Here is a 103,596-nt window from a genome sequence, read left to right as displayed (position 1 = left end):
AACTGCTCAGAGAGGACATGAACAGTATCTCTTTCTCTGTCCCCAAAAAGTGATATTTAGTTTAACCCCTAGCTGGATAGGAAGAATGAAATAAATATGTGATATGATAGATATGTGTGGGGCACCTGGCTTGTAAACAAGTGTGCTATATAAGAGAGGGCTGCTGCCCTAATAAAATGGAGCTGTTTGAACTCATACTGAGTTGCTGCTTCCCACGCGGGCGGGCGGGGGTTTGTCTTTTCCCTTTGCCGACTGTCGGGGTGACCCTGTGTCCAAGTGTTTTCCTACACTCCTCCATCCCAGCAAGACCCAGTATAGTATCTAAGATCATCGTTATGCCAACTTTGAATTGCATGGAAGGTCTTGAAAAGGTGTCTCCCCAGAACTCTTCAATGTAGCCACAAGAATTAGTACCAGTTAAACTAAGTCCACCTTCTCTTGTTTTTACAACAGCCAGTCATTTAACAGGTTGGACTGGTTTCCCTGGGACTACTTAGTGTACTATTATACCGGGGATATTCATAATAACAATACCTTGGCTTTTACCTATCACCGCTATTTAAAACAGAAGCTTGTAGGCAAATGCACAGTTCTGGAATTTCCATGAAGGTGGAGATATACATCTGGTATGTACCAAAACTTCAAAAGCTGTCTGGCCTAAACTGGATACAGAAAAAACACTTCATAGGCAGAATATCCCAATGTCTAAATTTGTCATTATCTGGAAAATAACAAGGTTCGGGAAAAACGGTATTTAGATAGAAAGCTTCCTTCAAGTTGAGCATCCGCTTCTACCTATGAAGCAAGTTTGAAGAATTTTCTCCAATGATCAGGTGAGAATTTTCAGTGAGATGCACTGCAGTTGATCTTCTAATGAGTTCTGTGCAGTATTTGGGATTAGAAGACCTACCTATTAAATGTAAATAAGTTTTAAATGAGCACTAAAGGAAGCCCTATCTCAAAGAGCTAGTCAAAGAGTCAGACATGGAAGCAAGCATCTAGTTTTATGCTGTCATTTCAGTTTGTGGGCAGCAGTCAAAGTGCTGGCAATATAGCACCTAGTCTGGTGCCACCTGCTTGTGGCCCATCTGTGAACAGCTCTCTTGCAAATAGACACAAACCCTGTCAGCAGACATAAAACTACATCTAAATATGATAATTCCTACCGTTACTACTATAAAAATGAGACAAAATGCATTTTCCCCATTAAATAGATAAGCCATTCTTCTGCACTTGATATACTTCCATTTCTTTGCCTAGACTTTGAGATTTTATTGAAAGCAGAATTTACTGATATATCCATCTGATATTAGCTTAGCAACAGCTTTTTTTTCCTATTACTGTACCACAAGAGAAAAAAATATGCTGGATTCACTCTATGAGTAATGCTTTTTTTATATAAAGGCAATTAAGAATTAATGCTGGAAGCATTCTTGACTTTTTGTCATCTCTGGGTCATTACCAGTAGAACTCTTCTGCACGCAGTCAGTAGGTTATTTTTAACGGAATAAGTTCTCAGTAGAAAATTCTGTTTTGAGTTAACTAATTACACAAATTCACTGCCACTCGCAAAAGCAGAAAAGATTTTGACGCTTGGGAAAATCCTTTTATAATATCGTAAAGTGAATTCTTTTTCAAAATGAGCAGTTTCAAAAGCACCTCATTGTTTTCCATTGAGGTGTCAGCCACAAAACAGGAGCTATACACAATAATCAGAACTTTGGCTTTTTCTTTCATGATATCGGGAGGGAGTTGTTGACTGAAATTTACTAGCAACAAAACAGTACAAGGACTTCGTTTCTCTACCAGCTCAGTTTGAGAGTATTTTCATTCATTCCTCAGATGTCTGAGTTCCAGCGGCAGAAAATGGTGTGTTGTGCAAACTGCCTACACATCACCAGGGAGTAATGAACGTATGGTGAAGCAGTAACAACTAGCAAACAGCTGCATGGGTCCTTGTGGTGGAGCTCCCAAGTGACTTCCAAGGCAAACCAGAGGGACAAAGTGGAACTGAAGTGTGAGGTGACAGACTTCTGAGAAGGTTCAGGAAAAGTTGTGCAGAAGTCAAGAGAAAAGGAAAGGGAAATTTTAAGTATGGAGTTCTACAGAATGGCAAGCAAGCCCAGGCAGAACACCTGGAGCAAGGGAATGCTGCCTACTTTGGCAAGGAGGATAAGCAGCATACTATTTCTCTGCTGTAATCATTATAACATTTTCAATATCAGTCTTATCTTGTGGAACCTTAAAAAAAAAAGTGGATCTTCCCTGGCAATGTCTCTCTTTCTAGCACTCCATACAACAAACCTTCCTCCTCTCCCAAGCAGTTTGCATTGAATAGCTCTCAAAAAATTTAATCACTGCAAGAAGATACTACAAAAAAGCAGCATGTCTGAGTTGTCAGAGTCAGTTTCCCCTTGCAGGCATGAGAAGAACAGCACTGGAGTTCACAGATCAAATGCTGAGGACGTTACAAGTTCATTTATCCACCTTGGTAAAGAAGAACAAATTCAAAGTATGTTCAGGATTATAGTGACAGGTGTCCAAAATTCCAAACAACTGCACCTCTGTCTATCCTATGAACAAAATGAAAGAAGAGGAAAGAGAAGACAGGACATCTTTTGCTCCAAGCTATTTCTGAAGATCAGAAGAATTCAGCCCAATCATGTTTGCAGTTGAGCCATCATTATACTTGCCTCCTTTTCTTCACCTCACTAGGCCACTTGTGCATTTCATGCTTATAGTTTAGAAACTAACAAGCAGTGCTGCCATGATCTTACAGCCTTTTGCAGCTCTGTTGCAATGCAAACATTTCAGTCAGCAACCTTCCTCCATGGGCAGAAATCAAGTTAGCTGCCAGCACAAAGACCCTCAAACCATACCAATTTCTACTGCTGTGGACTGATTTCAGGATACCATTCTTGGTCCCAGGCTCCAAAACAGAAACATTTCTATTGCTACCCGGGAAGCACTAAGGCTGGTTGGCTGGTCTTAAACATGGAGATCCAAACCATTTGCACCTGTTACTCTCACCAGCATTTTGTGGATGCTATTTCTTGGCATCACCTGCCTCTGAATCTGTTCCCTTAGCAGTTCTCTTTTTCATATTATCCAGCCCTGCTGAGTGTGAAGCCACAGCAGCTACTGTGAGGTAACCGGTATTACATTAAAATTGAAAGCAGTTACCCTAGCCAAAGAGAGAAAAGACTTGTAATTGAGAAGGAAATCTCACACACCAGGAGTATGGGTAGGAGAGAATTCTAGGCAGAGTCCCAGAACAGTCAGATCCCAAAGGGGGTTTTAGACTTCCTCTTCAGACTGTAGGTCCTAGAAGAAAACAGTTTTTTTTCTTGTCTATCTGGAAAGTTGAACTAAGAAGGTGTTAGAAACAGAGAAGGATAAGAACTTGAACACTGGCTGTACTTGCAAAAAATTGAAGGCAGCATCAGGAGATGTTCCCACATACAACTGGAACACAGGAGCTTTGGTATTAGCAAGACACATGCATTGCAACCTGCAGTGAAGGCTTCAAGAGACCACAACTTGCTTAACCTGTTTCACAGCCAGAAGACTCCCAGTTTGTAACTCAACGTAAATCACTGTTGCTGTAGTTGTGTTAACAGCTGTACGCTGTGGTCTGTGCACCCATACTCCCCAGCCTGTACAAGCAGGATGAAAGACAGCCCTTTTCTCCAGTGTAGATGTATGACTGCACTTTTTCACCTATCAAAATGTTATAGAAGTAGGTGCGTGGTCATATCTGGAAGCCACTTTAGAAAAGGTGCTGAAACAGTAACAACACAAACCTTTATCAAGTAATTACACCTTTGCACAAAAGTAACAGTGGTTCTGGGTTTGTACTCTGGTTATCCTCCTGCTTAGGATGAGCTTCTAAAGAGTACAGGTGAAGCTGTTATGAGCTAGACTAAAATTTCTAGTTTGATTTTCTAGACAATAAATATTTCTGATTGTCCATCACACCAGCCTGGGGAAATGCTGGCAAATCCAAGCTATAATTAAAAAACAATGAGAAAAGGGAGGGAAGGAAGGAATCTTAAAGTGAGTTACACCATTATTTAAATACTCTTCTCTGAATTCATCAAGGGATATCTCATTTCATAATTAGCACCTCAAAAGCTATTAGTTATTAAATTAAAATACAGTGTTAATTAGAAATCTGATTCCCTTGCAAGCTTACCCTAAGCAGGTCCTCCCTGGGTGGCAAAATGGAAGTATTACCACAGTACTGAAGCCTGAAGAAGAGGCTCAGAAAGCCGTCAGAATAAGCCTAGGAGTGGATACAGGTAGAAGTCCACCTCAAAGTCCTATTTTTTCCCTGTTCTGCAGTCATATGAGGGAGATAATCAAGCAGCATCCTTGGGTGAAGTTTGGATGGAGGGAAGATAGCTTTTGTGCGTACATTGGAATCTAATTGCAAAGATGGCAAAGGTGCTTGTTTTGGTAGCATTTGCCAAGGAAAATAAGGTCCCAGATCAATAACAAACTAAAACCAAGCAGAGAGAGATGGTCACATTCCTGGATTTGGGGAAATACTTCACATAAGATCGTTGTTCTGATTTCACAAGCATAAGTGGACTTGGCTTTTTATTTTTAAACCCTATAATCTCAATTGTGATCCCCCCCTTCCTGGTCCCATACATTTCCCACCTGGTAAAGAACTTCTACGCATTACAAAACATGTACAAAGCTGCTCGATTTTAGCTATGTTATGTGAAATTCTGTTCTGGTCTTATAAGTAAGTTGTCCATTTCCCAAATGAGAGCTGTGCAGAACTGTCACACTTTGCTCCTTTATCTCCTCAAGGTGGCCCTATGCTTCTGCCTTGACCCTTCTTAGCGGGATAGTAACTGCTCAGAGAGGACATGAACAGTATCTCTTTCTCTGTCCCCAAAAAGTGATATTTAGTTTAACCCCTAGCTGGATAGGAAGAATGAAATAAAGAAGTTAGTTTTGCAGTACAGCCCAGAGGCTGTGTAGGTTTCTGGTATTTGTAACACGATGGAAAGCACAGCAAAGCAGCAAGGTCCTAGACTGTAGCAAGTGAGGACTTGCTCAAATACAACAGCCATGAGCACAGAAATAAAGGAAAAAAGCTGCTTACTTTCAGAAGGCCTCAGCTGTGCAGGGACCCCCAGCAGGATACCCTCACTTCCACTGCCAACACTTAAATGAGGTCTGGGAAGGGGTGGATCCTGGCTCCAGCCCTTCTGGTCACTCAGGGGCATTGTAAGCACCTGAGCTCTCCTGGGTTGGCCCTGCCTTCCCACCAGGTGCTCCATCACTGGTTCAGGCTGTGACTTAGCATTTCCACTACAGGTATTCATAGGCGTCAGTTACATCAGGAGGAAACTTTCTCACAACACCATCAAATGGTAAGCTACTCTATTATCGCTGACCTTCACTTTTGAAGAAAAGGTCTCATGCCTTAAATCCTGAGACCCCTTGGGGGGTTAGACTGGCAGTTGCTACTTTTGATTTTAGAGCGTATGTGATTTTCCAGAGAAGGTGAATTAAGCAACCAAGTGCACAACTGTACCATAAGCTGAGATTGCAAATACATACTGGCAACACATGTTTTTTTTTGCCACAGGCTTCTGTTTCAGGATCTGATCCTTTTAAACATTGATGCTCTTGGCAATAAAGCTAAGATGGCTGTAAAACAAAAGATAATGTTGATGGGTGAGAAAGGACAAGAAAGTCTGTCATTGATTCTTGTTCTGAATTCCACAGCCACCCAGAAATGGGGCTGAAAATATTTCCTAGGGCTGATGTTTACATCCAGGTTCAACTAGCAGCACCACAAAGAAGTGTTCGCTACAATTACCATCATGTATTGCCGAGTATTTTCCAGCTGTGCTGAACAACATGTTAAAGATGTACAGGCGCTGTGGACTTTATGCTAAGCACCAAACTGAAGCTGAACAAGATGAAGCTTGAAACCCCCTGCCAACTCAGTTGCTGGTAAATGAGAACAGGTTTCCTCTCGTGAGTGAAAGAGTACAATCCTATTATTTGGTTTTTTTTGCAAAGGTACTATTTGAAGGTATGATATTCTGTTTTGTTTTAAATCCTGAGTGGGAGCGAGTACTCCTTTATCACAGGCTTCACAAGGTACTCTCCCTCAGAAAGGCCATGTACCCTCTTGATGAGGAGGTTAGTCTCTTCTTGTTTGGGGGGCAGCCAGAGAGGCAAATCTGGGCATACAGGTGTGGGTGCTGCTTCTGAATCCAAGCTGAATCAATCTCCAAGAAGCCCAAGAGATTTAAGCACTTGACTCCCATCAGAATGAGGAGGAAGTCATGTGCCTAATCCTATTAGTGCCTGTGAAATTCCCAGATCAAATATTAGCTCCAGAGGTTGCTTCGTTGAGAGATCCCTTAGAGAGTAAGAAAAAAAATATATTGCTTCAGTGCAATTTGTTCTCCCTAACTATGTTATCTCCTGGAAGTTAACAAGAATAATTTATGTTCCATTATGTGCTGTACTTAATTTAGATAGGCCAACTGCCTTCTTGTACAGTTGCCAGCAGGAGAGTGCACAGCCTCAGGAAATTACCAGTTTGCAGGCTTCCCTTCTTGCTGGGCTTGGGGTGGTGGTGGTGGTGGTGGTGGTGGTGGTGTGATTGTTCCAGTCAGACATGGACCTACCCTGTCTGAGCAAATTTCTTATATCAAATGACAGAGTTACACTCTCCAGTGTATGTATGCTATCTTGTCTACACCTCCCAGCTTCAGGGTGTCCAAAAGCCCTTTCATGTAAACATCTCTTAGAGGTTTGAGAAAGACTTTTCTATCCTTTAGTGAGCCATTCATATTAAATTCATCAGATTAGAAATATGGGATTTGCTAGGCAAAGCCGTTTACTGTGGCCAGTGTGTCTGGCTCTGAACCTAACAGCTGGCAGAGACAACAAGCAATGCTTCGCCACCTTCCGTACTGCATAACAAACAGGTCATGCCATTATGATTCCAATGAATGTACTGAAAACCTTCAGTGTCTTTAAAAAGATAAAGAGGAAAGGGAAAATGAAAGGGAAAAAATATACACCTTAATAATATCAGACATTTGGAATAATGCTTTGTAAACAATGGGAGTTACATGATTACATGCCTGATATAGCACAAGAACAAAGCAGCAAAACAGGGAATAGGACCTAACAAAAAGAGAGTTTAGTCTACCTCTTTAGCATCGATTGCATTTTCCCCATGCCTCATTTTTCTGCAGTTGCTTAAACTAATGCCTTACAGCCTTACTCTCGTGTGCATAAAATGGCTTGGTGTTGTTTGTTCAAACATTACACTTGAAGAGGCTGTGTGGAGAGCAGAGTCACCACGATGGAAAGATTTGCTCCTGGGAAGCTCCTGGAGAGCCAGCTGAGCCCTGCAGCACACATGGCCCAGAGGACCCTAGTTCTGCAATCTGCAAACTGGGCAGCTGCCAGGCTTGCAGCCCTTGGTCTGCAGTCCTTTCCTATGCAGTGAGCTAACTACAGTCCTGCCAGATGAGTGAGGCTGTTTTCTGGCTGCTGATCCCTACAGGATGATTACACACACTTCAGTCACCGCTGTGGTCCAACCAGGATGGGAGGCATATGAGAAATAGCATTTTCCAAAAATATTTGTAGAGTTTGTACTTTATTGCAGCCAAAGTCAAGGAGGAGATTTACACATATTTTTAAATCCTGCCTAGTTTCTCTCTCCTACTGATTTTCCTTATAAAAATGGAGCAGACCCTAACACATGGGTGCTCGTAACTTCATTGGACAAGTAAATAAAAGATGTCACGAAACGAGTAGGCCACAACTGAAACCTGCTTATGCAAATGTTGCTCTCTATCAGCAAGATGAAAGCCAAAGGCTGTTCACATCACAAGCAACAGTGAGGAAAAGCAAAGCAACCTGTCTTCAGAGTGAACTGTGCTCTTTGCTGTGTTCTTTGCTGTCAGTCTCCTGGAAGCCTGCTCATTATATCCTATTCATTACAGGCTTGCATCTATGCAAGACATTTAACGCAGATGGTGACAGTGAAAAGCAGACGTGTGCCTTTGATGGTCTGCTTTCTAGCAAATACCTTGGGAAACCATGTGCTTTGCCTTCCCAGCGTTGAACAGAAGTGCCTGCTGCTCCAGCCTCACGTCCACTCATGGAGGTGTGTGTATGCAAAAAGCAGGCTGGGGCAAAGCGTACCTGGACTAGATCCAATGCAGGATACTGAAAGAATGTAGCAGTAGTCCAAAAATTTGTATTCTTTGTGGCCATTTGATCTGTCTTTCAAGGTGTCAGTCAGACAGCCTGGGGCGGGAGACCACTCTCCATGCAGGCACCCAGCAAGATGCGCCCCGTAACTTCCCAGAAGGATTAATTTACAGAAATTTGTTCTTTATGGAAAAGACAGCTCCATGGCCCCTCTGGCCAGCTGCTCCCAGAGCTCACAGTCTATTCTCCATGTGTCCAATCCTCCTGAAGCAGCCATGACATGAACTTGGGGGGTGCAGGAGGAGATGTGGATGACCCTTGTGGATACTCTGACACCTGGAACTAGAGCTGTATGCAACATGCACATACCATCAGTCACCAGCTGTGAACTGCTTCAGGACACTACTGATTTCCTCTCTGTTTAAAGATGTTGGAATTAAAAGACATTTAAAATTAGTTTATTTCATAATAGGAATTCAGCTGCCCTTGTTGCCAATTAACAACTGAGATATCAATTTTTCTCGCAAACAGTAATGAGAATGGAAAATGCAGACGTACTGCACGTATTCGGTTTGCCACAATTGCCTTGCAAGAAGGTGCAACCACGTACAATATTATGTATCAGAACCATACCATTAACATGTGAACTACAACTTGGAATAATCCGTTGAAGCTCCTCAGCTTAGCGCAGTACCCCACAGCTTCATGTACCTGAGTGGCATTACACTGCTGGCTGAAAGAATTCCAACACAGCTAGCTTGGCCTGTTTGTTAGATCTCTTTTCCATGCTGCTTTCCTTGTCTGGTCAACTGCTGCCCTCCAGAAGAGATGCCAGGTCCTGCACTGTGGCTGGGGAGCTCGTGCTCCCAGCACACCGTGGCTAAGAGCACGCTGCCACCAGCCACTCTGCTAAGAGTTAAGTGTTCTTTGGGTGTCAGAGAACACCTGAGCCATGAATCTGGATGAACAGCACCAATAACCTCCTTGCCCATCACCTTTCAGGTGTGAGGGACTCATCACCAGTGAACAAGCTTCCAGCCTATCCCAAACAGCAGTAGGACAGCAGTAGTTCCAGTCCCAACAGATTCACCCTACAGCCCACCACAACCCTGCCCCCAGCATATAACTTTATCTCAATAGGAGCATGATGTTGGCATTAGAGGATATGTATACAAACATTAAAGGTTTATGGGTGTGAGTCCATTAAGTGGCAAAACCCAGAGGAGCATCTCATTAACCCATACCAAAGTAATTAAGCTTGTATCTACCTACAGATGTCTGCTATACTTGCATAAAGCTTTGATTCACAGACCATCAGCCTCTTGGGAACAGATTTGAGTTTCTGAAAGATGTAAAAAGTACTTTTACCTTTGAACCCATCCCTCTCCCCCCCACAAAAAGAACTTTGCTCAACTTATCTGCCGTCAGGAGCCTGGCATATCTGAAACATAAACTTGCTCCCAGTGCAGCAGCTGTTCACATTTGGTATGGAGGATACTGCACTGATTTTATGGAATTCCAGGCTATTTTCCCAAATACGTTAATATGGTATTGGAAGAAAAATATTGGAGTAGGTGAGAATCATGTTAACCTAGAAGAGCCAAGCCCAAAAAGGGCCACCACCAAACAGCGTCAGGATATATAAGAAGCTCCCACAGCGTAAAGGTCACTGTAGTGTAACTGGGCTGCTTAATACAGAAAGAAACCACCTAACATCCCCTGCACCTTCATCCATGTAGCAAATAATTTCTTCTATTTCTGCAGGTAGCCTACAGAGAGCTGCCCAACAAGCAATGTGATGTTGGCCTACCCTTGTCTACACACCCCATTACTCCTTGTTTCTGCTTCTGCAGTCCATGCAATTGTGTCTCTGACGCTGGCTGAAAAGAAGCAAGCAGCTAAAAAGGATTTCCAGAAGAGCAGGTCAAGAGGCAATGAGGTAAGAATCGTGTCTCTTCTGTAGTGCAAGATAAGACAGAACATAGGGAGGAACCAAGCTCTGGCTTCAGCTGAAGCTTTGATTTTCATGGCTTGGCTTTTACATGTATTAAAGATCATGCCATCTTAGTCAAATGAATTCTTTATTACACTGCACTGATAGAAATCTCAACCCAGATTTTTCATTTTTAAGCTGAAAAAAAAATAGTCTTAAAAGAGCATTCAAGATTCCACATCAAAATAATTGGCTTTTAAAAATGAATTATGGATCTGAGGAGATTCAGTGTTGGTAAGGAACTGTGAACAGCTGTTTTTGTGTAAGCTAGTGAAGCAACAAAAACAACTTTCTGCTTTCTTACTTACAGAATCAGAACCCATCCTCTGCCTCAAAAGTCTGCCTTTACAGTGAAACACGGTGCAACTGAGCTGACATCCTAAGGCAGCTCAGCATAACCTGGTATTTTCAAAGAGCGAGGGATCAGGGAAGGGGAAACTTACAATGGAAGCCAAGAACTCAGAGCTGGAAGTTCAGCAAAAAGATGACAAGAGGAATGGGATATCACCTGATGATTTGTTACAGGCACAAATATCATAAGGAAGAGCTAATGCCTTTGGTGACAATATTAACACCTTGCAGGTACAGAAGCAGGCCAGGAATATATCTGAGGTACAAACTGCGGAGATCTGCTTCTGCTGGGCAGCCCCCTGAGAGAAATAACGAGAGGGAAGCAAAGTGCTAAGTCATCCTCCACTGGGTCTTCAATTGCCTTCAGGCAGAAGCACAGGATGTGATGTACAGTTTAGGAATGGGGATGTCTTTATCTTCCAGTGAAAAATAGAACGTTGAAAGATGGCAGATTTGAAAAATCGGTTTAATCTACAGCATCTGTCTGTACGGCCAGCTTAACCGGTTGGACTCACTCCTTAGATCATACAGCTTTGTGCTTACTTGGGAAGACACATCCCATCCCTTCCCATCCTGGTAAAGTGAAGGAACTGTGCGGAACTCCAATCTACCACTTATGTGAATGCTGCAGTAATGCACAGTCCCTCCACAGTTCTTAATGGCAGGCTTAGTGCAGTGATGGAAGTTGCGTTAAGCTTGTTACTTACTCCTAGGGTCCCAGCCCTCTCCAAAATGATCCATCCAGATCATTGCTGCAGACATGTGGCCCTTGCATGGATCAATTGGCAGGACAGAGATTAAAAAAAAAAAAAAAAAGCATAAAATGGAAATAAAGCCTTGATAATAAAAATAGCCCTTAGTGCATACTTAGTTATGAAAATCAGTGTGGCAAATAGGGAAAGAATGCAGATCTTCAGTTTATATATCAGCTACTCATTCAGTAACATTGAAGAAAACCATATGTTGGGCAGTCGGCCTTTTTCACTTGAATACAATTTAAAAAAAAATCAATGCCAGCATATTATGTAGAAAATCACATACAAACAGTTGAGTAACTGAAAGCATGAATGAGAATCTAATATACAGTACTTTCACACAGCCAAAGCTATTTTATTTTACAAGGTGAATCTTTCGCATTAATCCTTTTTTTTTTCTGAAAGCTCAGTAAAAACAGTAAAATGAACCCCTTAAACAAGATTTAAGAGACAACTTACAAAATAAAATTTGCATAGCACTGTAAATCTGTGTATTTGTTTGGGCACAGTTCTTTTTCGAAACTACAGCAGGTGACAGGGTGAGGGTTGTTTGTTTGCTTTTCAACCAGATTCTGACGCTTCTGAACACCAAAAAAAAATCAAGTGTAGGAAATAACTGTAAAAATGTACAAAAACATATATACATGCACAGTAAATGTGTACCCTGTATACAGTTTTATTACTCGTTAGATTTGGTTGATCATCCGGTACTTACACTTCCCTCCTAATTATGAGTTTGTAACAATCAATCAAGGTTAAGGAGGGTTGGCTTTCTCAAAGAGATTTTCATTAAAGCTCGAGTACTTGCTGGTGATCTTTATAAGTGAGTAACATGCCAATTTACACAGCTTGCTGGCTTTCAGGCAAGCAGCATTCAATTGTCACAGCGTACATTTCTGACAAAGCTGAAGCAAAATAATGCAAATGGGTACAGCTTGTCTCTGTGCACAGATGCAAATGCACATAATAAAGGAGGTCTATGTGATGCCTTGGGAAAAATTTGCATTCCTGATTAGCTTGTGCTGCCCACTCTGCCGCCCTTCTCAAATTAGATGGTGGTGTAACTGGATATGGTTTCCTTGAAAATATACCTTGGCTAAAAACAAAAAAATAACCCAGAACCTCATATAAGACCAAAAATTGGTAGTAGCAGTCCCCATACTAAAGAATACTTTCAATTTAGATTTGAAAACTACCATTATGTTCCAGTTTCTGTTAAAGTTTCTATTTTTAAAATACATTTCCTCTTAAAAAGATAGAATGCTTCTCTTGCTAATGGGGTTTGTAAAGCTTTGAAGAAATAGACAATCAACTACACTCAAGTGCTCTCAACAGCGAAAATGAACAAATTAACCTTCTTCTGAGTTTCAAAAACTGCAGAGTAGCTCCTAACCATGGGTGTAACGTTTCAAGAAATCCAGGCATTTTTCTGAAAGCCTAGAGAGGTCAAGGATAAGAGGAAACATGACACGTTTGGCTTGTGGATGCCAACCCAATGTCTTCCCAACTCCGAAGCGTGAAGTATTTCCATGACATTTTCTGGTGGCTAGCAATTTGAGGCAGAACTTGTAAAACTAGTTTCCAGAGTTTTCCCTCAAAATCTTAGCAGTTAAAAAAATCCACAAGTATCTTGGTGCAGAGATTGCTGAGACCATCAGATAAACTATTCTTCAAAATAAATGGGGGAAAGCGTGGCAAAACAAAAGTTGCCATCTGTAATGAGGAGATAGTCCCTTGAAGACCAGTTCTGACTTCAGTGGCATGGGAATAAGTGAGGGTTACAGTGTAAGTTGTCACAGAGAGGTTTCACTTTTGTGTTAGGGATCAGAATTTGCTACCCACATACATGCTCATCTCTGCTTTACAAAGCTCTTGGCAATCTTTCCGTTTCTTGGGGGCAAGAATTTGGCTGTAGCTGTGCATGCTCCTCTGTTCAGCCGTGCATACTGCAGCTCAGCACTACTGATAGCTGCTTCAAATCCCTGCATCACAGTCATTCAGCACTGGCAGCTCCAGAGCAGCCCATTATGGATCAAAATGTTCAGAAATAGGGAAATGAGCAGCTGTGATAAACTGTGTTAAAGTTCAAATCCAGCATTACCATGAAGAGGATGGACTTCTCTTCACAGACTTAAGCCAGGATTGTGCGGCTGGGACTGCTGTGCACAACAAACTTCATACCAAGTGACATAAGTGCGTGGGCATCCAGGAGACAATATGAGCTGCTGTTGTGCATCCAATGTTCAAAAAGGAACCTGGAAATGGATTTTTCACTTGCATCTGCATTTATCTGCAGCATCTGAATGAAACATAGTTGGGCGAAGTCTGTCCAGTCTTGGCCTTACACTCACCTACACACACTTCTCCAAGATGCCAAAATACATTATTATTGTCCATCTTCAATCTGAAACACTCCACACGGTGTGGACTCGGCATTACAAAAAGCTTCCATGCTCACATTTCTGTAATCAAAATGCACACAAAGCTAATACAGATTTTGGGGGTAGTCCTGGGCAGAAATATTACCTTTAGCAATTATCAGATGTACATTGACCCCCACTTGCTTGTTGCTCCAACTATTAGCGAAGAACTTGTGCCAACTTCCCTTTTACTGGTTTCATCAGTGCCAGAAGAGATCTGTAGAGGTAACCAGTGCCTATGTGTGGCAGGCCTGGGAAGGACTTACGCTCCCTAACAACGTTTTGCTCAGAACCAGCAAAGTTGCATTTTCAGTAGACTTAAACACAACCTTCAGACCTACTGGGCACATCAACCAGTGGCAAAATGCAGGAAGACAACACCCCAGCTATGTGGGGTGATTACAGTAGAATTGTTCAAGCTGGAAAACTCCAAGTGCCAGCCAGGTTGTAACTGAACCATCTGTGGAAAATATAGACAAGCAAATATACAGACATCAGTAGATGATGATAGGTGGTAGGTATCACATAGAAGTGAGCAGACACATTCACTTTTTTCTGTGAATACTAGGCAATTAGGACAAAAGTAGTGTCATATTCATTGGTCAGCAATTAAGTATAGAGCCCTTCAAGATATGTTAAAGCAGAACAAAGGAACGTTGCCCATGCTCTTCGTGCCAGAGACAAACATTTTGCTCAGTAACACTAAGTCAATTGCAAGAGCACATTCAGCCTACAATGAGCAACAGAGAACTGTAATCCCTATTGAGCCAAGACCTCTGGGTACCAGTTATCCAGACGTATGGCAACCGGTCCTTCTTCAGCGTCATCTTTTTGTGCCTTCCTAACGGAGAGATGTCACCACACCAGCAGTCTCAGAGCTCTCCCACTAGCTTCTTAGACGTAAGTCAACATGATGCCGTCTTGGAACTGCAAATCACACTTTGAGAGCAATATTGTTGTTCTTCATGACAATGCCCAGTGCTGCCATGGCCCATTTCAGTCATCTTCAGAGCCAATGCTGAACTCCATGACAGTCAGTTTGCAAGTCCATACTGAAAGAGATGGTACTTAATCTAAACAAGCAATAAATGAATGTTTTGAAAGGTGGAGAAAGAAAATGCTCCTATAGCTTTATGTTTATTAAACTTATACAGCGTGTTGAAAAGCAAAAGACAAAAAACATGATATATTTTTGTTTATTATTGCTCTTAAAGGGCTTGGTAGTCAAATATACAAGCTATGTTCTATTAAACCAGAAGAAAATTGTGTAAGATATAAAATCTACGCTCACTTTTCCAATCCAAGCCACTTGCTAATCGTCATCAGTGACATTAACTTTAGCTATTTCAAGTCATTTTAATTTATACATACTGTGCATGTGTGCGTGCATGTGTATATAAAAACCCCTATTTGAAGAGGCAAAATTCAAAATGAAGAGGTTTGTGTTGGTTTTGCACTGTTTTGTGCACTGTTGTATATTTCGGTTTTCCAAATGGTTACTGATATGTCTGCTTAGAAGAGCAAATTAAGTAAATGATGATGCATGTATTATATTTTCAAAAAGAAAGCATGACCAATAAGTTATAAGAAAATAAGAAATGTGGGTTATTCTCCCCTTGATGTACATGCATTAGTCCCATGATTCCTAGTAGGAAGTTGCATGCACTGAGAGAAGAGTATCCCATAAAGAGAAAGGCTATTAATTCCCTTCTCCTTTAAGCACTTCCCCTCTTCTTAGCACTAAGAAGGGATTTATTTTGTGAAAATCTTGTCATGCCCCATTAATATACTGCTCAAAATGTAAGTATAAAACATAGTGATCAGCCTGCTTTGCAAGCCTCACTTTGCCAGTACAGTTTACTTATGCTCAATATCATCTTCAGGAAGCAAGTGTACACCATTTGTAACACCTTTCTAAGAAACAAGAATTATACCCATTATATCCATTAATGAATTACTTATGGGGAAAAAAATGGGGGGGGAAGGGGGGGAAGAAAAGAAAGAAAAGCCCACTGGTTTTAGTCCTCTGGTTAAAAAAGTGAAAAATTTATCTTTATCAGCATTTGAAAAGTTATCTTTATCAGCATTTGAAATCCTAACCATCTTTAAGTACAAAAGCATTCATTAAGGAAAACAGAGTCGTGGCTAGGATCTGTTCTCAATTCCTAAGCGTATTCCAAATTTCACTAACAACAGTTTTTTTTATCCTCTATGTTAGGGAAGACTTTTGGGGGGTAGAAAGATAATGTACTAATGCTGAAGCTATAGGTACAATGATTCAGTGAGGATAAGTCTAAGCAGAGACAGACAACATAGGTCATCCTTGAAATCCTTTTGTTGGAAAAATCACTAGTAAAATCAAGTGCATGACAACAGCGATTGATGACCCCCAGTAAAATATTCTTCCAAGTTACAAAATTCCTCTTTAGTCTTTTTGAAAACAGAAAAACATGTAGGAGAAGAGGTTACATTCTAACAAAACAAATATGACAAGAAGGTAGATAATTACTCTTTTATCTTTGTTACTAGGGCAAAGATGAAAAATAACTATCAGTGCTCTGATAAGGTCTGTTGTTTACTGAACTGAGATAAATATTCTAGTGGCAGCTGGGTTAAACTGACAGACCTCAAGGGTCAGCTTCTGCCCTCAGCTGTAGATCTGCAACCCATTTCACCAACTTCGATTGTAGCTAAATGCAGATTTTGGCCATCAGACTTAAAAGTATGGGTAACTGCCATCTATTTGTAAATCATTTTGTAGTTGTGCATACAGCAGCAATCTGCAAAAATCTTAGAATGTGCATTTAGAGGGAAGAAAAAAAAGACAGGTACAGCCATGATTCCGATCTCTATTTTCAGTGAAAAAATCTAAAGGTCAACAAGCAAAACTAAAGGTATTTAAAATCCCTGAAGAGACCCCACACTCATTCTAATGCTTAAAAGCAACAAGTCACCTTATAACATTCTTCACATCAGTTAGTATCTATAGCACAACCAAGTAGAAAGTGCAGCACACTCTACTGTTACGCAGAGTAAGATCCTGCTTTCATCTGTATCAACGTCAAGACTCCCATTAGAAGTTCAAGAGATGCCTGTATTTGGAATCTGATTGCTACAGACCTCTCCTTTCAGAATTCTTGTAAAATACAACATTATGAAAACTATTGTGCTCATTTCTGCTATTATCTCCCATTTTACTGAGAGACACTGATTGAACTGGACTTTGGTGATGACAGACACGAACAGAAATAGAAGGAGAATACATCAGGACAATTGAACAAATTTCCTTCTTTGCACAACTCCAAATCCCATGGTCAAAATTAACTCAGAGAACAAACCGAACTCAAGTGAATTCAAAATTACATATGTGTACGTTGTGAAACGGGGCAAATAACACTCAAGACTGAAGTCATATTTTGTGATTAAACAGCCTTGAGCAGGTGGCAGGAGATATGGTGAGAAATCTGTACTGGTTAAATGCTAGTGGGTCTGTTCTATGGTATGTACCCATCAGTAACACAATGCTTCGAAACTCCGCTATCCATTCTCTAACATTACAGAAGTTTTAAGAAGTTGCCTGAAAATAAAAAGTATCCGTGTAACATACAAATAGGATTTAATCTGTAGCCATGACAACACAATCTTTCCAAAACGACTAACCCAGTGAACATGTCAATTAACTTAAGAATGGTGGTTTTTTCCTCGATCATTAATAAAAAAAAGTTGAAAATCAACAAATGCTGTTGGCTTTAGCAAGAGGAAACGTTCAGTGGCTCCTCTTGTAAAAGTGAATGTAGTGCTCTTGACGGAAACCAGTGTATTCAGTCATCTGAAGATGCACACGGCCCATACCCAATGACGTCTTTTCTCCCCCTACCCCCAAATCCCCAACAAAGCAAGAAAATTTACTTTCTTCCTCCCCCCACCCTGATTTTCTCCCATAGTTTGACTACAGTAATCCTTAAACAGGCAGAGAGTTGATGCATTTTCTTCAGCTGATTCCTCCAAATTCTTCATTCTTGGCTCAAGTTTTATTCATTAATATTAGTCATCAGTTATTAAGAAAAAGATAGTTTCTAAATGTTTGTTGTTTTTGTTTTAAACTGAAGTTAATCGGATACCATAGTCTGGTTATATGTGCTGAACTGCAGCTGTCAGTTATTCCTTTTTCTTGAATTCTTGGTTGCCATAGCTGGAGCCTTTTTCTATTTCAGTTACTCCTATCAGTCTACGAACTCCAAAGGAAGCTTTAAAACATAACAGAGAAATGGGATGTACATTAAAGCCGGTTCAAGGATTCAGGAGATTACATTAAACACAGAAGCAGAACAAACATACAAATACGAGTTATTCCAAGCCTGAAGTCAGTAGCTACTACAGACTGCTGCTCTTCAACTCTGCGCTGTATGAAGTTGCATGCAGACCACCTGTTTTTGTTTGGGTTTTCTTTTTTTTTCTCTCCAAGATTGCAGACAAGACATGCAGTCTGAGTATTTTCTCCTTCAGACATGAACTACAAGACTTACTTGCTATTGATTGCTATAGGTATTGCTTAAGATATGAAGGCAAGTCTGCCTGGATTAATGCTTTTCAAATAATAAAAATACTATGCAAGGTAAAAGACTACATAATGAGCTCTTCTGCAAGTCCCATTCACATTCATTAATGCACAGAACTTATTTGAGCCAATGGATCCTATTACATATCACTGGGCTTAGCATCTTGCTTAGCATCTGCTCTGCTTTTATTACCTGCTCCAACAAATCCCAGGAATGCAAGGATGAGGAGAGGAGATCCACTTGCAAAAACTCCAAAGCCAAATGTGAAGAGAGGGGAGAGAAGAACTGTGGCCCAGAAAAGAAAGTTTAGGAGAGTCCATGGTCTCCTAGGTGGTTTAAACTGCTGGCCAGGAAATGTGCCTTCTTGATTATACATCTCTTGCAAAGCATCCTGGAAGAAAGAGAAGATGGAGGAAAACATGTTCATAATGTTTGCACTAAGCAATCCAAGACTAGTCAACTCCAGGACAGCATCGAGGACATCCTCTGTGGCAAATACTTGTCAAGAGTACATGGCATTCATCCATCTGCTGTTGTGGCATTTTTGCTGTTTGGGCATTTCAGTTGACTGCCAGAGCTACTACCATAGGAGCCCTTTGAAGGCCATGTTGGTCGTGGTCAGAAACTGAAACAGTTATCAGCCTTTCCACCACCAAATACCTTCATCTGCTCTTCCAATTTCTTAGGAATCAGAGCAGTGTAAGGCCACAGTTCCGACAGTACTTGCCTCTTTGCTGGATGCTTTTTCTTCCTGTTTTTACTTCCAGAAAGGTCAGAGTGTTTTGAGTAAGTCACAGCAAAAAAACACTATATATACAGCTAAAAAGAGGAAGACAAATCACAAACTGACCAGAGACAGCACTGTACTAACCGTAACTGCAAGGCTTATTCTTCTCTTGGTTTATAAGAATGCTCTGGAAGACATCCAAGCCACTACCAAGGATGGTTCAAGTTAGGCTATTTCTTATTTTTTCCCCTACTTAAGCTGTTTTTCTTTTAGCTTCCCTTATGAAGAGCTGAGATGCTCAAGTTGTTCTTTGCCCATAACACAGCCTTTTGAGGCCATATCCATTGTACAGGAAGAGCATTTTAAGGATTCCAGTTACAACATACTGCTACAGTCATAAGATCAATATATGAAATACCCGCGTATATAAATAATACCTCCCCTGACAACATCTCTCAAGTTTAATGGAGGAACAGCAAACATCAGCAAGGAACACCAAGCCCTCAATCTGCAAGCAAAGCAGAGCATTCTGTCCAAAGAACAGAGCCAAGCAGAATGGATGCTCTGTGCTGCATCTGCTTAGCCCTGCCACTGACTCTTTAACAAAGACACGAAGAAAGGCCCTGTAAAATACCTCATGAAGTTTGCTCCTCAAACCAGGCACTTTCAGAAGGAATTCTCACACCTAAGAGTATTCCAGACCATTACAATTTGCTGCCTTCCTACAGACCTACAGGCTAAGCGTAAGCTTGGAAATGCTGCAGCACAGGCAAACACAGCGGAAGAAAGCCAAAGATAGTTAATATTTCTGTGCTCTCCATTCCCCCCCACCCCCCATAGAGAAGTAACACGACAATCAAAGTACACATTTCAAGTTCAACAATCCACCAGTTAGGGCTGGGCAAAGTAAATTGCAGTTCTTTCCTCTCTCCCGTTCAATCTGTGGTCATGAAATTAACTATCTAGTGGAAAAAGATAAGAAATGAGAAAAAGCTTTGAGCCCTCTGAAGGCACTCTAGCCGTATGCAATGTTAGTCCCTGGCAGCAGATCCCAGGGACTATGTGTACCATGCCACATACCGCTTCAGAGGCATTACAAGAAGGAAAGTGAGAGTGGAAGAAATATAAAAGCAAAGGTCCAATGTTGCTAACAGCCTGGACTGGCTGCCCCTGGCATAGAGTTATCACTCTTCTTGAGTGCGTAAAAGCATCCACAGGGAACACGGAGCTTTTAGAAATGTACGACAGAGGCTCAAGAGCTGAAGAACATAAAAAGATGGTTGTCTGCTATTAGTCTTCTGCAACTCAGCATAATGGGGTCTCTGAATCCCACTGTGCTTCCCAACAATTTGAGACCTACTCACTGGCGGCAGAGGGGTGGCTGAGGGGCTCCCTTAACAGCACACCTGCACTGCTCCATTCAATAATCCGAGCAATAGCTACCAAATTATATATATTTCCATCTCTTCTCTCCCTCTAGTGGAATGATGCACATTTCTCAATTCTTCGCTATACTACCCCTGAAAATTCCAAAAGAAAGAAAAGAAAGAAAAGCTACTTACCTTTTCTTGGTAAAGCTTGTGAAGCCAGTTAGCAGCCTCCTTTTCATCTTGAGGGATATCTTCCAGAGGAAACCTCCTAGTTTAGTAGAGAGATGAAGGAAGGAACAAAAAAGAACTAAGAGAAAATCCAAGTGTTTGACTTTAGACTTCTATTAGGGAAGATCTCCCATTCAATAAAAGACACAGGACAGATGTAGTAATATCACTGATGGCATAGTTCTTAAGTTGAGAAGAATTGGGACCTAGATAGCTGCTGATTCACCACCTAAAAACTCGGATTCTTAAGAGAAAACAATCCATATGAGCTCCCATCAATTTCAGAGCACATGAGTAAAGCAAGCATTTCCCATTAAAACGCTGTTACTTTCTCACTGGAGCCATCAGCTGCTGATTCCCAGTGAGCTCAGGCTGAGGCACCCAGAGCTGAAAAAAAAAAAAAAAAAAGACAAGCAAGAGCAACAGAACTCAGGAAACCTGTAACATTCTGTTAGTGATGAGGAAAAGAAAAAAGGAAGGTATGGAAGGGTGATGGTTACAAATTCACTTTGTACCCACTCTATGGAAAACACCTCCTACAGACACTGCCTTTTTGTTCTCTGCCTCTCTGGCCATACAAATAAAAACATACACTTCTGGATGCATATGAAAGCTACGCCCAGCTCTGGGTACTGACTTGACCTCTCTGAGAACAGCTGCCTTTTACAATCCTCTTGCTAGCAGTGAAGAGCCAACACATTTTCCTGCATTCTTTTTTTTTTTTTTTTTTTTTTTTTGAGATATGCTGTTAACACATTCACACATGTATTGTCTCCTTTCTCAGTGGCACACATCTTGATGTCCTTGATCAGTTCAGAAGGCAGTTGCTTGATTTGTAGAGGTGAGGGACACACATCTCCTACCCCAAGCTCGAGCATATTTCAGCAATGCTCCAACAGTATCAGGCCCCTCTTGCAGCAGGGCAGTAAGAACAGAAGTGTTATTTCTGGGAGAGCTCCAGACTCAGTGATAGCACATAAAATTTATTTGCTGTTGTTCAACCAGGGAATGTGTTTCCACAGCTCAAAGTAAAGCCTTTGAGCCTGCAGCAGCAGAGGGAAGATACTCTAACACATTTCTAATAATTTCCACATCCCATAAACAAATTGAAAACTAGGGTTTACAGATTTCTTTTTAATAGCTCTAACAGGAGGAGATGCTCAATTAATATAAGTAATGCTCAATAAAAGCTCAGTAAAAAGACGTTCGCTGAAAGCTCTCTGCTACAATTGTTACTGTGTTGATACCGCCACTAGAGGGTACTCACAGCAATAACATTTACCAGTTTAGCTCTGGAGCCGATCAGGAGAAAGATTGGATCATCTGCGGAGCTAAGCTTCTTACCTTTGCACAGGTATCTGCATACGCATATATGAAGAACAAGAGCTTACATGCTTATTTTATCTATCTAAGCCATGTCTGCTGGCACATCAAGGACAGCTAGAAGATTTTAAAAATGGTTTCCTCCTCAATGCAGAATAAAAGCTTCGAGCATAGGGGAGAATGTTGATTCACTCCACAATCATACTATAAATCAAAATTACTGAATAACATAATTTCTAACTTCTTTAACAGAGTACCATTACTGATTTCACCTGGTAACCTTCCCTGAGATAGCATTTCTTCCACAAAACCCTTGCTGTGCTACCTCAACACAATGGATGATCAGTGTGATTCCTACAGAATCTTTCATCCTTGGAAGCTCTGGCTTGACACACCTGCTTTCACTAAGACATTGCGTAGAGCTAGTGCCATGCATTTGGCATGCACAAACCCAAGTCCAGGGGTGAAAGGAGTGAGAGAAGTAGCAAGACTACTTGCTACCTCAAGTAGTTGAAGGGAGCTGTCAGAAGGATTGTGGAAAGAACTATCAGATGGTTTGTCAAGTCCAAACATAAGAGGGAAAGGAAGAAAATCAAAAGAAAGTGTAGGTAGCTTCTATGATCACAAGGAAGCTGTGGAAGAAGAAGGCAACAAGGAGAAAGCAAGAAAGATAAAGCACATGTGTACTTGCATGCATGAAGTACATTCTGTGGAGCTGGGTGTTAGCAGTCACTCTTTCAGGCAAAAAAAGTAACGAAGAGTGTGAGGAATGTACCACCTCATTCATATGATGTTTGAAATTCAGCATTATTTAACTTCTAATCTGCTAACCAAAGCATGTGACAGAAGGAGAGTTACTGGCACAATAAGGAGCTTTACATCACTTACTACAAGAGACTAATAATTTTGGACAGGCTATTCATACTATGTGTATGCTCACAAGAGATGGAAAGAGGACAGAAGAGTTAGCTGGCTTTCTATTCCCAGCAGAGTAAAGAAGGCGGCATGTATGTGCCCTCGCTGCACAAAGCTTGAGGAAATCCCTGCTGGACCAACAGTGCTGTCATATCCAGCCTTAAAAAGCCCATCCAATGTGCTGTGACTTGCTGGGCAAAATCAGGGCATGATTGTCAAACGTGAAAGCAAACTGAAGCAGGGGAGAAACAGGGAGGTTTCCATGGCCTGCAGAGAAAAGAGAACTACAGCAAAGGACATTTCCCTCTAAAATCTGCATACACTTCAACGTGCCAAAGCATGCACCTTAAGGCTCACCTCCATCATGAGATGCTCACCTTACACACATATCTGCTTCATACTTCTTTCCATAAAGAATTCCTAATAAAGACGGGTTCTTGTTTCCTCTGAAATTTAGTGTTACATCATACACTGCTGAAACTGTTGAAAAGAAGAAAAAAATGGCTGTTATATCACTGATTCTAGCAACCACGTTGCCAGCACGCTTGCATTAAACAGCACCAGGGCCTTGTGCAAGCCTTGCATTAATGATGTCAGGTAGCGGAGTCCTTCACCATTTTGTGCTTACATGCTGCGTTTATCCATATCAGCCACCTGGCGTTCCCAACTATGTTGGACATGTGTTACCAAAACACAAGGTGACTGGGTGAACTAGGCAACAACGGCATACATAAGAAGACTATTATATTTTTTTAAGTGGTAACAGTGTTACATAGCACAAATAACAGTTGTCACGGTGAATGTTTATTACTGCCAACTCACTAATTGTAATTAACGTAATGAATGGAGTATACTACACTGTGCTATGCGTTACAGTTAACGTGAAGAAAGAACAGCTTGCCAGTACCTGTTCCCCTGAGACACTGGACAGCAGTGGTGAAACCTTTGGTTCTGGGCAACAGGTGGTACTTCAGTTTGGGAAGCCCCTTGGATTCAGCTACCTCCATACTGATACGATGCTTGGTCTCTGTAAAACGAGTTCCTTCACAATACAGGAGAAACTAGTAGAGCAAGACAAAAGGCAAGAACAAGGATATCTTGTGATCACAGCAACCAAGCAGAATACCAACATTTTTTTGTAACGTAAGCGTATATCTGGGCACGTGTACACACTTCAATTGCCTGATTTGATCATCATGTATAAAAGGAATAAGCACCACGTCACATCTCACTTAGAGTAGATTTTATTTATGTTTAACTACATTGCTAACAAATTTAAGATGACAAAAATTGAAATGGTTTTACCTGAAATGTGTTTTTTAAAGGAAAAGCAAACCAGATATCAGTACATAACCACTTCAGGAAAAAGCGTATTAATCACTACCTTGCTCATGTAAAATTTGTACTGTGCAAGCAGAATTACTCATCTGAGGACAGATCTGTTTGTTTGTCTGAAAGCTTTTCCAATTATTTTTTTTATTATTTGTACCAGTTGTGTTCATAAAAAGTGATGTATTTTCCTAAAACCTTTACCTTGTTCCTCTTGTAAAGCATCAATCTGACTGTGAAATCCTCCCTCCTGACTTCATGCAGCACAAAACTATCTATCTGTCCTTTTCCAGCCTCTGTGTTACCACTGCTTTACTTGAGAGCGAGACCAGAAGCAAAGCAAAGCCAAGAGCCAACATACAAAGCCCATCTCAGCACCCTGGGGTGAAGATCTGTTTAGCCCCAGTCATTTTGAAAGGTGGACATCATTCCCATCACACTTTCATTTTACCTTGGAAACACTGCAGCACTGAAATGCACAAATCTCTGCACCACAGGTAGGCAACAGGCAAAGGGGGAGGGTAAAGGGTGCTACTACTCTTTCTCACAGCAGTACCATACAATGCTGTAACATCACAATTCAAAAGACTTGTTGAATGAGTCACTATATACCTGCAGTTTGTTAGAGCTGCAGCTGCTCGACTTTTCCTCTGTAGTGTATACAAATAATGTCCATCATAAAAGGTAAGTTAAATGAGTGTTAAAAGCCATGCACACAGTAGTTGGAAGCGTCTGAGTGTGTGACAGCATGGAGCTGGTCCTGCAACCTTTATTCGGCCCTTGAGAGAATACCCACTATGAAAACAAGACCAACCACAGGAGGGTGCTGAGGACAGCTGAAGGTATAGAGGCTAAAGCTGCATGCTCAGCCTCTGGTCTTGAATTCAAGTTCTCTTTTCTCTATATAAAAATCTCATCTTCTTGTAACTCAATGGAGAAGCAACCCTTCTGAACCAAGTACGTGAGCAAGGCACAGACTGCACTGTGAATAAGACCTAATGAAGGAAGGTTGCACAGACAGTGCTAATTACAACACTTGGAATGCAAAAAAATTAGGGAATTGATTTGTTCAAGTCAATTTTAATCATGATTTAAATTACCAAGCAGGAAGTCTTGATTTAAGTAATCAATGCTATCTATGTTTTGCATTTATATTTTTTAAGTTGTTTTCTCCAGAGACCAGTCCTTGGATCTCAATACAGGATCATTACAATATATGGATTTGCAACTGTAATACAGTCTTGACATATTTTATTGGTATGTTCTTTTCTTCTTTTAAACACTAATCAGAATGATATATTAAATTTTGTTCATGCTCACATATTCAAGTTATTCAATACTTGAAAATACGTTGGCCAGAATCCTCTTTTTCTAAATCTTGCATTTTTGTAATGATAGAAAATCCTGAATGATGCACTCACTATGAACAAGGTAAGCCTACTATTTCACCATTCATTTTAACAAGCTGTGTTGAATAACATCAAAATTCATTTAAACTGTGCATAAAACCTCTTAAAATGTTTTATGAGCAAACAACCATACATGTAATGTACTGCTAGAAAATCAAAACAGTAAATTTATCTGAACATTTGCATTCAAAGCTAAAAGAAGTTTAATAGGTTGACTATTCCATAGCATTGCTGTGGTAAAGTCTAACAACGTTGCACGTAATGAAACATACACATTTACCCTTGGCTTCAAATAATGTCAAAATAAAAAGGAAGTACATAACTGCAATAGCAATTGTAAGTTTACCATATGTTCTCATAGAGACTTTAAGGAAGCATATAATTTTACAGATCAAAGAACATAGGGGCGCATGAACTTCCTATTAAAATCCATGGTGTGTGCATCCCTCCACCCAGATGCACCCCCTTATCCAGAAGAGACTTTTTTTTGTTTGTGCTTTTTCAGCCTACCACAGAAAATGTAACTTAATAGTATATAGATTTAGTTGTCGAACACTGGCCGTTAATTAAAAGAATAAGTATAAATTTCGTCTGAACTTATTTTAAGCGCTACACAAGTTTGATTTTATAAATTATCTTTAAGCCTGTAAATCATCTATGCAAGCTTCTGAAGTGCTTTCCAAATGACTATCATTAAGAGCAGGCAAACAGAGCAACGCTTTACAAGCACGTCCTGAAAGATGTCCTGAGGCAGAGTACGTTTTCCATGACAGCATGCAGAGAAAGTAGAGAGCAAACCTTCTCCTGATACATAAGGCTACTGCACCGCCAGAGCACCACTTCACTGTTTCACTTCCAGCAGTCAGTACTAGAGGAGGAAATAGACACTTACCCACATGTATTCAGGATAGTCAGCCAAACGTTTTAATCCCGCAATAACTGTATCTCTGTCTTCTTCCCATTTCCTTTTGCAGAAAACAATCTCAAGGAAGTACCATGTCCAGCCAATTAGGGGCACATACAGTAGCTCTTTCTTGGCGAGAACTTTGGAACTCTTGGAGAAAAACAAAAACAACAAGCCAAAAATGTCATTGGCTGATGTGTATGAAACAAAAGCATTAAGGTTAAGGTGATAAAAAGCTGATGGAGTTCTATCTGAGAATCTGCATGGGTTTAAGATAGACCTCTAGTCCTCCAGATGAAGGGAAAGCTCGTGGCACGTACCCCCAGCACTCCAAAGCGCTCCGTCATTGTCCAGCCACACAAGAAGTCGATTTCAAAGTTGTGATTCAAGATGATGATGACGTGCTCTTTCCCAAAGGTATTCACCGTAGCCTCATCAGAGAACAAGGTGCACTCTGTGCCCGACCACCATTCTAGCAGCATGACTAACTCTGACAAACATGAAGAAAGAGATGAGTTAGGGGTGATGCTTACTTACAGAAAACATACAGTGTTTCAACACCAGCCCCATTCAGTGTCTGGTCTCTTCTGACTCCTGACAAGACTTGTCATCTTCTCAGTTCAACTCAGATGAGATTAAATGAGAACTTGTAAATGTACAGACCAAACTACAACACTATACTCAAGCAGTACTTAGGGAACTAGATATATGCATTATGGATACTTCAACAAGTTTTTAACAGCAGCAAGTTTGGGCATTGTAGTACTAATGTGAAATTTCATGATCTCCAGAAAAAATATCAGAAACTTTATACCTGAAAACAGACAGCTGAGCCATTGATTGCTCCACTAAATGAGTACACTTTCTCCCAGGTGGAACAAAAATTATGCATAGATGCAGCCTAATGCTTTTACTCAATATGAAACAAGCTTTATGGAGGTAAGCAGACCAATGAAGGGCTTTTAAAGGGATATGGTGCATAGATCTTCTGCAAGGGGTTTTAATATTAGAACACAGGATTCTTAACATTCTATATTACGGTCATTTACAGAGTCAGAAGCAACAGAGATTCAAGCTAATTTATCAAAATATTTGCACAAAGCCAGGAATGGTAAATTGCTTCTTTTGTGTACAGCAAAAGAGTGAATGAGCCCTTTCCCCTCTGTCTTCTCCAACTTTTCAATATTCCAGTGTACCTCTTCCTCCACTCTGCACATTTCCATCATTATCCACTCTTCTTATTTTCAGCTTCCATCCTTTTCATTTTAGAAAGACCTTCCATTTAAATTCAGCACACATTTAGTGTAGTTGCTATGGTTTGCCTGTTTATCTCTTTTCAGTACAACGAGGCAGATGGAAAGCATTGCTGGTATCATGGGACAACTATAAAAAGTATGAGAATAGTTCATTTTCCCAGCAGGAAGATTTGCTTTCATGCAAACTGTAGTCATTGGTATTTTCTCATTTCAGTAAGTTATAGATGCAATCAAAATTTGTTTGTGCAAATATGGCCGTTAAAATTTCCAGCTCTTCGGATGCTACTCTTTCAAACACGCAGGGTCAAAAGTAGGAGGAGTCCTTTCAGTTCTCTAAAACAGATTCTTCCACACCACATTTCAACCTTCCGCCAGGAAGCCTTGGTTTTGCAAAATGGAGCAGTGCCTTCCTGCATAAGGGTTTCTGATCAGTGGGGTCACAATTCACAGCATTCTGTCTTTGCTGCCAAATAAGAGTGAATTCAGTTCTGCATCACATCAGGGAGAAGGCAAACGTAGTACTTGGGTGAACAGTAAGGAAAAATGATCCTGATCTGCTGAAGACACATGTCTTCTTTAGCTTATCTGCCAGGCTACTCTCCTGCATGATTTTCAAGACCCACTCATTTGGAGGTCTAGCATAAGTATGCGATTATATAGTCTCAGTCAGTATACTGACTGAGATAGTGAAACCCTGGCTGATTGGAATTATGGCAGAGAAAAGAAAATTTTATACCAGCTAGAGATTTTCATCATTTCTTTACAGTTTTATCTTCTTTGGGAAAGATGTTATCGCTTTCCTTTCTTGTTCTGATTATACTGGTTCTGTGCAAGGGGAGAGGACAGCAAGAATCATAGAATCATAGAATGGCTTGGGTTGGAAGGGACCTTTAAGATCATCTTGTTCCAACCCCCCTGCTGTAGACAAGGACACCTCCCTCTAGACCAGGTTGCTCAAAGCCCCATCCAGCCTGGCCTTGAATGCTTCTGGGGGGGACATCCACAACCTTGCTGGGCAACCTGTTCCCATATTTCACGACCCTCACAGTGAAGAATCTCTTCCTGATATCTAGCCTAAGTTTACCCTCTTCCAGTTTAAAGCCATTTCCCCTCGTCCTGTTGCTACATGCAACCCAAATGTCCTCAGCTTAGAGCCACATTCTTTCATGTTGGTGTTTGGGAGAATGGAGTAGTGGTACCAAACACAGTGTAATACTCCAAGCAACTTTTGCTTTTGAACAACTCTAGTAACTGCTATATTCACTGCATTTTCCTACCAAAAATAAAATGGGTATTTCTTTCTCAACATCAGGTAAAAAATCTGCAGAGGCAGGTGTGGATGATTTTCTGCAAAGCATTCCTTGTACTATGGATTCCAAAACAGTGGAGGAAGCTTTACTTAGATTTGCCAGATTTCATACTGAAAGAGGAGGGTTGATGAGCCAGAGAATTCATATGAGGAAACAGATTGTCCTTTCCAAGTGTACTGATAAATGAAGCAATTATAACAAGGAGTGGGTTCATTTCCTTTTTCTTTTGGTGTGTGGGTTACAGCTATTTTGTGTGTACCGATCCTGTCACTGCTACAGCAAGCCTGTATCTCTAAACCTGAAGAACGTACAACTTGCAGTGTTTGAGATACTCCATGTAGCTGCCGCTGAGAACTAATATTTTACTGCAACAAAAACCCTTCTTGCGGTGTGGAATCCAAAGCACCAAAGCAAGTGGTACTATGACCTCACAAACCATTCAGAAAAAAAAAAATAAACAAGAGGCAGCTTAAAGTACTAAAATTTGAGTCTGGTTTTGGAACTGGACTAAACTAAACACACTGCTATCCAAGAGCATAAGTCATCAGAAAAGAGCTGACACGGGAAAACTTGGAGTATAGTCTACCCTTCATGAATTAAATATGCAGCAAAGTGTTTACTTTCAGCCCAGAGTCTGATTGAAACCTCCAGCACCAAGATACTCCAGGAGGGTGCTGGCAGGAAGGGCAGGGAGGAGGGGATGCCTCCTCACTAACAAAGGGGTGATCTGAACCGTACCCTAAATGAATGCATTTCTAAGCCATCTCTGATTGCAAACAGCGGCTCTCTGAACACTGGCAATCCACCCCAGCATACAATTACACACAGATGTGGGAAAGCAGTGTTTTAGCACAGCTGACTTTTGCTGCTCCCCTTCTCTGCACCACATCCAGGTGAAAGCTGGGGTAGGAGATGACAGAGAGGTGCTGAAAAAAAAGGCAGGCCCGGGTTTACAGGAGCTTGTGGTGCAAAGAATTTTTGCAGGAGGGGATATGATCTGCAGGGCTGCACTCTAGCAGGGTCCATGGGGTATGACTTAGCTCTACTCCTGGAGTAGCATTGAGTGAGGATAAAGTGCTTTGTGTGTGGCACAGAGAGAGAGCTCAGTTATCAAGGTGAGGAGAAGACAAAGAAGGTTGAGCCCACTGGTCTGACTTGTCCTTAAATATCTGACTTACAGCCCCTCCAGGTTATTTAAGTTCTCTAGTTCTTACCACAAGAAAGCTTTCATGTCTCACCCATCTCCCTCTTCTATCTTTACTTTTTCTTTACCCGAAAATGTTTGCCATGGACGTTAGATGACAGAGTTTATCTCCTTTCCCTTTTGAAGCCATGCTTTATGTATTTAAGAAGAGCTATAGTAATACAGCCTCATTTTCAGTTTCAAGAAAGTAAGCAAAATGTAGCATCTAGAATAGAATAGCAAGCTGTAGGTTCGCTGCCAAAAGGTTTCCTCATAATAGAACACATTTTGTTATGAAGGACAACATTTGAACTGCTACATTTCCACAGCTTAATTATTATATATCACAACCACAGTGCATATTCTGCTAGCTCTTCCACTACAGGCCATCAGCAGTGTGCAATCCCATGTAACATTTACATTCATTTTCACAGCTTAATTTCTCACTCATTTCATTTATAACAGGCTATACATGAGGGGTTATCCTAGATGCAATACATTTATCTGTCTTCCCCAAATAATTTTTAACAATAGTGTGGCGTACTTTCAGTGAACACAAAATAAAGATAACAGCATTGAAAATGTGCTGTCTTGCAGAAACCAAGGATGTGAACCTATGAGCCTCCCAGGCAACAGCAGCTCATATCCTCTGAAAAGCCAGGTATTTGTGCAGCAATACTTTTCATGACAAGATCAAGTTCCAACTTATTAAAAAGTAGATTAGGAAATTCTTACAAGAAAAACAAAATAATCCCATACAACACCTCCATCTCACCCCCCAGCTAATTTTGAAGTTTCTATTGATAATTTCTTCCATTACGATATCTTCGTCCTGACAGTTTGCCTGCCACTCCTTAATTTCCTTTCTCCTGTGCCTCTGAGCCAGTAGTCTGAGTAGGTGGGACAAAAAGCACAGAACAAGGACAAGAATCTTAAAACACCACCAAACTTGATACTTTGGAGAATTTTTGTTGGTAGTACCTGACACTGATGACTTAAGAAACGTGGGTGCCTGTCAGTGGACTGCTCAAAGTTAATTTAAGTGCTTGTTCAGGTGATTCATTTACCCAAAGTGGGAGCTGGATGCTGAGCACTAAGGTAAGTGGTCACACATATCGGGAGGAGACGGAGAACGGAAATAAATTAGATGATTCACTACTGAAATAGGAGGCAACATTTGAACTAAGGAGCCTTCAGAATGTTCATTTCAGAAATCTAATTTCCTGTTAAGCTGTATGATGGCAAATGAAACCCATCTGAGGGGGAGAAGTTTAGGAAAGTCTTGAAAGAGGAAAGCAAAGCAGCTGAACTCACTGTATAAAGCTCTCCCAGAGGCAGAAGACAACTGTTCACAAAAAGAGACACAGATGTCATAGACAGATACTGTGGGGTGTGAGAGAATTCTCAAGTTGTCACACAGTCCAGATATAAAGGCATCTTTTCTAGATACTTTAAGACAGACATCTGTCTTCGCAGACTGCACGGCCAACTCGAGCTCCTAAACAAGTGGTCATCATGGTGCCTATGCTAAACATCTGAAGCAGTCTCTGTGAATTCCACTTTCTCACACTTCTTAGCAGAAAATCCAAAGCAGGGTGAAGATGTTACTGATCAGTAGTTTCCTTCCCAGCAAGGTAGGGTATGAGGCGGCAAGGAGCTTTACTTTCCACTTCTTTTATAGAACAGAGGGACGGAATGTCTCAGTGACTTGCCCTCTGTTTACCCAATATTTCAGAAAATTTGGTGGCTCTGAACTACTCTGAAAGAGTCTACTTCCAGCATAGCAGCTCTCTTCCGTGTGTGTACATATGTGTAGATACTTTTTTCTTCAATTAACAAAAAGAAACAAAAACCACTCCCCTCTCCACCCCCAGACCTCATGTCTCCTCCAAGCATACTCACGGCTCCAAAGTGAATAGGCAAGGCGACAGTTTACTCGGCGATAAAACTGCTTGTTTATGGGCCAGAGGACTAGTGTGCATAGTTGAATGAAGTTAATGATCAGTCCACTCACAACAAAGACGAACCCAATGAGGAGGTGAACAATGAACTGGGTCTTCAGAAAGGCAATGAAGCCCATGATAACCACTCAGAAGCGTGTGCAAGGGCCGTCACTCAGAATAACTGTCCTGAAAGAGAAAGAAAAGCATCTAATTGAGTTTGGATTCACAAGCCCTGAGAAAGGGCAAAATAGGAGTGCTGAAACAGTTTGTGCAACTTCAGAAACTGTAATCCAGCCATAAAAACACTTTGCTCTCCCAGTCTGCCTCATTCAGGTTTTCACACAATAAATCATCGATGGTACAAATCACTTCCAAAAATAGAAAAGAATATTTAGTTGCAATTTACAGCCCACCAGGAAGATCTGATGATGAACCTCACACTTCTCTCTTCAGACAGAGATCATATAATCAGATGACACTGGGAGGAACAAGGACCCATGCACTCACAGCAAACCAGTCTAGCCCTCACCAGCAAACAAGCTGGGCTGCAATTGCTGTGCCTTCTGGGGTTGCTGTCCCTGAACTGCAACAGGAGCCTCGTCCTCCCTGCACCCAATAGCAGGCTGAGCCTCTGAGACTGTGTAAATGAACTGATGCCTTCCTGGCCTGCCCTCAAAGCTCAGTGCACAGTTCTTCTGAACAAGCATGGATTGAGGGCAGCCAGGGGTTACGCAGGCTTTGCTATATGTTTACTACGACTACAACAGCACAGCAGTCCATCTGCAGAGCAAGTTCTTCACCCTGCAGCAGATTTCATGATAGAAAGAGCACAGCTGGTCATTAAGAGCATCAGCCTGGCAAACTAAGGCATGAAAATAGAAATTAGGTATTTCCACATTCACAGACCATGCTGAAGCAAATTTAATAACTTCTCACTTCGTCAAGCCATAGTTCCATGATCAAATAAATCAGTAGGGGAGAGAAAAAGTAAAATAATAGAAAATCCTTAGCAGTACAAACTTGATCTGGGAAAGGTCTTGGCACAGAACATGACCACTTCTGAATTAGCCAGAGCACTTAACCTGGGCATGGGCCATGTTTATCCCTGGTGCAGAAAGCTGGGTGAGGTGTGAACCAGCATAAAGTCACAGAAGCTTAGACAAGTCTAATCCAATCCAAATTATGCCAGTATGAATGTAACTCAACGAAATGTTTTAAACAAGAAACCTGATTGAGTTTATTCCAAAATTGTGTTATCTCATGCTGGCCTCTCTGATTGGTTGTGTACTAGAAGACCTCCAATGAAACCAGCCAGGTTATCAAACCACAGACTCAACGCCTCACCCAAAAAATAAAAGCACAGTCCTAAATTTCTGCCAAAGTTTGCTGAAAGTATTTATGTTCTCTCTCTGCAAGTGTTGCAAATGACCAGAGCCACCAGTAGATGGTAACAACTACATCTGACAAGATGAGCATCCAAAGGTGATGCTGAACTTCCCAATGCCTGAAAACAAAGCATCTTCCAGCTGCGAGGAACCAAATGCCGCCTGCTTACATTATGGTGCTATTTATAAAACTCATAGCATTTTTACTTGGGAAAGCTTATTCTCTTACTGTCTCTTCTACACCTTAGTTACTGCCTTTCAAGCCACAGAGCGTCTAGGCTTTTCACAATTAAAATCTATTTGCATCATTAGTAATCTAGCCACTTCAGAAGCACATTACGGAGGGGAAAAAAAAATCTGTTTTGATGCAGCAACTATTGTGCCTACCACAGAAAGCAGAGCAAGTTGAATAAGCTGATATTGAAGCTTCTGATGAATAATCTAAATTTTCCCAGTGTTTTCCCACAAGAATGAAAGAAACATTTCTTCCAATAATAAATTATTTCAAGAACAGCTGTTGGGAAGCCAAAACTCATGCTTAAAAAGCAGCAAGTGAAGCCCTCCTTCCTCTCCCCTCCTTCACTGAAGATCTGCAGGGTGTAGTTATCTTGTCCAGCCCAAACCCCACACCACTGCTGACACACACCATACCATCCAGGAGCACCACTGTGGTACCCAGGGTTTGATGCCCTAAAACAGTAGTGGGTTCATTCATCTTTTCAGCTGACATGTGCTTCTCATAGAACCATCTGGGTTGGAAAAGACCTTTAGGATCACCAGGTCCAACCAGCAACCTGACCTACTGAGTTCCTCACTAAGCCAAGTCCCTTAGTCCATGTCCACATGTCTCTTAAATACCTCCAAGGATGGGGACTCCTCCTGCTCCAGTGGTTGATGACCTCTGTGTGAAGAGATTCTTCCTAACATCCATACTAAACCTCCTCTGACTCCCAGTGACCATTTCTCAGATCATGACTTGCCTTCTGTACAGACACATGCAGGCAGCTTTGCTGATGACTGTGTCCATCACTGTTATCAGACTAGTGCTTACTACCTCCCAAGTCACAGTTTAGCCCCTTGCAGACAAGGATTATTAATAAAGCACATACAAAAGCATGAAGAAAAATGAAATTTCAAGTATTATCCTCAAATAAAATGATTTGGGTGCATTTCCATAGTCTCTCTCCCTTGAGCAGAGTCTGGAGCAATGTCCTTTAAAGACATTGCCATATTAGACACCAAAGGATATGCCACGTTACCCAATGGAAAGCTGGAGACAACATGGTATGTTGCCTCTCCAGCTTTGTTGTGTGTGGAAACAGCATCTACCACTCTCACTCCAGTACCCTACCCTGCACTCTGGCATCATCTCTATGTGGACTGTGGGAAGGATAAAGAGAACTGCAGCCAAAGAAAAGCTGGTGTCCCTTTTGCCGGTCCCTCACTTAATTGCTCTTGATTTTTTAAGGTATCTATTAAGATCATCTTGACACAGGAATTGTTTATTTTCCTGCCTTCTTGCCCACGTAGAACAGCCATACAATTCAGGACAGATCAACAGGCAAAGAATGGTCAGCAGCTGCTTTACTGAACCATAGAGACAGGCTGGGAAGAAGATGGAGAAATTTTGATGGAACGAGAAAAAGCAGCACTTCTGTGTCTCACTGACATATATGAAGTCCAGCTAAGGGAAGTGCTTAGGAAGTGAACATCTGCTTCAGCTTAAGACAACAAGCCTCAGCATGGTTCATTTCTTTCAAACACATAAGTGTATTCATTGACATGTTAGTAAAATCTCTATTTTTCTCCCCTCCTTTCCTAAAGCAGCTTGTATCTCCACAACACTGACCCATAACTACAAAATCTCTATTTCTTACTGTACAGCTGCACTGAGAACCATGGGTAACTCTTTCGCAGCCTCAGAAAGGTTCTACTTCTCACACTCATGCCACAGGGCAGCACTAATGTAAAACTCATCTCAAAATAAGTGGCATACTTCCACTGGCTTTAAGCGCCTTATCTCACAGGGTCATTTGACTACCAGAGACCACTCCCCATAATATTAATTTTCTCCAATGAGAAAGTTCTTCAATACTTTACACCCTTCTGAGTTCCCACTTGGATTTACAGCATTCTCAGCTAAAGGGCAAGAGCTGAGCCTTGAGGCTCCACATTCACATGGATTTCCTGATATCTAAGAGATACTACGTGCCTCTCAGTAGAAGTAGTTACACCATCTTTCTCCATTACTCAGCTTTCTGCACTCATCACAGCCGTAATGATTAACCTGCTTTGAGACATCTACGTCTCTGTTAAACGTGGCTCAAACCTGCTACCAAGTTCAAAAACCATTAAAAAGTAGAATGGCAGAGAGCAATATTGCGTCTCTTCCATTTCATTAAGAAATCAGCTTAAAAATAAAAGAGGCAGTAAGTACAAGCACTGAGGACATTACAGTCATTTTGTGAAATATATATTTATTTGTGAACTCAAAACTAAAAATGAAGCCATTAATCATTCTATGCTTGCAGTATTTCCAGTTCTAACTCCGGGTTTTAATTCATTTGCTGTTGCCACATACACACAATCCTCTGACGTTCATAAGGTATGCGTGAGTAAGAGCATGGAATTAGAAATTGGTCCTCTGGTTCTAATATTCCAACCCAGTGAGAATTAACGCGATTAACAGCAACCGAAGCTGCTGCAGCCAGTCCTGACATTGTTAGCCTCTTGTCTTCAGGTTTTCCGAGCATGCTCTATTTCCATTTTCCAGTTGCTTCTGCTCTACTGTACCATCTTTATCTCCACTTATGAAACTAATTACTGACATCTTTTGCTCTGAACATGTTGTCCCCACCCTGATTTCTAGTATTTTATCTACCCCATATTTGTGCAAGTTGAGAAATTAAGTGAAACCTTTATGAGACTGAAGTCTGCCATTTGCTCTTGTATTTTAAAATACTGTACTTTTCAAATGAAGCTTTGTGAGCCTCATTGCTGTCTGTACGGACTTGGCAAACCTATGAAAAAAGGCCAATAATGCTGCAAGTCAAAAGCAGCACAAAAAAGCACATCAGTGGTCATGTGTCATCAAGAGTTTCCCCACTGTTTTTCAGAGCTCTACAAACTCTACAACTCTACAAACACACAAGGAAAAATCAGAACTGTTTTATATTCAAAGTGAGAACTATTTGTTCCATGAGCTGCTCTGTGAGTGTGAGTGGGACAGGTATGAACAGCAGCACCAGGAGCTGATGGAAACTTCTCTCAGTACACTTTCAGCCTTCCAGTCTTCCTCTAATGAACTGATGCACTTTGCTTTTAAAACCAGCTACGAAAATGAGCACTGTAAGCATCTTTGCCCTCATCTCCCTTTATAATATTAGAAAGCCCAAGAGCACTAACCATCTATCCAGCAGTCCAGGCAGAGATGTGAGGGAAAGCAGTGCTCCCCCCGGACTCTTTATTTCAGAAGTACAGTTTTAGAAGAACCACTGGCAACAAGAACTGTGTAAGTAGCTAGAAAACATAGCTTAGATCAACAGCAGTGAGTCAGTGAAATGCTTATGAAAGGAAATAAGGTGTAAAAAAGAGTTCTGGTATCCATTTGAACAGTCTGTACTAAGGATTCTCCAGATATGCTGTAAAATAATAGTCAGCTACTCAATCGCATCCCACGCAGCATTATAGACTGTCTACTACAGACCGAGCCTTTTAAACCTAAGCATGACAGGAAAATTATCTTAGTTTCTAATACAATAGAGATCTAATTTCTCTGCACATTCCTCAGCCAAATGCAAAACTGATTCAGAGTTCATTAAAAAAAAAAATCCTGCATGTCACGAATCTCCAAAATTAACGAGTATGGAAGAGGACATGAAGCCAAATTCAAATCACAAAGTTGAACATTTGCTTCCTAGTTGTTAGAATTAAGAATGCTATCTCAGATAAGGAAAAAAAAATGTGCTGAGTTACCATCACTAGAATTTATCCCTTGAATTATTTTCAATCTTGACAGCACCACAGCCCGTTTCCAGAAAAGGTGAAGAGTGAAAGATCGTCACCGTGATCTGATGATAAATATGTTCGCTATATTGTTCTGGTTCTCCAGCCCGCTAAATCATAGAAACTTCCATTATTGTCAATTTGTTTGCCTCAGTATCTTTAGAGATTTTTGATGAGTCTATTTCCCCCAGATAGGAAGCCTTTGCCTTGACTCACCATCCTAATGAGATGATGGTACTTCAAGGTTAAAAATAATAATAATAATAAGCTGTGCACATCGCTCTGTCATTCATCATCACTTAATAGGCGCACAGACTGAACAAATTACCTGGAGAAATTACACGCAGCAGAAGAACACGAAGTAAAGTACAGCAGCAAATGCGACGGTCAGTCAGAACAATGACAGTCAAAGCAATAGAGCTTTTTGTAAACATAAGGAACAGAAAGCAAGGCACGTGAAGAGCACACACCCTCAACAGAAGCACCAGCCCCTGCTCCTGCCTCCTCCATTCTCTGCGGCTCTTAAATGTTGCTACTGCTGGACTGAGTTTACTGATAACACTTTAGGAGAGAGTAGGGTACAAACTAAAACGTAGCAGTGCTTACTTCCATGTGCCAGTGAGTGCCATTTGGGAGTGAGCACGGAAGGTTGTCTTTCCATCCCACAAACCCCACACCAGGAGGTGGCCGCACTGCAGGGCAGCCTGTCTGTGCACTGGATACCACCTGTGGAGCAGCCTGACACCCAAACTGCCCTGCAAGGAATGTCCAGAGGGCCCATCCCCTACTGGGATGCCAGCCCCGGCACTCCTGCCTGCTTTCGAAAGTGAGGCAGCTTCCTATCGAGTTGCTCAAGAAAAACAAATAAATAATAACAATAAAAAAAAGCCCACCCAGGATTACCAGTTGTTTAACTTGTATTTGGGCGATAGAAGACCACAGAATATGTGAGCAAAGCAAAGAAAAACATTCAAATGACTTGATGGAACCAGAAGGGGATAAAACTGCTCTTGATAATACTTATCACTGCAGTGGAGGAGCAGACTGCCCTGCCGTTCCTGCCCCAAATGGAGTGGAACCGACATGATTAAACCTCCTCCCTAGCTGCAGAAAGTGCCGTCACTGCCTCTGCTAGAGGTGCAATTGTATTTTTCTAACTTGTTGCTACAACACTGCAGCTGAAAACACAAGCAGGATTAAAATGGCTATTTTCCAAATTTAATTTCAACCACTTCCTTTTATTGTACTCTTCACATACAAAAAAAAAAAAAAAAAGAGCACAAGCATGCACAAATTCAATTTCTACCAACATGTGTACTCTGTTAGCTCAGTCCCTATTTAAACAAATGGATCAGATAACTGAAATGAATCCTGGCTTGCTTAGAAATGCACCAACTGCAGGACAGCCGCCACAAGGAAGCACTACTTGAGGAACCCCTCCTTGAAGGCATCTCCACCTACAAAGAAATTGGGTATTTTCATAAGCAGTTTCTCCTCATGACTTGAAAACGGGAGCAACGGTGGTTCAAGTTCAGTGGATGAAACAAGCCCACGCTACTTCACTACTTGGGCTGAATATCACTGAGCTGCGGTGACATCATTATTTCCATCACACGGCTTCGCTGCAATCATGAGAGACGACAGGATTCTTGATTCCCACCAATTCAAAGGCTGGCTGTGCATGTATGTACCTTGCTTTTATTTCAGGAAGACCAACAGCCTTAAGGGTTAACCAGCTTAGGACGGTTTCATCTACAACGTGTCATTCGCAACAGCTTGTAGGTGTTTATCCGTTAGTGCACTCCTGTGTACATGCAACACCATTTGCCATCTTTCAGTCTGCAGTCTGGCACTTCAGCTTCTGTATAAACAGTACTGAAAGTTTTGTTCGTAGAATTATAGAACCATTAAGACTGGAGGAGAAAACTAAGCTCATCCAGTGCCACCCACTGAGCTACCACCACCATGCCCACTAATCTTGTCCCTCAGTGCTATAGTGTTGTTGTCATCAATCATTTTTCCCTAAAACTATACTGTTACAAAAGCTTTAAATGCATACTAAATTTAAATTAGATAATAATTTGAAAACTTAGAATCGTAGAATCATAGAATGGCTTGGGTTGAAAAGGACCTCAAAGATCATCGAGTCTCAACCCCCCTGCCAAGTGCAGGGTCGCCAACCACTAGACCAGGCTGCCCAGAGCCACGTCCAGTCTGGCCTTGAATGCCTCCAGGGACGGGGCATCCACAACCTCCCTGGGCAACCTGTTCCAGCGCGTCACCACCCTCTGAGTGAAAAACTTCCTTCTAACATCTAACCTAAATCTTTGCAACTTTGCCTCATTTCTCACAGATACACATGGCTTTTGTGAGTATATTCTTATTTAAGGATACCTGCAAGAACCCCTGTAGGACTCAGCCTTAAACCATACCCCAAACTCGAATGTCATTAATTACAGAGATTTACCAGACTGCAAGCATTTGAGCTCAAGTTTTTCTTGAGCTTGCTATCGAGAGAAAAACAAAACACACCCCCAAAAAACCCCAAACCATAGCTGTGTCCTATAACCAGTCTGATTTCGACAACCGTACAGACATTCCTCCTGGTTTTATCTTTACTGGAAGGGGAAAAGTCAACAGTTAGGGACAAAAAATAAAAGCTGCTCAATTCCGGTTGCCTGAACCAAAAAGGAATTGTATTTGAGTAAGCCTTACTGCAGCAGCGCAAAGCTAAACTGCACGTACATGTGCAGGTTTTAAAGCGTCATCTTCCCCATTAAAGGGTGCCAGCGGTCCCACACCTCTCCTCCATGCTGACAATTATTAGTGTGGGCTAGATGGAGTCAGCCTCACAAATAGTGCCTCTCTGGAAGAAATGAGCAGGCAGGTTCTGCTAGAGAGAAAGAGACATAAAAATCAGCCCAAGGCAAGGGGGGCTCGTGTTCTCAGCAGCCTTTGGCATGGCAGGGCACAGCAGGAAGGGATGTTTCCGGCTCTTACACAGGGAGAGGAAGAAAAGCAATGCTGCAATTTGAAAGAAAAAAAAAAGGAAAAAAAAAAGAAAAAAAAAACAGGTCAAAACACCAGCACACAGCAAGACTATTGATGCTGAAATACGTGAGCTAGAGCACTGTCTGTATTCCGTGCATTGTAAGACATAAATAGGAAATATAAGCAGTGTTCCATACTCCTCACGGTCCTGGACAGGCAGTCACCCATGACTCCATCAGCAATGGCTGCCAAACACCTTCTGCCAGACTCTTAGCAACTTGTAGGCTTCCCCCTGTTTGTGGGAAACTATTCCTCCCCTTTGCCACTTCAGCCAAAGCCCAGCAATTCCTGTTCCCAGTAAGGGAGATGCGAGGTGCTAACTCCTGCTTGCTCCCTGCTTTCCTCTTCCTTCTCTCATGCTGTACTCTCCTTTTTGTCCCAGCAGCTTCCTGGGTCTATGAAAGAGTCTCGCTGTGTGCCACGGCGCATTTATGCCATTCAACCACTGTGCCCAGTGCTACAGGCACTGCCTGCCCATCTGGTATTCAGCTGGTACATCAACCCCAACCGCTGAACAATGCTGTCAAGTTTCCAGCTTGCACTGGCTCTGAGAGTAAAAGCAGGCAGGGAGAAGCTCTTGGACAACTTCGCACACTCCAGCAGGTCTCACAGTTCCGCTTCAGGTCCCTGACAGACGGCCAAATATTTTCCATCCTGCTAAATGCTCTCTGCAAGTTCATTCCCAATGCAACAGCAAGGTGTTCTGCCCAGCTTCAAGTGCAGCACATGACGTGTAATGCTGGGGTGTTAAAGTTAACACTGTAGATGGTTAAAATTGCAGCACCGTGATGCAATACCTGCTAAGCAGTACAGGGCTGTGATTTCTCCCTTTATCTTGGTGCTGAACGCTCCCCTTCTCTTCCCAGTCAGGTTCACTCCTCAGTGAGATCCCAGAAAGGGTTTCCGTGGCATCTTCTGCAAACACTTAACATCTCTTTACTCCCTACACATGAGGCAGTAGACACTTGTGAAAGCCAACAGCTAGACGGAGCTTACCGCATAGCTCAGCAGCAGCTCACACATTTAAGCACTGCTCTCAGAATAAACAAAATTGCCACTAGTATCACAAAACATTCCAGCAGTTTTGAATGCTTGCCATGAAAAACAAGCCAGCAAGCCTCTAAGACCACTGTATCTGCACGCTTCTGACTTGCTCCCAGATACACCATAGGAAATCTTCTCCTTAATGCCGACGTACAGCTGGAGGACGCTGTAGATGTAGAGCATATCCCCACAGGCACCTTTGATTGCCCGCTTGCTTGCATTGCTCACGTTTCCTGCTGCTGCTGGGTGAACCTGCCCGAGCTGTGGCTTCCCAGTTTGTGCGTAGCACCACAGTGACGGGGCTTCAAGGTTTCAGGGTGTCAGCTGGCCAAAGTGGGAGACAGATAGAGTGGGACAACAGCTTACAGCTATCCATAAAGACCTGCTCTAACAGCCCCTTAGCACCTCCTCCTCAGGCACTGGTGTGGCCTCACCTCAAGCACTGGGTGCAGTTTGGAGTGCCATGGTACAAAAAGGCCATAAAGCTATTAGAGAGCATCCAAAGGAGGGCTGCAGACAGGGGGAAGGGTCTGAGGGCAAGGCATATAAGGAGTAGGGTTTTAAAAATCACTTGGGTACGACATACATTTAACATGCAGAGGTTGTTTCAACAACTTCCAGGAGAGCAATTGTAGGCCTCATAGAATTTCATCTCAGCCCTGGAGTTATGCTTGTATTTGGAAGGAAATGGTCCATATGTAATTAGCATGGTAATCAGGGACAGAAAGGGAACTCCGGAGAGCACAGACTCAACAATTAACAAGTAATGTTGCAAGGCAAGGCTGGCCATAACAAATGTTCTTATTAAGTCAGCACGTGATTTATTCTGTCACAGTGCAGTTTACATGCCTATGTGAATGCTACAGAGTATCTGTGATAAAACTCACATTTTGACAGAAGCAGAAATCCTTCTTTTTTTCAGGCAGTGTGGCCAGAATATCAAATCTCTTCCCTCTCCGCGAAAGTAATTGATTCCACTTGAATTTTTCCTACACAGTCAAGGTGCAGATTATCAAACACAGCGATAGGGAAGTTAGAATTCATCTTACATATACTCTTTCCCAATAGGGCTGACAAAAAGTAGCACTTCTTTCCAACTCTTAAGTGGCTTGCAACTGATCCTTGCTTAATATTTAACTTCACAAATGTTCAAGAAAATATATATGTAATGGATTTTTGTTCTCTGCGCTCACTGTTATTGTGCCATAAATACCTTAAGTACTGGGGAGCACCATTGTGCTGACCAGCAGCAATGGTGCCGAAGCACAGCACTTGTACCCTCATCAACTCCAGCCTCCACGCTGCAGACTCTTGCTCTGCTTCGTGTGAGGGTGAGCAAAAGCAGCACCACATACACACGCACATATTGCGAGACAGAAATAAAACTCGAGCTTTTAGCCTGATTTCTAAAACAATTAAGCACACTCTAGTTGCTGAAAATGATGAAAGAGGACTGAGACCAAAACTTACTATGTATACATATTACAAACGTTTGATTAACCACAGAAATAACTCAGGCTGCAAGTTGCCTCTGTAAGCTCTTCTCAATACAGCTGAAAACCAGTATTTCTATTGTTTTTAAGGGCTCAGGACTTTTGCCCCATGTAACTGGAGGTCAAGTCAAGATTTAAGCACCAGGAAATCACATTCTGCTTTTAGCAGCTCTATTATTTTCAGCCTTTCCTATGGAAAAAAAATGCTGATACTAACATTTTCCCCTCAAATGCAAATACTTTCAATTCCTTTTGTGAAGAAAGACTTTTCGCCTTAATTACTTCTGGTTTTGATAGAGCTAGCAGGTGTAGAGAGACTATTTTCTCCATTTCGACTCGTTGATTCAAAGTTGAAAACCCAACTGGGAGTTGAAAACACAAAGAGCCTCTCACAATCTGAATAAAAAACAGTTGGGAGAAAACGAGGTCTCTGTTTTAAACGGGGAGAGATTTTCCACGGTACTTAAGTCCTGTTTTTTGTTGTTTCAGTAGAGTTCTGCTCTTCAGGTGAACACGTTCTAGCTGTGGCTACTCTTTCTCTTAGTAGAAAGAATATGGTCCAGAGTGCATTTTCAGCATAATTCAATATCGTTCCAAAACCTCTCATTCTTTCTGAAGTTACAAAGCCAGATAGTTTGTCTTTACAGGGTAACTGCATTCTTATGAATACAAAAATAGTACAATAGTTATGATTGGTATAATAAAGTCAGGATTTGGCCAGATTGATGTCTACATGCCAATAATATCCCTTTTTAAGCATTAAATGAATGCTATGGGGAAAATGCTGACAAATATTTAAAGAAATACACTCTTAAATATGTTTGTCCCTGCCTTGACTCCTGCCGTACTTTCTGACTCATGTTAATCTCAACTTCTACTTTGTATCAAGTCTCTCCTCAGGTCCCAAAATCTGAAGTTGAAGCAAGTTAAAGATGGTTTGTCTGTTTTTCAACAAGAGGGTAAAAAAAAAAAACAAAAAAACAAAAAAAACAAAACAAAACTATTTCCTTGAGAATCTTTAGTTTTTCTCCATTTCAGAGCAGGAATTTTCAATCCTACAGAAGATTTGCTTAGAGCACCCTGTCCCAAAGCACCTGCTGTGATTCGTACAACTCATAAGCTGCTAAAAAGTTCAGAGCACCTACAGCCTTTTTGAAGGGAGAAAGTCACTGCCAGCATGTGGCCAAACGTTACCCTTGAGTCTTCTGCCACAAGTGCAGCTCAGGTTGTTAAGAAGAGTGGGAAGAGAGCAGCCTTGAAATGCAGACAGGCGTAGAGCTGAGAGCAAGGAAGACTAAAGAGGAATACAGGCACAGAGCATGACAGAAGAGCAGAACCTCCATCAGTCAGACCATGTTCCCCTCTGTGATTTGCACATTTGAATTTGCAATATGAACACGTTTTCTGTCCATCACTTTTCACCTCCAAGCCAATATATTTAGCACGTTATTTCCTTCCCCTCATGCATGCAACTACAGGAGTTATTAATATGTCAGAAGAAATCCTCATCACTCAATTTTTTTCTCCTTATTTGCTGAATCTGTGGAGTAAAATGACAATCTGGCATTCTGACATCGGTCTGATTGCCACTACCATGTCACAGAGGCATCATTAATGTCACCACCACAACACTTTGATTTAATCAGGCGGGAGTTACTTAATAATTGGCAGGAAAAAAAATTCTATATTTGTCTAGTCATTTCCTAACTCTGGGCACAGGAAGGAAGACACATTCACTCACGTGCTCAATTCACATTGTGGCAGCTCTCTTCAGCTCTGTCCATGCATCAGCTTCCTTTGGCTACACTTACTCCCTGTGAGCTAGCAAAGCAATCACCGATCAATCCAAAAACTTCTCAGACACATCAACAGGATAGTAAACCTAAAATATGTCTATCTTTTCTTATCTTCTCACCACGCAAACTTCTATTTTCAGGAGTGCAGCTTCTAATACTGGTCTCCTGAGAAAAACAAAGGTTTCATTTTTAATTCTCCCCTCGTCATAGCAATACACGTACTAAGTAGAAAAAGTCTATTTAGTGAAGTGCATTTGATGCTATTCCTGAACACAAGGTACAAAATAGTACCTTAATGCTTTGTGAGTTTTATTTTTAAAGTAAGTTCCCAAGAACTCAAGTTCCCATCAAGTTTCTGTCACTACAAGTCATTTTCTTAGCCATGTTTTCAGCTAAATTTTTTTTGAACATGGGTTATTATATTTTAAGAACAACATTTTTTTTCCTGACATTTCTTTTCATATTGTCATTTCTGTTTAGTTCTCTCTGTAAAGATTCTTCCTCTCCTCTGTGTTAATAAATTCTTGATATGTATGCTGATGGCATTTTTGTCTTCTTTCTTCCTCCCATATATACAGCTAATTAGCCTCCTCAATCTTGCCCTGTATGACAGCTCCTGTGAGCACCTGATGATCTTTGCTACACAACTCAAAAGTTATTTTCACCTTCTAGCTTTATACATAAATTGGAGTGTACGGAGATGAACAGAATACATGCATGACAGTGACATGGGGGAAATTATCTTAGAACAGCTACAGATTAATGTGTATTTCAGACCACGGGGTGAGTGGGAGGAGAAAGACTCCAAATGCTGACAGCATCTTTCCCCTAATGGATTCCTAAAGCAGGATGAGAGCAGGTCTCAATACAGACAAGGCCAAACTGTGGACAGCTCCCAAGACTTGGTTCTTTCCAGACAAAAAGGCTGCCAGCAACAAAAACCCATGGGTTGCTTCCAGGTATTCTTCAGTTTTAAGAATGCCAGACTTCAGATGCTGGTTTTACATTTTGAACTGATCACTCCTGAGAAGCAGCCTCCAGAACACCTACCTATTGCTCGCTTTTGGATGTTAATAAGAAAGCATATCAGTTCCTGAAATTTTGGATATGGTTACTGGTCTTAGTATGGAGTCATCTTGGAATTTAATGATACAATGAACAACCACTGACATAACTTCTCTTGTCCTATCACCCTCTGGCTGATTGCACACCTGGGCAGTTCCAGAACAGAGGCAGACAGCAATAAACTGTCCCACCATAGCCACACTGGGCGCATAAAGCTATCCCTAACACACATACTGCTATATCAGTGGTCCAAGCTTTGACAGGGCACATCTTCCCCCAGAGATATCTCACTGGTGTTTAACTTAAAGAGCCCAAACACAAATGTGGGGGATCAAAAACTTCCCACCACTGACATCCCTTCACCTTACTAGGAATTCATCTGAAAGATGCAAACAGACAAATGTAATCCTTGCCAAGATTTCCCTCTCATTTTTCAGACATAACTGATGACACTGATTCATACTACTACTAACAGCTTTAACAGTAAGCAAACAGTGGTTCAGCTCTATACATCATAGAGCATAGAGTTTACCCTGAGTTGGAATGGTCCCACAATGACTCCCACAGAGTCCAACTCCAGACTCCACACAGGACCACCCAAAATCCAAACCCTTTGTCTGAGAGCGGAGTCCAGACGCTCCTTGAACTCCAGCACTCGGGGCCCTGCCCACTGCCCTGGGCAGCCTGTTCCATGCCCACCACCCTCTGGTGCAGACCCTTTCCCTAACCCCCAGTTGCCCCTCCCCTGACACAGCTCCATGCCGTTCCCTCGGGCCCTGTTGCTGTCACAGAGAGCAGAGCTCAGCGCTGCCCCTCCACTCCCTGTGAGGAGCTGCAGCCGCCATGAGGCCTCCCCTCAGCTCCTCTGCTCTGGGCTGGACTCACCGAGGGGCCTCAGCGGCTCTTCACACACCTTGCCCTCAGACCCTTCCCCACCTTCATAGCTCTCCTTTGGATGCTCTCTAACAGTTTTATGTTCCTTTTATATTTCATCTGATTTATTTTACCTCCTTTAGGTGTTAGAATTGCTATGTTTAAAATATTATTAAAAATTAAGTAAATGAATTCTGGTAAAGTTATGAGCCTTCCATTACATTCCAGTAGGAAAAAAAAGGATGTTAAGACCTCGTATTTGACCATGGGAAACCATTCTGAGATCCCTCCCCTCCCTGAAATGTCATCAAGCGCATTCTACAGGAAGGCAGGCAATGCACTTTGAGCAATAATAAAGTCCGAGCTGCCTGAGTTTTCACCACTTCCCAGGTGGTTTTCGCAGCCTGCAGTGAGCTTCATGTTGCCATGGCTACTCTTAGAAGCATTTCACCTTCCTTTAAAACTAATCATTTCACAGTTTCAGTACACACATACCCAATCAGCCGCAGATTCATTTTTAACTCTACCAGCTCTGCAAATCTAAGATTTGATTTAAAGCAAGTTCATCCATTTTCTTTAAGACAGATGTAAGTTAAGTATTACTTAAAGCATTTCTTTCGTTACTCTTAATCTCTTCAGTAGCATTAAGAAGGTGGGTCTCCCTCGTATCTTCCAAACTTCAGCGTTAAGTCGCATGTCACAGTCTGATATGATTTGTTTGTGAAGGGCACCCAAATCTACTCCTGAGGACTAAGTGCCTGGGGATCTGTACTGCTGCATATCCCTAGTGAAATGGAAACAGTGCCAGCCTCTCCATAATAGAGGTCTGTTGCAGAGCAGCCAATGCAGTGGGCATGATCGGCAAAGTCCCTGAGGTCAACTTGGTTTGTGTTCAAGAGTAAAAACAGGCTGTGCAGTGTTGTCAACTGCTTTTCCAGTCTTTCCTCCAGCCTTTAGTATCTCATTTTTTTTACTTAGCTCCAACAAATATGTCAGGATCATCATTTTGTTCATGCATAATGATTGCTTTGGTTGCAGAGAAGAGCTACAGTAACCAGCCATTAATCATTAGAAAGCAGCCTGCCAAAGAAAGGAATTTAACAAGTAGTTCCAAAAGCGTGGTTCCTTAAAAATTTGTATGATAATGTTGACTGATGATTTACAATTTCATATCTGTGTACATACATGGATATCAAAGAACACACAAATTTATGCCATAACATTCCCCTAAGGCAAGACTCTTAACAGCACCTTCCTCCTCTCTCTGGTCACTTCTGTGAATTTCATAGGAATCCATATTCTGGAGACATCTTGCTCTGCCTCCACATTCCAGCCAAGCATGGCTGGAGAGCTCTCAGTGGCTTCAAAAGAGATGGACAGAGATAAACGTATTAAAACTTACACTGTTTGGCTGTTCTATTTCCATAGCAAAGCAGGCTGAAAATCTGCCAAGTTCAACCCCTTCAAGTCATCAAATTTAAATGTACAGCAATGCTATGTTAGCCTGGATGAACTCTTTTGTGCACATGGGAGGAATCACAAAATTACTTGGTTAATGTTTTTAAATATTCAAGATTTCCATGTTTGCAGATCCATGAACAGCAGCCAGAAATAACTCCCTGAAATCTACATTAAGTATATTTGTCATAGAATCATAGAATCACCTAGGTTGCAAAAGACCTTCCAGAAGATCGAGTCCAAGTGTCAACCTGAACTACCGAGTCTCACCACTGAACCACATCCCGCTCAAAGCTTAAGCTTCCCCGTAAACTCATGATTTATTTGAACAGTCTGCATTCTTAAAATAGAGCGCCTTGGTGCTATGTGTGTGTTAGGAAGACACTGGCCGTTTAATCTCCAGGCACTCATCTCATAGACAATTACCGAGTCAATGGAGGACACCTATCTTCTCAGTACTTTATAGTTTAAGCTGCCTAAATAAAGCAGCAGAACATACAGTGGTTTTATACAAATGCAGTGATATTTAAAGCACAGCAAACCATAGATTATGGGCACATTATCACATTATAACAAAAGTTATAGAAATACGCCATGTTGCACTTTGCGTGCCACAATAGTCTACAGACGCACCCAGAAAAATAAGCTTTGATACCACGCTTAGATGCATTCTTCCTCTGCCTCCTTTAATGATGGAAGGCATGTCCTGTGAGGAGAGGCTGAAGGCACTTGGGTTGTTCAGTTTGGAGAAGAAGAGGCCAAGAGATGACCTCATTCCTCTCTGCAACTTCCTGAGGAAGGGGAGAGGAAGGTGCTGAGCTACTGCTCCCTGGACCCTTCTAACTGAACAATTCTATTCTCTCTCATCACTGTATGCTATAGGTATGACAGAGAACTTGCCAGACAAATCTTAGTTCTTCTCTCCTCCCCACCATTCTGTTTTGAGAAAAATGCCAAGTTCTCAGCAATGTCACTAGATTCACAAGATCTGTAAGGTGCAAGTGCTTAGAGCCCAAGCTCTCTATTCCATTTCCACATGCAGAGCAAGGGCAGAGAGGTCTGGGGGATACCAGGTGTTTCATCCCACCCCACTCTCCCTCCATTGGTGATCACCAATCTGCAGGTAGGGCAATGCAGGCCTAAGTGCTGAAGACCTTGATGTTGACAGAACCAATAGTCTTTGCAGTTTCAAGTCTTTATAAGAGCTGGTGAAGTAGACTAGTATTTACATATGTGAAAAATATGCTTTGTATAGATGAGACTTCTTTTATTATAATCTCCATTCTGAAAGTTCACCACACTGAAAACAGCACTCTCCCCTTTTCAACCAGGCAGGAAAGACAGGAGATCAGAAGAGGAGCAGGGCTTTCTCATGAGCTGTGCTGCTCCCCTAACAGCTCGCCAACTGGTGCACAAACAGTAACAGCAAATCTGTCTATTCTATTTTGGCTATTTAATTCCCCCAGAAGTCAGTTTTTCTTTAAAACAGTATTTTAATAGGTAGTCCACTGAGATATTCTTTTCAGAAAAACACAAATCAAATACCAACTTGACAGAAGCAGGACTTTAAGTTCATATTTGATTAGTGTAACATTTACATTGCAGTAATTCCCCGTGTTCACCATCCCGAGGTCCAACTCCACCAGACTCTGCACTGACACAGGAACTGCCTTTCCCCATGGTGTGTAAATAATTGCTCTAACACATAAAAGTAGAAATCTCCAGGTTATTCCACCTAAGACACCAGTCTGATGGCAACAACAACAAAAAAAAATCAATGTACAATGTAAATATGCAATCCAAACACACAGTAATGGCAAATAGTAATCAAACCGGAGTGAAACTGAAGGCAAGACAATATGAAACATCATGTGCTAAGCTACTGTTTCAAATACCTGAGATCAAGAGAGGAAACAACCATTATGATCAATAAAGCAAATAAAACAAATGGCCAATGAAATTAGATAGCTCATTAAAACACCTCAAATACACCTAGGTTCCTCTGGAAGCAATGCCTCCTACTTATTTCCATGAAAACTACAACAGATACAAAGAGCACAATAACCCTATTTGATAGAGCAAATTCTCAGCTATGAAACTCTAATTTTCAACATAGCAATCACCACTAGCTTTGCGTTTTCATCAGCAATGAACAAGAGCCTGCATGCTGCACTCATAAAGATCTGCACCAGCGGAGGTGACCCACTGTTTCACAGTGGCTATGACAGCATCACTGCTAGGAAAATGCTGCCTATGCAGTCCACCTTTTATCAGCCTGAACAGATGGAATGCAGAAGGTGCAAAATCTAGATTATAAAGTGGGTGTGGTGGGACAGTCCAGCCAAGACTGGAAATGTGCTCCACAGGTTTCAAACTGGTATGAGGCCTGATGTTATCATGTTGCAAGAGAAAGCTTGTCTTCCTCTCCAGTTGACTCCATAAGTTTGAGCCTTCAGCTCAGTCAGCATTGCGATGTAGCAGTCAACGTTCATGGTTTGTCTGGGTTCCAGGAAATCCAGAAGGATCACCCCTTTCCAATCCCAAAAGACAGTGCACATCACTTTACACACCGAGGGCTGTCTTGAACTTTTTCTTCAGTGGGGAATTCACTTGTTGCCTCTCCATGGACTGCCATTTTGACTCTGGCTCGTAGCAGTGACACTACATCTCATCAGTGGTAATGATGTGATCCAGGAAACTCTCATCTTCAGCCTCAAATTGGTTCAATAGGTCCTGAAAAACTTCCACACGGTGTTATTTCTGGTCCTCTGTAAGCATTCGTGAGACACACATGGCGCACACTTCGCAATATTCTAACATTGCCACCATCATTTCCAACGCATTGAAACTGACATTCAGCTCCATACACAGTTCCTTGGTCGTAGTCTGCTGATTTGTGCAGATGAGCTTATTGAGATGCTCTTCATTTCATGGTGTGACAGCTGTGCAAAGTGGTAACAAACATGACTTGTCTTTCACATCGCTGTCACCACTGCTAAAATGCACCACCCACCCCTCACTGTGCTCACAGCCACTGTTTGGTCTCCATCAACATTCAGCAAGCATCAGTGAGTGTCAATGGGTGCCATTTTTTTCCACAAGGAGGAATTCAGTGACATACCTTTGCTTCATACACACTTCCATGTCAGATCCCATTGTGTCACACTGCCCCTCTGCTGCCCTCTGTCACATGGCAACAAAATGCAATGGGATACCGGTGGGAAAGTTCAACCTCTACTGGCACACCACCAATATCTGTGCCTCTGACATCATGGGCCAACATCATAATATAGGAGCCACTGCTTTTGGAGCAGTCCTTGTACATGCAACTATGGTATAAGCCTCCCCTCTCTCAGCTTTTCTCAAAAAAATGCTAAACTACTGAAATACAGAACACAGCATTAACCAAAACTTTGTGATCTGAATTACTTTGCTCTTTACTCAGAAAAATGCATTAAGGTAATCAAAACATTAATCAGCAGTCTAAGTCCGGGTGTTTTGACACACTACTGAAGTTACAGCTTAGGACCAGAGACATAATAAAAGTCACTGAGTTAAATTATACTAAGTCCTAATACAAAATATACCAACAAATCCAAGTAAATACATATTAGTATTTCAGGTTATTTTGCTGGCTGAAAGCTGGAGCTTTGAGGGCACATGCAGCAGCAGCTGCCATAATAAAATAAAGGAAAAGGCAATTGCTTCATTTTGCAGCTTGGAACGGTTCAAATAAAAAATAAAAAATAAAAAACCTAAACCAAAAAAATTAGAGCAGATGATTATGAGGTTCTTTTATATATTAAGTGACTAAAAGCACATATAGAGTGATAAATCCATTATTTATGTGCTAAGCCATTTGTTGATTGGTAAAGAATTACAATTCTTTCACAGTCTCATGTGGGAAGACTTTAACCAAATAAATTCCCTGAGGAAGTAATAATAGAGCAAAGAAGAAAAACTGACACCTCATGTACTTACAATATCTGCAAACTCTAATTTTGGAGTGTGGGTTATACAACTTGTATATACAATGGATTTCTGCAGTATATTTTGTGAGGTGTTGACACCAGTATCAGAACAAGCATCAGGCAGACAGCAAGGGAGCCAGATCCAGGTAAAGGAACAAATCCCCTCTGCATCCTCAGATGAATTCCTTGAGAGTTTGAACTACATTCAGCCCAGAAGGTGAACAAAATGGCTCCTATCCAGCAAGCTAATAAGGGTGCTCCAATCTACGAGAAGCAAAAGATCACAGATGGAATTACAGAAAAACCAGGTTAATCTCTCAATATGCAAAGTCGATTCCCCGCTGAACTGGTGATCTCTGATCCTAATCACTCCAGCTCTGTGTGAGGATATTGTAAGAGAATTGCAGCAGCCAAAGTAATTAACAAACAAACAACAAGTCTTTCTAGGTACCTTCTGCAGAGCAGACGTGTTAAAAATTTATAATAAAAAATGTTTACCCAAGTCAGTTACGGTAAGAAACAATAAATGAAGCAGCAACAATTAAAGAGCTAAAGAAACTAAAACCAACAAAGCCGAGGAAGCACTGAAGTATTCTTGTTAAGGTCTCATCCATAACTAATGAGAAAGCAGCTCTCATTCAAACCTTTTTCACAAACAAACAGACAATGTCATTAATTTTCTCTTGAACATTAAGGTTGTTGAGGAAGAGGATCTGATCTAATACCAGTTAATTCCCATCGTGTGCAAAATTGTAATCTGTCCTGCAAACCAGATCTGACCTGGATTCAAGTCAAGAATTTTTCAGTTAACAAAGTAGGAAAAAAAAAATTACATGACAGGTGCACATGCTATGCCTATGTATACCATACACACAGTTTTATATTTTTATCAATACAAATGCATAACTGATATCAGACACATACTACACTCCAGTATTGAGTCAAGACATGGAGAATTAATAAAAACTACATTTTTTCCACGTGTACACCTACTACAGAAACATTCCTTGGTTAAAAAAAGAAAAAAGCAAAACCTAAAAACTATGGCTGTTAACACCTTCAACCTCTTCATTCGCTGTTTTTTAACATTAAAACTGTAACGCCACTTATGTAGGTTCTGCTTTCTTGAATATTTTGAAGAAAGAAGAGGCTAGCAACCATGCACATCTTAATTTGTGCTGCTATGCTGTGTGGCTGCAAGCTTACATATCTGCAGAAATTCACTGTAAAGCTGAAATATAAATAAACTCATCAATATTAGAAGTGCATGCATACACACACAGAGGACTGTAGGCTTGTAAACAGCACAAGCGTTACCGCCTGGAGGAAACGCTTGGCAAAAACAAAGACAAGAAGATCACCCCACAGATTTTAATTTATTTGTCTCTTCATTGCTTAATAAAGTAAACAAACAAAAGAACCCACACAATGCTCTGGAGAACTGTCTTCTACAAATTCACATTTCTCGGAAAGCCTTCCAATTGTAGCCATATTAATTACAACTCCAGCAGGCTTTATTTTACAGCTGAAGCAGCATGTAATTTTTCCACTAAAACTAGTCAACAGATTGCACTCAGGCTTCACAAAGTTGTTATTTACTCCAGACGTAGCTCGACAAACTTCCAAGATTTCTTTTGGCTGGAAGTCTTGGGCATATGTAGAAACATCCAGAAATGAAGCCAGCCCAGAAATCTAGGGCAGCTCTGTGCTGCTTGCTTCTTCCCTTTCCCAAAGCCCAAGCAGACACCTTGCTGAGGGCTCCAATGTGCAGGAAAAGCCAGGTACACTCAGCCTCCATCCCCACAGCTCTGTGCCCCACCTGCCCTGCCCAAGCTAGGGCTGCTTGCCCCCAAGCTGCAGCAACCCACCATGCTCCTGATGGGAGGGGAAAAAAAAAAAACAACCATTGTGTGAGTCCTTAACTTGCACCTGCCTGAGATTTCTTTTGAAGTGCTGAAGACACAGGTGTCACTAATAACATGACAGAAACACACACCTGCCTGTGAGCCTGTAACAGCCTGACTTCCAAGTTGCGAGCCAAGAGGCACAGCTACAAAAACCAAGAGTATGAAAATTAGATAAAAATTTAAAAGGCTCTCACAATGAAGAGGAAAGATAATTGCAGTTTTATCAAATGTTTCCTGTGGCATCGATAAGCACTATGCTCTCAGTGGAATAAAAGTATACAGCAACCTTGAACAACAGCAACAAAACCGATTCCCATCGCACCTAAATGGGCATTGTCACGGGTAGGCAAGGAATGAAGGATGCTATCTACAGCTAGCAACAAGTTATTAAGTGGATCAGCCTCCAAGAGCATTTCAAGAGGACCACCACCCTTCAAGCTCACTCGAGAAAGCATTTTAAAGGAGCCATCACCATAGACACAGCACAAAAATTCAACTTACCAGTATAAGTAATAGGCTAAAGCCAGCACAATGAGTGTAGCACAGACTCCAGCTAGCAAGCATGCACCCGACTGGCCTACCAACATTTTCCCAATCTGTTATTGATTAATAAAACAAAAAAAGGAGTAGAAAAAAATGCAGGGGCAAAAATGGGCGATGCGAGTCCTTGCTGGGAAAGCAAATCAGTCTTGACATGGAGGAGGGATTATGATGACAAAAGCACATCGAGGTAAATCTGGAAGCACTGCAGCTACTAAAACTGCTGGCTCAGCAACAGGAAAAAAATCTGGGTGTCCTCTTCTTGGCAGGGCTTCCTAAAACACCACACTAAATGAGCCCCCCTTACCTCCAAGAATGAACACGTGATGGGGGCATAAGTAGACTCCTATTTGAAATAGGTAATACTTCTCAATAAATATTACTGTCAGGTGGTGTTGCTCACAAACCAGGCTTTTGTTCTAATCCAATAATCTTCTTACAGCAAATTACCAGGCTACAATCAACTGCATTCGCTCATGTGGTGAGGTACGTATGCCCAGCACTGCTGTTCGACACATTTTGTGTTAGGTTGGGTTTTTTTTAAGAGCTGAGAAAAGACAACCCTAGACAATAAGCAGGAGGAGATTCTCACCCCACCACGGCCTGTCTCTCTCCCACGTGAGGAGCCAGCACAAGGTTTGAAGGAGCAAGGCTGCAGATAAACAGTTTGGTCTGCACCCAAGTACAGCCTTTCCAGGGCTGAAGGACTATTTGCCTCAGCACTGCAAAGAAGGGAGGTCTTAACACGAATAAAGGGGCTTTGCAGCCAGCTGGGTGCTTTTTGCAGAGGGGAATTTGGGATTGCACTGCCTTTACCCTTTCCCTGCAGCTCTTGGAGGAGAGCTCTACCACTCTACAGGGGATGATATTTTCTCACTCTTCTACTTCAGGGCTCTGGGGAGGCCTGAGCTGCAGCAGGCCCACTCCAGCAGCCTAGTTTACAAGAAGGCGCTAGGGGAGGCCAGAGATGAGAGGCAAGAAGTCTATAGTCACATTCTGTGAGCCTGGTGCTCATTGGGCCATTTTGCACCATGGTCTCAACAGTCCTGATGGAGACTTGAGGCAGCAGCCATGACAGAATGCAGTTTTGGGGTAGTGGGAGAGCATGGTCGCTGCTTGCCCGCAACTGCACCACTGTCCTCAGTGCAGTGACGGTTGTTTCAACTGCTGTAACCGATCCTCATGAGGGAAGAGTTCCACCACCAAGAAGAGCAAAAAGAAATAAAATGCAAACACAATCCTTAAACAATGCAGGAAAATTGAAGCGGTCGTTGCAGACTCAGCACTTCTGCTTTCTGACCCACCTCAGGCGGCAGTGCTGCAGTAAGCTGTGGGGTGCTTCAGGCCTCTCCAGACCCCGGGCTGCCCCGCACATGTAGCCACAGAGGTTTTAGTGAAGTGGGAAGAGAGGGCAGAAGCACTTAAGCAAAAATAAACAGGAAGTAGGGCAATCAAAGAAACTCACAATGCTTGCAACTGTTTAGAAATGCGGCCAAAAAGGAAACTGAAGACTGGATTTGAAAATCACCGACCAACAGGAGATTTCATTGGGTATGAAGTTCAGCAGAGCTGGGTGGGAAAAAGCAATGAGTATCAGAAGCCACCTCCGAGTATAAAAGCAAGCACAAGATAAGCATGCCACATTCTAGAATGTACATTGAGAAGGGTTCTGGTCATGCATGAAATCAACTTCTCAGTCAGGACAGAAGTAATCCAGTATTCTTGACTTGAAGGAAAATTTCAGGTGCCTTCTCTGCACCAATTCAATAGGTCCATCCTGAGCAAACTCCAGGGCTATTTCAGACACTTTTTTCAATCTCACTGGTAACTCAGCCACATTTCTGATGTGATTACACAGGCACAAGTCTTAGTGCTACCAATTCTTTGGCAGTTGAGCAGACAGCTTGTGCCCAAATCCATTGCTTGGGAATAATAAGCTTTTGTGGGATCCAAAGGAATTTCTATGGATTGTGTTCCCCAATCTCATTTTGAGACTGGTAACATACAAAATTATGTATTGAAGCAAAAACCTCAGAGACAAATGCACATAGTTCAGAGATGCCAGGAGGTTTTCAGGCATTCACAGTCTACAAACGGGTGCTAGCAACGTTGCCGTAGGTGAAGCTGAATCACCAGTTTCCAGGACTGCTGACCAATACTTTTCCAGACCAGAGTGAATATTTCACTTCAGAAAGTACGTATAATGGAATATGACTGAGCAAAGGACAGCCTTACAATTTTGTAAATAAACAGCAGAACCAAAGTAGCAATTATCTAGAGGCTTCATTTAATAAAATAATTGGGAATTTGCAATAATCGTCTATATTTGGAACAAGTCTTACTTTGTATTTCTATTATAAAAACAATTCAAAAATTATAGTGCTGGTATTCAAACAGTGATTCTATAATACCAACCTTACATAACAAACAGAAAGGAGTTACCTAACAAAAGCACTGTTAGTACAAAATGATTTCTGAGTAATAAGCCTCTTGTATTGTGCGAAATAATCAATATTATATAATTAAACGATGTTGCCAACCTTAGTCTCTGATGATTAAGAAAAACCTCAACATTGTCTACTCATCTTTAAGACTACACAAAATGCTCCCCTCCGCTCCAGGTGGTTGAATTTTCAAAGCAGGTGGGAATTCATTCTTTGTATTCAGATAAAGTACAAAAGAAATTCAAGAGCATTCATGCATCTACACAACAAAACTGTAAAACCTAGGGGCCCATCCAAAGCCCACTGCCAGCCACAAAGGCTGGTGGCTTTAAATACACGAATAAGTAAACAAAAATAGGAGGAGGAATATAGGCATAGAGGCAGGTGTTTATAAATTTGAGTCTTCTAGATAGTTTGTGTGAAACTGGAAAATGCTTGGTGGTACAGTTTTCTTACCTGTTAAAACCAGGGACAAACAAAAAAAGTGCCATTCACCACCACTGAATATTTGAGTATTATAAGAAGGAGGACACGCATCACTTTCTGGATGGTAAATTACACAAAAATCGACCCTCAAACAAAAGATACAAAGAGAGTCAACCAGGACATAGCTGTCAACATGCAAATACGCTTTTGCTGAACAAGGAGAAGCTTCTGACTGCAGCTAAAGTCTCAGCAAACACTTCTTGTATGTCTACACCCCCCTACTCAAGTTCAGAGTTTTCTCTGATGTAATGCATGCTGACTGGGAAGAAACTGGAAGTCTGTATTTCAAGAAATCCTGATCTGCTTTAAATTTTGGGTATGGAACACTATTTTCTGCAAGACAGGAGCAAGGTGATTTATTTTGTGATTGTAGCCACAGTAACACTTTCACACAACTTCTAAGGGGTTCAAACTGGGAAGGAGGTGGTGGAGCACGTAGGAGAGGGAGGGAAGACAAAAGCTTGTTCGCAAGCATTTGGCTTTGGAAGATCTCAGTAGCAAGAGAGACAAGGAATAAAAATACTGAACACAGAAACTGTAGGTGTTCTGCTAAGTGACTGTCACTGAGTGGCTTCAGATAAAACTCTGTTTAGAGCCATTAATTGTGGCCGGTAATTGGTGAAATAACAACAGGTGAAAAATGTGGCTTGGAATAACAACAGGGAGAACCCAAACAGCCTCTCTGTCAGCCCATGCAAGCTGAGTTGGCACACAAAATTGTGCTGGGGAGTTTGATTCTGTGGAGGAGTATGTTCAGTGCAATGCTGCTTTGTACTGCCATTTACATACAACCCAATGGTCAGAATGCAAGAAAGGTGGAGTGACAGAGAAGCCACACCACCCCCGCTATTCCTTGTGCGGGATCCAACTTTTGTTCTCTTTCCTGGCACCTCAGCTGTCATCAGGAGTACGTTCCAACCCAACACAATAGCTGCATCTCTTTCAGGTGATTTTATTGACAAATATTTTGCAATGCTGCTACCAGACTGAATTCATAATTATCCATGTGGTCAGTTCTCTTTTTGCATATACATGAGACAGATACCCTTCAAAAAAGAAAGAGTGTGCTATCAAGCAGACTGATAGCAAAAGCAAATACATGCTGGGCAAAGTTTTTTGTTCTGTGTTCTCAGACAAGATCACACCAGCCCATTCTGGCTTGAATACCAATACTATCAACAGCCATACAGCACACAGCATTTTTGGTGTAGATTCAATCAAACAAGAAACAAACCAAAGAACAACTTACCCACCACAAGAAAAAGAAGAATAACTGAACACCTCGTTTCGATTGTAAAGTCAAATTCCATAAACATGAAATGTGTTTTTGCATACGGTGAGATCTTTCTGAATTAGAACCAGCACACTTTATAAATATGGTATTCCACACATTCAAAAAAACAACTTGGAACTAGAAAGTCTGTATGCTATTATAAAGGTTGGACTGTTGTTGGCTATTTAGCTGGGACACCCAATATGAGCTGCTCTGCATAATAGCTGATGTATTTTAAAACCCATATGAGAGAAAGATCCAAAAAGAAACATTTATAGCTCTCCCTATGTCTTAAAATCTTCCATCTCTTCGTAGCTTGGCATCCTATTGATAAATAAGCTAAATAATCCTCTTGATAAATAGTTAATTCAAGCCATTATGAATTCTTCAGAGCACAGGATCCTTCTATGGTAACACAGGCAGGTTTTGAACACCAGCAAAGACACAAAATCAAGGACCTGTTAGCATTTTCATGATCCAGTTTTGTTTGCTTACCTGTCACCAAACAGTGGCCTGCTAATGCAATGCTGGAGACGGAGGTAAGCGAAATATCTTTCTACCCAAGAATGTAGGGATACTTGAAACAACTAGCCCACTAGAAATGCATGCCTCTGTTGTGCCAGAGGGCTGCTTTGCACAAGGTACAGTCCCCAAATGACAGTAAAAGCACCAAAGTTTCCACAGATGCTCTCTGCTCTTGTTATCATCACGTCATGCACACTAGCTCAGACTGGATCTTTGCAAAATATCATTAAAAGGCTGCGAGTTCCTTTTCAGCCCTACAGGTGCCATAGCACTGATACTGATCTCACTGGGTGATGTTTCTCAATAGCCCAACCCAAGCAAGGTGGGCAGCCATGTGCATGGAAATTTCTACATTTCAACCACACCATCGCTTCCACTCGTGTTAGAGATGTACAACACCACTGGAGCAGAGATTGTTTTCTGTTACCTGACAGACTTATAAAGCACCAAAAGAAGTGTCAGGTGAAATTGGTAGTATAAAAGCAGGCACCAGTTTCTCTTGGAGTTTGCAGCATTTCAGAACAGATGGACTGCCAAGCCAAAAGTTTCTCTCCAACATTTGACAAATTAGAAGCTAATTAGTAAACAGAGGTGTTTATTGTACCAAAGCCTCACATTTAAAAGAGCTTGTGTGCCATGTTTGATTTCAGAATGCTATCACTCTAGCTTGGCACTGCTCTTCAAAAGCTCCTCAGCCAGAAAGCGTAATGGTTTGAGAAGCAGCATTTATGTTCTTATGATTCATTTTTATTCGCTAGAATAATCCTTAGCTCATCTGCAATTATATGCCAAAAAAATCACATATTCAAGGATATGAAAAACTGCCTGCAGTTCAATGTTTCATGTTCGTATAGAACACATTTATAGACAATGAGTCTAGCAAACCAGGCTAGCTTCATTTTAAATAAACAAACAAACTGCTCTAATTACCAAACTAATCTAAAAGAATCAATATTTCTCCAATCAAGATATTTAACAAGAAGCTCCATGCTATTTACTCAGCAACGTATAATTGCTTCTTAAGTCTGCAGACTGCGCTGTTCACTTTCAAGCCCATTAAATGTGAAATAGTTATTTTGATTCATTCTATTTACATTCCCCTTACCTCCACTATAAGCAGTCAAATTTTGGAAAAAAATTGTAATAACTGTAACTTCTCTGGATTAATAAAAAAAGTGTTTTTCTGTAACTAAGTTCATCATTACTTCCAGGTGACTGGGAGCTTATTTAGATGCACGATTTGACTGATTTCTTAAGAGTCCCTACTCCAGGCACTTCTAGAGGATCTCTCTTAACTCAGGGTCAGCATGTCCTAATGTTTGCTTGTATTGATATAGGCTGGTTGAGCAATAGGGATCAATTCATATTAGTTTAAGGACCAATATATTAGATTAGCAAAAGGAATTGATGTGTGTTAGCTCTAAAATGTTCCAGTTTATCTTTGCTTGGTATGTGAACAGTTTTGTTTTCCACAATCCTTGCTTCACTGAAGACACAACAGCCTACTTTTTATCTATATAGTATATAGATAAAGGGAGCTTCTTTCTATACACCAGACATTTTCTTGGGTTTCATATAGTTTGAAGTTACAGTGTACCAAGATAAAAAGTTGCTCATTATGGCATAACAAGCAATGGAAATTTGCCAAACTGGGGAAAAACAGCTGAAGGTCAGCCAAAGGTCACTGTGATGAAGCTGAAGACGAAATAAAAGGGATGAAGTAGGTGGTCTCATGACAACTGAAGGCCTGTGTTGTGCATGTTTGCAGGATATTAGCATATATTAATGAGTTCCTGGAAAAGAATGAATATGTATGCTGTTTCCAGAAAATGTATCACATACGTATGTCTTCACTGTATATATGTAGAACCTCAACTCTGAGAACACCTGCATTTGATTTGTCAAGCCACCCAGCAGGTATCGTGAAAAAAGGAATGCCTACTTTCTAACACCATGCTGGAGTTAGAGAGTTTTCTTCTGGACTTTCTGATTTAGTTTCTCTCTGCACTAAAGTGCAGAGCCTTGAGACAAAATTGGCCTTGCTTATGTGGGAAAATAATGATGTCTGTTGCAACTGCACTCATAATCCCATCGGTACTCTCTTCTGCTTTGGAAAATACTGCCAAAATGTCCTGAACTTGTGGCCTTCACAATTTAAAGAACATGTGAAAACGATTGCTCCCGATGCAACGTTTATATTATCAGAGTAATTATAAAAAATACATGCCCCTGTAGCTTCCTATAAAACATTTTTAGTTTGGATTATTTTTCTCTCTCAAAATAAATAGCCTCACTGGGCATTCAGTAGTCAGAGGATGGCTGAACAAAGGAAGTTGCCCGTGTATAATCCAGGTCCGTGCTGCATCTATTTTGAATGAAATGGGCATTAAAGCAAATTTACTTAATGCTAAGCCTTTTGCAAGAGATTCTGTAGGCTAAGGAGCACGTTCACAAAATTTAAGAACCTTAATTAGGACTGAAGTTGTATTTAGGCACCTGCTCCTAGGAGCAGCAATTACCAAACTCTCTTGCCCAAAGACAATTTATGGATCTTTGATTTCCCCTGTGCTCACATTGGTCCTTGACCACCCTGGCAGGACTGAACAGTGGTGGGACATGTTCCCAAGCATAGCCAGCACCTTCTGACAGTGTGTTCCTTCCCCTAAGCCTCCTAGGGAACAAAACATACTGTGGTGTAGTCCCAGTGTTTTCAAAGATAAAGAGAACCAAGTGCTTCACAAAACACAGCTGGTACACTTGTTTCTTTCAAATGAAAATCAAGAGAGCTGACCTTCTGTTACCCCTCTTCTATAAGCAGACTCAGTAGTTAGAGGAGAGATACACAAATGAAATATAACAATATTCTCTCCATACTGAAATAGCTCAGAGCAACAATTCTCACCTGGCATAAGAATGCTCCATGCAATAACTCATACAGTAAACAAACAAAACAAACGAACAAAACAAAAAAAAAAAAAAACACCAAAAAACAGCCCAATCTACTCAAGTGTTTCTGGACTACCAAGGAAAACTACTTCTTATTTTTTACAGTGTCCCAGCTCAGTGTGCTATCTATTAAAAACAGATGGGAAAGAACATTATTATGTTGTGCAAAATAGACTCTTGGCTTAAATATCATCCTACAGCAGACTAACAGTAGGGAACATGTCTTTGGTAGTAGCTTTTCAGAGTCTGCCAGAGTAGAGGCCTCTGCTTTACAGGCTTTGAAACTGCCTCTTGTGCTGATAAAAAACATGAAAACAGAATGTAAACATTTTCCAACGTATTCTACACTTCTCCTTGCTTGAACTAAAAGAAACTCTTGTGACTGTCATTACCGCTTTTGTGAGCTGCTTCTTGTTTTAGTCTGCTAGATCTTTACGTCCCCAACTGCTTTGCAAAGCTTTTATTTTTTTGCCCAACTAATTCATATTAAAACCAAATCTTCCAATAATTGTTACAATTGCCACACTGGCAAGACTGGGAAAAATATATTCCCCTAGGATGCACTGTAAGGACAAAACCAGCAGGTGATACCTATAGGGCCTCTGCTTATGCAGAAGCCCCAGGAAGAAAGGGCAGCCATTAGGAGAAGTGCTCGCATAATTCAGTCTCCCCATGCTTTATTCCCTCACTTCCTCGACTGTGTGCCCATTGGTACCAGTTGTGCTCTGGTTCATGAAATGGAGATTTGTTCCGCGTCAGAAGTGTCCACTGGGACACTGAAAAGCTCTCAGTAAAATTTCTCTAATCCATATTAATATCTATCGACCCACTCAGGATTTATCTGAACAATCAAGAAGGTGAAGGCTGAAGGAATTACTCAGGGGATTATTCAACCTGTGCAGCTTCCAGCATGGCCATCCGCCTCACTCAGGACATTTCATTTCCAAGTGAATCTTCCATGCTGAGATAAAAGGGTCAGGCACACACTATGGAGGACATAGACGCCAGGATTCAGTCTGCAGGGCTGGGTATGAGAAGCCCAAATGCTCTCTTCTCCAAAGAGAAATAGAGCTTAAAAATTCACCAGCTGTGCACAGTTCATACAATCTTGTCTTTGCAAAATATTTTAGCTTCTCACTAACACATTGATGGCCTTAAACAAAAAGAAAAAGGCAAAAATTGCAGCCATAAAAACTGAAAAATAAGCTACAAAGCAGCAAGCAGATAAAAACAGGCTTTGATGCATTTCTGTGGCATTGCTTTCACGCAGCAACAAGCGCAAGAAAAAACACTCTGCTGAACGAGCTTTGAAAGTAGCTGGTCACCATCACAGTGTAATAGGTCTGTTTTCATCTGTGACCCTCAGCCACCAAAGCTGCAGATGGCCAACATTAACTGGACTCAGTTAAAATGGCTAATTGTGTGCGTTTGTGCTAAATTTTGATTCAAGAATATGTGGGGCTTGCAGAAGCGGTTATTTGCCCATCCAATATGATCTGGGATAAATGTTTTAGTGCTCTTTATAGCAGGATAAAAAAGCAACTTCAAATGGGGTATACCTTTGCATAGAGTCAGAACACATGTCCTGAATACAGACTGTGGCTGATACAGTATGCATTGCTTTGTGAGACTGAGCTTTGAAGGGAATCTCACAGAAATGGAAGTTTTGTGGGAGATGAGTTGTCCTATAATAGACCTTGAAAGGCTATAAAATACTAAAGCAACACCGTGTGTTTGCAAAATCACCAGAGTTAAATTACTTTCCTATATAAAAAAAGCCACTAATAGCCCATGAAGGGGGCAGAGTATCACAGGGATAATCATTAAAATGTCAACATCTGACACTAGCCACTCCGTTTTTAAAATCTTGTCCTGGAAATCTCCATCCTGTCACTGTGTCAGTGGGATCTCATCAGTGGGCATCACTTTTTGGCAGCACGTTTTATGGGGGAGAGACTGAAAAAAAAAATTTTAAAAAGGGCAAAAAGAAGAAAATCTGTTGCTGTAACTGAGCATTTCCATATCTGGCTAGCAGATAAAATTTAAAGGCTGCTTGGCTTAAAGGCAGCCCAGTCTAAGATGACTTCAGACAGACTTCAGCTGTCAAGAGATTTCTAAGAACTCTGTAAGAGGCACTTCAAAGCACATTAAGGCCACAGTTCCAAGTACGTTTCAGGAGGGAGGAGATAATTTAGCATTTAAGGAGTCGCCTCCAGAAGGGTTTATCCGTGGTTAAGTCTTTGCTGCAGTTACTACCAACAGGTACGGCATTCATAAAAGCACACAAGTGAACACTACAACATGCACCGAGCTGAAGCGCAGGTTTCCCTAAACTAAATTCAAGGAGTGGGAGATGTTTGACACCTCACCTGGCAATTCATAGAGATCTGTGAGAAAAACAGGATGTGCACCCCCCTTTTTTCTAAAAGCATCTTACTGCTACAGACAAAACACAAATACAGAAACGTGGGGGAAGATTTCTTTCTTACCACCACCACTGTGGACCACTTCTGGCACCTGGCAACACTCAGAGTAACAGGAGAATTCCCATCTCCTCCCTCCAGGAAAGTACCACTGCTTATGTTTCAAGAGATTTGCTTTCTCATTTGCCTATAAGCAAAAAAAGATATTCTTCAATGAATGATGGTAAAAATATTTTGTTTAGAAGCAAAGTACAATGCAAATAACAGAGCTGCTAACCCTGCTCACAAATTCTTTAGCTCAAACTCTCCCTATAAAGGTTAACTGTCTTTCTCTTTTCTTTAGGCAAAGAGAAAAATAAAACCAAAAAATTACTTCATCCCTCTTCCCATGTACTAATGTGACACTCTGCTCCACGTGTATCCGCTACCTTTGCTTTCAGAAGGTCTGGCTGGCACTTACCTATGAAGCTAAAAGCAAATGTGCTCTATTTATATTTAGTAGTGAAATTGCAGCTTCTATTCAGAAATGAGAAGGGGCTTGCATACTGAAGAACTAACCTACTTTTCCTAGCTTTACTAATAAGCATAACAAAGGGTATTTCTTCTACCTACAAAACCCCATCTTCGTAGAAGTTATTTGGAAATGAAGCAGAAGCAATTATCTATTCTCAAAACACACACTTAATCTCTATATTTTATTAAGAGCAGTTTTTTTATGATCTTGAAGCAATTAAGTTAATCATTATTTAATTTTAGATTTACTGAACTGAAGATTTACTTCAGACACAAGCTCACTTTCCACATAATTTAGTCTCAGTAATTAGAGATGCACTTTACCCAGAGGTGCCTTGTTTAAAGCGTGCTGATTTCACAAGCCCTACAAGCTATATGCAATGTTTATGTAGAAATCTACCAATCAAACTTCAGAACAAGAACACTCCTCAATAAAATCAGATTTAACAGACTGTAAACCTGTTTTTCTCATAAATAAATAATAGTGATAAAGTCATTCAAACGTCTGTCCTACAACTCAGGTAATCACAAAAGTGAATACAAAACATTTCTCAAACCCACCACTATTTTTACCGAAGTTTCAAGACATAGAATCATAGTATATTGCGAGTGGGAAGGGACCCATAACAATCATCGAGTCCAACTCCTGGCTCCACACGGGACCAACCCAAAAATCAGGCAATATTTTGATCAGATCTGATTTTAATCAGGATGTAGGGCCTGCAGGAAAATGCATGCATCTGAGAGAATGCCCAGCAGACATCTGATACTGGAAGTAACCAGAACTCCATTGTTTGGACGCCCGCAGAGTTTTGGGACAGCTGTATGAGAGAAGCAGAAATGACACCCTGGCATATAGGCTCATATTGTGAATATAGAATCATAGAATCATTGAAGTTGGAAAAGAGCTCTCTATAATCATTAGATCCAACCACCAGCCCATCCCCACCAAGCCCGCTAACCATGTTCCTCAGTGCTTGAATGTCTAAAGGGACAGTGACTCCATCACCTCCCTGGGCAGCCTGTTCCAGTGCCATACCACTCTTTCTGAGAATAAATATTTCCTAATATCCAACCTGAATATTTACCCTGCACCCCACACCATTAAAAAACTGCTTAACTCTGACCTACTTCAGAGAACTTTGTGTAACTACACTGTTGACACCGAAGCACACCAGCAACTGCTAGTGAGCCATTCAGCAAGCTAGTGATGCTCTACCTCAGAGTTAGGTTTGTACATAGTTAATGGCACCACTCTCTGCCAGTCCAGCTGGGCTGGCACAGTTCCCAAGGCCACTTTTATGTCAAAATATGTTTGCTGGTTTTTGGAGCAAAGGGTGCCATCTTCCACCATTGCTGTTAGAGGCAAGGCAAACAGATGACCAGGCAAGCATTTTAAAGGATTACATCACTTTCTGCAGCTCTCTCCTGAAAGCTGTCCAATAAAACACAACTGCTCAACGTTCAAATTCAACTGTTTTCAAGTCAAGAAAATTCTCTTTCTCTTCAAATATGGAAATCGTAGATTCATTTCAAGATTTTAAAATCAGTACTGTAATGATGTAATTTGGCCTTCTGCATTGAAAGGGCCACATGAACGCGGCATCAACAGCACACAAGGTTTTCATAAACTCTGACAAAAATTAAAACATGAAGCCACAAAGAGACCAGGACATGACAGGTTTACTGAAGGGAGGTTACTGAAAATAAACATAAGTAAATTAACATTAGATGTTTGGAAGAAATCCTTCCCCAGAGGGCGGTGAGGTGCTGGCACAGGCTGCTCAGAGAAGCTGTGGTGCCCCATCCCTGGAGGTGCTCAGGGCCAGGTTGGATGGGGCCCTGGGCGGCCTGAGCTGGTGGGGGGCAGCCCTGCCCACGGCAGGGATTGGGGCTGGGTGGGCTGTGAGCTCCCTTCCAATTTATGCCATTCTCTGATTGATTCTCAGCTATCTGGACTTCCAGAAGACATTAAGTAATAGTTTTCCAAGTGGTGTTGCATGAAGTAGACAAGTTGAAGACTTGTCACTTGCAGCTGTGACATCATAAGGATCCCACCCAACAGAGATGGTGACAGAATGGTGTGGAAAGAAAAAGCTGCAGACTTTCTGGGAGTTACTAATGAACACACTACACAAAAAAAAAAAAAAAACCAGTATCAGTTTTCTGGTTCATTTTCACCAAATTATGGCTTACATAAAGAACGACAGCAGACGATGACAAAGTTGGAAAGCAATTTCCATAAAAATGTGAATTGAGTTGTCATACAACAGGTGCCACAATCTTAAAGGCTGGAGTCACACAAGCAGGGTGGAGAGTAGCTAATACACAGTGCACAACCCCACACGTAAAGCAAGCAGGCCAACCAGATGCTGGAAGCTGGTGAGTGCCAGGAGCAGAAGGGCCTGGATGCACTAGCTGATCCTAGCACAAAAAGGCTGCATGTCACCACTGAGATGCAGCTGGGCAAAGTGCACACGCAATCCTGGGATATATCCAGAGAAACATTTCCAAGAGAGACAGAAAGTACATGGAAATACACAGGAAACCCTGCTAAAATCCTGTTTGGAATATTGCACAAGAAAGGCCACCTGTGTTCAAAAAGGAAGCTTAGAAACAAGAGAGTCTGACAGAGGGCTTCCACACAGAGTATGCGAGGTGACCTGCATGCGCAACCCGAACTAAATGGTTTACAGTAGATGTACTTGCCCCTGTAAGACAATAAAGATAAACGTCAGGAAGGGGAATAAGCTATCTGAGACAGTAAGGCTGCTGATACAAGAACAGAAAGGTATCAGCTGACCAGGAGTGAGTTTCAGAAGGAACCAAACTGAACAGCAATGCTTTGGGTGAAGCTTTCAGAACAACAAACCCATGTGCTTAAGGAGTCCCCTGTGATATTTGTGAGAAGGGCACTACAATACAACAGCTGTTCTTTACAGTTCACACTATTTTTGGGCTACCGTATCTAAACATTCATTGAAGGATCTACAAAACAAAACCATCACCAAAAGCATCTGGTTCTCAGTGCTAGTGGGGTAAGTGGTACAGTGTGTGGCTTACAGAAGAAAAAGAAATAAATAAAGCTGATTTATAGGAGAGACTGTAAATAGCTCAGCTCATCTTCCTTGCAAGCCAAAAAGGCAAACAAATATCGCTTAATTTAAAAGAGTAATTTTAGCAAAATTATTTGCATTCAAACCTTCACGTGCCAAGTACAGTAACATAAAGTGTGCATTATAAAAGTTCCACTTAAAAATACTCAAGTCCTGCTTCCCAGCATCCCCCAGTACAGCAATCAGCAGAACCAATGCAATAAGGCATGCTACGGTCCAACAAATTGCATTGCTCGAGCCAAGCTGCTCCTTGGAACAAGTAAGTGTCCTGCTTTCAAAGTGATTCTTGAACACTGCCTTCATGGCATTTCAGAGGGATCTTTGCCTTTTCACAGTGTGCAGCTCCTCTCATGCAGACATTTTACTAAAACTGCTAATACTGAGGTCAAAGTTCCCATAATGTAACACTGCAACTGGTAGGAGAAAAATATCTGGTTCAATATTGAAGCAAGGCAATGTTATGCAAGAGAGCGGGATTTGAAAGCATGTTTGGTCTGACACTTTCTGCTGTACTGGTGCCTGCACGAATACTTGAGCCCCCAAGTAAGAGAAAAGAAAAACTTTCCATTTAGGATCCTTATCTTCTCCCACTTATTTCTTTCTTTCTTTATTTTAGTATAACCATGAACTGGAAACTGGAAATACATCAAATTACTGCTTGGATGTCTGCCAAGATTCATCAAACGCATTTATACAGTACACTGAGCACAAAAAAGTTGCATTCAAGTACATGCATTTCTCCATTTCAGAAAGAACCTCTTTCAATTAAATATACATGTGCGTGTACTTAAATGCTTATGCAGTTTCTCTTGCATTGAATGCAATATGGTAACCCCCCAAACCACATCTCCATTAGCGGCTTTGATATCTCAGGCTTTGAAAATATTCTCAGTGCTCCAACATTCAAGATATAGAGGACACAGAGTTGAATGCACCCACTTTTGTCTTCAGCATCGTCCCACAAGGGCTGCACTTCATGACCATTCAGATATCAGTTGAAGAGCTTCAGGAAACTTCTTCCTGCCACCATCCTACTATTGTGACCATCATCTCTTAGGAAGAATGCCCCTAAGAACTAACTGCTTCCCTAATAATAATTAGAAATTATAGACTCTGAAGCTGCTTTCAGAAAAGGAAGTCTTCAGTCACAGTAAAAAAAATAAGGCAATATCAAGAAAGGTACAAGGGGTTTAAAACACACTGTTAGAAACATTGTCGTTTCCAATGCATAACTGATCTGTAAACCTTCTTGCTAAGGCTGTTACCAGGTGGTTTAACAAGGCTGGGAAGAGAGGAGAAATTAGAGAACTGGAAATCAGGAGGACATTACAGAGAAAATACCAATCCTGTTGACCGTAAATCCTTCTACAAGGCATCCATTATAAGTCAGACAGACTACTGACCTAGAAGGACCGACAACAGATGCTCTCCCTTTTCAAGATGGAAATCAGGCTTCTGCAGCAAACGAAGGATTTAATTTTCCAGTGCAACTTGCAACCAAACCCTACAGCTTTGAGCTTCTTTGTAAGATGGGGAATAGATAAGCAAAAATGAAGCAGATACATTTATCTGTGGCCTCCTGGCTCGTTCAGCCTCTATGTTCACTTATCTTGAATGAGCTTGGGCAGCAGTTATGTCTAATCTTGATCTTCCTGTGGAGACAGAGCTCTGATAGTTAAACATCCTCCAACAGATCCAAATGTGGCAGCTAAAACATTACTGCCCTCTCTTGTGTGCTCTAGCCTTCTGCTGGGGCTTACTGCTTCCAAATGGGAACATGCCTCTGAGCCTTTGCTGCCCCAGTTCACAACTCAATGCCTTAGTTTAAAACCTCCGATGAACGTGCATTCCTGTAATGTCTTCTTTATGTTCGAGTGTTATTTATTTTTTGTTTAAGGTAGCTGAAAAATTATGTTGGAGTTTCCTGTGAATTGCTGGGATTGAAGGATATGCACACGATCCCTTCTGCAGCGCCAATAGCCAGTAACATCTGGAGGAGCAAGCGATGGCAGACATCAAAGCAGCAAGATTTGCGAGACAGTTCTGGTCGAAGCTGAAGAGGCTGAATTATTCTTGATTAAAGAGGCTGTAAGACTTCCGATACCTGAGACATCCTAGCAACAGAAACAGGGCAAGTCCTCAGCAAGTTAAATCAGATGTCCGTGAGATACTACAGTGTTTAGTGGGAAAACTTTTGTTTCACTCCTAGCTTCAAATGTAATATATGGCATACATAAAAGGAAACTATGGTCATACAGTATTAGGCAAGCTGGGAAAGACGCAGCTGCCCTAAAGAACTATGGCAGAACATATTCAAATTACGGTAAGTATGAACTACACTGCAAAAATTTTAGCCCAGTTATAGTCAAGAAAAACATATTCCCAAGAAATCTAATAATTTATCTGCAGTTTCTTAGAGATCAGTTATGCCTGAGGTTTTGCACTGAATAAACGTTGACTGAAGGCCAAGAAAAAAGACAGCACAAAAGAGAGGATATATGAGAGGAATTTGAGTAGGCTCAGGCTAGGTGTCTGTATTTCCCTCTGTTTGGGAGTGCTTGGTATGCAAGGCTTTTAGTTGGGTTTATTAATGAAAAATACATTGTGAATACATTCCAAACGTGGATACAAGCTCATCCATGCTTCATAAAAGAATTTCCCAAACTGGATTCTGGTAAGCAATAGACTGTGAAAGAAGACCTAAATTATATTTTGTAAAGGAAATGGATATTTAATTGCAGGCACAAGTTTTTCCTACAGCAATATACAAGTCTGTCATGTTCAGTGTAACTCCATTTCCTCTTAAATATTGGAATATTCTTTTGTTTAGAATATGCTCATGGTGAAAAATATGGTAACACAACTCTGCCTAATACAGAGCTACATAAAGAACTGCCTTCACAGAAACACAGATAGTTAAACGTTGTATTCAGGACCTAAATACTGTAGCAACTGACCTGTAGGGTGAGGAATAACCTTTTATTTCTTAATTTCCCTGCTCTTTTCATCTTTCAAGTCCTTAAAAAAAAAGAAAAAAAGGTTGTAAAAACCCTCTGCAGGATTCCCCTGATTGACCTTCCCAATGGCACCTTCCTTCCATAACGCTGCACTTCTGCATTCATGTTATGCACTGCCTCAAACTTTGGGACCGAGGGTGCCAGTACTGCCTTCAGGGCAAAACCTCCAGCTCGTTGCTGAGGTTGTGCAAGCCTTTCTCCCATTACTCCGTTTTCTTTGGTGTGCAGTGGATTTGTAGGCAGATTTTAGTGCTGTAGATCTTTTAACGGCCTTCAGTCTGGAAAAAAAAAAAAGTATTCCCAGAACACAATTCTTCATAGTTATTCACTAATGAGAAGAAATTGATCGCTAATTTTTCTGCTCTGATCTTCCACACGCAGACTTTCCAGGTATTCCAAATTAACTGTTTTCTTATGAATTCACTGATAAAGTTAATATGAACGCGTCATCTCCTGGGATTTGAGACTTCCAGTTAGTATTTGGCAGAAATATCTTTATAGGCCTCCAGTTTCTAGCAGTTCTAAAAAGAGAGTGAGTGCATGAAGCATCATTCTCATTGGGAATAAATCTCCCAGCCAGTTTGGCATGCGCAACATACCCTGGCCCAGCTGGCTGCCCTGACTGGGCTCTGCTGGCTGTCCCACACGCCAGACAGCCACCCTCTGCGTCAGTCACCACTTCAACAAGGCTAGCAAAAACCCTTATCCGTACAGGGAAGTCTTCCACTGGGAAGCCAGAGGCTGCCCTCTTTGGATGGGATGGATCAGTGGGATCTGCGGACCCATGGGCTACATGGGATGCCAGCCAGTCCCATCCACAGCTGTGCATCCCCTGAAGGTCGCCCTCCCCAGTGCTGACACACAGAGCCCTGCTATTTCTCTGCAGTGCAGGGAAGTCTATTTTCCCCATCTGTGAAACAGGAAAATGAGTCACAGCAAGGCTAAGTAATTCAGAGACCAACCATGCAGCCTCTCAGGCCCCTTAGAGGCAAACATCTCCTTGAGCTCACTCCTACAGATGCCACTTCCCTCTCCAAACTAAGTCCCTTTTTACAAGGGACTGCCACTAGGGTCATGAGTCAAGCTGGCTTGGCTATAAATACTCTCAAATACCATTCCTCATCCGCCTTACTGTTTCCCACGTGATCTTCTGCCTCCACTCTGCAGACCCTTCAAGCTTTGAAGCATTTGGAAAGCACCCATGGTATCAGCACCAGCAACCTGCTGGCAGGAGTCAGTCACATCCCGGCCCTGGGCACAACCCTGAGTGGCAGCTAGTGGCAGCTGGTGCATCGTCCTTAGCTGCTGTTCAACTCCTCCTGCCTAGGTCAAACTAACTACACATACTTCTGTTTATTCACTATTCACGCTTCAAACACAAGTGATATTAAAAGGATATAGAACAGCAATCTGGTTAAGAACTTTAATGAACACAAACAGCATTTTAGAAATAAAATCTATTATAAAGCACTGGCAGACCTAATTAGCAATCTACTCTCTGCCCAAAAGCCTTTTAAAGAAAGCTTTAAATTTCTGAACTTCCACAGATAAGATCTGAAAAGGCAGTGGTGGAACTAAGCACGATGCTGCCATATCTCATTCAATAGTGCAAACGAAGGACAGTTAAATACACCCGTACTCCAGGGCCCTGCCAGGGTCTGGGGCTGCCCCACCTGCAGCAGGTGGAAGAAGCCTGCCCAGAGCCCTCGCTGCTATATCCAGCCCAAAAGTTGGCACCAGCAGCAGCAGGGCCCTGGCTCAACCCAGGCAAGAGTGGCTGGAGCAGGTGCCAGCTATTTTTACACCTAAAGCACAATCTACATCTGACCTGCTGCTCAGTTGGAGAGGAGAAGCGGCTGCAGGAGCAGTGATGAGAGGACGGCCCCATGGCGGAGAAGGGATACTGAGGGCTGGGATGCAGTTACAGCCTTGAAATGCTCAGCAGGCTGCCAAGGGGTGGTCTGCTCCCCACACCTGTGCTAGGCTGGCTTTAAAGAGAATTAAAGTGCACCCAGGGAGACATTTTAAAAATAAATAAATAAAAGGCATTTTCATATAGGAAAGATGGTAGCACACAATCACATCGTGAATAAAGATGTGGGTGGGGAGCAATTGTGAGAAGCGTTTACAGGCAGGCTGGGCTTACACCTGTCAGGAAAGAGAGCCTCCCGGGCCCCCTCCAGCTCCACCTGCTGTAAGCCAAGCAGCTGCTGTACACCTACAAGCTGCTAGAAAGACCCAATGCCCTCCTCCCTGTGCATCAGACAGTGCACAGCCCTTCTTGGCAGCAGCAGATTGAGAGCAGCACACACCTGCTTTGGCTAAGTCTCAGCATTTCCAGATACTGAAAGGTATGCACTTTTCGTAAATAAAAGAACGTGTCCTACCTGGTAGGCCACTGAAACAATACTCTAATCTCAAATTAATCTGAGATTAAAACTAATGTATTAACCAATACACCAGCTTGTTCTCACAACACAGATCTCAAAAGGCTATTCAGAACGTAATGGCTAGCTACGTCCAAGGAATCGTGTCTATGGGAGATCATCTGCAAACTGAAAATTACTTCAAAATCTATCTCAAGTGTGTCACTCTTCTGCTCTGAATATCTCAGTTTCTAAGATTAGAGATCTTTTGGATTATTATTCATCCCCTCATCTCACACAAAAAAAAAAAAGAGGCCAGAGTTTCTCTATCTCAAACTGTTAACTGAAGCCATTCAGTGCAAGCAGCATTCCTATCAAGGGACTCTCTTTGCAGTGAGACCTTTTATAGATCCTGGAGTTTGAAGGAGGTACTTATTGTCTTTTTTTTTCCAGAAACACAAGAGCTGTGCAGCCTTCTAATCTCTGAGATTGCAAATGCCCATCTTCTACAGCTGCAGTAATTAAGCCAGCTTCTCACACCATTGCCCACCTCAACTCTCTTGCTCAGCATCTGCTCTATTCCCGCGCTGCACTCTCAAATCAAACCAAGATAAGCTATTTTCTAAGGTCAGCTGACTTGTCTCTCCTTGAAAACCACTGCAGCCAAAATGATTCTGATGTGAAGCATCTTGCTAAATATCCAAAAGGTCTCTTTTAAAGGAAAAAAAAGTGTAGACGTCAATGGATGTGGATATTTTTAGCACCTGAGTTGTTCTATATTTATTCCTTTATGTCTCTCTGAGAAAAAAAAAAAAAAAAAAAAAAAAAAAAAAAAAAAAAAAGCATGATTTCTGATGAAGCATTACCAGAAAATAAAGCCTACTGGCAATGCTGCTTTATGAACCTGAGCTTGATGAGCACTGCAACATGCCTGTCACACTACCCATTAACCTCAGGGTTAGGAGTGTACATACAGCATACCTAAGCATAATCCCTTTGTCATTCTATTTAGATGCAACATCTTAGACTCACGTTTTAAAACCACCAGCTTGAGGTATTTCTAAAAGCCTAAATCCCCAGGCCCCATGCAACATAACCTAAGGAAACTTTCTGGATTAACTGTTAAAAGCAAAGCCAAACCACCACCCCAATCTTAAGTCAGCAGCAACAACAGCATCTCGTGCAATATTCAGGCAACAAAAGATTACTTCTCTCTTCCTTATTCTTTTTCCTTATAGCCATCGCCTTCTTGGCTCAATGACTCCTGTCCCACCACCTCCAACGCATCTACTCCAATATCCTCATGCTCCTGATCATCAAAGGCATGGTTTATTTGTGTGGGAAGAGATACTTCCAATAGACAGGAAAAGCAGACTGTTACAGAAGCTACACCCAATTGTAGTACACTTTAATTTATAAAGAAAGAAAATGAATTAAGACAGGATCTTATATTGTCAAAAATGGGAAAATGAATTATATTTTGAAACTTGCAGTATTTCAATTTCCTGCTCTAGAAACATACCAGTTATCCACCCACAGTTATGTTAGATGTTTGAGTTATGGCAGATCTTCTAACATATTGTAACAGGAAAACTTGGAGTAGTGGAGGAAAGAAACTAATTGAACACCTACCTCTCTCTATAAACCTGAAATTTCCCTCTTCTCTGAACTCAAAGGACTCAATCTTCCTTCCAGATATTCCCTACCTGTAAGATAGGTGTACCTCATCACTCAGACGTACTTTCCAAGTGTTTTTCCAACAGGCATTAACTACATATAGATAGCTCTGTCAGCTCAGAATAAGCAATACACAGCAAGGGCCTCCACAGCATGAAACTAAACTGGCAATAGCTCAGGGCACACACACATCGTATGAATAAGTTTGGTCGGTGGCAGGTTATTATTGATTGCATGTGGTACGAATCACTTGAGTCTGCAACCTGCCGCAAAGTAGAAGTATAGATTTTCAAAACATTGTAGGCCTTTTCAAGTGAGAAGTATATGCGCCTCAATTACATCAACCTCAGACTGACCCTAGCACGTTTACCTTTGAAGACCTTGCACTGCATCACTACTGCACAGTGGAAGCCAGCAAGACTGCAGGTTAAATTTATAGAATTTTAAAGCAAACTTCTCGCAAGGCTTTTACCTGAGCAAATTCACCTAATGGTTCTACCCAGCTTTCAACTGTTTTTAAATGAAATGCTTCCCATTCAGCAGTGGTTTCGTACAAGTCTTCTTAAGAAAATGCAAAACAAGGAAATAGCTAGCTGTTATTCAAAAATCCTCTCTTCTTAAACATATAACATTCATCATTAAAAAAAAAAAAACCAAAACCTATCTCACTGTTGCCAGCTCCCCTTTTACTGCTAAATGACAGTTTATCTTCATAAAGTTTCCCAAAGCAAAGGAACAGAAACATGAAAAAATGTAGAAAGAGAGAAATCAAATGCTGTATATCCTCTCTGGTTATTTCATAACATAACAAAGCAAAAAAACATGCACCATCGCCAAAGCAAAGAGTTTGCTTAAGAGAAGTACAGCTGTGGGAGAAAGAAGAGCATAATAAACCTATTCTTATTTCCGGGATTAGAACCGCTTAAGCTCACGTGACAATTCTTTCTCAGATCATTTGTCCACCTTTTGTGAATTGGATAATCCCTTTTTCAAACCGGACTGAAGTCATGAATAAGCGTGGAAAGGAAAGTTTGCCCAGAAAAACGCATTCCAAATGAGTAGGGGTTGATTTTGACGGTGGTTTATTTATTTATTTATTTACTTCTGTCAGTATCCCCTTCCGCTATATTATTTGTTACCCAAATTAAACTGTTTTGCGGCTATTGTTAGCGTTCTGGTGCCAAACTGACCACAAATAACCTGAGCACTGAAAGGTCAATAGGCATCTAGGTATAACCCATTTGTAATTACAGAGACGGTCACTCACATACCCTTCTCAGTACTAGAGCCTCCAGTGTGCTTCTCTGAGCAGACCCCTGAAGAAATCCTAAAGATATGAGCTGACTCATTAACAAGAGCCATGCATTATTACTCACAAGGACGCATCCAAACTACTGAGCGGGTCACTCCCAGGACAGCAGTGATGCAATCCAGGGAATCATGTCCAACACACGAGCTATGAAAATAGCTTCTTTCAGAGGAATGAAGACTGCAACAAGATCTCCAGCACAGGAAGTTTTTCACGGAGAGGATGGTGAGGTGCTGGCACAGGTTGCCCAGAAAAGCCGTGGATGTCCCATCCCTGGAGATGTCCAAGGCCAGGTTGGATGGGGCCCAGGGCAGCCTGATGTATGCACATACCAGACTTTCTGTGGATGAAACTAAATCAGAAGATCCACTCTGAACATCACTCGAAACCAAGGCCAAGGCTTCTCCAGTGCCAAGAGGATGCTAACTAAGCAAGGAGCAAGGCTGCTGATTTGTGATTGCAAGAGGACTGGCAATCAGTGTCACAGAGGTGAAGGGGATGAAGATTGACTTCTTAAAGTCCATGGATCAGGGTGTAACATGGCAGACAGACAACTTGAACAGATCATTGAGCGCAGCATCAAGCCTACTCCTACAATGGGACGTTAGGAGTATACTGGCACACACCAGAGCCAGGACGATCACAGAGGAGATTTTAAAAAAAAAACAGCACAGTCTCTGGCATCACTCTCTGCTTCCCATTCCCAGACTCTGCAGGTAACTTTTGTGGGGGAACAACAACATGCACAGAATGGACACTTCCCTCTGTCCTTTCTGCCCCACGGCCAGCACCAGCAATCTCCTGCATTAACACCTCCGATTCCAACCCAGGTAAGCGCATTGCCTTTCTATGACTACTGCTAGGAAAGATGGATGCATACACACTAGTTGAAGGAGACTTAGAGTGCGTGGGTCTGCTGAGAGCCAAACAAACATCATCAGTCTGGCTGGAAAGGCTGTCATGCTTTTAAAAGCATTTCCACAAGGGCAAAAGATTGCTATTGCCCATGGCATAGCAAGCTGCTAAACTGCTAAATCCTCCAGTCCTTGCCCCATACAAGGGTCCTGTGACCAAGAACATCCGCACACAGTGTGTTCTGCTAACACAGCACTTCTAGGGCTCCCCCACACAGAACCTGACATATGCCCCCCTTCTTTCCCAGCATAGTAAGGCACATAGGAATAATAAGGTAAAGGCACTACACACAGCAATACTTTCAATCACAACTACAGTTACCTAAACATAAATTGGGCTGTTTCCATTTCTTTGGAACACAAGGCAGGGAGCAGCTCTTGTAGTGATCAAGCATGGTAACAACTTTCCCCTCATTCTGGTCCCTTTGTCATATTTCAACAAGCCTTCTAATATTTAAAGGGAGATTATAGATAGGAGGTAAATCAATCAATTTTTTATACTTCTATTTCCTGGAAGAACAGTCCGAAGAGCAGAGGTTACTGAGACAGTTTTCCTTCAGAGACCTCTGCAGGGCATGCAGAGAGGGCAGTCCAACTGGGGAGAAAGCTAACTTGAATTTAAAGAACAGTAAGCAAACAAACATAAAACTGAAGCCTGATCCAATGATCTGCTCCTGCTAAACTGCACATTTGGTCAGGGCAAGCACAGCCAGCCATGACTCCTAGTAAAGAGCTTCTCTCTTCCATGCACAAGAATCCACAGAGAGTAGCTCCAAACTCCAGGCCAAAGTCCAACACCACACTGCTGGGAAGAGGCTTATCTTCTCCTAAAAATCATTGTGAGTACTATGCGCTATACTGCAGTACTTGGTTGTCTTAATAAACTTTTGTTTCAGATGCCTAATAGAAAGGTGCCTTTTCTGTACTTCCTTTCCTACATTACATACATTTGTTTTTATAGTTACAATCACTAGAAAAGACAGAGACTAGCATGTATATTTTAGCAACTGATAAGGACAGAAGAGCAAACTACATAGTCCTTTGACTTCCAGTTTGAGCAATATCCTGAGTCTGAACATTTCACAAGGGTATATTTTCCACCTCTTCCTCCAAACGCGACATTCAAAAACCCCGATGTTATCCAACACTGAACTACTATAAATCAGTCTCTTGGGATCTGAACCCATGAGCTCAGGGGCAAACTGCTGTTGAAGCCTTTTTGTTCTTTGGTGGACTTTGTGCTGATTCTGAAGTTATGGAGTTTAATGCAAGGGTACAATTCCGTTTTGGAATGTACCCTGTCAAGCAATGTTGCCACTGTTACTTGAGGCAGTGCTGTTTTACAGTAATTATTTGTTGTATTTCTGTGCTTTCCCAGTTCTTGTACTAGATGCTCTTTGAACTAGGTGTTGGCACCCCAAAGATGAGAGAAACAGCTGCAGAAGAGAAGGAAAAATAAATCAGGCAGTTCCCTCTTCTTTCAGGGGTTTCCCAGCCAACAGGGAATAGCCAAACTGCGTGACAGGATGAAAAGGGAATAAAAATGTAAATTCAGGACTGGGTAGATCTGGTAAGCTGCCTGTAAGAGAGGATGGAAGTGTCTCCATCTCTAAAGAGGATAACAAGACCTTCAGATATGAAGAGAAAAAATCCTTACAAAAGCTACAGACTTAAAACCATTGTGCCACACACTCCCGTTTATGTTTGGACAATACTCAGAGGCTTGGAGAAAGAATTGATGTGAGCACAGCTAATCACTGGGCTGATGAATCAGCTCTCCAATGTACACTGTCCTTAGGGAGAGAAGAGAGAATTGGCAGAGGACAGTGCTGCAGAAGACAGCAATATTAAGAAACAGCTGCTGAATTTGATGCAGGAGCAGAACGCTGTATAGAAAACATTTTGGTGCAGCGTTCTTGGTCAAAATCGTCATCTCCAATGAAGCATATCCCACAGCCTGTAATAAACAAACACATTTCCTTAGGATATCCAGTCACGGGCACTTCATTTCCAAATCCAAATGCTAGAACAGCAAAGCCCAAGGCTTTCGATACTGTACATTCAAGTAGCAGTGAGACAGAAAACACAGCAAAGATCAAGGAAAATCGATATTGATGAAATTCTCTCAAGGATAATAGTATCAATTGTGTGCGCCCAAAACCAGTGAGCTTATGAGACATCTACAGCTTTATTTCATGAAGCCAGCATTGGTCTGAGGACCTCCTTTGCATCAGCTTATGGTCCGCTGGCCTCAAGTCAACACTGTTAGCTTCACTTTGTAACCTTTAATAAGTTTATATGGAAAAATAACGTTGTGTTTTTTATTAAGTTATTTTATAAAAACCTTAATCCTCACTAAAAAAGGAGAGCAAAGCTCCAGGTAGGACCAAACACAGCCAAATAGATTAGCTGCAACTTGCAGAAGAAACTTCAGGTGTTGCACCTCTTCTGCCAGTTGAGGCTTTCCCCTTTCTCTTTAGCCTCCTTTTCAAAGACAAGCTCCAGCACCTGAAAAACAGCAGTCAAAACTGCACAATCAAGCCTTACTGTGAGACAACTTCCCTATGGACCTCAAGCCTACCATTAATTAACCTTAAACACTGCTTATGAAACGTTGAAGTGAAGGGAATTACAAGTAAGCCATTATCCAGAGTAACTATAGGAAAAAACATCCTTCTACAAAACAAGTTATTTTCTCATTGACAAAGCTGATGGAATGAGTTTAGGGATTCTGACATCACCAGCCTCTTCTAGTTAGAATACTTCCAAAAAATGTAAGTTGCTAATTCACCACTAAGAGACCAAGAGACTTGGCTGGGAGAGAGATAGCTCGAAACTGATGCCTTCATCAGTGACCCCAAGACCCTCTGGGAGCCACTGCTGCCCTTCAGCATGCTACCATGTGGCTCTTCACATCAGGAGCAGACACGGTACTGGGAAGACATGGACCAAGAGCAGCAAGACATGGCGATTTCCCAGGCAGTGATAGCTTCAGGGAGAGCAAGGTAGAGAGGAACTATTGCATCCGTATGTTCCCACATAGAGCTCCCCTGGACCAGCACTAGCACTGCCAAGATGACCTTCAGCAGAGGGGCTGTGCTCACACCAGCAGCCGGCCTTGCCCTTCATGCTTATCTCTTCCTATCAGGCCACACTCATTTCCATATCCAAATACAACTCCAGGAGAGGCCGTCGCAGATAAGGGCATACAAAAGCAGCAGTTACACTCCTTCCTTCACTCAGATGAGCTGAGAAGCCAGGCTGCTTGTTAGGCTGCCGCATATGCATGCTGCAGCTTAAATATCTTCACAACCCTCAGGATCGTGACACCAAGCAAAGGTTCCACTTTACTGCCTGAAAGCAAAGTCAAAATGGAAAATACAAAAGGTAGAAGAATTGCAGGAACTAGCATTTGGGCTCACATGTGCAATATTCTGCTTTCCTTGCAAAAGCTTCCTGGAATATGAATCGCAGAGCACAGACAGACCAAACAGCACTGAAGAGCCTATAGCCTGCTAATTGTGCAAAAACAAGGCGCCATGCAAGAGTGTTGATTCAAAGAGAGGTAGGTTAAAGCCATGAGGTGGACACGTTCTGGATTATTTCACTCTAATGAAAAAAAAAATGCATGCAAATAAGTGCCTGCACAGAAGTATTTATATGGAACTAGCCCTTATCTAAAATAAATACACTACCAGTACTCCCATGAAAATCTACCCTGCACAAGTTGAATTCTTTATTCATCCCACAAGACAAAGCTTCCAGCCTGCGAGAGGGTGGCTGACAAACAAGTATTGCTCACCAACTGAACTGATTGGTCACAAAGATTTGAAGAGTATCCCCAGTTAAATTAGACCCATAATAAAGGGTACAAGCCAGCTCCACTCCTGATGAGCTGTACTTCGCAGCCACTTTAATGTGGCAGAGAAGTACATGGAGTAAAGCTCCATTTCACACTTTTGTTCAATCAAACAGTAGTTTACCACTTGTCTCCTCACCTGCAAGTTTCAATGGCAGTAACTTCCTACCTCTAGGACTGATGTATTCTTCCTGCATCAAAGGCAAAGTATTACATATGGAAGAATCACAAGCATGAATATAAACATTCTCCAGGAGCTTCTCACATAATACACTCTATTCCAAATAACCTTAGACTTTTTTCACAAACAAAAGTGGGCTTTTATTCCCATTCCACACTGATAGATCCTCTCCTTCCTTTGAAAAATACCGGAAGAAAACACCTGACCTCGGTTCTGTCAGCTGAGAGATGAGGATCTAACCTCAGCAGGAACTGCACATAACTTAACCTTTTAATTTTTCCTAATGCTTCACATGTGTCCCATCAGGGCATACTACAGTTTTAGTTATTTGTTCTTCTTTTCACGCAGCTGAAGAGAGCTTCCAGTCTGCATGAAAGATGATGCCTCGGCCGCTCCCAGTGGGCCCCTTATTTATTGTTCACTGTAACTTCTCTCTCCTACCAGCAACCAGAGACTCACTCACTAGATTTCTGTGATGACAGGTATAATCACATGCAAGCAGGTATCCTTTATTGCATTTCTGGACACCTGCTCTGAGTTTTCTGTTTCTGTGCACTGTCATTTGAATACGTGAATGACCTCTTAAAGACAAGTGGCAGTTTTCCCCAGAACACGCTCAGGCACACTGTCAAAGAGAAGGGCAGAAAAGTACTCCCTCTCCTCACACATCTTTCAGCACCGCCTTTGTAAATTGAAAGATCAATGGCTTCCAAGACTTATTTCAAGCCCTGTAAATTGTAAGACTTAAAACAAGTGGAGCTATACAGTTGTAGTCAGAATAAATCTAATGAATTCAGACTGTCTATCAAGATTTGTATTAATACCAAGTCGCGTGAATCAACACTGCTGATTTTTTCCACCATCTTCCTTTCAGGTGACCAAAAGGATCACTTTCCCCCAAAATACCTTGTTTTGACAGGCACCTGATAGAGCAAAAAGGCAGCTCTTATTTCTAAATATCAAGGCACTGAAAACAAAGGAAGAATTCTATATGTATATTCAATTCCCTAGGCAAGTGAGCCTCATGCTTGGGATCATTACTTCCTCCAAAGCTAGCCTTAAAAGAACAATATTAATAGTCTCTCAGTATTTGCTCAATGGCTTTCAAACTGGTCCGCCCCCCACCCAAAAGGTATAAAAAAATTAAGTCCTGGAGCAATGGAAGAGGAAAATCACATCAGCAGAAGCTGGCACAGTCCTTGAGCAAAGGGAAGAAGAGCAGTAAAAGGAAAATTCATAAAAGAGGCAGAAGAAGAAATGAGAGCAAACAAAAGACGTAGAAGATGCAGGATGATGGTCAGGAAGCATGAGGAGGAATGGGAAAAGGAAACGGGGCCTGGCTGTAAAGAGAGGCTGATATAAACAGGAGAAGGGACAGTCATGCATCTGCATTGTCACACCCAGTTCTGCCTTCAGGAGAGCAGGGATAATGCTCACAGATTGAAGAGCGTGCATGGAGGAGCTATGCAGACAACATCAGCCATCAGAGAACAAACCTTCAGTAGAAAACTCAACAAGAAGAGCTGTTTGAAGGAGGGGAAAAAAAAAAAAGATCCACTGGCTTCTGGGTGAAACCAAAAATTCTGGTCAAATGTCAGGTACATCAGCAAAGACAATCAACCACTGGGCCAACCCACAAGGGCCAGGATAGTTTTCATGGCTAATCATTTTAAAATTGGGTCTGGACGCTTCTCTTGTAGGCAATCTTCAAGTACAGATCTATGAAATGCAGGATTAGCCTGGAGACAATTCTTACAGCCTCTAGCTCTGGGCAGTTACTCAAGACCCAGAGGTGGGGAGGTAGATGAAGGAGGTGGGGCAGGAAAAGAAAGTAAAGAAAAAGAGATAGAGGGAAACAAAGGAAGCGTATTGATAATGAACTAGGATGAGGAAGAACAGCCTAAAAAGAGAAAGCATGATATACATAATCATTTTATTTCTTATAATTGAACACGTGTGGGAAATAAACTGGACAAGAGAAACCAACTCTGTGCAGGAAACTGGGGCTGGAGATGGAGAAGAAAGTTTGGGTTTTTTTCTTTGTTTCAGAATATTCTTTCAAGGGTGATTTTTTTCAAGTGTGTATTTCCTAGTACCAGAGAACCCAGGTCCAGCTCACCCTGTGGCACACTTACCATCAGGTGATGCACGATGCCTCGTGACAGTAAGCCAGAAAAGTGCTCAACGTGCCCCCCAGCCACACTTACACTGCCTAATGCTCACAGATGACAAATCTTTACAGCCAGTGGCCTCATCTCCAAATGAAATGTACAAACAGATGCTCTTTTAAAGCCACTATATTCCCCCACGTGCTGCCTCAATCGATATAGTCGTTGCTTATTTACTCCGCTGCTCCGAGCTACATGACAAGGTACAACAGTGAAACTCTACCTGGACTTCAGTTCCAGGGGGGAATCGGATGCATGCAGGCACTGTGATGTATGCAAAAAAGAAAGGAGACACTAGGATATGAGGTATCAGTGTACGAAAGCACAGGAAGCACGAGAGTACCTGTGTGAAGTCTCTCTCCTGTCGTCCTCCAGCAACAGCTCTGGGGTCAAGTGACACAGCCACATCAAACTGGATTCTCTATGTAATGGCACAAAGACCTGAACATTATAGTCAGGGGCAGCCAAGCAAGTGAATTCTATAGAGAAAATCCCAAAGTTCTGAACAATTTATTAGCCACGGAAGCTTTAAAGCAAGTTGTTTTGCCTTGGTTACAGCTCTATCAATGAACACAGCAAGAAAGTTGATTTACTGCAGCAGAGCGTGCTTCTGTTGCCTTTGCTGGGCAGCAAGGGAGATAGATCAGTTCTCTCAGCAGACCCTAGCTTACACCTGTCTTTGCTCTAAAAACCATATCCAGAAAAACACACAGCAGGGAGTTCTCAGTGTGTAAACATGAGGTAGAAGCTTACACTTTCTGTAGCTGAGCACTACCATTAACAATTAACAACAAACAAAAGGCAGGATACACGCATAGCATCATATCATGTATATAAGAAGTCATTGGCTCAACATTTGAGGAAAAACATGACACCTAAAAGTCTTAGGAAATTAAAACCAGGACTTTTTTTCCTGCAAACCAACTTTTGCCTCCATCACCTACATTCTTGTTTCATGCACGCAGCTTCTTCACTCCAAGACAAAAAAAAAGAAACAAACATCTGACAGCCTCTTCACCCCTGCATTTTTTCTTCCTTCAGTCCCAAATAGTCTCTCTGCAGCTGGCGCAACACTACCCTGGATCAGCTCAGTGACCTGCACTGCTCCAAGCTGCCCCAAGCAGTGTTCACTCTGGAAATTTTCAGGAGGGGATAAAAATGCACTTAATGTGGAGATACGCTCAAATGACTATAGAATTACTCAGTGAAATTGAGTGGGGTTGTCAGTGGGGTGTAGTTCTTGTGTACACTGAGGCATTTTACTCACACCCCTCACAATTTTAAGTGTTAAACTGCATATTCATAAAAAATAAAATCTATTCCTTCTCATGTGTGTGCTTTCCTCTGCTTCCAGCCACTCTGCTTCTTGGAGCTCTGTTATTCTTATTAAAGGGAACAGTAGATAATCTACCTGTTACTTTTTAGATTAATTTCACAGCATGCTTTTATTTATTTAAAAAAAAAAATTATTTTCTTAAAAAAAAAAAAGACAACAGCGTTTGACTGTGAAGGAATTAACTGCCCAAATATGTCATTTGTAAAATAAAAAGGCAATAAAAATCTTGCACCATATGAAATCTTTAAACATAGAGAGTAAAATAAGGAAAGAGAACAGGGTAATCTTGAGGAACAAGGCTTTTGTAATAAAACTTAACAGATTTGGAGGCCGTCTCATGCCCATTGAAAAGCAGTCCTGGCATCTACATGTCAGCAGACTGTTTCCACAACTGATTGCCAGTGTTGTCAGTCTAAGCACAGGGTTAAGTTTTCTCCAATTCTTAAATCTCCAGTGCCACAAGCAGCTGAAATAGAACAGCGGAGTCACTACGTATTCTACTAAGAAACTAATTTAATTTTAAAAAAAAAAAAAAAAAGGAGTGAGAAGATCACAGAATGGTGTGGGTTGGAAGGGAGCTCAAAGCCCACCCAGCCCCAACCCCTGCCATGGGCAGGGCCTCCCCCCACCAGCTCAGGCTGCCCAGGGCCCCATCCAACCTGGCCTTGAGCACCTCCAGGGATGGGGCACCACAGCTTCTCTGGGCAAGACGCTTCACACTTCTCTACATCCATAGCACTCATTTAGTTTTTGCCTCCCATGATATGTAGAAACATCTCCCTGTTATCCTCACAGGAAACATGAAAACATTTCCTACATCTTTGAGAGATTAAAAGAAGACCATTGCTTCAGAAGTACAGGACCCATAAAATGATGAACCAATATAAATAATTAAAGGTTAAAATATTTACTGGCATATGGAAAATAAAATTTCACATTGATAAAGCATCCTAAGTACACTATGATTCTATGATTTTACGAAAAACTTTCAAACTGAAACAGGGGAGATTTAGATTGGACAGAAGGAAGAAGTTTGTTACAATGAGGGTGATGAGGCACCAGCACGGGTTGCCCAGAGAGGTGGTGGATGCCCCATCCCTGGAGATTTTCAAGGCCAGGCGGAAGGGGCTCTGAGCAACCTGATGGAGCTGTAGGTGTCCCTGTTGGGTTGGACCAGATGGCCTTTAGGGGTCCCTTCCAACTCAAACAATTCTATGAAGTTTACATCTGCAAAAGATGCCTCAAATGAAGCTATGCTCCTCACCACTCCAAGAGGCAGCTGGCGAGATGCTTACATGTTTGCTACTGCCAGATGTGTCCAACTGCACACAGCTGTTAAGCAAAGCGATTAGGAAGACACAGCTAAAACAGCTGGACCTAGCCTGCATTGGTTCTAATCACGTCCAGAGCGGAACAGCAATTATTTACCAATGCTTATTTACATAACACTACTCACATCAGTATTCAACACACAACATCCTTCAAAGATCTGGCCGCAATCTCACCTTGCTTGAAATATAAATACCTTCTGGAAAAGTTACAAAACTAGGGGAAAGTGCACAGGCAAAGCAAATACACAATGCCCTCTGCATCTCCTAGGTCATCGTCGATGCTCCGCATACAGAGTGACAGATGAATTTGAGAAATATTGTCATGACCGTCAACAAGTTTTACTGATGGGCAAAAGTCAAACTGAGCAGATTTCCCTCTGAGAGCATTTCATCTGGCAATGCAGTCACTAGGAATGGCAATGTTCTTAACAGCACATTTCTGCAAGTGCCGTGCTTGGCTTTTAACGTGGTATTATCCTGTCCATCCATCCAGCCCCTACCAAAGTGCCACAGGATCCCCTGCTGCTTGCAGCCCAAGCTCTGCTCACTCTCTGCAAATGTTGTCAGCCCCACGGCCAGCAGACTGTTACACCACAAAGCAGCATTTGATTACAGCCCTCAGACACACACCGAACTATTTAGAGAACACAAATTACGGTAGTACTTAGCCATTTCATTACAATGTAACATGCTATTGTACAAAAGACTGTTTGCTTTACAATGTACATATGTCACTCCAAAAGTAATGCCTCCTATTTATTTCCATGGAAACTACAACAGATACAAAGAGCGTCGTAACACTGTTGGATAGAGCAAATTCTCAGCTTCAAAACACTGTCTTTCAACATAGTCACCACCATTAGCAATGCATTCTCACCAGCAATGAACAAGAGCCCGCGTGCAGTATATTGGTGGGAAGGTTCAACCTCTACTGCCATACCACAAACAACCGCTTCTGACATCATGGGCCCATATAATAAAACAGGAGGCATTACTTTTGGAGCATCCCTTGTAGGTACTAGTGAATAGAATACATTTTGAGCCATATAAAAGTGCCGGCTGATTTTTAGATAAAGGAACAGTAAAAATAAGCACACAGCTAACATCCCAGTCTGAAGTCAGACATATTAACTGCAACTAGAAGCAGCATTTCATGCACTCGAAAGGAAAGAATGTTTGCTTCTCAGCATTACAATAATCTGGATTAAATATCATTAAAAAAAGAGAGAGAGAGAGAAGGAATATATACTTAAAAAAAAACAAAAAAAACACAAATACATGCCTTTTCTCCTTCCACTGTACGTATTTTTCCCTCATGGAAAGGTATTTAAAACATGAAATGCTTACTCAAAATACTGAAAACCTAAATCTCTGTAGACGCTTTACAGGCATCTACATACACTCGTGTTATTTGACTTTGTTGCTGGTTGTGGGTTTAGGGTAGGGAGAGGTCGTTTGCTTGTTTTTTGTTTTTTTTTGGTTTTTTTTTCTCCCCATTAAAACTGAATGCTTAGTGACCAAATAACTTGCATTGCTTAAATTTCTGATAAGCATTCAGATACCAAGATCAGCAACTTTTAGCGACTCCACAAGTCTTACCCTGAGTTTGCATCGTTGATGAGACCACTGTTGAGAGGCTGTGCTTTCTCTTAAAACCAACACCAATCCTTCCACAGCTGAAGACGGGGGTTGCACTTCCTATTATAAGGTGTTTTGGCAATTATGGCTCCTTCATTCGTAAACGGTATTTCAGACTTGGATGACGATCATGACAATTGCAATAAAAAGTAGCCGCATTTAGGGCACAAATCGAGAGGACTTAAACATAAATGATTTTAGTGCTTTGGTGAAGCAGGAAGGATTGGAAAGCACAAAGATGCTAGTAATTTTTACTTGGGAATTACTTTGCTCTTCACACGACAATTATTTTTCCAAAGCTAGAAGCCATCAGCCATGTTTTCTTTTGTTTCTTTAAAACATCACACTTATTACAAAGCTATCACACAGTATTCCAATTTATTTATTCATTTAGAAGGACAGCGGGAAATGATGAACAAAGCCCACTGCCGCAACCCATTCCCTACGTTGCTCAATTTGTCAGACAGAATGCCTCTGTTAGGATAAAGGCTATTTCATTAAAACAGCTACGATACTGTCAGCCAGGAAGAGGCAAGAAAGCAAACAGTCAGACTTTTCTTTGCTCAGCTGCCTGGAAACTATTTAAAATATTGTGAAAACCCCGATCCTGTCAGCAATGAAAATACTGAAGTTTGCAGCGCTCACAGTCCCATAAACCCACACATCTTTGAAGCCACACTGTTTAAGTGCTTAGATGTCTGGGCTTTGCAGCATTGAATCCACAGATTCAACTTTTCAATCCATCCATCCAACTTTCAATAAGTAGTCTTATAGCAATTAAATTACATCTTTGTGAGAGTCAAGTAACTTAAACAGAATCCACACACTGCCCCATGGTGAGATTTGTTTATTGGGTCTTCCAGTTTTGGCTTTAAACACAAACACTGAGGCAGGGAGATGAACAAAACTGAGGTCTGAGGAAAGATCTTTTGATGATGAACACTTCTAGGTTACCAGACAGATAAAAAGCCATTGCTCTGAAATTTTTACCAACACTTACAGGAGAGTTCTCTGTTTTTAAACATAGGCAACAATGCCATTTTTAAATGTTTCCAAGGTATACCCATGATATCTCTGAGGGACGAGCTAATGTGACACCAGACCACTGGAAAACCTATATTCTTGGGGAGTGGTGGTTCCATGCCAGAAGAATCACTGAATCACCAAGGTTGGAAAAGACCTCCAAGATCCAACCATCCACCTACCACCAACGCTTCCCCACTAAACCGTGTTCCTTAGTACAACATCTAAACATTTCTTGAACATCTCCAGGGAAACACGGTGGCTCAACCACCTCCCTGGGCAGCCCACTCCAGTGCCTGACCACTCTTTCTGAGAAGGATTTTTTCCTAATATCCAACCTGAACCTCCCCTGGCACAACTTGAGGCCATTCTGTCTAGTCCTATTACAATTTACACAGGAAATGAGACTGATCCCCACCTCGCCACAAGCTCCTTTTTGAAATATCAAGTGCCTAAAATGACATCAGATGCTCAAACACCTAAGTCATCCCACCAGGACAGATGAGAACTGGATTGCCCAGAGAAGCATTCCAGACCAGATTGGATGGGGCCCTGGGCAGCCTAAGCAGGTGGGTGGCAAACCAGGGGAACCAGATGATCTTTGAGTTCTCTTCCAACCCAGACCATTCTATGATTCTGTGATTAGTCCCAGCCCAGTCCACTTTCCTACTTCCTTCCAGCATGTTCCTTTAACAAAAGGCCACATGATTTCAGTATGCAAAAAAAGAGAGTCGCTTCCTCAAAGCAAATATTCGAAACACTTTGCATGGTACAGGTCTGAAACTTTGAAAATAGTGACTATGAGATAAAGACTGCACACTAAAAACTGAGCGCCACAGAAGGCAAACAGAGGACAGCAGCACAGAAGGACTTTGTTTTCACAACATGTAAAGAGATGTGTTGTAACTGTACTCCTGTACAGTCCACTGGTTCATGTACACTATTTCCCATTATCACTTTGTGAGATATCAGAGGAGTTTCTCTTTTAATTTAGAAGAAGATCAGGCTCCAATATGTAAGAGTATACATTACAAACTCAAAAGCATGTTTTCTACGTATCAAAAGCATTAACTACCTGATATGCACACTTTCTGAAGGCATTTTCTACCCAGGCATTCCACGGCCATTGTGATTACAGATGGAAAGCACCACGACACCACGAACAAGCATGACAGAAGCATGGCTTAAGACTCCAACATCTCCACACCACACTCTACCTCGTCTTACCTGATTGTTTTATTAAATTTGCTCTGCTCACTGGCAGAAGTGTGAATTTCAAACTCATATTAGGAATGACAGAGATCATAACAAAATATAGCCACAACTAATCTACAGGGGGAAAAAAAAAACACAAAGGCAAAAGGAAATATTTTTGTTCCTCTTTGGGTTTTACTATTTTCACCAAAACATTTGTGATAGATAGACAAAAGTACATTTAGTACAGGGCAGAAACCAATGTTCAGCAGACTTAAATGAAATCATGCCAGGAAAGCCACTCTTTGCAAACAGGAAAGACCACTAGGAAAAATGAAGTTGAATGATTCTTCCAACTTCTACTGTGACCAATGCCCAGCAACCAAAACGTACCTATACACAACAAATCAGCCTCTGCTGAAGTTTGATTTTTGACCTGATTACATTCTGGTTCCCAAAATAACCTGTCATCATATAACCAAAAAAGCTGCAGCGGAGAACTGGCCAACATAACCAGGGTCTTTAGCAAGCTTACACAACTCCCTCAGTGTGTGCAGAAACTATCACTTCCATCACAGGAACTGTGAGAACAGTTAACATCTGAACAAGTCTTAAGATAGGATCTCTCCATAATTTAGAATTGCATCCAGATCTGAAGCAGCAAACTAGATCTCCCTAGAAAAAGCGGAGATACCACCACCCTAAAAAAAGGGAAGTGGCCCTCAGACACTTGTAGAGGCCCTCTAAAGAAGAGCTCTGCCCTCTCATGCTCTGCTAGAGCTGGGAAGCTTCTCAGCTGGGTGTGGAAGGGAAGAAGAAGCTGAGACAATGCAATGAGCACATGGTGGAGGAAAGTGAGGAATTCTGTAGAATCACAGAATGGTTTGGGTTTGGAAGGGACCTTAATGCCCACATACTTCCAACCCCCCTGCCATGGGCTGCACCTCACCAGCTCAGGCTGCCCAGGGCCGCATCCAACCTGGCCTTGAATGCCTCCAGGAATGAGGATGGGAATGTGACAAATAGATTCAAGATCTAAATTCACTTCCACCAAGGAGATGAGAGAAGATGTAAAGAGTGGCCAGGAGAGATCTGCTTCAGGAATCCAGAGCAAAGGAGTCCAAGAAAGTGACAGGCAGAGTAGCTGATTCTGCACAGCCTCGCCCTTTCAGCATCTCCTCCATAGCCTCCTCTTCCTCAGCAAGACCCTTCCCAAACCCTTCTGGTTTAGTTTGCAGCTGAAATACCAGCAGTACCAACACAGGGTACTGTTTGACCTAGAGAAGCCCCTGAGGTTACCAGTGCCACGTGGAGCAGAGAGGGCCTTCATTCACCATTCAGCCATGAAGCTTGGGTCCCGTCAGCTATGGAAACCCCCACAGAGCAGACTGCTGGGCAGTGAGCCTCCTGGCAGCATCACTCATCATCAGCCAACACACACTTACAGAGACACAAATCCTAGAAAACGTGGGAGTAGTTCAGTCTTGCTCATTCCCTTCATGCTCCTCCTTCCCCTCCTATTGTCAGAACAAACCTGTTATAGGTACAATGAAGAAAATCTGATCCAATTACACCACAAGTACAAAAATCAAGTCTGCAGACCGAAATTAAGCATTGCTAGCACAATGACTTCATCTATCATGCAGCACAGCATTAAACTTACCTGCTCATTACTGTAATTTGGCAACTGAATTAAATGCTTGAGAAAGAGCTCTGACGAAACCCACAGTAAGTGGAATTAAACAAGGAAGAGGAGGAAGAGATGAACAAGAGAAAATTTCACTAAGAGATTGGGATAAGGTAGATATGCATAAATCCACCTGTCTGAGCAGATCTGCCCTCTCCTAGCTAAGGTTTCTTGCTGCAGGGGGAAAAAATACAGCCAATGGTGTGTGCTTGACACTGTTAGAACCTGTAAAACATAGTTGCCCTAAGTCAGACACAGCTACAGACAGGATCTGTATCGGTGCAGCAGGCTTTTAATTTGTGCAACAATTACTCTCGTGTACAGAAGCACAAAGCTCATGAAGACTCACTGCTCTGCCAGAGCAAGCACCCGGTGAAGTGCAGGCATCAGCTTTCTGTTATTTATATCTTTTCTCTCAGGTGTAATTTCACTGGATTACATTGTATTTGTGAATTCCAATTGTTATGTTATTAGCAAAAAAATTCATGGTCTTCCAAGATATGGGATCCACAACACGATGTACTATCCGCAGCGCTTCCAGAATCCCATTTTAAGGGCACTCTGGAATTAAGGCAGGAACCCAGCAGGGCTCCCCTCTCATAAGAACATATGGCATTTTAAAAAGCAGCGTGTTACAAACTCGCACAAAAGCCATTGAGTCACTCAATAGAGGCTTAATTTATCTCTTCTCTCTCTCCTACCTAGGCACTCGCTCTACAGTCAGCGACAGGAAGACTGAAATTCCTCACAGTCCTAAGGAAGCAAGCTGTGTCTCATTTACATTAGAGATATCCATGCTTTCAATGAGTTTCTCAGATGCAGCTGGCAACAGTTCAGTACTGCCAAGGTTAGGCATTGGCCGTTGCTGGGGAGAGAACACAAAGAACAAGAAGTTCCTTGCATGGAGCATCCTAGATCACCTGTGTTTTACCAACACACAAAGACCATACATCCTGCCAAACGATTTTAGGCATACCACACATAAAAGAAAGCATTTCAGGAATCTGGTTACTATTTTTCTGTTTGTACAGAGTGGCAGACCATCACAGTCCATAATTTTCTATTACTTCATCTCTAACGCTCATTCGTCAGCACAGGGAGCCAGAATCTTGACTCAGATTTTAATTCATCACTTAGCATTTTGCAAAACTACTCCAGCACCCACCAGCTTTGCGCCAAAAAGGCGAGCAGAACAAGAATCAGTGCTTGAATTGAAATTCTGAGGACACAAGCTGGCTAGCTTCTGAATGAGGGTTACCCAGCCTTTCAGCTTCTGTTTAGTGCCCTCCACACATAGCTGGTAGTTACAGCTTCTGGCCAGAGCAACTCCAAGGTGCTATGGCTGGTTGTCAGGAATTAATCTGGTGCCACAGAAATTTACTGAGAGCTGAACAGATGAAAAATGGCAATACAAAGGAAATGGACACAAAGGTCTTTGCAGTAATCAGATTCAGGCTCCAATTTTGAGGCTGATCCAAGAAGTCGGCACATCCTCCTCTGCTCCACCTTCTGCACAGAGCACATGGACCACAAGTGAATTGTTTCCATACGCTTAAAAAGGAAGGCATGAAGCAGCTGCTAAGTGAAAGGACCCCTTCCCAGAAGGGGTTACCCTTCTGTTACCCTTCCCAGAATCATTCAGTCTGACGCACAGATTGATCGGTGCTGCCCTGTGCTGGAATTTATAGCAAGCGAGTAAGCTTGAGCCAGCAGAGCCAGCTTGGAGCATGAGTCTCTATCAAAATTTAAGGGCAGTGTGCACAGCTGAAGGGGATTTCAAGAGGTCACCTCATCCAGCTGTCCCCAGTCTTTCATAGCTGAGCTTTGCCATCACCTTTCACTTCATTAAGAACACCAATTTCTTGTCCTCAACCTCCTCCAACACGTTTTTGCACAGCAACATTAGGGACACGGAGAGGCTGCCAGAACTCATGTTCTTTGGCTTCTCCTTGTCTGTATCTAATACCAGGGCCTTCCCCATCGAGGACACAGTGCTCTAGACCCCAGAGCAAGAGCACCAAGCCCCAACCCTTCCCAGAGGCATTTGCCGAGATCCTTTCTTTTTGAGTTCTCTCCAGCATCAGTGATTTCGTAACTCCCATTTGGCAACAGAAAGCTTTTTCCGAAGCTTTCCAGCTCTCCCTTCTGCGTCTTAAACCTGTAACTTCTTGTCCTCTCTACAGCAGGCAAGGAGAGCAAACGACTCCCTCTTCCTCTGCAATAGACTTTTAAGAGCTGTCTACATAGTAAGCCCATCGTTCCGCAAACCTTCCCTTTGGTAATGTTTTCTAGACTTGCCTGTGACTTCTTTCATTTCTCTCACAGCTTTGCCCTTGGGAAAAAGGGTTTCTTAAGAGGTAATGCCTACAGCTGCAGACCACGCTATTGCTCGTGCCATGTAGTATCACAGCACAGCAGCGTGCATGCATCCTAGCATGTCTGGTTTCTTTCTTCTGGGATAGGAGGCTTTGTGGGTTGTTTTGCAACCATGCAAGACTGACTCATATTCAAGTTGGTGAGCTGCTAAGTGGAATCACTAGAGTTTTGATTATTATCAAGCCAGGTACTGGTACGAATACAGGCAAGCTTGGGGCTCTATTTTCTCTTAGGTGTTCTGCCAGCCTAGCAGTGTTAACGAACAGCACTAAAGAGACTCCAGTGTAGGCACTGAGGCACAAATTAATGCAAGCAGTGATATCACCAAAAAGTGAAACTGTTGTGGTTGAACTTACTCAGACAGAGCGATTAAGAGCACCAGCAAATGGGCTCCTCCCCTTACAGACTAGATTGCAGTCTCACTGGAAAAGATGCTGCCAGCGTCTTTTCAGAGCTGATATTCCCAGAGCACTGGGGAGGAGCCAACCACACAGGAGCTGAGCAGCCAGCTCTATCTGCCCAGTGACAAACAGCTCCCAGGAGTGCTCCATTATTCCACCGCCCCACATGCCGGATCAGGTAGAAACCTGAACGCACAAGAATATGGCTCTGTTCCCTCTTTGCGTAGCCAGGTCTCAGGAAAGGAAATACCATCCAACAAGAAAAGGAATGTCCTGCTGGAGGAGGGGGTAGGGGGGAAGAAAGCTTAATTTAGTTATTTCAGGTCACCCAGTGAAACCAAAGCACCTACATAACACCACCAGGTTCACATTTTCACATTTACTACTGGATTTGTAAGGTTCGTAAGTGGAGCTTATGAACTGCACAATATGCTTTAGATCACTCTTAGAGATTTTTGGCCTGAACTCAGCCCTTTAAAAGACAGCTATTTCTTCAACTAACCCACCTGTCCCACATGCCTCCTTGTACCAGAGTAACCACACAGTAGACGCCTCTCACCAAACAAATTAAATCCACTTTTTCTGGAAGGATGAGGGTCAGAAGGATGAGGGCACCATAACTTCAATAAAGACATTACAAAAGTAATGACGATAACAGAATTATCAGCACAATTTTAAGACAGACAGTAAATGCCTACTTTCAGCTTGCTTAAATATTCAATTAAAAAATTCACCTAGGCAAAGCTATTAATCAAAATAAATCAATCCAGGAAATGTGTATTAAACTTACCCTAAACTCACATTGTCTTTGGATGTTTCTTCACTGAAAAAAGATGTCTTCACACTGACGTTATAAACCTAATCACATCTCAACGGATGCTCCTTTGTTTGCAGCAGATGTGGGCATGAAGAATATCCAGTGCTAATTCCACATGCAACACCAAGAGCTGTAAAGCTTTTGACAGTTTCATTTGAGCAAAAACACACCTTCCTTTCCCTGGCATAGCAAGCCAAGTCATCCACAGATAAACCATCCCGGTAATTCATGGCATCCTTTGGGACTTATCAAGACAGCCTTTAAATTGGCGTCTGGAGGACCAGTGCAGATGAACATAAAGCACTGCCTTCCCACTCATTATGCTTTTGAAGAAAAGCAAAGGTTCAGCCCTCAAACATCAGCCTACCATATGGGTGCTAACTGAGAACAGGGGAGCCTGAAGAAACCGAGATCCTGGCATCTGCAGAAAATGCTAAGGTTTAGGATATATATTTAAAAAAATTTTTTTTAAATGAAGGAAGAAAGAAAAAGAAAAGGATGTTATAAGAGAAAAAGAAAGGAAAGGATTATATTACTTTCTTTTGCTGCAGAGAAAAGTACGGGCATATTAATTTAAAGAGGTAAAGCTCATTAGAGGTTGCATACAGCAGGTCCTGTTATTTCTATGACGACGAGCGCTGGTTATCTGGCTTTCACTGTGAGATATAACAATGATGCTGTGAATGTCAGTTAATGAAGTACACGGCAAAACAAGGAAACTTGTTTTTTCCAGTAATGCTAATAATATCTTTGAATCCTGGAAAGCTACAAAGCCCGCTATCCAAGTCGCTACAAAAGAAATGCTTTAATATCAGCACCACCAGGATGAGTTCTGCTTGACCAGTGTGATATTGCTACTGAGAATCCAACATACCACTCCAGCAGTACACTGCAGTATACTCTAAAAACCCCGCAACACACAGTTGGACTAAAATAAAACTCTTCAACCAGTAAAACTTACTTCCCTATTGATAAGTTACCATCACAAGTTTATAGATCAAAAGCAAAAAAGTACTATCAAGAGGGCTACTGTACAGGCACAGCTTCATCCAGGGCAGCTCAGTAATGCTATCAAATGTGCAGTTAATAAGCAAATGTACATGTTTAGCTGATGTATTCATTCTGAGATTAGGCTCCAAAACTTTTCACAAGAATAAAGTTATGGTCCTCAGTTCACAGCTACAGCTGGGAGAAGTAAGTTGAAGAAATGCTATAAGACTTACTGCTGCATGGTTTTTAGAAAACAAATACAAGCTCAGTACATTCTGGGTGTGGAGAGAGGGGGAGCCCATTGGTTGTCTTCTGGTGAGTATTTGGATAGGAAAGCTTGGAAGGAATCCAGCAGCACTGAGTAGTAATAAGTCTTGAACCATCACAGATAGACACTGGGGAAAATGCAACAGGAGAGCTAAGCTATCCCATTTAGGTTCCAGCGTCAAAGACAATTGAACTTGAACAGGCAAAAAGCAAACCGAATTACTCAAGGTACATTACATTTCAGCTTAAGCAATCTCAATCCTTGAGAGCTCGTATAAGCATTCTTGCCACAGTACTAGCTATATATGAAACATTTCTTTTCAAATAGTTGTCCTTCCTACAGAGGGATGCTACACAGAAATTCGACAAGAAAAGCATTTGCAAATTTCAGAAGGATTAATTACAAACAGACTACTAGAAGACAATGGCACCATCTAATCAAGGAAAGCAGACTTGGGGGAGGCCAGGAGAGCAAGATTTGGCCAGAAAAACTGAAGACGAGATAAAAACCTGAAAAAAAAACCAGAATACCGAAGACCACCTTGATTCATTGATCCCAGTGATAACAAAACTGCTGTTACAACCAGAAGGAAACACAACTCTGTTCAGCCATCCTGTGCACTTTGCCTCAGGTTTTCATTCCTTGAGTTCAGATAAGGTGCTCTTCCTTTTCCTTTGGTTTCATCCCTCCAACACTCAAGTTTACAGTGGAGGCTGGCCATGTGGTTAATAACCCAAGGGATGAAGGCACCAGATTGAAGAGAGTAGCTCTGCTCAGACACACTGGTAATGAGAACAAGAGTGCAGGAAGGCATTTGGAGCAAGGGGGGCCTTGGAAAAGTACACCACATGCAGCATGGCACTGGATCTATCACAGCTGCAACTGGGAGCCAAAAAGGCTTGCATCAAGCATTAAAGATACATGGGTCAACTGTACAGCCATGCAAAGATGTGGCACTGAGGGACATGGTTAGTGGGCATGGTGGTGTGTCTGCAGTTGGAATAGGTGATCTTAGTGGTCTTTTCCAACCTTAATGATTATATGACCTCTAGCCAGCAGGGAGAAGGAAGGATGCTACCACTACCACTGGTGGAATGCTACCAGTCAAGCTAGTGGGTTTAAAAATTTACCTTCATAAAAAGTAAACTGATTCTAGCTGCATTACCTAACGGTGCGTCAGCCATGATCAGCGTTTGGGTCCATAAGCAGTCTAGCTTATAACACTACCAGGAATCTGAAACGTGATCCATCAATAAAAGACTGAAAATTGATAACAGTAAACCACTGTATGAATTATGTTAAAAGGAAAGACAGAACATTTTTGAATCAGCAGATAATGCACATATTTCAACTATCGTGCTCCACTGAAAAGACCAAATCTGCATTTCAAGTACCAACAACTTGGAATTTCTAGGGAAGAAAAAAAAAAAAAAGTGTTTTTTGTGCAGAGTCAAGCTTAGGCAAATCTTGCAGCAGTAATTACAGAGAGTGCCTCCCTCCAAACCATCTGCTGTGGCATTTATAACTCCTGGAAGGGCAACAGGCAGTGATGGTGGAGGAGAAGAGAGATCTCAGCAACCAAAATCAGGCTGCAAAGAAAACCTAAGGTGCTTGTCTGACCTGGCACAACATGGCTGCATCCCAAATGGGAAGTCATGATCCAGCTGACCCTGCATATTGACAGCTCCTGCATCTGTAACGAGTTTTCATCAGTAGCACTACAGTGGGAATAGCTAACACAATGGCAAGATTCATTGGCAGGCCAAGCCCTGGGCCCTTTGAATATCCCACTGTCGCAGTACAGATGGAGACAATGCCGGTTAATTGTTTCACCACCCATAAAAAAATTACTACAATAGCCACTTCTAAGGGTTGTCACAAGGATTACTGAACAGTTCTGAAGAGCTTTGAAGAAGAAATAGTGGCTATTGTTTTGCATTGCACAGAATTTGGAAAGATTGCACATGAATTTTGCACAAGCACGCATCTGTGACAGATGCAGTACCAATAGATTATTTTCTCCACAAAACAGACAACAACAAAAACCAAACCTCACAGAAGCTCACTTACTTTGGGCAATGTTTTAGTCAGAAATACATTTTGTTTTGCACACTAATATATTCTAATGTGACTATTTAATTGATAGATTCAGGTGCTGGTTCTAGTCTATCTTAATTAAAAGGGAAACATTACGTTTTTGACAAAGAACTCAGTTTAGACTGTCAGGGCTCCTAACAAACACACTATAATTACCTAAGTAATGCTAATGGCTGGGAACAATAACAAAGGAAAAAAACCAAAGCAACTGAAAATTATGCTGACATTCCATTTTCTTCAGAGCAAATGAGAAGGTCTGTCAGCACAGAGGTGCTACATACAGAGAGGGGCCCATGGTCTGTACTTAAACCTGACCACCAAAGAGGTCTGAACTCTGATGCAGAAATGTTTTAAAGGTTTTAAACAGTTCTACCACAAATACCCAAATACACAGGAGGTGTTGGGTTCACAGTGTTCTAACACACACTCCTATTCACCTCTTCCCTTTGTAAACGTTCAGTATTTCATTGCAAATGTACAGGAAACCCATATGTCCCTTCCTTCTTGTAAAACAAAGAGAGCTCAATGCCTACTTCAAGGACAAGCATTTTTCCAAGCAGACTCAAACTAAAGCAATGGTCACAACCAGACAACAAGGTTGTACTGAGACAGAGACCGACACCTTTAGGGAAAGCTCAGGGTGCTGGGACTACACCAACTTCCTCATAAACCACAGGTACGAAACAGAAGGCTGAGAACAGTACTCTCTTTTGCCCAACAGTCTGATGGGGCTGTATCCTTACGTGGTTTGAGCTGTACATAGTTTCACTACCTTCAGGAGAAAAAGGAAGAAAAACCGCATCATAAATGTCACCCAGCACTTCCCTGGTAGCGCACCGAGGTATCCCAGCACTACTGGTCTCTGCCCTCTTCTACTGAAACAGTTTGTTTCGACATGGTTTTGCAGGCTTGGGACGCAAAAGGAGTCACAGTGGCTTTCAGTTTCTTCTTACCATACTGAACGCTCACTAGGACACGGACAAGAACCCAAACCACCTGCCTCCCATCCCACCTACTGAACCACACAGTCACACTGTCTGCCCTGGGCAAGGTTGGACAGCTACAGATAAAGATACAGAAGCAGAAGGTGCTGTTGTAAATGACTGGATTGAAAAGGAGTGCTTGTAGACTGATCTTTACAAACGAGACAGGTATTTCTTTCACTTTTGCTATGACTTCTATGTAGCAGCTGCAATGCCCAGCTTCTCATCACTGTCACGTCTTAGAAACTCCTCAGCACGTCTAGACGGAGAGGCACAAGAAAATTTTACAGATAAATTGTAGGTATGCTCTCATTGCAGAAGAATAAAAAAATGCATAAGCAAGAGTTTGTTATCTTTTTAACCATTTCTAATTTCAACTCTTGCAATTAATACAAAAGAACAGGAAGCAGAGATTATTGTGCTGGTGCGTCAACCCCCCTCTTAGCTCATCTAGATTTTATCCATTGCTGCCTGCATCCTAGCACTACTCAATCCCCACCCTGGGTGCTGACTCACTTCTAGAATCCTGATATGATCATGTATTAGATGGCAAACTGATTTTAATCTAACACTTTTAAGGATATCTTCATAGAGTACATTGGAGAGGCCTTGGAACACGTTTCTTTTGTTCACAGTTAAACAAGAAATTTAGATAACGCCTTCTAATGCCTCCACATTCCCTCCCTTTTAGTCTTACTTCAAAAAGATGGTATTGATTACTTATCAAAAACTAACCACAAGCAAGTTTCCTGATATTAGCCTGAAATGCAAGTGTACACAGAAGGTCCTTACTAGGGACTTGGCACCAGAAGGCAGTGGAGCAGCCTGAGACACAATAACATATTTGGTTCCCTTTGCTTTTTGTCATCTCTTGTACCAACTACCTGTTCTTTGTTCAATCACTGTCTATAAAGGGACTAACATACGCCCACCAATAATCAGTATTACCACTTAAGAGCAGTGAAAGAACAAGACATTTCTAGCCATTATGAATGCCAATTACATTTGTCGGTACCTTGGCCATTCCTAACAAGAATTATGTTCTTCTAAGCCAGAGGAGCAAGAACACAACCCATGCTGGGGTTTTTGCCTTGCTGGAAGGCACAGAAGCAGCCCATGGAAATTTATAGCTATCACAGATTTAATATAGGTGAACTCATTTCCGTTAACAGCAATGCTTTATTCATACCAATTCCCTATAAAAAAAGTAAGCTTCACATCCAATTATTCAATAAGAGTTTTATAAGTATGCAAAACATCACCTAGAATTTGAAAACAATGCGTCTTTCTGCAAACAGAGGTAGAAAGGAAGAAAAAAAAAAACCTGTTGTTAGAATGGGACTATGCAATAGTTTCATCACCAAATATTAATACTGGGCAGAAAGCATTCTCTGGAAAAAGAAGGCACACTTTATGCTAGCAGAGCTCCCTATAATTTCAGGCAGATTTTTGCCCCATCTGCATCTTCTTTGAAGACAAAAGAAAGTGCACTAGGAAGAGGAAATAGCACTGTTATTTCTCTCAACTCCTACCAAAGCCAGTTCTGATTTCAGTATGTATAGGCACAACACTGGCACTCTTGAGTGAGGCCACACCTGAGTCGCCCGCAAGGCACCACTGCACCACAGTGCCAAGCTGTGCTAAGTGCTGCTGCCATTGTAATTGTGTCAGGGGGAAGTGATTGACCCACCCTATGCTGCATTGGTGTGGCCTCACCTACAGCACCGTGTACAGGTTTGGGTGCCACAGAACAAAAAGGCTGTAAAACTATTACAGAGTGCTACTAAGACGGGGAAGGGTCTGAGGGCAAGGTGTGTGAGGAGCCGCTGAGGCCCCTCGGTGTGTCCAGCCCAGAGCAGAGGAGCTGAGGGGAGGCCTCATGGCGGCTGCAGCTCCTCACAGGGAGCGGAGGGGCAGCGCTGAGCTCTGCTCTCTGTGACAGCGACAGGGCCCGAGGGAACGGCATGGAACTGCGTCAGGGGAGGGGCAGCCGGGGTTAGGGAAAGGGTCTGCACCAGAGGGTGGTGGGCATGGAACAGGCTGCCCAGGGCAGTGGGCACGGCCCCGAGTGCCGGAGTTCAAGGAGCGTCTGGACACCGCTCTCAGACAAAGGGTTTGGATTTTGGGTGGTCCTGTGTGGAGCCTGGAGTTTGATTTAATGGTTCTTGTGGGTCTCTTCCAGCTCAGAATATTCTGTGATTCAAGGTGTGCTCCCATTGCTGGCTGAATCCAAGGTACACTGGGAAACGCACTGTTGTCCACACCGCTTAAGCGGGTGGAGAGGTGGAGATGGGAATTAAAGACAGATGGAGACAATAGAACTTTCTTATAGAGTCCTCAAGATTGTCTTTACAAAAAGGCTGAAAAAAGGTATTGAATTTAATGCATGTAATTTCTATACTGAAGGTTCAGTTGTAACAGAAACAAAGGGGAAGAAGACCAGAGCACAAAGAAGGCAACAAAAAGTCAAGGTTCTTATGGAAAGACCAAAACATTGATGTTTCAAAGGCAGGGGCCTCAAACTGTTCGCACTGCAGGGTGCTTTGTGAACAGCAGCAAAGCAAGTTCAGGGCAGGCTACATCTCCGATACACTCCATCACCTGGTATACAGCTGCAGTCCCAAAAGAAAATCAACAAAGACTGCACGGGTTTTACTGCTGATGGAATCAAACTTTACAAATGCACTTGAATGACTAAATAGGATTCTGCTGAACTTCCCCCAGCGACCCACAATTCAAACAAAGACCTCAAGTCAAGAGTGCCACAGAGCAGGGAACGCTGCCAGGACCAGTGGAGCACTCACCACTTCACTCCCAAACACGCTTGTACCTACCGGCAACCCAGCCACGGCCAGCTCGTGATCTTGGACCCCTGCCTACTTCCCTCAGAGTGGGGAAAGGCCATCAAGTTTATGCTGGACTTGAAATTAATGAGTTCGATAACATGACGAATGGCAGGAGCAGCGGAGATGATTGCTGCTTTGAAGAAGGGTCACCAAGATGACTGCAAACTCTGCCCCTTGACTCTGCCTCAGTGAGGAGAGGAGAGGAAGACGCCAAGAGGAGGGAGCAGCAGAAAACACACAGGTGAGACACCAAGCAGGTAGCACTGTCTCAACACTAAAGTTTCCTCAGAATACAGCGTATTAAAAGCTGAAAGGGGATTGATAGTCAACGCACGCCTTGCTTTAGACGCCAGCACGTTAGGTTAGCAGCTCATCAGACCCGTCGGCATCATCCGAGCAGCATCCAGGCACAACAACACCCCGTACGCTCCCAGATCGATAGGCTTTGCTCTTCTCCATTTTACACTCGCGAGCAGCGCACCCAGGTGCAGCCCAGCTCCCCGGCAGCAGCACGCTTCTCTCCGATCGTCAGCCTTATTATTCGTTACGACTGCCCTCTCGTTTTCCACCACCCTTCCCCCCCGGCGCCGGGGCACCGCGAGCCTCCCCGGGCCCCGC

At 42.0% G+C, this 103,596-nt stretch overlaps 1 protein-coding gene across 2 annotated transcripts; it reads right to left on the bottom strand.

The window, feature by feature from the left end:
* Positions 11,637-65,058, bottom strand: AGPAT3 (1-acylglycerol-3-phosphate O-acyltransferase 3). 2 transcript variants are annotated; one of them, XM_021406989.1, is made up of 9 exons: positions 64,938-65,058; positions 32,146-32,372; positions 26,815-26,984; positions 26,483-26,644; positions 23,760-23,913; positions 23,230-23,332; positions 20,579-20,654; positions 18,482-18,680; positions 11,637-17,977 (listed from the first exon to the last, which is right to left on the bottom strand). In XM_021406989.1, exons 2-9 carry the CDS (start codon positions 32,321-32,323, stop codon positions 17,889-17,891), a joined length of 1,131 nt encoding a protein of 376 aa, XP_021262664.1. In that variant the 5' UTR covers positions 32,324-32,372; positions 64,938-65,058; the 3' UTR covers positions 11,637-17,888. The 2 variants fall into 2 exon arrangements, with proteins under 2 accessions (XP_021262664.1, XP_021262673.1); XM_021406998.1 differs by lacking the exon at positions 64,938-65,058 and adding an exon at positions 37,905-38,009.

This window comes from Numida meleagris, chromosome 1 (assembly GCF_002078875.1).
Source record: "Numida meleagris isolate 19003 breed g44 Domestic line chromosome 1, NumMel1.0, whole genome shotgun sequence".
Lineage (NCBI taxonomy): Eukaryota > Metazoa > Chordata > Aves > Galliformes > Numididae > Numida > Numida meleagris.
The sequence above is the reverse complement of the archived record's forward strand: the minus strand, read 5'-3'. Positions and strand labels throughout refer to the sequence as shown.

Excerpts from the sequence above, each read along its gene's own strand:
- AGPAT3 (XM_021406989.1), bottom strand. The coding sequence starts at position 32,323 with ATGGGCTTCATTGCCTTTCTGAAGACCCAGTTCATTGTTCACCTCCTC. Across the intron at positions 26,645-26,814 it reads AGCGCTTTGGAGTGCTGGGG|AGTTCCAAAGTTCTCGCCAA; the intron begins GTACGTGCCACG and ends TTTTTCTCCAAG. Across the intron at positions 23,333-23,759 it reads CCAGTGTCTCAGGGGAACAG|TTTCAGCAGTGTATGATGTA; the intron begins GTACTGGCAAGC and ends TCTTTTCAACAG.